Raw genomic sequence first — 144179 nt, forward strand, 5'->3', positions numbered from 1 at the left:
CCTAAATAATTTTAGCAAATGGCTGCAATATAACAAAGAGTGAAAAATTTAAGGGGGTCTGAATACTTTCCGTACCCACTGTATGAGGTATCGCCCCAATCGTTAGAGCGAGAGCAATAATTTTCACCCTAGAACTTCTCTGTAACTCTAAACTGGTAACCTGTAGAAATATTTAAGTCGTCGCTTATGGAGATTTTTAAGTACCAATGTTTATCGCCATTCCACAAGCGTGCGCAATTTTGAAGCATGGCATGTTGGGTATCTATTTACTCGGCGTAACATTATCTTTCACATTATAGAAAAATAGGGCAAACTTTACTGTTTTCTTATTTTTTAAATTTTAAAAATTATATTTTTTCCAAAAAATTGCGTTTGTAAGACAGCTGCGCAAATACGGTGTGTCATAAAGTATTGCAACATTCTCCATTTTATTCTCTAGGGTCTATGCTAAAAAAATATATATAATGTTTAGAGGTTCTAAGTAATTTTCTAGCAAAAAATATAGATTTTAACTTGAAAACAACAATTGTCAGAAATAGGCCTGGCCCTTAAGTGGTTAAAGCGGAGTTCCACCCCATGAAAAAGTACTGTAGCTGCTGACTTTCAAATAGTAGAACTTACCTGTCCAGGGAGCCCGCGATGTCGGCACCCCAAGCTGTTTTTCGTATCAGCTCTCTGGTGCTGCCGCCGCCATCCAGGGTAGGGGAACCCGGCAGTGAAGCCTTTCGGCTTCACTGCTTGTTCCCTACTGCGGATGCGCAAATGTGATGCGCTTTGTAATTGGCCCAGCAGCGGAGGAAAAAGGAGGGGGCCGAACTTCAGAGGGACAGCGCCATGGCGCTGTCTCCCAGAAGTGGGGAAGGGTGCCTGTCAAAAACAGGTACCCATTCACCCCTCCCCCCTGAAATGTGGCACTGGAGGGGAGGAGGAAGCATACCCAAAAGTGAAACTCTGCTTTAACATTAAAGTGGAAGTTCAGCCTAAAACGAATTACAGCATCCCTAAATCTGCTCACAGCCACATTCTAGGGCTAACCAAGCATAACACGCTATGCATTTTCTGAAGCCAATGCGGTCTCCAGCGGCGGAAGCTGTGTGCAGGAGACAGCCGACAATGGCTGGAAAATGCCTGGGAAGTGCGTCACCCATAGAGTTACTATGGGACTTCTGTTGTCGGCTGCCTCTCCTGCATCCCCCTCTACAGAGAAGCCGCTGCTGACAGGTTAGTGTGGGACCGGACCGGAGTGGCTTCAGAAAAGGTATGTATAGTGAATGATTTCTTCTTTACAGGTCTAGATAAGTTAGTCTTAGAATGTGGCTGCAAGTAGATGTAGAGTTTTAAGCTGAACGTCTACTTTAATAAAGGCAGGTTTTTAGTCTGTGAACTAAGATAGCTCAGTCCCCCTTAGCTAAATTGACATTTTATTTTTTATGGTGGCGCTACACAAATACACAAAATGAACAAAATGAAAAGTAGACACATGAATGGTATAGCTAAAGGGTAGAAAGGAGAAGTGAGTAAATGGGAACTAATGAGCACTTAATTGGAACATGTGGGCGATGACACTTTTTGTATAATTTAAATCTTTATTTTTTTTGTATTCTGGTCAGCTGGTGATCTTAGGCTCATATGGTTTTAAGTGTTTTTTACAGTTAAGATTTTGTTCCAGCAATAAAGAAGTGTTGTTGATCCTTCCCATTTTTCTGTTTTATTCAGCATTATCAGGAAGTTTTGTTTGGTGTTGTTTGATGTGATAATTAGCCCTGGGTCAGCTCTTTGAATGGTGCACAATTATAATATTTCTTTGGGAAACACTACTGTTTGCAGGGCTCCTAAGCGTTTGACAACTATATGTGGAAAAACTGAAATATATTGGGACCACTATTCCAGAGCATGGCATAGCATTTAGGGGTGGGGTCTAATACTCAGCATGCCTCACTTTAAGTCTTGATTTAAAAATAGTTCAAGTTCAGATAACAAATTTTCCGGTTATCTGATTAACCTCCCTGGCGGTATGATTCTTTCGGATTTTAGGTGCTGAAAGCGGTACCATTATTTTGCATGTAATTCTTAAGAATGAGAAGCCCAAACCAACTATTTACATATGATTTTTTTTTTTTACTGTGTGTTCTTCTTTATAACATCTCGGGTATGATAAAGTTTGAAACACAAAATCATAAATTATAATATAATAAATAACTATAAAGAAGTTAAAGTATGTATGTATGTGTATATATATATATATATATGTGTGTGTGTGTGTGTGTGTGTGTGTTTATATATATATATGTGTGTGTGTGTGTGTGTGTGTGTGTGTGTGTGTGTATGTGTATATATATATATATATATATATATATATATATATACGTATATACAAAAAAAGTACAGTAAAACTTCATGAAAGGGCACTGGGGGGCAAACTAATGTGAATTTATTTAATTTTGCAATGTATCAGTGTGTTTGTTTTTTTTTTACTTTTGAATTTGCCGCCGGTTCCACCCCCCTGTGAACGTCAAGTCGCAGAAGACAGAAGCCGGGGCACACAGAGCATTGGGAGGAAGATACAGTACTCAAGCAGTTTTATTTTTCCAGTCCTTGGCATGAATGTCTGTTGGACATTTGTGAATTTGTCACTTGTCATATCTCAACACATCAAATGTATTTATATAAGATGCATTTTACATTTTTAATACAAACCATGCCTTAAGAAGAAAAATTTCTGTCTTATATGAAAATAAAACATTTGGCACAAAAGGGTATATATCATATCACTCATTTTTTGAGGATTACTGTTTGCCTGTTCTTTTCTTTAATTCAGTTCCAAGGTGAGATCCCATTGACTTTATTAGTTGGGTTTGGCAAGCAGCACTGCTTGTCAAACGCAACATATCAAATCAAAATTGCCACACCGTAAAGCGTCAGTGGACGTGGCTATGTGAACAGACTTGAGAGGCCATTATGTCACATTGCTGGTGGGTGGTTGCGAAAGGGTAAAAATAAAAATCAACTGCATGAGTTTTCCACTCCCTAACTCATATGCACTTAGCTTTACTCTCAAAGCAAACAGTTCAAATAATTACAATCCTAAGTAGAATGTTAGAAGACAGAAGGTGGAAATTCTGCTCATCAGAGCCCAGCCGCTCTACAGAAAGGTGAAGATACAGCTTCGGCCTAAGCTCCTCCTAACTCCACTCCTCTGATGACATGTTTCACCCAACCATTGGGACTTAGTCATAGATTGATCTATGGTAGCTAGCCTTGATTAGCTTGTTTAAATACCGACTCCTGCTTTGTGCTTTGGACTGCAGGGGGAAGTTTTGTAATGGCGCTCCAGTTTCTTCCTATATGGGTCTAAAAAGAATGTTAATTTGCAATCTAAATTTTTCTTTGTAGATTTGTGCAAACCATATTTTTAACATTGTCAATAATATTTGAATTTAGGGCCACACAGATGTGCTGCAGTAAAATTTAATTTTAAATGGCAACTCAATGCTCTAATGCAATGAAACACATTTGTGTTGTGGCACACCATAACACACATTAATGCACATGCTGAGGATTGTGGTGTGCTGTGCTGACAAAAAAAAGTGCATGTCCAATTTTTCATAGACAAATGAAAGGGCTGTCCCAACGCCACACACATTGAAGTGCTTGTTAACACACCATAGCATACAGAGCTGAATGAGCTCCTAATAAACGGAACTAAATTGAATATAATTACGTAAATTATGTTATTATCTTTAGTGGATCATCACAAGAAGTAACTTTAAGTGGACTGGGGTTAGGCTATGTATTGGTACCCTAAAACTAACCACTGCAAAGATGATTTAACAATATGTGGTCTAAGCAATACATAGATTATGCAGCCCCCTTATACAAAAATCACAAAACTTTCAGAAATGTAAAGACTAATTTCAAAAGACACATTTTGTGCATTGTGCCCTGAAAAAAATAGAGATTTTGCTTGGTTTTCGATAAAATATTTCTTTAATATGTATGTTTTGGCAAATCTTTTCTTTTTTAAATTCAAATTAAAAGTGGAAGGTTAAAGCAGAACTTTAAGGTAAATAAAAGGGTGCACTGATATGTGAACAATGTGAAGCTGCAACCAAAGATCCAAATACCTGATTTGGAATATTGAACAGAAAAAAATGATAGTCTGGTGCGCTAAACAAAATAATAAATCACAAGTGACATTATGTCAAACACAAATTCAATATGTGCAACATACGTGTTTCACCAAAACATAAGTGAAACAAAGGTGATTCCCACAAGCGATCAACCCTCAACATGGGGTGCCCCCAACTGGGCTGTGAGTCTCAATAAACATATAATAATGTCCACAGTGCAATGTCCATGTGCTGAAACTCAAATTCTTATCAAAAATTAACTCTGGTGACTCCAAGTGGTAAACAAAATCCAATGGTAAAAATTCCAACAAAAAATGGCTGATAACATGCAGTGAATCCCACCACCTCCAGGATTAGCTTCTTACCAGCAGGTAGGGATATCATGGCAAAATATATTTACACCCAAGAGTGACGACTCCTAGTGCTCGTCATTCTCCGTGCCATTGCTGAGATGCGCCATGTTTCCGCCTGTGTTCCCCAGGTGTAGAATGTCACTTCCCTGTTATGTCTGCTCTCCTTGTAGCCCAGTACACTCCTGGAGCATTCAGTGAAAGCACTCCGGCTTCTGTTTCCTCAGTCTCCTCCTCCTTTCTTGTGTGGAGTGTGGACCCAATGTCAGCATGTTTTAGATAAAATATTTCTTTAATATGTATGTTTTGACAAATCTTTTATTTTTTAGATTCAAATTAAAAGTGGAATGTTAAAGCAGAAATTGACTCTCTCAATCAACATTAACTATTTTTAATCCTTATGGCGCTATTAGTAAATAGATAGGAAAGTATATTTCCTCATTTAATTTTTGTTTTTACATTTCATTGGATACTTCCTGGTGTTCAGGCCTAGACAAATTATGTCATACACCCCAGGAGTCTCCAGGAGGAGGAGGAGGGGTTTTCTCAGCTAAGCCCACCCTACTTCCTGCATGTCTAAACTATGGGCTAATAGATTCCAGGAAGTAAATGTTACATGCCCTTACTCTAGACAGCCATGGCCAGAAATGCTAGGGGGCATTTTTTCAAAGTAATTTCTCAGCAAAGTAAAGTTTGGGACATGGATGGATGGGTGATTTTGCTTTGAATATAAAAAATGTGGTGCTGATATGCAATGTAGTTTTGCTTTAAGAACACCTGCCATTTTTTTACTACTATCCATTACCAAAAGTACTGGGACACCTCCCTTTAAATGCACATGAACTTTAATGGCATCCCAGTCTTAGTCCGTAGGGTTCAATATTGAGTTGGCCCACCCTTTGCAGCTATAACAGCTTCAACTCTTCTGGGAAGGCTGTTCACAAGGTTTAGGAGTGTGTCTATGGGAATGTTTGATCATTCTTCCAGAAGTGCATTTGTGAGATCAGGCACTGATGTGGACGAGAGGGCCTGGCTCACAGGCTCTAATTTATCCCAAAGGTGTTCTATCAAGTTGAGGTCAGGACTCTGTGCAGACCAGTCAAGTTCCTCCACCCCAAACTCACTCATCCATATCTTTATGAACCTTGCTTTGTGCACTTGTCCAAATCATTTGGTGGAGGGGGGATTATGGTGTGGGGTTGTTTTTCAAGGATTGGGCGTGGCCCCTTAGTTCCAATTAAGGGACAATTTCATGCTCCCAACTTTGTGGGAACAGTTTGGAGATGCCCCCTCTTGTTCCAACATGACTGCGCACCAATGCACATAGCAAAGTCCATAAAGACATGGATGCACGTGTTTGGGGTGGAGAAATTTGACTGGCCTGGACAGAGTATATAATATAATATAGATGTTGAAGAGATACCCCATCTCTAACTAGCTAGACAAAAAGTGAGGGAAATTCTTCCACATGGGCACAAACAATAATAACATGATAGGGGTTCTAGCTTCAGGAAAGAGGGTGGGGGTGCAAGAAAGGTAGCTAATCTGGGCACAATGTTGGTGTCATATCATGTGTGAGTGTGACCACCCCATCACAAGTGTTTACTGGTAATGGTCTAGGTGTTAATTTTTTTCAGTTCTACATCGAAAATGCTTGTTGTGTTGCTCTCTCCATCCTTCTGCATTCCATCCAAATGCTTCCCCATGACTGGCTGCTCCTTCCTTCTTAGTGCTGCTCATATATTCATTGGGACAGTCTGGACTCCAGCAGACTGACAAAGGAGTTTGGGCTGGGCAGGCAGAACAAAGCAGAGAGCTGGGAACCAGAAGGTCAGGGAAGCCTGAGACACCAGAAAGGAGTGGCCAAAGAAAAAAGTGCAGAGAGTGGTGGGAAGAGGTGGGAGGCCAGGGAAGCAGGTGGAAGGGAGCAGGCACCTAGAGATGGGCAGAGGAGATACCAAAGGTGAGAGTAGAGAAAAGTGACCTTTGCTTGTGTGTTCTGCAATTGTTCACATGACTCTGAATGTACCACCACTAACGCTGCCACATACTACATGTGTAATACACATGCCTACACACTTGTAATACACTCACTGTTTACACGGTACACATAGTACAGTCACTGCTTCCTCACATACAAAGGGTAGAATATGCTCTGCTCATAGTAAATGCAACATTTCTTATACAGAAACACACACGCACACGCTATTCATGTAATGAACTCAATAATTTTATGGTATCCCTACTCACTTCTTCTTATGACAAGATACACAGGAGCTGTTTGCATAAACAGAAACACACTGTAGCATATTATATGTGGAATACACTCACTGCTCATACAATATACATATTGAGATCTGCTGCCCTCTACTGCTAACTGTGAATATCACATTGTTATGTATAATTCTGTATTAGCAGTTCCTGTCTCTGAGGACATGGCTTAAAAAACTTTAAGTTAACCCTGCTTCTTACTTCTGGTCTGATTTTCTATAGCCAGTTTTAACTTACTGCTTGGTAACCAGCATAGTCTAGAGCCAGGTTAGGCATTTGATGGCCACTTCTGGTAGTTAGAGTTCCTGTTGCATGTCAGATTAAAAACTACCAGGGAGGTTCTAAAGCACTAAATAGATTGGCTGACTCTGAGATCCAGTGGCACACCACAGTTTCTGCATGAGAAACTACATTCCAGGCTGGTTGGACAACACTTCAAGGATCCCCCGATCTCAGCTGGTCTTGTCTTTAGGTCTCAAACACAAAGATAGATGCCACATTGTGATCATCCTCGGGGGGGGGGGGGCTGCAAATAAATGTTGCAGTATCATTCATCTGGAGATATCTCTATTAATAACAATATATACCCAAGTATATGTACTGTTTGTACATTGGATGTACAGTATCTCACAAAATTGAGCACCTCCCTCACATTTTTGTAAATATTTTATTATATCTTTTCATGTGACAACACTAAACAAATGACACTTTGCTACAATGTAAAGTAGTGAGTGTACAGCTTGTATAACAGTGTAAATTTGCTGTCTAAACCGCTGGCAACAAAAGTGAGTACACCCCTAAGTGAAAATGTCAAAATTGGGCCTGATTAGCCATTTTCCCTCCCCAGTGTCATGTGACTCGTTAGTGTTACAAGGTCTCAGGTGTGAATGGGGAGCAGGTGTGTTAAATTTGGTGTTATCACTCTCACTTTCTCATACTGGTCACTGGAATGCAACATGGCCCCTCATGGCAAAGAACTCTCTGAGGATCTGAAAAAAACAATTGTTGCTCTACATGAAGATGGCCTGGGCTATAAGAAGATTGCCAGGACCCTGAAACTGAGCTGCAGCATGGTGGTCAAGACCATACAGCAGTTTAACAGGACAGGTTCCACTAAGAACAGGTATCGCAATGGTCGACCAAAGAAGTGCCCATGCTCAGCATCATATCCAGAGGTTGTCTTTGGGAAATAGAAGTATGAGTGCTGCCAGCATTACTGCAGAGGTTGAAGGGGTGCGGGGTCAGTCTGTCAGTGCTCAGACCATACGTTGCACACTGCATCAAATTGGTCTACATGGCTGTTGTCCCAGAAGGAAGCCTCTTCTAAAGATGATGCACAAGAAAGCCCATAAACAGTTTGCTGAAGACAAGCAGACTAAGGACATGGATTACTGGAACCATATCCTGTGGCCTGATGAGACCAAGATAAACTTATTTGGTTAAGATGGTGTCAAGCGTGTGTGGCACCAACCAGGTGAGGAGTACAAAGACAAGTGTGTCTTGCCTACAGTCAAGCATGGTGGTGGGAGTGTCATGGTCTGGGGCTGCATGAGTGCTGCTGGCACTGGGGAGCTACAGTTCATTGAGGGAACCATGAATGCCAACATGTACTTTGACATACTGAAGCAGTGCATGATCCCCTCCCTTCAGAGACTGGGCTGCGGGGCAGTATTCAAACATGATAACAACCCCAAACACACCTCCAAGAGGACCAATGCCTTGCTAAAGAATCTAAAAGTAAAGGCGATGGACTGACCAAGCATGTCTCCAGACCTAAACCCTATTGAGCATCTATGGGGCATCCTCAAATGGAAGGTGGAGGAGTGCAAGGTCTCTAACATCCATCAGCTCTGTGATGTCGTCATGGAGGAGTGGAAGAGGACTCCAGTGGCAACCTGTAAAGCTCTGGTTAACTCCATGCCCAAGAGGGTTACGGCAGTGCTGGAAAATAAAAGTGGCCCCACAAAATATTAAAACGTTGGGCCCAATTTGGACATTTTCCCCTAGGGGTGTACTCAGTTTTGTTGCCAGAGGTTTAGACATTAATGGCTGTGTGTTGAGTTATTTTAAGGGGACAGCAAATTTACACTGTTATACAAGCTGTACACTCACTACTTTAAATTCTAGCAAAGTGTCATTTCTTTAGTGTTGTCACATGAAAAGATATAATAAAATATTTACAAAAATGTGAGGGATGTGCTCACTTTTGTGTGATACTGTATGTACTGTTATTCATTTTTTCTTATATAAATCATGTATTATTTCCATACCTATGGTTAATGTTATATGCTGATTGCAGTAGTTCCTCTGCTGCCAATTACATGGTGATTGAGAACTGGTTGATATCCCAGGGAAACATGGGGGAGGTTCTGGTTCCCTTAGCTACCTACAGGTTTAGTGCAATGCCCTGTTTGGGTAGGGTCAATTATCATACCCCCCTAAAAAAAGAGGGTTACATGTGTAAACACTTAGGCCTGGGATTAGGGGGGCAGGAAGGGCAGCTGTGGGGGAATTTTGTTTTGAGTTAATAAAACCTATTTTATTTTAAAATCCTTTAAATAGTTTCCTATCTTGAAAAGACACTGATTTATGTGCAATAAATTGGTGGGGGTTGGGCACATTTTGGTACTTTCACTCTGGGCACTGCCTATCCTTCCTAAAGAAAGGCATTTTCATTCCTTGTCCCCTTTTATGTTGTTAGAGCTTTTTAATGGAGCCCCAGATAAAAGTAAATTCTAACAGAGGGTTTAATCTTTTCCCACATCCAAAGCTAAAGAAACAAATGTAAAAAAAGCAAATGTACAACTGAAAGCTAAAGGTATATTCCAATTATATTGTTATTTATTTTTACCAGCATAAAGTACAAGGCAGATACTTATTTTCCAAGCTGTAAAAGTTTGCAATTTGTACATTAATTGAACTGAAAGACAGCCACCATTATCCAAGAATAAAATAACAACATTAGAACTGAAGGGTAATGTGCGTTTATTGAAATCACAAGCTAGAAAACAACTTCATTCTAATATATGTTATAAACTTTTTACATAGACTACATGTAAAATGTTTGCTATTTTTTCATTTCAAAATAAAGACAATTTGTGTACAGTAATAGAAATATCAATGTTGAGAACTGTTTGCAACCTTTTTCTGACTACATCTTCTTGTGTTTTCTTCCTTCTATTTGTTTTTATCTTCTTTTAATCTGAGCAGATTCATAGGAAACAAAAAGAGAAGTTTCGCATTCATATTCATATACATGTATGCTATTATAAATTATTACATCACTATGCATATAAAAATGCATTTCATGTTCAGAAAGATAGTGAAAAATCCTCTTCTGATGTTTACTATTGGCCCCTTTGATTGGTGGTCCAAACATTTAGATTTTGGAATCAAGACACAATTTGCTTTAGCCCACAATTAAGGTAATGTATATATATATATATATATATATTTTGCCCATTAATTGTAAAATATGCTGTATGCGCTAAAAGCATTAACTTGATTTAGTAATTATATCAATATGAGTTAATGAAAACAAAATCTGTGCAATAATATATATATGTGTATCTGTAACCCACAAATATCAGTGCAAATGTGCAAATAAATTGTGTAAATCAATTTTACAATATCTACAAGTCCATGCATAAATTAATAAGAAGTTTTTCTTGTGTAACAAAAAATATATATGAAAGTTTCAAAAAATATTATTTTGTGCAAAAAACATCCGTGCAAATTCCTTTTTCTTGAGTAAATGTGCAGGTGCTCTTATTTATAAAATACAAATATGGTGACTGGTTAATGTTTTAGAAGTTTTAGAAGAAACTTTTCTGCAGCAACCATATGACGTGAACAAAATAATGGGATGGGCATCTACATGGCAAATGAGATTTAATTTTGAAAAATGTAAGGTAATGTATTTGGGTATATAAATAAAAGTGCAGCGCAATCATATGAATTTACACTTAATAAGCCATATTGAGTGTATCAAGACAACAATATATAGGCTAGTAAATATAAGTCCACTAATATAAGGAGGCAAACCTCCAGTCTATACAGTTCCAAGATGACATAAAAACTAGTAAGTGCAAATCCTCTGATATATGAACTTTAATCTGTATAGTGCAGGCATAGATGTAAGAAGGGTCCTTCAGTGAGTATATAGAGCAGAGACCAAGGTGCTGATAAACAATTCATGCGGTGAATCCTTTAGGTGCTCCTATAATCCCATCACCAAGGCTTTATTAGCCTTTCACCTTCAGACACAGACCGTGCAGGGTCAGACTGCATAAATCAGATGTCCTGATAGCTCAAATCTTCATCCGCTGCATGCAGAATGAGAAGAGAAGATCTAGTGCACTCTGTACAGTATAAAAGTATTTTATTAATGTTAAAGGTTGCACTTACATAGAGATAATGAATACAGACATCCAAGGGGCAGGGTATGCATCTGTGTATTCCTGGAGTACCAAGATGGCCGTGGGTCACGTGACTTCCCCCATACGTGTTACGTCCTCGTGTGGGTGGGACTTCATCAGCGGGGATCCCATCTTGGTACACCAGGAATACGCAGATGCACACCTTGCCCATTGAATGTCTGAAGTCATTATCTTTATGCTAGTGCAACCTTTTAAAGCCCTAGATCTTCTCTTCTCTTCTGCATGTGCTCATTGAGGAAGAGGTCCAGGATAGTTATCCCTAGCGGATGAAGATTTGAGCTATCAGGCAGTCTGACCCTGCAGGGTCTGTGTCTGAAGGTGAGAGGCAGATAGTGCCTTGGTGGTGGGATGATAGGATTATATGATGATAGATTACATCTATCTCTACACTATACAGCTTGAAGTTCATATATCAGAGGATTTGCACTTACTTTTTTTTATGTCATCTTGGAACTGTATAGACTGGAGGTGCTGGAACTGGAGAGAGTTCAGAGAATGACAACAAAGCTAATAAAGGTACTGGAGGATCTCAGCTATGAGGAAAGACTGCAAGCATTGAACTTATTCTCTCTGGAGAAAAGACGCTTGAGAGGGGATATGATATCAATGTACAAATACCATACTGGTAACCCCAGCATAGGGAAAAAACTATTCAGGGAAAATGACTATATAAGGACTTGCGGCCATTCGCTAAAATTAGAAGAGAAACAGTTTAACCTTAAACTGCATAAAAGGTTCTATACCGTCAGAACGGTAAGCATGTGGAACTCTCTTCCACAAGCAGTGGTATCAAGGAGGAGCATCGATAGTTTAAAAAAACTATTAGATGGGCACCTTAATGACCACAACATACAGGACTATTCTAGGTTCTATTGAAATAAACACACACACACACACAAATACTCATCATAGGTTGAACTAGATGGACTGGTGTCTTTTTTCAACCTCACTAGCTATGTAACTATGTAACTATATATTTACTTATTAAAAGTTCTACTTTTTGATTAGCAGTTATACATAATGGTTGTACCTTACTACTCCTCTTCACTATATAGGTCTATTGGTTTACTGACGCATAAGAAACAGTGCCCTCCTTGAGTGCCTGACATCTTATCTCAAAAACTGTAAGGCAGCCAATACATTGCAAGATATTTGGCCTGTTCCTGCTGAATCAGCTGAGTTTTGATCCATGTATGGTCATTCTTGTTTAAGAGAATTTGATCTAGTGGTCAACTTCTCCCAATAGGGACTGTTGGTATACTTTCGCTTGACCAGTGCTTGCAGCCAACTGGCTGCGGTGCTGATCAGTGTACTCTGTCAGTGGGAGAGACCCACTGCCAGAATACAATAGCATAGTGGAAGGATTCCTCCATTGAATGTGTGTATGGGGGAATCTGTTTTTTTTTTAATAGCTAGCTGATTCCTCCAGCCTCTCTTTCACTTTCTTCTTGGCATCCTTCTTTCACTTGGTGTTTTCTACCACTCTAGGCCTATACAATACTATGGGGTTCCTGGTTCTATCCCTCCCCAACTACTGGTGCTTTTGTCCTTCACCTGTATTCCACTGGTCAATATTTTACAATTCTTGCACACGTGTTGTCCCTATTATCACCACCTACTTACATCTTATATAACGGAGATCCTTTGTCTGGGTATGCGGTTTTCTATATGGTATATTAATTTTGCTATCTCTCCATTATAACCCACAATTATATTATTTTTACATAGATTATTTGCATATGGCATCCCCTCAGGAGACCTCTATTGATATTCATCACAATTATTCCTCTTATTGAGACACACCTGCTTCTTCCGGAATGCCCTTTCATGGTTTCCCGCCGGCGCCGCTTATTGGTCTTCCTCAGCTCCCGGTTAGACGTTATTCCCCGTTGGACCGCTGCCCACAACATTCTATACTTACATGATTTTCATGGCTGTGAGTACATTGGGTGGAGTTGGCTTGGACTGGGATTACATATCCATCCCTGTTATCTCTAATAATTTTATATTATAAGGGGAATTTTTTACTCTTTGCAGTGACATGGGATGCATCCGCTCCTGAAGAAGTGGAATCTACTCCACGAAACGCGTTGAGCTTATTATGATGCAATCCCTTTTGTATACTTATACGGTTACTAATGTATCTATTTCAGGGTTTCGCATATGCCCGTTTTACAGCCAATGCCTCAACCATTTTAGGCCTTGCCAGCCATATGTGATTTTCTAATCATGTTGTTTTAACTGTATTATTGTATACCATCACATGTATGTACCTATGCCAATATTGTATATCTGTATGATTGATGACACACATTAAATTGCTTATATCGTTATTTTATTGTGGACCCACCTTTATACCTATATCAGTCCTTTGCATCCCAACCCCTTGTATGCACTTCATTTAAAGTCCCACCTGCTCCCCCCTTCATTTATCCCATGTTTCCCAGCCTTCTGGGATGTTAGGCAACTAGCTCTTTGTATTATGTTACCTTATTATGATTATGTTGTGGAATGTCCACACTTCATTTAGTTGACCATATGCTACAATTTATATCTATTGCCTAGTATACCCCCCTTTTAATTTTTCCCCCCTTCCCCGATGCTTCTTTATGATCCAGGGATGGAGGCATATAGCCCGAAGGTGGCTATGCCTCATATAAAGTCCCAAAACGTTTTTCTATTTGTATAGCTGGCTGGCTGATAATAAAAAAATTCTTAAGGCTTAGCTACCAAAGCTAGAAACCCTTTTAACACAAGAAACGTTTGCTGCAATATGTCAGATCATACTGGGACTGTAGTATCTTGCTTTTTGCTTGAAAAACTCCTTTTTATATAACAAAACCTCTCTGGTTATGTATACTGTTTGAGCCAATGAGTAGGGTTGAGCGAACACGGACTGTATTATTCATGTTCGTACCGAATAATTGGATTTTTGTTACCCGAACACGGACCCGAAAACTTTACTGTATATTCGGGTAAAAATCCGTGTTCGGTCGTTTTATTTCCGGGTTTTGCATGCTTTGGCGCGCTTTTCATGGCGGGCTTTCAACAGCCAATCAACAAGCGTTTAACTGGTGTGCCTAAGCCATCCCAGCCATGCCTACAAATGTATCAGTAGCTGTGATTGGCCGTCTGAAGCATGTGACCAAGTCTTTATAAGTTCGAGGCAGCGCCGCTGCAGCGTCATTCTGCTGTTTAGTTCAGGGAGAGAGCACACATCAACGTGCTGGCTGCTGATTAGGGACAGACAGGAAAAAAAAAACATTTGTGTCCGGATAGAATTGAGGGACAGGTCGGACTGTGTTAGGCAGGGCGAGTTGTAGGCATTTTAAGGAGAGATTTTGCTGATTTTTAGGGTCAGTGTGTTCTACAAACTACAATCGATATTGCTGTGTGGGGTGGGGTTTGCAGTGACCGATCTACGATCTTAGCAATCCTTTTAGGGACAGAGTCTGCTGATTTTTAGGGTCAGACAGTGCGTTCTACAAACTACAATCGATATTGCTGTGTGGGGTGGGGTTTGCAGTGACCGATCTACGATCTTAGCAATCCTTTTAGGGACAGAGTCTGCTGATTTTTAGGGTCAGACAGTGCGTTCTACAAACTACAATCGCTATTGCTGTGTGGGGTGGGGTTTGCAGTGACCGATCTACGATCTTAGCAATCCTTTTAGGGACAGGGTATGCTGATTTTTAGGGTCAGACGGTGTGTTCTACAAACTACAATCGATATTGCTGTGTGGTGTGGGATAGGAGATAGGCAGGTGTCAGTGGTCCACATCCATTTTGCTGTGTGTGGGCTGCAGTGAACACAATCTTTTTGGGGTGCAGTGAACACAATCTTTTTGGGGTACAGTGAACACAATCTTTTTGGGGTGCAGTGAACACAATCTTTTTGGGGTGCAGTGAACACAATCTTTTTTGCCCACTGAGGAGGAGGGAGAAAAGTATTTTTCTATCAGGCACTGTGTGCAGCATTTTTCCTTCAGCTGTGCTGTGCTGACTGATCATACACTGCTGTGTTCAGTTCACATGTGCTAATATTGAGTGGTTTCAAAAATCATACACTTTTTTTTCTATTCCACTATTCAATATACAGCCTTGGGTTAAAAAAAATTAAATTGTGGCCTGCAGCAGAGCTGAATGATATTTGGGGTTTTTGGGGTTCATCTCATACTTCTGAAGATTTGAGGGTGCTGCCGGTTCCATACTCCTCCTACTCCTCATTCAGCCTTTTAGGGGTACAAACAATAGTAATTGGGGCCTAGTGTGGTTTTGTACGTGTGAGATACATACACTTTTTTTGATCATATTTCCTATTCCGCTATTCAATAAAAACCTTTGGGGATCAATTAAATTGCGGGATAGTCTGTGTTGGTACGTGTGAGATCCACCTTTCCAAGTTTTTGGGGTTCATCTCATACTTCTGAAGATTTGAGGGTGCTGCCTGTTCCATACTCCTCCTACTCCTCATCCTGCCTTTAGGGGTACAAACAATAGTAATTGGGGCCTAGTGTGCTTCTGTACGTGTGAGATACATACACTTTTTTTGATCATATTTCCTATTCCGCTATTCAATAAAAACCTTTGGAGATCAATTAAATTGCGGGATAGTCTGTGTTGGTACGTGTGAGATCCACCTTTCCAAGTTTTTGGGGTTCATCTCATACTTCTGAAGATTTGAGGGTGCTGCCTGTTCCATACTCCTCCTACTCCTCATTCAGCCTTTTAGGGGTAAAAACAATAGTAATTGGGGCCTAGTGTGGTTTTGTACGTGTGAGATACATACACTTTTTTGATCATATTTCCTATTCCGCTATTCAATAAAAACCTTTGGGGATCAATTAAATTGCGGGATAGTCTGTGTTGGTACGTGTGAGATCCACCTTTCCAAGTTTTTGGGGTTCATCTCATACTTCTGAATATTTGAGGGTGCTGTCTGTTCCATACTCCTCCTACTCCTCATTCAGCCTTTTAGGGGTACAAACAATAGTAATTGGGGCCTAGTGTGGTTTTGTACGTGCGAGATACATACACTTTTTTTGATCATATTTCCTATTCCGCTATTCAATAAAAACCTTTGGGGATCAATTAAATTGCGGGATAGTTTGTGTTGGTACGTGTGAGATCCACCTTTCCAAGTTTTTGGGGTTCATCTCATACTTCTGAAGATTTGAGGGTGCTGCCTGTTCCATACTCCTCCTACTCCTCATTCAGCCTTTTAGGGGTACAAACAATAGTAATTGGGGCCTAGTGTGGTTTTGTACGTGTGAGATACATACACTTTTTTCGATCATATTTCCTATTCCGCTATTCAATAAAAATCTTTGGGGATCAATTAAATTGCGGGATAGTTTGTGTTGGTACGTGTGAGATCCACCTTTCCAAGTTTTTGGGGTTCATCTCATACTTCTGAAGATTTGAGGGTGCTGCCTGTTCCAAACTCCTCCTACTCCTCATCCTGCCTTTAGGGGTACAAACAATAGTAATTGGGGCCTAGTGTGCTTCTGTACATGTGAGATACATACACTTTTTTTGATCATATTTTCTATTCCGCTATTTAATCAAAACCTTTGGGTATAAACAATTAAATTGCGGGATAGTCTGTTTCGGTACTTGTGAGATACACCTTTCCAATTTTTGGGGCGCATCTCATACTGCCGAGGATTTGAGGGTGCTTCAGTCTGCCTCCTGCCTGTTCCGAACTCCTCCTACTCCTCATCCTGCCTTTAGGGTACAAAAAATTGTAATCGGGGCCTAGATTGTGTTTGTACGTGTGAGATACACCGTTTTGTAAAATTTGTCCTATTCCGCTATTCAATATACACCCTGTTTGAGTGTAAAAAATTAAATTGCGGGATAGTCTGTATCGGTACATGTGAGATACACCTTTTTAAATTTGTTTGGCGCATCTCCTTCTACCGCCGAGGATTGCAGGGCGCTTCAGTTTGCCTCCTGTTCCCAACTCCTCCTACTCCTCTTCCTCATCCTGCCTTTAGGGTACAAAAAATTGTAATCGGGGCCTAGTCTGTGTTTGTACGTGTGAGATACACCGTATTATAACATTTTTCCTATTCCGCTATTCAATATACACCCTTTTTGAGTGTAAGAAAATTAAATTACGGCATAGTCTGTATCGGTACATGTGAGATACACCTTTTTAAATTTGTTTGGCGCATCTCCTTCCACCGCCAAGGATTGCAGGGCGCTTCAGTTTGCCTCCTGTTCCCAACTCCTCCTACTCCTCTTCCTCATCCTCCCTTTAGGGTACAAAAAAATTTTAATCGGGGCCTAGTCTGTGTTTGTACGTGTGAGATACTCCGTTTTTGGTAAGGCATAATGCGCCTCTAGACGTGATGAGGCCTGAAGAAGTACAGGCGATAGTAGATTGGGTTGCTGACAGTGCCTCCAGTTCCTTCACATTGTCTCCCACCCAGTCTACTGCAGAAAGGTCAGAGTTGGCACCTGCAGCCAATGTCCAACCGTCTTTCACCTCACCCCCTTGGAAATCAGGCAAGCAGTCTGAGCCCCAATCCATACAGCAGTCTCTTGTTCTTTTTGAGGACTCTGTCAGCAGGGTTTCCCAGGGCCATCCACCTAGCCCTGCCCCAGAAGTTGAAGAGATTGAGTGCAGCGATGCCCAACCACTTATTTCTCAAGATGAGTACATGCAAGGACCATCGCAGCACGTCTCCGATGATGACGAAACGCAGGTGCCAACTGCTGCGGCGTTCAGCATTGTGGAGACCGACAAGGAGGGCAGGGGTGAAGACTGGGTGGAAGATGATGTGGAGGACAATGAGGTCCTCGACCCCACATGGAATGAACGTCATGCAGGTGACCGGAGTAGTTTGGAGGAAGAGGCGGTGGTCGCACAGAGCCACCAGCACAGCAGAAGAGGGAGCAGGGTGCAGAAGCGGAGCGGCCGTGCCCTAGACACTACGTCCGCTACTGCCCAATGCAGCAAGGGAACGAGCGCACCAAAGTCAGCTCAAAGGAGTTCTCTAGCGTGGAAGTTCTTTAGAAAATGTGCTGATGACAGGACACGAGTGGTTTGCACCCTGTGCAATCAGAGCCTGAAGCGAGGCATAAACCTTCTCAACCTGAGCACAACCTGCATGATCAGGCATCTAAGTGCAAAGCACGAGCTGCAGTGGAGTAGACACCTTCAAAACCAAGAAACGTCTCTGGCTCATCCTGCTTCCTCTTCTGCTGCAGTCTCGGCCGCTCCAGCCACATCTGTAGTGATACCGGCACCTGCCACCCCGCAAACAGAGGATCTGTCAGCAACACCACCACCTGGGTCACCAACCATCTCCACAATGTCCCGTGGAAGCGTTCAGCTTTCCATCTCCCAAACACTTGAGAGGAAAAGGAAGTACCCCCCTACCCACCCGCGATCCCTGGCCCTGAATGCCAGCATTTCAAAATTCTTGGCCTTTGAAATGCTGTCATTCCATCTGGTGGAGACGCACAGTTTTAAAAACCTTATGTCGGTGGCTGTCCCACAGTACGTCATGCCCAGCCGCCACTACTTTTCCAGGCAAGCCATCCCTTCCCTGCACAACCAAGTGGGGGAAAAAATCAGGTGTGCACTGCGCAACGCCATCTCTGGCAAGGTCCACCTAACTACCAATACGTGGACCAGTAAGCACGATCAGGGGCGTTATATCTCCCTAACGGCACACTGGGTAAATGCAGTGGTGGATGGGCCTGAGGCGGATAGCAATTTGGCGCATGTCCTTCCACCACCGAGGATTGCAGGGCGCTTCAGTTTGCCTCCTGTTCCTAACTCCTCCTACTCCGCTTCCTCATCCTCTACCGCCTCCTCATCCGGACAGCGTAACACCTTCACCACCAACTTCAGCATGGCCAGGGGTAAACGACAGCAGGCAGTTTTAAAACTTGCCTGTTTGGGGACAAACCACACACCATGCAGGAGTTGTGGAGGAGCATGGAACAGCAGACAAATGAGTGGTTGCTGCCAGGGAGCCTCAAGCCCGGCCTGGTGGTGTGCGATAACGGGCGAAATCTCATAGCAGCTCTGGGCCTAGCCGGTTTGACGCACATCCCTTGCCTGGCACATGTGCTGAATTTGGTGGTGCAGAGGTTCCTTAAAAACTACCCCGATATGTCAGAGCTGCTGCAGAAAGTGCGGGCCGTCTGTGCGCACTTTCGGCGTTCTCACCCTGCTGCTGCTCGCCTGTCAGCGCTGCAGCGTAACTTCGGCCTTCCCGCTCACCGCCTCATATGTGACGTGCCCACAAGGTGGAACTCCACCTTGCTCATGCTGGAAAGACTGTGCGAGCAGCAGCAGGCTATAGTGGAGTTTCAGCTGCAGCACGCACGCGTGAGTCGCTCTGCGGAACAGCACCACTTCACCACCAATAACTGGGCCTCCATGCGAGACCTGTGTGCCTTGTTGCGCTGTTTTGAGTACTCCACCAACATGGCCAGTGCTGATGACGCCGTTCTCAGCTTAACTATCCCACTTCTATGCCTCCTTGAAAAAAACAATTCGGGCGATGATGGAAGAGGATGTGGCACAGGATGAGGAGGAGGAGGAGGATGAAGAGGTAACATTTCCAAGGCTTTCAGGGCAGTCATTCGCAAGGGGCTCCGAGGGTTGGTTCCTGCACACACAAACGCCAGGGACACAATTGTCCAGCAGGGGCACAGTTCTGGAGGATGAGGAGGAGGAGCTGGAGGAGGAGATGGAAGCATGTTCACAGCAGGGTGGCACCCAGGCCAGCTCATGGCCATCACTGGTCCAAGTTGGGCACATGGCCTGAGCTTGCCCTTTACGCCTTGGAGGTGCTGGCGTGCCCTGCAGCCAGTGTATTATCTGAACGGGTATTTAGCACGGCTGGGGGCTTTATCACAGACAAGCGCAGCCGCCTGTCCAGAGACAATGTGGACAAGCTCACGTTCATTAAAATGAACCAGGCATGGATCCCACGGGACTTTTCCGTACCTTGTGCAGAATAGCGATGGATACCGACCTTACCCAGCCATTGTTCCATTTTTGCTCTTTCTCACTCTTTTTGGGTGTACCCTCTTTTAAAATTTGTGAAAAGAAACAGTGTTGGCTACCTCGTCCTCTTCAGGGCCAGACTAACGTAGGGGCTATTGGAGCTGCAGCTCCAGGCCCCTACCTTTATATAGGCCCCAGGTTGGCCATATTCACTGTTACCGCTCTTCTTTCACTTGTAAACACAGAAGTCTGGCTTCTATGCTCGCTTCCCCAGGCAGCTCCCTCAGAACCTCCCCACACAGCACGAAGGCCGGACAAGGAGGGACAGTTGCCGATGCATGGATGTGTTTATGGGCTTCAGAGATAGCATCCCATGTGGAATTAGGCATGCATGGCTGCACCCTTCCTCCTCTGGGTGCATGCCAAGGCACGGCCCTTAAGGCCCTTCAAAATCCTCAGCACCAAGCCCATGATGCTCTTAATCCGGCCCTGGTCCTCCTCCACCGCCGCTTCCACCTACACCGCCCATAGGTGTGCGCAGCCTATTGCATTAGGGTGTGCACCCCAAAGTTTAAATACACATGCATGTGTTTGCCTACATGTACATGGCCCCGATACATTACTCTCCCTGCTGGCAAAGTGAAATAGAGCAGAGCAGGTCCGAGGGAGATCTTTCCCATCTCCTCACTGGCAAACAGAGCGATAATGCTATGTGCCCTAGGTGATTAGGGTGTGCCCAGGCACATCCGGCACACCCTGTGCGCACGCCTATGACACCGCCACATCCACCACCACCTTAACCTCCCTCCTACTCCATATGGGCCTCGTCCTTCAGAGATGAAGAACATTGTTTTATTTTTCTGTTTTTTTTTTGTTGTTTTAAGTTATTTCCCTATCCACATCTGTTTGCAGAGCACTTGCCATGCTCTTAACTACGTTTTGCTGCCATTTGCAGCAGTCTAGCCCTTTCCATTGGTGTTTTAGAGCCATTTTAGTGCCTGAAAGTTCGGGTCCCCATTGACTTCAATGGGATTCGGTGTCCGGGAAAAGTTCGGCAAAAGTCCGGGACACGGACCCGGACTTTTTTTTAAAGTTCGGCCGAACACGCCGAACACGGATATCCAGGTGTCCGCTCAACTCTACTAATGAGCCTTTGTAACCCCAGAATATCTTATATTTGAGACTCCAGACCAATATAGAGCCGGGACATGCACATAGTGATATATGTAGTATATGCAGTCATCTGCAGATGTGTGATCTAATGTATCTGCCTGGAAGTTCAAGATTCAGATGATTGATCAGCCAGTCCCTAGTCTGCCCAGTAATACCCTATGTATGGGCATCTACGACTATGTTTAATAATATTTAACCAGATATTTAACAAGATATGATTTAATGGACTTTTCTCTACCACAATGCCTGTCATTTAAACAGTAAACCGATTCCTTTAAATTCACAGGACTTTTCCTAATTATAACCCTAATTTAAATTGTACACATTTTTATTTCAGTGATTTTCATAGCTTCTAAAATACTGTAAATAATGACACTGCTTGCAGAGTTTTGTTTTTTATGAAGTCGCTGTTTCAGCTGTGAATAAATGTGCCTATAAACATAGGAAGACAGAAGATTCAAACACTAAATTGCTGTTCTTTATAATGATCAGTTCATAAAAATGCACATTTGTTTTGGCTAAGCATACATTCCCAGTAGGGAAACAATAGAGACAAGCTAGGAGAATACAACTTAGCTCTTTTTTCCATCCATTATTGGTCAGCTAGGAAGAAGTCTGCACTGATGACATGGTATTTATAAACATGTAAGCAGTCCCAATCAGCTGGTAATGGTCAAAAATACATATCTAATCAACCCAGTAATCTAAGTGACATACAGTACGTATACATGTCCAAAGCTAAAGATATAGGTGTAATAAGAAAAACAAAATGTTAAAAGTACAACACAAATAACCTATATGAAATGTTTTTTTATTTATCTGGATGCTTAAAAATTATAATTGGTTTATCTGGGATACTTCAAGCTAAACAAATATTGTCTACATACAAGAGTCATGTGTACTCTTATGTAGGCCTGACTGGCGGCCACTTTATGCCACAGAATCCCCTCAGCCTGGCCATTCTTAAAGCTGGGTCATTGACTGACAGGCCCGCCTGAGGAGAAAAGGAGAAAGGAGGATGTTGATTGGCTGCATCTTTGGCCAGACTCTAGCTCTGCCCACTGAAGCAGAAGGGAGGGAAACTTGGCATATAAGGGAGGGGAGAGAGGTGATTGACCAGAGGGCCGCCAGGAGCCCATGGAAAGAGAGGGACAGTAAAGAGCAGTACAGAGGGCATTAAGCTTGGGGGAAAGAACTGGGGAGCAGCTGTGAGGTGTGTGTTTTTGATCCAGAAGGCATTTTGGATTTGGTTACAGCCACAGGCTTGAGAGGGGAAGCCCAGGGCATTGTGGGCTACCTCTGACCTGGCTTTTTAGAATGGTGTAAAAAACACAGAGGCAACTAAGAAAGGACCGAACTTTGGATGTTCGGTCTTTATATTCATACATTCCTCACAATTTGGCACTGGATGCCCAAAGATTCCATCTACATTGTTATAGCACAACTTGTGCAGAGTTGAAAGGGTCATGTCAGTTGATTATTTGCTACAACATAATTATTTTATTTTTGATCAGATCTTTTTGCCTACAATGTAGAGGAGCCTCTATGGGTGCCAAATTTTCCCCATCGTTGGCAAACCTGTACATGGGCTGGTGGAAGGAGGCGTTCCTGTTCTTATGTTCCAATTAATGTGCGGGTGCCATTAGATGGTATGGCAGGTTCATTGATGACCTCATACTTGTATGGAATGGGGCCATTATGGATCTGTCTGCCCTCACGTCTTATGTCAATACCGATCACCTTGGTTTGGAGTTTAGCCATGAGAGTAATCGTAGCATGATTAGGTATTTAGATGTCACTCTTTTTCGGGGACCATACAACAGGTACTGTTCACACCTATACATTCTGCAAAGAATGTGCTGGTAATTTTTTGTTTCTGGCAATGAGTTGTCACCCCTGCCACATCATACGTTCTATTCCTGTGGGGGAATTCATTAGAGCATGACGGAATTGTTCCAACACAGTTAGCTTCTTGCAGGAATGTAATACCATCACCTCAAGGCTTGGAGAGGGGATACCAGGATTGACACATTAACAGGGGTGTCACAATAGCCAAGAATAGAGATAGACTCACACTCCTCACCAAGAAAAGCAATAGGCATTTGTCTGAATCTAACAAGAATCCTGTTACTTTTGTTACCACCTTTTCACAGGAAGTTAATCAAATGGCATTATATCCAAATATCTGCCTGTACTCTCTGCAGGCAAGGATCTTGTTCCAGTGCTTTCTAAGGGCTGCAGGACACTTGGTAATATTTTGTCTCCTAGCCTTTTTCAATCTGGTGGTATCAGACAACCATGGTTTTTCACTCATGGCTCATTCCACTGTGGCCTGCAAACCTGTTGTTATTGCGATAAGCACAGTAGTAACAACAAGACCATTGTCTCTAGATCCAATGGCAGAGAATACATATTCAAGATTTCATAAAATGTAGCACAAAGAATGTTGTGTATGTTATGGAATGCACAGCATGCTTACTGCAATATGTAGGATGCACCTCCAGACCTCTTGGGGTCAGGAGGATGAGTGAACACTATAATGGTGCAGCTTATTCAAATGAAAGAAATCTTTCTAATGTATCGAAACACTTTAAATATGTGCATGCTGGAAATATGAAATCCTTTGCATTTAGTGGTGTGGAAAGGGTTAATAATCTTCCCCCGGGAGGTGATCTCCACCGTAGACTGCTTGAGAGATTGGTCTGGTGGATATTTACTCTCGGTACTAGAACCCCTGCAGGTATGAATTCCAGGTGGGATTTGGATTTATTTCTAAAATAAAATTAAACCAATAAAATAAAGTATTGATTGCGCTAGATGTTTTATATCTGCTGCTTCACCCTTATTGTTTCTATTAATGAAATGCTTTCTTTTTGTTGTAGGGCACAACATCAATATAGATACCAGCTTGCTCAAGCCTATTGTTATGGGTGGTGTCTTTTTGATGTGCTGAATGTTTTCATAGTATTGTAAGCCCACATCCGATGTGAATAGAATCCAGTGCCGCTTTTTTCTGTCATCTGCCATCTTGTTTATTTTAACGGAATAATTGTTTTATTGACACTGCTTTTCCTCATATGCGGTATGTAGTATTAATGTTCTGTCATTCCATTTGTGAATATGCTGTGAACAAGGCTGTATGCTGAAACGTGTCAGCTGTTTTAATCTTGACCTTTATGAAGCTAATAAAGATTTTCATTGGATTCTGGAGTTGCTGGCTACATCTTTCTTGGAGCTGTGTTTTCAATGGCTGGAGGCCATTTGAGCCAGAGCATCCAGTAAAGGACTCCACCCTTGATCTATGAGGTGTGTTCCCTGTTGTGAGCTCTATCTTTGTGCTTTGCTTTCCTAGTAGGAAAGGAGTGGCCTTTGTTGCAAATGCCACCTTTGTATGATTGAGGCAGTGTTCATGAGACTGATTGCCATTAGGAGGATATCTGTGAAGTACCGATGTGGTGAGAGGCCTGGGACACCCTTATATATAGTAAACGTGTTGCTGTCACTGAATGTTCTGTCTAACCAGACTGCATTGCCCTTCCTTTACATGGGCATTACAAATACACTTGTGGGACAGACCTAACCAAGACACCGCCTTTTAGGGGCTGTTAATTGTATTACTGTTTGAAGTTTGCATTGTTCATGAAGTGTCTTCCCCTATCTTTGAAGTGTATAATAAAACCTGTATTTCTGTTCAATAAAGGTGTTCCTTTTGGTTTTTACCTCAACATCTTGTCTAGGTAAGATGCTTGGGGTATAAGGCTGGTATTATCTATCGGTCTGCTGGAAGGGTTTGGTGAGCTGGAGGCACCATTTCGGTGGTATACAAAATACCATATTTTATGCAGAGTAAAGTTTAACTATACTATTAAAAAAAAAATCTTTTATGTACTTGTCGCAAATAAAAGCATGCAATCGAATAATTATACTTAGCTGAATAAATTTTCGTCTTACATAGCACTCTTTATTTTGGGATAATGCAGAATGATCCCCTAAGTAGTGTGGCAGACTAACCTCTTCACCTTTCAGGTTCTAGATCTTTGTGTATGGTGGGGTACAAAATAGGTTAGCTGCTAGTCACAAGTTTATTTACCTTTTATTGCTAAACTCAATTCTAGGAGAGAGGGTTCAGGGGTACAGCATATCCAAAAAGTGCACAAAAATAGGACATGTATTCTGAAATTAGCAGTCATAGTGGGGCTTTTAAGGCCAGCCTCTTGATAATTGCTGGTCCTGTGAGAGTAGTCAGGCAGATATATGACCCTATAAGAGCAGTCACAGTCTTTCTTGACACTTGTTAAAGTGCATGCATGCAAAATGCAGTGACAAAGCAACACTCCGATACATGCTGGTGTCTTCACTACATTGCTATGGCATCAACTGTATATCCCTCGGCTCTCTCCAGCTTGTGGCACAGTCTGCATGATGTCATCCCGGCTCGTCCAGCTTCAGCTGGCACAACTTCAGCCTAGTACAAGGAGTAGAGCCTCTTGCCACACGCTCCTCCATTACCTCATCCAGAGACACTGCTCTCAGTGAAGGTCTCGTGCCTTCAATTACACACTCCTTGGGCGTTTTTTGAGCCAAAGGTACTGTACACCACGACCACTGCCATTGTTACAGATGCAAGTGTTAGCGCCCTGTTTTTTCCTCAAAGGGGCTTGCTATATTCTTATAATTTAGGATTATTGCTCATGGACATTTTCAATTGTTAGAAAACATCTTATTATTTTTTTACTTTTTATGCCATTAAATAAATTTTATTGTAGTTTACTACATACGTTGATTTGCAGTGGGATTATGTCAAGTATATGGTTCTGCAACACTGGACACTTCAAGAGCCAGTTCTGTTTTTACCACTAGTCCTAAGCACTTGATCTGGAATAATTTTGCGGTTCGTGTGTTTCTTGAATTGTAGTGGAAATCTCCATAATCAATTTTACTTTATTTTCTGATAGCAGTCAAAGGTATAATCATCTGTGGGCAATACATTAAACTTATAATGTCCAGCAGTAGCCTCTATATAGCTCCTCTGCAACACTCTTTACCTAGAATATTCTTTACAAATGCTCCTTGCAAATAGACTTTAGCCCAGCTCCCTCCAGAAATAAACTCCAGCAGACATTTAAATTCTTTCTGCCTCCAGCACATGCTCCAGGCTGAGGTAAGACCCAAGTAGAGATCACTCAATGCAGCCATTCTCTCCAAGAAGAAACCCAAAAGGTGAAGAACTTTTTCAAAACAAAAATATGTTTTTGCCCCAACCATTTATCTTATTTCCAATCCATACTTCTAAGCAAAGACCTCAGGGATTGGTTGGGTCACAGAAATATTTATAACCCAGTGATTGACATAGAGACTACTGAAACCTCCTCAACAGTAGAAGGTGGAAGCAGTCAATGCACTGAGCTTAGGAGAACTTGCAGAGCCCAGAAAAATTTAAGAAAATCTCAGGCTGGTTACAACTTAGTTGCAAAACACATAACATTTAATTAGGGGTACTCCAGCTTGGGGCAAGGTCCTTACACATAAATACATTTTGATTATCCTGTCAGCCTACTGTACTTCTTCTAGGAGGGTCTCCAGTGAATCCACTGCAACATTCTTACTATCAAGAACAACACAAGGCTGTGGAGCTATAAAGGTTTGGAGGGGGATTATCTTGAGGAAATGACTCAGAACGCCCTCTTAAATCCCTACATGAATGAGTTAAGACCTTGACAATCCCGGGGATTATTTCACATGGGCAAACAAGAGGATTTCCTCACTAGCTTACCTTTCAGAAAGAATGTTCCTATGAGTTCTGTGTAGGAATACAATCTGTCATGGTCACTATCAAGATGTTGTAGCAAGTTTTCCTTTGGAACCTCTTCTGCCAGGACATTTTTTATTTCATCATAGGTGAGATATCCATCTGCATCTTTATCAGCACCATAGAAAAATACCTGAAAATCTGAACAAATTAAAAATAAGTGTAAATATTTATTTTAGCATTGGAGATCAATATATCTTTGATACACTTAGGCCCCTTTCACACTAGCGGACCGTTCAGATCCGCCTGTCAGTTTTTCAGGCGGATCTGAACGGATGCCCCATGCATCTCTATGGGGCGTCGGATGTCAGCGGAGACATGTCCTTTGACATTCGATCCGATCTGGCCCGTCAAATCTGGACAGATGGAAACCCTATTTTCCATCTGTCCAGCGGTTTAGATCAGATGGGATCGGATGAGAACGGACAGGTGGTCCCTGCACACAGCGCAGGGACAGAGCTGCCATCCACCTGCTCAGCAGGGGATCGGCGGATCGATCCCCCGCTGAGATAAACGGAGTACGCTGACAGACTCCCTAATAGTGTAAACAAGGGAAAGTAAGTAAGGAAGAGCAACAACCCTTCCCTCATTGTGCAAAAAAGAAACTCAAAACAATTACTTAATAAGAATATTGTATTGGTGCAGCAAACTTAAATCAAGCAATTAAAGAGGAACTGAACTCTAAAAAGCTGTGCCAAAAAAAGGCAGGTAGAGGGCAAAGGAGCCACCACTAGGGAAGAACCAACAGTTTGGTCAAAACCTAGGTTCAAACCGATCTTTGGTTGTTGATACATTTGGATGAATGCCCAAACCTTTCCCCTTTTAACCTCTTATTTAGTGGGAGCCGTACATCATATACAGAAACAGTATTTCTATTGTTTCTATATATGACAGCTTTCTACTCTCAGTGGTTGTTAAGAATTCTGCTGACATCACCGGCATCGGAACCCTCGTCCATGTAAGCAAAGGTGGGGATAGGTGGGGATAGTGGTGATATCACTGCCCACACATGGCCAGTGTCATTCAGCAAAGATTAGCATCAGGATTGGTAGTGTGCAGTTACATTATTTTTCTTATTGTTAAAGGAACTTCCAGATTCTGATAACCCGCCCCCCCCTTTCCCCCAGTCCAACCCCAACCAATGGGCCAAGGTTGTGGGTAGAGGCCCTTCATCAACATGGGAACAAAGTGCTTTGCCCGGGGGGAGACCAGTGTTGCTGAAGCACTTTCTGTAAATCACAAAAATGGGCACCCCAGCATGTTATTTAAAGGAAGTTGGCCTTTTTTAATGTTTCACTTAAAAAAAAGAAATTACAAGCGCATGCGCGGAGCTCTCCAAGATGGCCGCTTAAGCCCGGAGCTCCGTGCCACCCCGACACTGTCTCCCGCCCCGAGCCGGTGAACGGACATCTATCCGCACCCGGAGATGCCAGCCCGATTCCCCACGATCCCCGGAACCGGTACATGCCACATAGCAGAGTCCGGAGAGACCTCAGACCGGCATACCAAGCTGCACAGTCGGAGTCCGCTCGAGCCAAGATGGCGGATCCGGCGCCTCACACAGCGGAGATGGAGGAAGGGGAATCCTCACAGGCACATCACGACATCAGCGGTGCACAGTACCTCACCCCAAAGGGCGCAGTGAGTACTCACTTGCTTCTTACTCCGTCCCCGGCATCCACGGAATCCCTGTTGGGACGGATGGCGGCGGATTACTCACTGTCCCCAGTCTGTGATTCTCCCGCCATCATTCAGCACAGTTCTGGCCTACTGTGCTCCGCCAGGCCTGACACCTCACATTCAGATGATATCATCTCTAGGATGTCGGTCCTCCTGAACGATGGTCTCACACAAGTCGCATCTAAGATCACTTCTGATCTCAAAATGGATCTTGAGAACCTGGGATCGTGTATGGAAGCGATCGAAAATAAATTGGACATGACGATCGCAAAAACGAATCAACATTCCACCCTAATACACACCCTGCAGGAGCAAGTGGATTCTGCCTTGCTTAAAGCAGAAGATTTGGAAAATCGTTCGCGCAGGGAAAACTTCAGACTGAGAGGGCTTCCAGACACAGTCACAGATATCCCTGCTGCCATCCACAGTCTGATTAAGGATCTCATCCCGGAGATACCGGATCACAAACTTGAATTGGATAGAGCCCACAGGGCTTTAGGCCCTCCTAGAAAGGACGGTAACCCGAAAGACGTGGTAGTTAAACCTCACTTTTACACAGTTAAGGAGGAAATCATTAAAAGGGCACGCAATGCCCCTCAGCTCACATGTCTCGGACACCCGGTGCAAATTTTCGCTGATATTGCTCCGTCTACCATTCAACGACGAAGGGCATTGAAACCACTGCTTACCGTCTTGGCACAAAAAGAAATTAAATATTGGTGGGCATTCCCTTTTGCATTGAAGTTTTCCCTAAAGAATAAAACATACTCCTTCTCCAGTCTTCAAGACGGCGAGAGACTGCTCCTTCACCTCAATATTCTCTCACAATCCCCAGAACAACATCACCCATCTACCAACCCAGGATCCTCTAAACGCCCGATCCCAACGAGTCCTCTGACGCCCGTGTGGAACAAAACCAAATTCAAGCCATCCAAGGACAGTAATCCTCCGTGAACTCTCTGGTCATTTTTTATTTTTTTTCACAATTCTCAAACTTGAGAACGTGGTTCTCTGTGGACATCTCTTTTTGTGGTCCATTTGACGTCTGATTATACCTGACTTGCTGTGACTTTAATAGATCCCTTTTTCCCTTTTTTTTTTTTTTTCTTCCTCTCCCCAAAGTGGGGTCTGGAGCTCTTCCCACAACGTATGTTCCATCTTAGTATGTAGCTTATCTCACCATGCCCCCATGAGGCATGCCTAGATCAACCGCATCTCATATTGGTTTACAGTTATGGCGATCTCTATGTCTGGGGGTTTTTTCTCTATGTTTAGTTAACTTGGTTCACCTTTTTATGCGCACTTTGATGTTTTTTTTGTTATGTTTCAGATGGGCGGGACCCTGTCGGAGTGGTCGGATGACGCCTCCACCTGTCACCAGGGAACTCTATATTCTGGTCTTCCCGGTGTGACAGACCCCGTTTCCCACATCAGGGGGACGGGACATTGACTACCTACCGGTTCGGATTGATGCAGATCGCAATCCGATGCCGAATGTCCTTTTTGGACGTTGATCTGCGCCTTCTTTTTTCTCTAATCTTTCTCTTTCTTCCTTTTCTTGCAGCCGTGCTCTGGAGTGGTTCTGCCGCCTCTCGCACCACGCCAGGTACCATCTCATCAAGCCTCAGCATTATCTATGATTTACACACTACTAATGGGGTAAGTGGTTTATCGTTCCATGGGCTTCTCTCTTTCGGACAAAATGTCATCTTCTAAGGTCTCCGCTCCACGTCTCCGCTTAGCTACACATAATGCTCAGGGTCTCAATTCTCCCGTGAAACGTAGGAAAGCATTTCAGGAGATGCACCATAGGAAAATAGATGTTTTGCTACTTCAGGAAACTCATTTCCCGAAATCGTATAAACCCAGATTCCTACATGCCAAGTTCCCCACCTTTTATTTAGCTAGCGCGGACACCAAAACTTGCGGAGTTGCGATTCTATTCGCCAAGTCTTGTAGATTCACTTGTACTTTGGAATTAGCGGATGAGGGAGGTAGATTTTTGCTGATTAAGGGCACGATTGATGGCCAATTATACTCCTTCGTATCATACTACGCCCCTAACTACAATCAATTAAAATTTTTCCAAAATATGTTTAAAATACTTCTCCCCCATTTGGAGGGCCATATAATTTTTGGAGGGGATTCCAACACAGCCTTCGATTTCAGCCTGGATAAGTCCAGACCCCCGGGAGCCCAGTCAATAAGACCCACTAAGTTCAGCCTGAAAATTGCCAAGTTGCTTCAACAAACCGGATTGATAGATTGCTGGAGGGAATTCAATCCCACAACCAGAGATTATACCCACTTCTCCCACCCACACCAGACTTACGCACGCATCGACCACATTCTCATGTCTACTACCTTGCTGCCGTATGTCCAATCCGCGTCTATTGTAGACGCGGTATGGTCGGATCACTCCATGGTTGTGACAACAATCTCCCGACCCCATCTCGCTAATGCCGCTTTCCACTGGAGACTTAACGAATCTATGCTTAGCGAGCCCTGCAGAGTATCCGAAATCGAAAAGGCTATCTCCGAATATTTTCTTCTCAACGATACCGGGGACACGTCCTCGGAGATGTTGTGGGCGGCTCATAAATCCACCATTAGGGGCACCCTAATCCGCATGTCTTCAAACCTTAAACGGGAAAGACGGGCACATATTGATAAATTGGAACAGGACTATTCTGCCCTGCTCATTAAACATAAGGCAAAACCCTCATCTGTTCCCATACGTACGTTGGATGAGGCCAGGGCTGCACTTAACCTTGCCTTTACCAGCTCGGCGGAAAAGTATCTGAGATGGCAGGGAGCCAAGTTTTATCACCACAGAGATAAAATTGGGTCCATGTTGGCATCTAAACTGAAACCTCAAGTTCGTGCGACCCATATCCCCAAGTTCTCTCTTCCAGGGGGTCAAAAGTCTCAAAACCCCAAACGCATCCTGCCGGCCTTTGCAGACTATTTCAAAAACCTGTACTCTTCAGATAGGGTAGGGGCTGATTTGGAACTGGACCTTTTTCTCTCGGATCTCGATATTCCTACGCTATCCTCTGACCATAGAGCTGAGCTTGATGTGCCCTTTACAGAGTCTGAGGTCACAGAGGTTATTAAATCGCTAAAATTGAATTCAGCACCTGGCCCGGATGGCTTTCCTAACCTATATTATAAAACTTTCCAATCATCGTTAACCCCCCACTTAGTCAGATATTTCAACGAAATACGCTCGGGCAACCCGCTAGATAGAGACAGTAACTCGGCCTTCATCTCCGTTATCCCCAAGCCCGACAAAGATCCTGGGGAGGTTAGCAATTATAGACCCATATCCCTGATAAATAACGATTTGAAAATACTAACTAAAATCCTAGCTAATAGATTATCCTCTTTTATAACTTCATATATTCATAAAGACCAGGTGGGCTTTATGCCAGGTAGGCAGGGTCCTGACCAAATTAGAAGGGCAGTGGATATTATCACGGTACTCCAATCAGGGTGGGATGGTTCGAGACGCCAGGAGGGACTGTTGCTTTCGGTTGACTTGCAGAAAGCGTTTGATTCTGTAGAATGGTCATACCTTTTCACGCTCCTAACCAGATGGGGATTTGGTGGTAAATTTATGGGTATCATGCGCTCACTGTATTCCACGCCCACAGCTAAGGTTAGGTATCAGGGGTTCTACTCAGACCCTTTCCCAATCTCAAAAGGCACAAGGCAAGGATGCCCCCTATCACCCTTGATTTTTGCAATCGCCATAGAAACCTTGGCGTTGGCCATCCGTGCGGATCCCAACATCAAAGGAGTCTTTTGCGGGCCCTCTGAACACAAATGTGCTCTATTTGCGGACGATCTTCTCTTATTTGTCTCATCCCCTACAACCACCCTACCAAACATTTGTTCAGTACTGGACAAATTTGCGAAAGTTTCGGGACTACAGGTAAATTATGACAAATCCTCCATTCTTAATGTCTCGGTCAACTCCCGGGAAGTCCTCTCTCTCCAATCCTCTTTCAAGTTCCAGTGGAGTGAGTCTCATATTAAATATTTAGGTATAAACTTATCGTCCAGAATAGAACTTCTCCATAAACTGAACTATACAGCAATCTATCAATCCTTGGGGAGGGAACTGGCGGACTGGTCTTCCCATAATCTTTCTTGGCTGGGCAGAATCAACTCGATCAAGATGAACGTGCTTCCGAGACTATTATATCTTTTTAGAGCATTACCTATCCCGGTACTCAGGGATCAACTGAAAAAATTCCAAAATACAGTAATAAAATTTATCTGGGGAAAATCGGGCCACAGGCTGCACCGCAAGATACTATTTCAGCCGCGGAAACAAGGGGGACTGGGTGTCCCGAATTTCTGGGCTTATTATCAGGCTGCGAGGCTAGCGCAACTTTCAATTGTGTACTCACGGTTTGAAAAACCGGACTGGGTTCGAATGGAGAGACAGGCGGTACCAACGTATACTTTGGATTTCCTTCTGTGGATCCCCTCCAAAGTAAGACCACCTATCCTAGCCCCTACACTCTCGGCGTCTCTTGCACTTTGGGATACCTTGAAAACTCGGCCGGTCCTGATCTCCCCCATTCAACCGCTCTCCCATATATTCAATAATCCGAAATTCCCACCGGGTATGGATATCAAGGCATTTCGTTGGTGGCTAGATAAGGGCTTATACCGTATAGGGCAATTTTTCACGCCTGGGGGCCCGTACTCACTGAAACATTGCATTGACAAACTAGAGATGCCCAAGTCGGAAACCTTCAGGTTTCGCCAAATTTTTCATTTTCTACAGTCGGTTTCTGTGGGGATGGTGCCCCCTATGGCATTTACGGAGTATGAGACGTGGTGCGGAAACTCGGAGGCACAGAGGGGTGGCATATCATTAATATATTTATCTCTTATGTCTGATGGAACTAGACTGCCCTACATGGAAGCATGGGAAAAGGATCTAACGGAGTCATGGGAGGTAGAGGAGTGGGGACACATGTTTTTTCGCTCTTTTAAGGGCATCAGAAATATATCCTTGATTGAGGCGAACATAAAAGTTCTGACTCGCTGGTACTTGGTTCCAACGAGAATCCATAAAATGTTTCCCTCCTCCTCTCCACTCTGCTTCCGGGGATGCCAAACTCCTGGTACTATGCTCCACGTGTGGTGGGATTGTCCGCAATTGAGGGGCACATGGAATAGAGTATTCCACATGATCTCTAAAGTCATTGGATATAGAATTCCCAGACAGGCGGCCATTGCTCTGTTAAACGCTAAAGTACCTAAAACGCCCAAATATACACAACAACTGATATTCTTTATTTTTCTGGGGACCAAAATGACTATAGCGGCAGCATGGAAACAACGCACGGTGTCCATCAGGAAAATTAGAAATAAAATTACGTGGATCATGTCACAAGAGAAGATGGTAGCCACCCTAACAGATACGGTAACTAAATTTGAAATGGTTTGGGGACCTTGGGCTGCCTATTCAGGAATTTCACTAGTTCCGGGCCTGGCTTAAATTACACTCTCTGGGCGTGCCTCTCCGGTTCACGGCTGCACTCTTTTTCTCCCCCCTTTTCTTCTTCTCCTTCCCTGCTCTTTACCTCTTTCTTTCTCTCCCTATTTCTTCTTATTACTGTGAACGGGGTTGTTTATTACTCACAATTTGTTTCCCTAAGCTAGGGCACACGACACCTTTCCCCCTCTTTTAAACTTGTTGGGGAAGGGAGAGTCATGAAAAGGCTGTTGCAGTCTTCTTGGGGTTTTTTGACTCATAGCCTAGACCGGACTACATGTATACTGGATGTTTCCTTCACCTATCTGTTTTCCTTTTTTGGGGAATCAGTTTTCCTGTTCATATCCGGTATCATAAATTCTTGGAAAAGCGCTATTTAGATATTGTTCTGTTGGCACAATCCAAGCAGTCTGCACACTTTTGTTATTCTTCTTTATTGTGCATTTACCCTGTAACCCAGTTCACGCATACTGTGTTTGCTGTATTTCCTTTGTTCTTGTTATTATTACAACAAAATAAAAATTTTTGAAAGTAAAAAAAGAAATAACTGCTTCTATCCAAATGAAATTTTTAAAAACATTTTTTTTCATTGGCATATGCTTCCCAGGGCAATGCACTCTCTCATGATGTATTTTGACAAAACCTTGCCTATTAGCTTAGGAAATAAACATTTCTAATTTTAAACATTTGGATTTTATTGATTGATTGATTTCAGTGGGGTTTTGGTTCAGCATCCAAACTTTGAAGTTTTCTGAGCCCTTCTTGAACAGAACCCAAGACAGTTTGACTCATCCCTTAACACTAATATTGCCTGTGGTCTCCCTGCAGCTGATATTTCCCATTACTGACTTTCCATGCCTTGTTCTGCAGTAGGGATGATCGAACGGTTCGGGTCCACCATTGGTTCGGCCCGAACATTGGGTGTTCGAGGTTCGGCCGAATTTAGAACTTTTTGCCCAAAAAGTTCGGAATTCGGCAACCAGAACCGCCCAAAATGCAATGCTTCAGGAAATGGGCTTTAAAAGCCCGTGATTGGACCAGAACCATTAGCAAAAGCCAATTGAGGGGGCAGGAGAATGCTAGGAATGTGATTGGAGTGACTAGGGGGTCCCTAGACCAATCATTAGTGAATACGCCCCCCAGTATATAAGATCGCCCCGGCCATATTCCCAGCATTGTTATACTGGACATAGAAGAGAGTGGAAGCAGTTCTGTTAATTTTACTTTAAAAGTGTCATTTAGCATTTATTAGTGTGAGGAAAGGGATATCTAGTGTAGTTAGAGTGCTCCTTTACACTTAAGTTAGCTTCAAAAATTTAGTTTCTGTAGGGAAAGTGTTAAGTGTCAGGGGACCGTAGTGTAGTGTAGGGTTAACTGGCAGTGACTGCTATGGCAGGGTGACAAAACCCCTCCATAGCAGGGTGACCGCTATAGAGAAATGATCTTTGGCTTCTCACCAGCCAAGCATTTTTTATGCTGCAGGGGCTGCCACTGCCAGTGTTTTTTTGAGGATATGTTTGATGTCAGACATGACATCTGAACATGTATATAGGGGGTATATATAGACATATATGTCTGAATATATACCCCTAGACATATATAGGTGTGATAGTAGCTACACAAACCCAGCTTGTAAGGCCGAACTAAATAATACACCTCAGGAAGTGCCGCCATGGCTAACAGAGGATAGACTTAGAGCTAAACTAGAGAAACTTAACATAAATAAATCCCCGGGACCGGATGGCTTGCACCCGAGGGTTCTTAATGAGCTCAGCCAGGTGATTGCCAGACCATTATTCTTGATCTTTAAGGATAGTTTACAGATGGGTATGGTGCCAGCTGATTGGAAAAAAGCCAACGTGGTACCAATATTTAAGAAGGGGCCGAGATATATCCCGGGTAACTATAGGCCGGTCAGCCTAACATCTGTAGTCTGCAAAATTTTGGAGGGGATGTTAAGGGACCACATACAAGACTTTAGTAATGAAAACGGTATTATAAGTAGTAATCAGCATGGATTTATGAAAAATCGTTCCTGCCAAACCAATCTATTAACCTTCTACGATGAAGTGAGCAGCCACCTAGATAAAGGTAAGCCTGTGGATGTGGTGTATCTGGACTTTGCAAAGGCCTTTGACACCGTTCCCCACAAACGATTACTGTACAAACTAAGGAAGGTAGGTATGGACCATAGGGTGAGTACCTGGATAGAGAACTGGCTCCAGGGGAGAGTACAGAGGGTGGTGATTAATGGGGAGTACTCGGATTGGGCGGGTGTGGAAAGTGGGGTCCCCCAGGGTTCTGTCCTGGGACCAATCCTGTTTAATTTGTTCATAAATGATCTAGAGGAGGGGATATCTAGTACAATCTCAGTATTTGCAGATGATACTAAACTAGGCATGCCAATATCTTCTATGCAGGATGTGGAAACCTTGCAAGCAGACCTGAACAAAATAACGGGGTGGGCAACTACATGGCAGATGAGGTTTAATGTTGATAAATGTAAAGTAATGCACTTGGGGCCAGAAACCAGAAAGCAAGCTACTCACTAGGGGGGGAACCTCTGGGTGAGTCTAGGATGGAAAAGGACTTGGGGGTACTGGTAGACAACAAGCTTGGCAGTGGCATGCATTTCCAAGCCGCCGCAAGCAAAGCCAACAGAATACTGGGATGTATAAAAAAGGGGATTCACTCCAGAAATAAAGAGATTATTCTCCCACTCTACAAGACTCTGGTCCGGCCACATCTGGAGTATGCTGTCCAGTTCTGGGCACCGGTCCTCAGGAAGGATGTGCTGGAATTGGAGAAAGTCCAGAGAAGGGCAACAAAAATAATTAGGGGAATGGAGGACATCAGCTATGAGGAAAGACTACAAGCACTGAACCTTTTCTCTCTAGAGAAAAGACGATTGAGGGGGGATATGATATCAATGTACAAATACTGTACTGGTGACCCGAGCATAAGGAACAAACTATTCAGAGAAAGGAGATACAATAAGACACGTGGCCACTCACTAAAACTTGAGGAAAGGCGGTTTAACCTTAAAGTGCGTAAGGGGTTCTTCACTGTAAGAACGGTAAGGATGTGGAATTCTCTTCCACAAGCAGTCGTATCAGCAGGGAGCATTGATAGTTTCAAAAAACTATTAGATGGACAACTTTTTAATTTAAAAGTTTTTATTGAGAATTTGTCAAGAACATACAAAGAAAAGCAAAGGTATTTCAGCAGTAATACAACATTTCAAAAGACCACAATATGGCCTCATTTACAGTATAAACAGCTCGGAGTTAACATACGCTTCATCTGTCGCCCAGAAGCAAATAGAATTACTAAACGATGCAAGCAACAAATTTCCATACTGGATTTAACTCAAAAGACATCTAAACAAAGTGACGTAACATACAACACCAACCATAGTATGTTTGTGACCACCGGTTGACACACATAGGCTAGTGTCTCCCGTCTCCCGTGATCCCGTATAGGGAAATGAAACAGTCGGGCCCCCCCCATACCCTCCGCTCCCGGACACCCCCACGGGGATCAAAACTGTGCCCGAGAACGGAGACTACACGGCGGAGCCACCTCATTCCTTCATATGTAACTACACAATAAACATTTCAAGAGAGAAAAGTCAGCTAGCTAGGAGGTAAAATGACTGCTTTGTGCCTAGACCAATGTATCCAAGGTTGCCACTGCAAGGTTCTATCCCGTGCAGTGTTGTGTTTAAGGGAGAGAGTACGCTCAAACACGTAGTGCGTGTTGACAAGGCCAACAACATCCTCAGCAGTTGGGGGAAGCTCTCGTTTCCAAGCCCGGGTAATAACTAGTCTCGCCGCTAACAAAATATGTAATATTGAGTGTCTCAGGTTCTTGGGGACTTCTTCTATCCCGAGTGATAGAAGCGCCAAACTCGGATTTCGTGATATAGGCCTCTGTGCTACCTCAGATATGATTGCAAACACTCCATTCCAATAAGGTAGTAGTTTCGGACATTGCCACAGAGTGTGGAAAAGAGTACCCTCCTCCCCACACATCCTCCAGCAGGTATTATCATACTTACTATCAAATCTGTGTAGTCTCGAGGGGGTCAGGTACCATTTAAGAGAAATTTTTAACGATAACTCCCATAAACTGGAGCAGCTAGTAACTTTATGGACTGATTGGAGTGCCCAGGTCCATTGACGATCCGAGTAAGTTTTCCCCAAATCCCTTTCCCATTGTATGTGAGGGGTGGTCTTGGTGAATAGCATTTTATGTTGGAGGAGGTTATAGAAGAGGGTGATTCCCTTTTGTCTAGCGGGCCCAGAAGCAGAGAGATATTTCCAGGCCGGGGTGGAAACGAACTGCGGCCATGGTGCAGTGGAGTGCAGAAAATGAACTAATCTCATGTACGTGAAGAAAAATGTGGGGGGAAGATGGAATTGGAATTGGAGGGCAGGGAATGACAGCAACTTGGTACCCTGATACAAGTCATCTATACATTCAACACCTTTCCTCCGCCACTCCATGAAGTATGCACAATCCATAAGGGAATGCAGTGCCGTAATGGGGATCCTAAGAGGGGTTTGTGCTGAGGCTAAGGACTGTTGTGCTAACAAAATCCTCCAGGCCGTGGCCGCCGCTTTCATAAATGGTGGGAAATGAGAGGGTATCCTAGCTCCTAAGGTAGTTGCCATAAGCCAGGCCATTAAGTCCTTTTTAATACAATAGGAGGCTTCGATCGAACCCCACAAAGTCGTGGGAACCGGTCTAAACCAGTCCTGTAATTGGGTGAGAACTGACGCGGTGTAGTAATCTTGCACATCCACATAACCTGCTCCCCCCACTGATCTATGTTTAATGAGCTTGGCATGCGCACATCTAGGCTTTTTACCTTGCCAGATGAATTTAGTAATCGTCGATTGGAGGGACTTAAAATAGTATTTTGGTATGGGGATCGGAAGCGTACGAAATAAGTAGAGTAGTTGGGGAAGGTACATCATTTTGAAGGCTGCCAACCTCCCCAGCCAGGAGAACTCAGAGGACGCCAACTGCTTGAGGTTATCTTGTAGAGAGGAGCGGGCGGGGACGAAATTGTGCTTAAATAGTGATTTAGTGGAAGCTGTCAACTGAACGCCAAGATAAGAGATGCATTTGTCTTCCCACACATAAGGAAATTGCTTTTGGAGGAGATTGCTCGTTACAGCATCTATCCCTATGCCCATGATATGAGATTTCGATTCGTTAACTTTATAGAACGAGACCTCTCCAAACCATTGAAGAGTTCTCTGAATTTCCGGCAGGGAGGTGGAGGGATCAGTTACCATAAGTATAACGTCGTCTGCGAACAGACTGATTTTGTGGTGTTGGTCCGATATACGGATCCCTGAAATTTTGGGGTTGGATCTAATGTGTTCAGCAAGGGTTTCCATAATCATATTAAAGATCAGTGGGGAGAGAGGACATCCCTGTCTGGTACCGTTAGTAATGCTAAAGGGGATGGATATGGCTTCTGTGGTGCGAACTATCGCTGAAGGGGTAGAGTATAATGCCATGATGGCATTATGTATGAACCCGTGTATGCCGAATTTATGGAGGACACCCGAAAGGAATCCCCAGTGGACCCTGTCGAACGCCTTCTCCGCATCCAAGGATAGGAGCAGAGAAGGCGTTCCAGAGAGGCCCGCCTGGTGGATAACATTGATAACGCGTCTCGTGGCGTCTGACGCCTGGCGGCCTTTGGTGAAGCCCGATTGGTCCTTATGGATTATGGAGGGAAGTAGGTCCACCAACCTAGTAGCTATCAGTTTTGCATATATTTTTACATCCATATTTAAAAGGGAAATAGGCCTGAAATTCTGGGGTTGATTGGGCTCCTTGCCAGGTTTGGGTAAAGTTACAACCATAGCCTTTAACATTTCACCAGGGAAAGAAGAGGAGGAAGCAGCATCATTAAATACCCCTCGTAACAACGGAATCAATGAAGACTGAAATGTTTTATAATACTCGGCCGAATAACCGTCGGGGCCAGGAGATTTCAGGTTGGGCAGCTCCGATATGGCTACGGCAATTTCCCGATCTGAAAAAGGGCGATTAAGGGACTCCAGATCAGTAGAGGAAATAGATGGTAATTTAATGTGGTCAAGGAAGGAAGCAATGTCCTGTGGGGAGGGTTGGTGTGTCATCGGATCATCCTTGAGATTATATAGGGATGCGTAATAGGAACTGAAAGCATTAGCTATGAGATTTGGCTTAAGCAATTTTGTTTTTGAATCAGGATAAAGCATATAGGGGATCTTGGATTTAATTCTTTGCCCTTTAATACGTAGGGCCATTGCTTTGGTGGCTTTGTTGTTAGTGGAGTAAGCGGTAGCTTTCCATTTTTTAAGAGAAGTGCTAAATTTTTCCAACAGGAAGGCTCTTAGTTCCTGTCGCAGGGCAAAAATTTGCGATTGCAAGGCAGGAGAAGGTGATTGTTTGTGTCGCGAGTCCAGGGAGGAAAGTTTACGGGTAATCTCGTCTATTTGCTGTGACCTCCTCTTCCTGTCCCTGGCACCTAACTGCATGAATACCCCTCTCAAGACTGCTTTGTGAGCATTCCATACGACCAACGGATCAGAATCATGGTGTAAATTGTCAGAGATATAGTTGTCGAGATGCAGTTGGATTTCCTCAACGTAGGACGGTTTAGAAATTAAATGATTGTGCAACCTCCATACAAAAGTGGAGTATGCTGGTGGTCCATGCGAAATTGTAATGCTCAGCGGGGAGTGGTCCGACCAGGTGGCCGTGTGGAGCTCAGCAGCCGAAACACGTTCTAATAAATGCTTATCAGAGACACATAGGTCTATGCGCGAGTAGGTGCCATGACGCGGGGAGAGGAAAGAGTAGTCCCTCTCCGACGCATGACAGCACCTCCACACGTCATAGAGATCATTGGTCCACAGAAACTTTGACAAAGAAGAATTATGCCGTTTAGACACTGCGGAGGAATCCAAATCATTGTCCGGAACTAGGTTGAAGTCTCCACAAACAAGGAGGTTGCCAAATTGAAGTGCCTTAGCTTTACTTATCACAGAGCGAATGAAAGGCATTTGATGGTTGTTGGGTGCGTACAGGTTCACAATAGTATATCGTCTATTGTCAATAGAGCATCTGAGTATGATATAACGCCCTTTGGGGTCCAGGATAGATTCATGGTGCTGGAACACCAGAGAATGCTTGATGGCCAGAAGAACTCCCTTGCGCTTCTTTTTCCCCGATGCTATATAGATGTTAGGGAAGTGCTTATGGCTACATTTTGGGGTGGCAGAACTAGCAAAGTGCGTTTCTTGTACACAAATGATATCTCCCTTAAGTGAGCATGCTGTGGACCATAAAGAGGCCCGTTTGGCAGGGTGGTTCAAGCCCCTAGCATTGATGGACACAATGGTAAAGGACATCGCTTACCGATGGTAGAAGCAGATACACTGATCAGTATAAATGTACAGTTACTTTACCAGGATAGACAGGGCTGGACGGAAAATATTCGTGATGCTGTAGGTAGATGCACAGGACACAGGAGACGGTGAGTGCTCTGCAGGGAGGGCAACGGTGGTCACTCCTAGAACAACACACTAGTCACTCGGAATCAGTTGCTGAAGTACTGCGATGGGTCAAAACTTGCAAATTAGTAAAGGTCACTTCTGGTGAGAAGAAATAAAAAAGTTATAACACAAAAACTCGTACAATTGTGCACCGGCACTAAAAGTAGAAACTATGCTTTACGGTCAGGTGAGCAACAAGTGCCAATATCCAGCAAGTATAACCCTATGACAGGCTTGCTGAAACAAATCGGGGGTTTTCCACAAAAGTGGAAGGACAGAACGTGAGGAAAAGTAGGTGATCACACATTTGTAGCCCGGCCGGACTATGTGAAGCTGGTAAGGGGTAGCTCTGAATACACATTCAAAACCTGAAACTCGGGGACCCCTGTGTAGATCTGGATCTAGTTGGAAGGGGGGGTCTTGTGCCTTCATGTGAGCCCTTGGGGAGTTCCGGAATGATACCCCAAGAATGCAGTAGCTTCATTCCACCCTCGATGGTGGAGATGGTGTGGGGAATGCCATTGTGCGTGACCATTAGCGTGGCAGGGTGGCGCCATTTATAGATGATTTTATGGTTGAAGAGAGCCTTGGTCAGGGTCTTCAATTGCCGTCGCTGCTGGAGAGTGTGCTGAGACAGATCTGCATATAGCTGAATAGCCTCATACGGAGCTGGCAGCGTGCCCAGTTTCCTGGACATTTGTAGGATTCTTTCCTTAGCAGGGTAAAAATGTATGCGTAAAAGTACATCCCTGGGGACAGAGTCCTCAAGATGACGGGGTCTGGGGAGTCTATGGATCCGGTCTATTGTCAGCTCTATAGGTGTAAGTTCTGGAACCATAGAAGAAAACATAGTAGTTGCATATTGTTGCAGGTCAGCAGGTTGCACAGACTCAGGGATACCTCTAATTTTGATATTGTTACGGCGAGATCGGTCTTCAAGATCCGCCAATTTATGCTTAATCCAGTCAGTGTCCTCTCGCTGTTCATTATAAGCATCAATGAGATCATTCACTGTGTCTGTGCATTCCTCCATCTTGTCTTCTATATGTGTCACTCTCCTGCCCATCAGCAACATCTCACATGAAAACTTCTGCATAATAGTAGACAAGTTCGCCATCAGTGATGATTGAAAGGTCATCAGCATATTTTTCATAGTGGTATCTAGCACAGGTTGCCCTGTGGTGGGGAATGCAGCAATAGAGGACTGCAGCGCTGACATGGCACACATAGCCGGGAGTGGTGTACTCACAGCGGGATCGGACACGTCCTCCGGCTCCATCCTCATGCGGGTCTTGGCGGGGCTGCCCGTGACCGGGGTTGCCGGAGAGGGTGATGAGGACTGGTCAAGTGCTCGGTCATCCGGGAACAGCGGCAGCGCGTCCGGCAGATCTGTGTAGGCCGCGGCATCTCCCCTCTCCTCAGGCGCGGCGGCGCCATCTTGGGTCTTCCCGGGCCTCGTTGGCGGTTTAGAGAAGAAGGCCGTAAGTTTTGTAGGTCCCCTCTCGTCCTTTCTTTTGCGAGAAGACATGTTCCCAATGAGTCAGGGGTGTCCGAGGATCAGTTTTGGAGACTTGATGGCTTCTTGCTGCCCCGATGCTGGTGGATTCTCCGGCCGGTTACAGGGAGCTCTCAGCTCATGCAGCCATTCAGCTCGCGCGCAAGCCACGCCCCCCTTAGATGGACAACTTAAAGACCACAACATACAGGGGTATACAATGTACGGTTAAAGCAAACACACACACACATCATAGGTTGAACTGGATGGACTGATGTCTTTTTTCAACCTCACTAACTATGTAACTATGTAACTATGTAACTATGTAGTAGCAGAAATAAATGCTTGCGCTAATGAAATCATTTACAGTAATATATTTCTGCTACTATCACACCTATATATGTCTAGGGGTATATATTCAGACATATATGTGTATATATACCCCCTATACACATGTTCAGATGTTTTGCCTGCCTCAAAAGAACCCCAAAAAATGCCAAAAAAAACGCTAGCGTCAAAAAAAAAATGCCCAGGTGTGTTTTTGCTGGCATTTTTTGGGGGGGTTTTGGAGGCAGGCAAAACATCTGAACTTGTGCACAGTACCACTATACACAAGTTCAGATGTTTTTCCTGACTGCAAAGAACCCAAAAAAATGCCTGCTTTGAAACCGGCAAGGTGTTACAGCAGTGAAGCCATATTCCTGTGCTCAAAGTTTTCTAATACAAACAATCCTTTTTTTTTTCTGGTTCTGGACATACTACAGAGCTGAAACTTCACAGGTACACCTTTTAGACACCCCAGACACAAAATCACACAAAAAAGTTCTTAAAAATTGTCATTTTTGGTAAAAAAAAGCCAATTATTGAAAAATTAAAAAAAAAAAAAAAAAGAGATTGGATTTAGTATCTGGGGGGTCTAAAAAGTGTACATGTGAAGTTTCAGCTCTGTAGCATGTCCAGAACCCCCCAAAAATTAGCATTTTCTTATAGTTTTTATTAGAACAGGAATACGGCTTCTCTACGGCGTTTTTTCTTGCATTTATCGGGCATTTCTGGAGGCAGGCATGACTTTTTTTGGATTTAGTGTCTGGGGGGTCTAAAAAGTGTACATGTGAAGTTTCAGCTCTGTAGCATGTCCAGAACCAGAAAAAAAGATAATTTTTCAGTAGAGCAGGGATGGTGGGACCCCTCTTTTACACTTATATGATCTTTTTTTTGGGGTTCTGGACATGCTACAGAGCTGAAACTTCACAGGTACACCTTTTAGACCCCCCAGACACAAAATCACACAAAAAAGTTCTTAAAAATTGTCATTTTTGATAAAAAAGCCAATTATTGAAAAATTAAAAAAAAAAAGAGATTTTTTTGATTTTTACTTTGGATTTCAGATCTGGGGGGTCTAAAAAGTGTACATGTGAAGTTTCAGCTCTGTAGCATGTCCAGAACCATAAAAAAAGATTGTTTGTATTAGAAAACTTTAAGCACAGGAATATGGCTTCTCTGCTGTAACACCTTGCCGGTTTAATAGAAGGCATTTTTTTGGGTTCTTTGCAGTCAGGAAAAACATCTGAACTTGTGTATAGTGGTACTGTGCACAAGTTCAGATGTTTTGCCTGCCTCAAAAGAACCCCAAAAAATGCCAAAAAAAACGCTAGCGTCAAAAAAAAAAATGCCCAGGTGTGTTTTTGCTGGCATTTTTTGGGGGGTTTTGGAGGCAGGCAAAACATCAGAACTTGTGCACAGTACCACTATACACAAGTTCAGATGTTTTCCCTGACTGCAAAGAACCCAAAAAAATGCCTGCTATTAAACCGGCAAGGTGTTACAGCAGCGAAGCCATATTCCTGTGCTTAAAGTTTTCTAATACAAACAATCTTTTTTTTATGGTTCTGGACATGCTACAGAGCTGAAACTTCACATGTACACTCTTTAGACCCCCCAGATCTGAAATCCAAAGTAAAAATCAATAAATCTCTTTTTTTTTTTTTTTTTTTCAATAATTGGCTTTTTTTATCAAAAATGACATTTTTTAAGAACTTTTTGTGTGCTTTTGTGTCTGGGGGGTCTAAAAGGTGTACCTGTGAAGTTTCAGCTCTGTAGCATGTCCAGAACCAGAAAAAAAGATCATATAGGTGTTAAAGTTAAAGGAGGCTCCCGAACCACATCCCTGTTCTACTGAAAATTTATCTTTTTTTTTTCATGGTTCTCGACATGCTACAGAGCTGAAACTTCACATGCACACCTTTTAGACCCCCCAGATACTAAATCCAAAGTAAGAATCAAAAACTCTCTTATTTTTTTTTAATTTTTCAATAATTGGCTTTTTATCAAAAATGACAATTTTTAAGAAGTTTTTTTTTGTGTGATTTTGTGTCTGGGGGGTCTAAAAGGTGTACCTGTGAAGTTTCAGCTCTGTAGCATGTCCAGAACCAGAAAAAAGATCATATAGGTGTTAAAGTTAAAGGAGGGTCCCGACCCACATCCCTGTTCTACTGAAAAATTATCTTTTTTTTTTTTCATGGTTCTGGACATGCTACAGAGCTGAAACGTTACATGCACACATTTTAGACCCCCAGATACTAAATTCAAAATAAAAAAATCTCTCTCTTTTTTTTTTTTTTCAATAATTGGCTTTTTTATCAAAAATGACAATTTTTAAGAACTTTTTTTGTGTGATTAATAGTTAATGGGGCATGACCCAGAACCCTAGGCACTTTTTAGGGGCATTTATTGGGTTTTGGGGCTTCAAAATGGTGTTTTTTGATTACTGAAGTTCGGTTCCCATTGATTTCAATGGGGTTCTGAAATCCGGGCCGAACTTTCGGGAAGTTCGGATGTTCTGGCCGAACCAAACTTTTCAAAAGTTCGATCATCCTTATTCTGCAGTGTGTCTGTTTGAAAGTTGCCATCTTAGTAGAGGCAAAGTTATGCTTCTTAAAGCGGAGTTCCGGCAAAGAAAATTTTTTTTCAATAAAAATACCCCCGGGACAGTCAGGGCTAGTACATTCCACAATGGATAGCCTCTGTACTGTCCCAGGTCACACTTACCTGCAAGAAGAAATACTTACCTTTAAAATTTCTTCTCCAGCGTTGCCATCTCGGATGTGGGCAGCTGAAGCCAGCACGATCCTCTTCTGCGTCCTCTTCCGTGTCCTCTTCTCCCAGAATGCGCCTGCACCGGCCCGCTCGTCACTTCTGGTGCGGCGGTTTAGCAGGGAATGCGGCGCCGCACCGGAAGTGACGAACAGGGCCGGTGCCGGTGCATTGATTCCTGGGAGCGATGACGTTCAGCTCCCAGGATTCATTGCAAACTGGAAGTGACGGCGCGGGCCGCGGCAGCCGAGGGAGGAAGTGGAAGAAAGGTGAGTATATTTTTCTACAATAACAAGGTAAGTAAAAAAAAATCATAACTATCCATTTCTTTTTTAGGTGACAAATAGGAAGCGGATGGCCACAAAATCGATTATGTCAATTTTGTGGCCGGAACTCCACTTTAATTTCAAAGCCTAACGTACAGTGAGAACAGTGAGCAGCACAGTAGTGACATCACCAAATCTGATTACAAATCTCCTGAGGCTAGCTGTTAGAGGCAGCAATTCCTTAAATGTCACACTGCAGATATTCAGCTTCGAGGCTGTAGGCACAAGAGGGGCTAGACGCATACAAGGAGATACTTTTCAAAAGGAATTAACCACTTTACCACAGTAGGATTTTGCTGTCTTATGTCTGGGCCACTTTTTGCGATTCGGCACTGTGCGACTTTAACTGACAATTGCGCGGTCGTGCAACACCGTACCCAAATTAAATTGATGTCCTTTTTTTCCCACAAACAGAGCTTTATTTTAGTGGTATTTGATCACCTGTGCGATTTTTACTTTTTGCGCTATAAACCAAAAAAGAGTGTAAATTTTGAAAAAATAACAATATTTTTCTTATTTTTTTATATGAAATTCCCCCTCAAAAAAATGTAAAAATCAAAATTTTTTTAAATTGTTGGCCAATTTGTTTTCTGCTACCTATGTTTGGTAAAAAAAAATCACAATAAGCGTATTTTGATTGGTTTGCGCAAAAGTTATTGTGTTTACTAACTAAGGGAAAGATTTATGTCATTTTTGGTGTTTTTTTTTTAACGAGTAATGGCGGCGATCTGCGATTTTTTTTGCGGGACTACAACATTGCGGCGGACAGATCGGACCCCTGACTGACATTTTTGACACTTTTGGGGGTACCAGTGACATTACTGCAGTAATCAGTGCTATAAATATGCACTGTTACTGTAAAAATGACACTGGCAGTGAAGGGGTTAATTTTATTGGAGAGGGAGGGGTTAATGTATGCCTGGTGCTTACTAACGTGTGGGGAGAGGTGACTGTGTGACACAGGGACAGATCCAGGGTTCAGTTATGCTGCAACCCTGCAATCTGACCCTGCCTGTCACTTCGGAGATCCGCCCGCTTGTGTTTACACAGGCGGGCGGATCTCCACACTCGATTCCCCGACGATCGGGGCCCGACTCCCGCTCCCCTGGCCCGACTCCCGCTGTGACTGAATACAGCGGAAGCGCGCCTCCAGCGGCGCGCGCGCGCCGCCTAGAAGGGGGAGGGTCTGCCGACGTAGGTCTACGTCGTCAGACCTACAACAGCCACTTTGCCGCAGTAGGCTCAATGTGAGCAGCGGTAAAGTGGTTAAAAAGACAAAAGGCTCCTTTTTTAAATTCCAGGAAAAATACAATTGATCCCTTGCAGTGGAAATGTGCCTCATTTTACCTTTGCACCCTAACTTACCCCACCATTTGCTAGTCAGTAGATGTCACTCTGCCATTCTCCAGTGGGGGACTCTCCTCAGAATAATCATGTGCATTCCAGGGCTATGGAAACAGCGCTGGTTTTGATGATGTAAGGACCATCGAAGCAGGGAGGAGAATATGCTGTGGGGATTGGTCTAGCAGCACATAGGAGTGGAGTATCAGGTAAGAAGATCTTTTTTATGCCCCCCAGACCTAAATTATCAATTAAACCCTGCACTGTGGGCACTGCCCCACTGCAAGGGATAATTGCCAGGTTTCCCGCAGTTGGGCTTTAAAACTTGTAAAAATGACTAAGGTTATAGTTAGTATGACATGTAAGGGGCATTATAAAAATGGTTTCAAATTTGACAATATGGAGAATAATCTGAAATATTGTTGAAGGATGGGGCAATATTACTAATTGATTGTTACACAATAAGCAAGCAGTAAGATGTAGTAAAATTACTCAGTGAACCTGCATGCTGGCCATTTAAAAGCCTATACTAAAGTGCTCACCAATATAACATGTAAATTAAATTTACATAGACTGCCACACTGTAACACCTTTACCAAAGAAAACATGTCAAGGTAAATCAAATATTAGATATCTATTTGTCCTTTAGAGTGCTCAGTTTATAAAGCATGCGTTAAAGTGAGCACATGTATCTACACAAGAGTGTATGAATTCATACTCAGAGCATACTTGTGTCCAGGATGTTTTTCTGCCCTCATCAGAATTACCAAGTATACCAGGTCATGGCACAACTTATATTGCACATATCTTTGTGCTCAAGAGCAACCTTGATGCACCTGTAACTGAAATTTCACGGACAGTCCAGGCGTGTGAAGTCCCCTGTCATATGTAATTTTCATATTAAGCTATAAGCTTATACTTCACTACAAGAGAGGAAGAGAATTTATTAGGAAACTGCCTAATACAGAAAATAAATTAGCATTAGCTCTTTTGGCTCAGTGATATTTTAAGCTTCTTTAATGCCTACTGCATTTGGAAAAAATAAAGGAAGCTGCCGAGCTGTTCATTTTTGTTAACATTTAAAAAACAACTCATCTGTACTCATGGTTATGGGCTCTGAGGAATGAGCAGTGTCATCATGACCATTACAACTCAGTGGCCTGCAATGCAAGATTACTGCAGTTTGGCACTTACAGGGGTCTGAACTGGATCTTAGGCATATATTACTATAACCCACCATCTGTAATCAAGCTTAGCAACAATGTTAATTTTTATTCTTTTTAATTATGTATGTATCTTGCACTGTATCTCACCCACAATATCAAGACGCTTAAACTGCATAAATAATGGATTTCTTAGGATCAGTGCAAACTACTTTCAAAGCAAATAGTGACAAGCACGGAAATTGGAGGTCCCAATGGGATCTAATCAATAAACTTAGAATTCAAGGTATTGGTACTCTTTACCTGAGGGTCATTGAATCAAGCCAAATCAGTACACCTGGAGATCCCTTCAAGATATGAATATTGGATTAAAAGTCCAAAGTGCTCAGTCTCTTTTTCTAAGGGTCCTAGGATTGAGATCAAGCACTACATTGGGGCCTGGGATAAAACACCTAAAGGCTTCTGAGATGGGGCACCCAGGTAACAAATATGCCTTAGTCATGAAGACATTGAGTCAGGTAAGACATTCATATTTTTCAAGATACAGTATATAGTTACATAGTTAGTCAGGTTGAAAAAAGACACAAGTCCATCTGGCTCAACCGATTAAAAACAAAAAACAGAAAAGAAACACAACCATACCATCCCATATACACAATCCTATAACCAGCAGTTGATCCAGAGGAAGGCAAAAAATCCCAACAAAGCATGATCCAATTTGCTACAGCTGTGGAAAAAATAATTCCTTTCTGATCCCCAGAGAGGCAGTCGGATATTCCCTGGATCAACTTTACCTATAAATATCAGTATCCATTTATATTATGTACACCTAAGACAATATATATATACATATATTTAGCATTCCTTTTTCTGTTAAATATATTCTAATTATATTAGCACGTTTTTTGGTTTTTTTACTCTACTTTAATAATTTAAGTGAATTTATGCAGAAGTACATGGACTTTTAATAGACTTCAACAAGGTGGGACCTATGCTCTGCGTTTATCCACTATGCTTGTGAAATACAGATACAATCAATAGAAAAGAGACAGTGTGCTGCTAGTTAGGGTTGCACCGGTATCGGTATTGATGCCGATACTAAGCATTTGCACAGGTATGGGTGCTCGTGCAAATACACCGATACCCGAAACCTATATCTTCTGGCTCAGTTCTTTCAGCTGTCATTGGGATTTGCCAACTAACAGCTGAAATGTAAAGAAAAGAATGCTGGCAATTCTTGGTTGTTAAGGCGCAGGGCTGCTGTGTCCTTACCAACCAAAGACATTTTAGCTGTCAATGGGATTTCCCTCCCCGCCTCCTCCTCCTCTCCTGCCAGCTGTCAGCCTCCTGTCCTGGACCGACTCTGCAAACTCAGTGGGGGGAGTGGGGGGAGGGGGGGTCCCAAGATTCTGTGTACCAACAATCCAATTCCCCCCGCTGTACGTTAAAAAAACTTCTATGTGTCCCCTATTTTCAGTGCAGTGGTGTCCCTATGGAGGTGTGAGGGGTGCAAACCACACCCAGGTGCCACCCGTCACAAGGGTGACACCATTAGGTAACACTGTGGTAGGTTAGGAGGGGGAGAGCCATGCCGATGCTCATAGACTGTCCGTACACTCACAGAAGGTGAGAGAACTACAAATCCCACCGTGCAGTGTGGGCCTCACGCTGTAAACAAGCTTCCTAGTTATTGAGCAAGCGAGTGGAGCTTTTTCACTGCTGGCTATGAAAGTGAGCCTGGAGTGTGGTCTGGAGTGAAGGCAGAGATGGGGCAGGACAGGACAGCAATGTCTTCCCAGACTTTTGAGCTCCTTCAGGATCAAGGAGTCAGACTTGGCTTGAAAAAGGAGCGCGCAGTGCGCATGATCCAAAACGCGTCGTCAGCACACCGGAAGATCCTCAGACGGCGAGTGCGACTCACCCTGCGGTCCTAGCCTTAGTCTGACTCCAGATACACCACCTCACTTCCTGCTGGACAGGAACCGGAAAGACTCAGAGGATCACTGACCATTAGCGGTGGCCCCTTGCCGATCATGGACGCTGGAGGACCCACGTATCTACATTTACTTACTCAGATGTACGTTTTTAACCTTCCTAGTGGTATTCTCGAGCGTGGCTCGGGGTTAAATTTCAGAGCGAAAAGCGGTAACCCCGAGCCACACTCGGGGTACCGCCAGAAGCATCCCTGGATCCTGTAAAAGAGGTTTCTTACCTTGTCACCGGGATCCAGCGATGTGTCTCGGCGGTGTCTCGCGGCGGATCTTCCTCCCGATCGTCTCCGTGCCCCGGCTTCCGTCTCCTGCGACGTGACGTTCGCAGGGGGTGGAACCGGCGGCAAATTAAAATGTAAAACACACCAAACACAATGATACCATTCAAAATAAAAAAAAATCACATTAGTGTGCCCCCCATTGCCCTTTCCTGCAGTTTTACTGTACTTTTTATGTAAATATATATATAAATATATATATAAATATACATATATATACTGTATATATATGTATGTATGTATGTATATATATATATATATATATATATATATATATATATATAATATATGTATACATACATATATATAATATATATAATAAATGTATACAGTTGGTTTGGGCTGCTCATTCACAAGAATTACATGCATAATAATGGTACCGCTTTCAGCACCTAAAATCCAAAAGAATCATACCGCCAGGGAGGTTAATGTACCTTGCACATTAAATGTGTCAGTCTTTACTCAGAGGCGCCTGTCTTCTCTCTTTGTGTCTTGCATACTCATCACCCCTTTGCTTCTTCATCCTCATCACTCCTGTGCTTCTTCAGCCTCCCTTTCCCCCCCTTCTTCCCCCCCACCCTACCCTCACTTACCCTCCACCCTGTCCTCACCCAACTCCCTAACCCCACCCCCCCGCCCCACCTCCCTCTACCTACTCTTACTAAGCGATAGATATTGTAATTGGTATCGGCGAGTACTTTAAAAAAAGTATCGGTACTCAGTGTTAAAAAAATGGTATTGGTGCATCCCTAGTACTCGGTTGTTTTTTTACATATAAAATATCACTAAAGTCCTATGTTGTACTTGTATCAAGAGCAAAGGGAAAAGCACAGAGAAAAATTAGCTGGTATCCTAACAAAAACAAAAGGCCTATTTACAGAACTGACTGTATCACGTTGCTTGACAACACAACCAGAAATCAGGATGATGATTCTCACCTGCTCGACTTTTGAGGAACGACACTGATATGTGATCCAGTTCTTCAGGATTATCCTTCCACTTGGTAACTGGCTGCACAGTGGTCTTTGTCTTTTCAGTAACGTCTGAAAATGATGTAACAACAGTTGTTACAACAATATCAGGGCCATCTTATCAAATGGGCACACTGGGCAGTTACCCGGGGGCCCCACTTGCCCGGAGGGCCCCATCTGCCCAGCCAAGCATTAGTCCCAATTCCCATGTGCATCCCGCCGCCGATCTTAGCAGGTGGCAAGCTCCTGTCGGCACTGCGCTGCTGTCAGGCACTTAGGCTGTGGAGGGGGAGCCCACAACTTTAGGAATGACTGTCTGCCTCCACAGAAACAGGTACACACAGGACAGTCGAATCTGACTCCCATCCGTGTGTGTATTCACTGGACCGAGCCGCCGAACTTGGAAGCTGTCATTAGCCTGGTACTGCTGTACCAATAAATATCACCTTATTGATAATTTGCATTTTTATTCTCGTGGGTGATTGTGTAGGCAGGGCCCCAGTGCACTGCATTGCCTGGGGCCCTTTAATGCTCTTAAGATGGTACTGAACAATATGGTTCAACAGGTAATTTAATGCTCACCTAATACTTACTGATACTTATTAACTAGATACCAGCTGAGACCTAATTTTACTGTCCTTTCTATTGTTGCATTCTCTGTTTTCATGAATTTAAAGAGTTATCGGAGACGAGGATACTCAGTATTTTTTTGAGAGTACCATCACAAGTAAATCAGGCCAGTGACAAGCATATCAGAAATGGGGAAAGGTCTACCCGTGGTTGGCATTTATTAAGCTTGGCTGCTATACTACAAATAAGGATCTTAACAATTTGGTATGGGCTTGTGTGAGTTAGTATTTATACAAATTTCCCTAGCACAGCAGATTGATATACTGTAGTACATGGTGTAGTACATGTAATTCCAGGAGCAAGCAATGTGGCTATCAGTGATAATCTTTGTAACCAAACAACCTTAGGCATACCCAAATAACAACTGCAATCTGAAACTTAATAGATGCTATGCATCATAAAGTGTATGTACTGTATAATAATCAGGCAGACAAATTGCCAAAAATGGAACCTAAAATAACTGTTTTTGCAATATGTAGATAATGGTCACCTGATCTGTTGGTGGGGAGGTAAGACTTGCATTGACAGGTTCATAATATTGTAATTATCCATTAATAGAAGAGAGCAATGTGATGATGATATCTAAATAATAACATATAGTATGTGTTGTCTTTTATCACTTTATTATGCTATACCAAAATTATTAGAAAAAAAAAAACAAAACTTACTCTGTGATGCAGTCAAAAGGTGCTCTGTCAATGCCTGACCTATGACTCCTCTTGTTGGTTTAATAGCTGTTTCACCGAAACGTTCTTCCTTTGTTCGGTTTAAATTATTTTCGATAAAGTAGATATCATCTCTGAGCTGCGCAATTTGTGAGAAAACTAGTTCCAAACCCTGTAAAAATAAAATATATGTATTTTTAAGAAATAAATGATGATAATGATAATAATAATAGAGAACTGGCTCCAGGGGAGAGTTCAGAGGGTGGTGATAAACAGGGAGTACTCGGATTGGGCGGGTGTGGAAAGTGGGGTTCCCCAAGGTTCTGTCCTGGGGCCAATCCTGTTTAACTTATTCATAAATGATCTAGAGGAGTGGATATCCAGCACAATCTTGGTATTTGCAGACGATACTAAACTAAGCATGCCAATATCTTCTATGCAAGATGTGGAAAACTTACAAGAGGATCTGAACAAAATAATGGGGTGGGCAACTACATGGCAGATGAGGTTTAATGTTGAAAAATGTAAAATAATGCACCTGGGCATCAGTAATGTGAAAGCAAGCTACTCTCTGGGGGGGAAACCTCTGGGGGAGTCTAGGATGGAAAAGGACCTGGGGGTACTGGTAGACAACAGGCTTGGCAGTGGCATGCAATACCAAGCCGCTGCAAGCAAAGCGAACAGAATGCTGGGATGTATTAAAAATGGGATTCACTCCAGAAATAAAGATATTATTCTCCCACTCTACAAGACTCTGGTCCGGCCACATCTGGAGTATGCTGTCCAGTTCTGGGCACCGGTCCTCAGGAAGGATGTGCTGGAACTGGAGAGAGTCCAGAGAAGGGCAACAAAAATAATTAGGGGAATGGAGGACATCAGCTATGAGGAAAGACTGCAAACACTGAACTTATTCTCTCTAGAGAAGAGACAATTGAGGGGGGATATGATATCAATGTACAAATACTGTACTGGTGACCCTAGCATAAAGAACACACTTTTCAGAGAAAGGGAATACAATAAGACATGTGGCCACTCACTAAAACTTGAGGAAAAACGGTTTAGGCTTAAAATACGTTGGGGGGTTCTTTACTGTCAGAGCAGTAGGGATGTGGAATTCTCTTCCACAAGCAGTCGTATCAGCAGGGAGCATCGATAGTTTCAAAAAACTATTAGATGGTCACCTTAAAGACCACAACATACAGGGGTATACAATGTATGGTTAACAGAAAACACACACATCATAGGTTGAACTGCATAGACTGATGTCTTTTTTCAACCTCACAAACTATGTAACTATGTAAAAAATAATAATAATAATAATAGTAATAATATACCTATATGAAAACAATTTGACATTAATACATATTTCTAATAATTAAAATGATGCTGTAGCCATGCAATGCTACCTTGTGGTACCAAAAGTATACATTACAATATAATACATTACATCACTTCCAAAGTTGTATTCTGTCATATGAGAATTTTTTTACCTTTTATAACCATGTGTACTGGGCAAAGGAAAGTGCTCAGTCAATATAATTGCCAGGTAACAAGCAATTTTGCAAAAAGGGGTCAGAAATTGCAGTCTAAAAGGTTTTTTTTTAATACAAAAACAAGCAAAAGTAATTATGAATATAATAAAGCAAACTGATACATAGAAGAGAAAATACAATATCATCTTAAACTGTGCCTGTTACCTTTTGTCCTTGAGCTTGTTGATTAGATAGTAAAGTTTTTATTTCATCTCCTTGACTGGAAACAGCCTTTTTTAGTGATTTAATATTCTAAAATAACACATATTAACATATGATTAGAATAGCTTTTATAGCATAATGAAGTTCCATCATGATCAAACACACGGAGAGTACCATGAAATTATGAAAACTGATTATAGCTGTTTGTTCATATTTCACAGTCCCAAGTTTTTAAGCCTGATAAAATGTAGCTTAAGAATATGTAAATTATATGTAACACAAAAACCTGCAGTGATAAATACATAGTGTTGACTAGAGATGAGGCAATCTGGCTTGGTTTGGCTCAAGAACTTTCAGGTAACTTTTTCTCAAAGCTTCTCACATTTTTTCTCAAAGTTCTCAAAGTTTCTCAAAGTTAATGAACTTTGCAGTGAACTCATTTGAAGTCTTTGGAGGTGGCAAACTTTCCTATTCAATTATGGCCATTTGTAGAGTTAATAAGCAAACTATTGTAAAAAAAAAATGCATGAGGAGCCAGGCATTGTAATGGGGGATATCCACCCATATCCAAACAAAATAAAAAAATAAAACGGCACCTCTCCCTATATAGAATTGTGAACAACAAAAAAAGAAAGCAAGCGCTCTGGCTTAGGTTAGGTGGGATAGTGGCAGTACAATAAAAATTACATGTTAAAAAAGGACAACCAAAGGGGACATAAATGGACTATGGCTGGCAATAATAGGAATCGGGCAGAAGTACAATATATGGGTAAAAGTCCATTAAGTCCAAGTAAAATCCAAGTCCAATAAAGGAATGATGTATGTCAATAATGGATGTTTGCTGTTCTAAGGGCTAGCTCCGAAAAAACACAGATGAAGCCGGTACTGTGGATGCATATAAGGAAAGAAAGAACAGAGCGCCTCTAAGTGCAGCAATTTATTGTAGCAAATATCACAAATAATTATCAACTCACTAGATAGAAATGTAGTGTAGGCTTCACCCGCCAGGACCCTTGTGACTGATACCATCCCGGACGTACCACTGGAACTAACAAGCCTACACTACATTTCTATCTAGTGAGTTGATAATTATTTGTGATATTTGCTACAATAAATTGCTGCACTTAGAGGCGCTCTGTTCTTTCTTTCCTTATATAGAATTGTGAACTCTCCTTAACACCTTTGATCACACACTGGTAATATGGCTGTTGTGAGCCCACTCTTTTACAGATGCACAGCTGGGTTATCCATTCCATCAAATTATTGTCTATTGTGGTTCAGCTGCCCAGGGAATAAGGCATTATACTTCTTAATTTCTGTGGTGAACCTGCAAAGCTTTTTAGTCAAACGTTTTTAATTTATGAACTTTTAAAATCCATGATGATGGCAATCCCCATCCTAATATGTCCGCATACACAGTTGCACATATCCCCTTAAGTAGCTTGTCCTTCTATGAACATGCCGTTGTTCAAAATGGACATATAGTGCTTTTTTTTCCATTCCATAAGAGAAAAAACAGGGCTCTGTCCAATGTGATATATAACATTCTCTTGATATGCTTGTGTATTTATCCAAAGAAAATCTTTATAATCTAGTATTATTTTATTTTAAGAAATGCACATGATATGTTTATATTAGATAATGACTGTATGCAGGGTATACCAATTACCAAGCCTTTAAATAATGGTAATATTTGAACAATAGGGTCTGTTTATATAATGAAAAAGAATGGGTTTTTCACTGGTGGGGGCTCACCAACATTTACCATTCATATTCCTTACTTTATTTTCTTAGAAAAAATAATAAATAAATAAAAAAATAAATCTGATTGGTTGCTAATGACACAGTCTGATTTTTTTAAAAAAAAACATTGTTTTTTTTCCTTTTTTATAAATAGTTAATCTTTAATATTGAGTAGGATTTTATAGGCCTAACATCTAAAAAAAATTACACATATGCTTCAAGCTTTAATTCTTGGTTCTTTAAAGATTTGTGTATACTTAGTCTTTATTAATACATTAGAATCAGTCCAGAGATGCCCAGCTGCATTCATTGTATTTATGCCTGTGTTACAAATAATTTTGCTCTCCCATAAGCTCTCTTTGTGGACACTTATTTAGATACACCGAGAGCAGAGATGATGGAAAGTGATAAGTTATTGAAAGAGCATATAACACTTTAGACCTGCATGTTCCTTCCTGCTGGTCATTAGATTGTGTGGACTTTAGCTGTGCTGTGCCTATCAGTTACTGTTTCAGAAGCAGGAATGAGAATGTAATCAAGATACAGATGGGCAGACTGCAACGCTAATATTTACACCCTCCAGTGCCCAGCTCTCTCCCTGGGACATACAGTATCTCACAAAAGTGAGTACACCCCTCACATTTTTGTAAATATTTTATTGTAGCTTTTTGTGTGACAACACTGAAGAAATGACACTTTGCTACAATGTAAAGTAGTGAGTGTACAGCTTGTATAACAGTGTAAATTTTTTGTCCCCTCAAAATAACTCAACACACAGTCATTCATTTCTAAACGGTTGGCAACAAAAATGAGTACACTCCTAAGTCAAAAGGTCCAAATTGGGCCCAATTAGTCAGTTTTCTTCCCCGGTGTCATGTGACCTTTTTAGTGTTATGAGGTCTCAGGTGTGAATGTGGAGCAGGTATGTTAAATGTGGTGTTATCACTCTCACTTTCTCATACTGGTCACTGGAAGTTCAACATGGCACCTCGGGGCAAAGAATTCTCTGAGGATCTGAAAAAAGAATTATTGCTCCACATAAAGATGGCCTAGGGCTAGGCTATAAGAAGATTGCCAAGACCCTGAAACTGAGCTGCAACACGGTGGCCAAGACCATACAGTGGTAATAGGACAGGTTCCTCTCAGAACAGGCCCCGCCATGGTCAACCAAAGAAGTTGAGTGCACATGCTCAGCGTCATATCTAGAAGTTGTCTTTGGGAAATAGACGTATGAGTGCTGCCAGAATTGCTGCAGAGGTTGAAGGGGTGTGGGGGGGGGGGGGTGCGGTCAGCCTGTCAGTGCTCAGACCATACGCCACACACTGCATCAAATTGGCCTGCATTGCTGTTGTCCCAGAAGGAAGCCTCTTCTAAAGATGATGCACAAGAAAGCTGTGCATCATGTCAGTTTGCTGAAGACAAGCAGACTAAGGATTGGTTACTGGAACCATGTCCTGTGGTCTGATGAGACCAAGAAACGTATTTGGTTCACATGGTGTCAAGCGTGTGTGGTGGCAACCAGGTGAGGAGTACAAATATAAGTGTTTCTTGCCTACAGTTAAGCATGGTGGTCGGAGTGTCGTGGTATGGGGCTGCATGAGTGCTGCCGACACTGGGGAGCTACAATTCATGGAGGGAACCATGAACGCAAACATGTAGCAGAGTATGATCCCCTCCCTTCAGAGAATGGGCCACAGAGCAGTATTCCAACATGATAATGACCTGAGGGTAAAGGTGATGAACTGACCAAGCATGTCTCCAGACCTAAATCCTATTGAGCATATGTGGGGCATCATCAAATGGATGGTGGAGGAGCGCAAGGTCTCTAACATCCACCAGCTCCGTGATGTCATCATGGTGCAGTGGAAGAGGACTCTAGTGGCAACGTGTGAAGCTCTGGTGAACTCCATGCCCAAGGGGGTTAAGGCAGTGCTGGAAAATAATGGTGGCCACATAAATTTGGACATTTTGAATTTGGGGTGTACTCACTTTTGTTGCCAGTGGTTTAGACATTAATGGCTGTGTGTTGAGTTAATTAGAGGGGACAGCAACTTTACATTGTTATACAAGCTGTACACCCACTGCTTTACATTGCAGCAAAGTGTCATTTCTTCAGTGTTGTCATGAAAAGATATAATAAAATATTTACAAAAATGTGAGGGGTGTACTCACTTTTGTGAGATACTGTACATATCTAAAGGGTGCCTAGTTTTCTTCTTTCACTTTTGCAAAAAGCAGGAAATGCATGTATCACTCTCATGGTGGATGTTATGAGGAGCCAAAAAACTAAAGCTTCAACTACTGGGATGGACTTGAAGGTAAGCACACATTTTCAAAGTAAGAACATTTTTTCAGCAATACTAATGTAATGTTTTGTGTCAATGATTAATGCTTTTTATTAATTATTAATGTAATGAATGTGACTTAAGTACTCCTAAAGGAACGGCTAAGGAACATTTGAATTAATTTTTAGTGATAATAACTTCTCCTGGACAAGTATGTGTTCAAGTCACTTACAGTCTCCAGTGAATGAACTCTTTTTAGAATGTCTGGATCCATGTTATGAAATTCAGGCTGTAAATGTTCCATCTTTGGTTTAACACCCTATGCAAAATAACACATAGGAAAATTAGAGATTAATAGAAAAAATCTGAAGCCTTGTAAAAAAAAAAAAAAAAAAAATCTACAATAGGTAATCAAAACATTTTCTAAATTCCATGTCTTCTAATTGCTTTTTCCTTACTTTCTACATTTCCATTAAGCCATTTTTATTTCCTTCAACTATCCTTCGCAGCAGTGATGTACCTATAGCCATAACAGTCCAGGTGGCCTAACAGAGTCTTCCTAAAGTTAAAAGATCTATCTTTTTTTTTTAGCTAATAACGAATAAGCCATCATTTAAACTGGTTTTATTAAGGTTATAAAGTAATTATACATAGGAGTAATAACACTATTATACAATTAAAATAATATACTACCATGGTGTTCAGTACATGCTGGCTGTGATAATCAAGGGCATATCATTCACACTGTAGCCCTAAGATCTTATATTCCATAAAAGATCAGGTAATGCTAAAAATGCTAAATAAATAAAAATGTAATTGCACTGTTGGTCTTCTCTGGTAACTTATATCCACAGCACTGGTCCCTAGTAGAAAAGCTTGGGTGCCATCTCTACCTGAACATTAAACTTGTTTTTTTTTTTTTTTTACTCTAATTGGCTACTGATACAGATTAAATATGGGCATGCATTAAAAAAAGGGCATTGACATCACCAGCAATCCACCATGTGTAAAAAAAGCCCAATTTTATTGTTCAGGTACAGATGAGTTTGAAGGACGCCCAAGTTCATCTCTAGTGCTTAATATTGTCAAGATATTTTTGAAAAAAATATTGTCCAGATGATGCTGACTACTTCTTTAAATGTTATGTTAAAACTAATTACATCATTGTATTCATTGACACAGGTGAGTTTGCTGAATGGGGCATCAAAAGTCTGCTATGGAGCCCCATTAATAGTTGTTATGCCTATGCCTTTCCTTTGGCTATAAATAGCCTATGCACAAATAAAAATTGAATACTAACCTCACTGCTGATATACTAAATAGGCCCCTAGTTCCATGCAAATAAAGGGATTCTCTAAACATAGCAATACATTTTAATTGACAGCTCATCTCTGTGTATATGAAGACCCAAGTGGTACGTATCTATCATTGAGATATCTCAATAGAAGTGTCTTCTTCCTATATATATTTTGAGTGATTTGAAGTTTGGTTGAAGAAGGGTCTTTACCCGAAACGCGTAGGGTCTCTCCAGTTCTCCTCACCATCTGTACCCTGGAGTCTTCTATATTGAGTTTGAACTGTCATTGCATGCAATTTTAGCATATTACATTGTCATGTCTTCTGTTTCTTTTTTTGTCACATTTTTTTATTTTTTCTATGTATGTACAAAATAAAGTTTTGACGTTTTTTACTCATTTAAGTGTTCAGTCGCATTCATAGTCCCACCCATTGGGGGTTCTTCCTTTTTCTCTAAACACAGCAGCTGAATATATTTAGCATAGCCCTGTAGGGAATAATACACTAAGTAAAGTTTCACACTGAGGTTGGTTTCAATCGTGCAAGTTCAGCTGAACTCGCATGATTTCAAACAAGCATTTTCAGTCCGACTGTGGGGACAATTTCACAGACATCTGTGTGGGTTCCTGCACAGATGTCTATTGAAAGTGCCCCCCGAAGTTACCAAAAGTAGTACAGAAACTACTTTTGGGAATCGCTGTGGCGCCGCAAAGGCAACATTGCACCGATTTGGACGGGGCTATTGCCGGCATTTGGCTCCAATTTTACCAAACAGACTAATGTGAACGTGGGCTAAAGGTGCAGAAAGTGTTCTATTTACTTAGTAAGGAGAAGCTGATATAACTTTAAATACGCAATCATGTGCAGCTGGAAATTAAACAGTTTACACACAACTGGACAGTTGATTGAATACAGATACACAGTTGTTAAATCATGTAAAAAGAATTTTGAAACGTCAAACAGGAATTTGCTTTTCACATGACTGGTTAACTGAAGTAAACAGTTATATAAGTTATGTTGTGAAGATTCTCAACTCCTTTAGTGAATCAGCCTCAACCTGTTCTCTTTTAATAAACCGATCTCCTGATTCAGCTTGTATAATTGAAGTTTGTACAGCAAGCTTTTACTAAACAGTAATAGCCAACAGATTTCTTGAAACCTTTTCTTGACATCTTTAGAGCAATTTTCAGTTTGTAGATAGGAATTAGATGCAAAAAATCTGTGGGAGATCAGTAGCACTGATATGAAACAAAAGATTAAAAAAATAAAACAGTATTTTATTTAAAATGGCACTAGAGTTAAAACAATATGTTCTTACCAACTGGGATCCGTTCTCAAGTTTCAGGCTACTTTTATTATCTATATGATATAGAAGTCTTAAATTATAATATGCAACAAGATGCAGTAAAACATGAATACAGAAATGACATATATTGATTTGAAATATTTGATATAAAATAAGAAAATATACATTTGTTCCTTATTTATTCATTTCAAGGATACAAAAAAAATCATGGCATAATACTTCTAGAGAAATACATGGTGCTCTTAGAAAAAAATGTACTGTACATCTCTATTTTTATTTTGTTCGTGTGCAATGCAAAACAAACGTTTTCAAATCTAGTAATGATATGAAAATGTGACCGTCATTTAAAAACATATTTATTTAAAAAGAAATATCTAATGTTTTATTACAGCAATATTGTGCTAAGGCGCTTGCTCTGAATCTGTCTTTGGGGGGGGGGGGGTGTGTTCCTAAATATGAAGGTGGTTTTAGGAACATGATTACATTTTGCCAAACCTTCTGCTTTCAAATAGGTGCAAGAACTGTGCCAAGATGGCATCTATGAGAAGCCAATGACATCATCGAACACCAATAAGAATTCACAGTGTGAATCCCATCCCAAGTGCACACTCTTCTAAAATGGCAGTTGGAGCCTGCAATTGTATGAGTGTTTTCTGTATGTCTGCAATTGTCGGTTCGTTGTTATTTTAGGAGAGTCTGATTCCGACAGTTTAGTGTACTTGTTCAATCTAGTAAAACTGCTTTGGAACAAAAAACTCTTAGGCCTCTTTCACGCAGGCGGACCGTTCAGATCCACCTGTCAGTTTTTTTGGCGGATCTGAGCGGTCACCCCATACATGTCTATGGGGCATCGGATGTCAGCGGAGACATGTCCACTGACATCCAATCCGATCCGTCAAATCTGGATGGATGGAAACCCATCCTGATGGTCCGTTCCCATAGGGATGCATGGGGGGACCGTTCAGATCCACCAAAAAACTGACAGGCGGATCAGAACGGTCCGCCTGTGTGAAAGGGGCCTTAACAGCAGGTGCCTTCCTAGCCTTGGCCTCCCTCAAAGGTTGTGCCCCAGAGAACAGATCCAATGTCCCTCACTTGCCAGGTCTAAATTATTATGCTGAGAACATGAGAAGTTAATTAAACTGGGAGACACACTAATAGGCAGGTGTGTAGATCCCTGACTTCAACAGAGTCGCAGAGAGACAAATTATGTTTGCAGATTGTTCAAATTACTAGCATTTACAGTGCCTTGCGAAAGTATTCGGCCCCCTTGAACTTTGCGACCTTTTGCCACATTTCAGGCTTCAAACATAAAGATATAAAACTGTAATTTTTTGTGAAGAATCAACAACAAGTGGGACACAATCATGAAGTGGAACGAAATTTATTGGATATTTCAAACTTTGTTAACAAATAAAAAACTAATAAAATTGGGCGTGCAAAATTATTCAGCCTCCTTAAGTTAATACTTTGTAGCGCCACCTTTTCCTCCTTGCAAAACAGCTCGAGCTCACTGAGGTTGGATGGAGAGCATTTGTGAACAGCAGTTTTTAGTTCTTTCCACAGATTCTCGATTGGATTTAGGTCTGGACTTTGACTTGGCCATTCTAACACCTGGATATGTTTATTTGTGAACCATTCCATTGTATATTTTGCTTTATGTTTTGGATCATTGTCTTGTTGGAAGAAAAATCTCCGTCCCAGTCTCAGGTCTTTTGCAGACTCAATCAGGTTTTCTTCCAGAATGGTCCTGTATTTGGCTCCATCCATCTTCCCATCAATTTTAACCATCTTCCCTGTCCCTGCTGAAGAAAAGCAGGCCCAAACCATGATGCTACCACCACCATGTTTGACAGTAGGGATGGTGTGTTCAGGGTGATGAGCTGTGTTGCTTTTACGCCAAACATAACATTTTGCATTGTTGCCAAAAAGTTTGATTTTGGTTTCATCTGACCAGAGAACCTTCTTCCACATGTTTGGTGTGTCTCCCAGGTGGCTTGTGGCAAACTTTAAACGACACTTTTTATGGATATCTTTAAGAAATGGCTTTCTTCTTGCCACTCTTCCATAAAGGCCAGAACATAACAGTATCTCGGACCTGCCTTGTTCTTCATGATGCTCTCTGCTCTTTAACCGCTTGCCGACTGCTCACAGTATATTTACTGCGGCAGTCAGCCCCTCACAGGCAGAGTGACGTAGGTCTACGTCGCTCGCCTGTGAGGCTTTAACAGTGCAGTAACAGTGCATATATATAGCACTGATTACTGTAGAAATGTCACTGGTAACCCCAAAAGTGTCAAAAATGTCAGTCAAGGGTCCGATCTGTCCACCCCAATGTCGCTGTACCGCAAAAAAAATCGCAGATTGCCGCCATTACACGTTAAAAAAAAAAACACCAAAAATGACAGAAATCTTTCCCTTTGTTAGTAAACGCGATAACTTTTGCGCAAACCAATCAAAATAAGCTTTTTGCGATTTTTTTTACCAAACATAGGTAGCATAAAACAAATTGGCCAAAAATTTTAAAAAATTTTGATTTTTACATTTTTTTTTGGGGAATTTCATATAAAAAAATGTGAAAAATATTGTTATTTTTGCAAAATGTACGCTCTTTTTTTGTTTATAGCGCAAAAAGTAAAAATCGCACGGGTGATCAAATACCACCAAAAGAAAGCTCTGTTTGTGGGAAAAAAAGGACGCCAAATTAGTTTAGATACAGCGTCACACGACCGCGCAATTGTCTGTTAAAGTCACGCAGTGCCGAATCGCAAAATATCCTCTGGTCGTTTAGCAGGAAAATCCTCCGGGGCTTAAGTGGTTAAACGGACCTCTGAGACTATCACAGTGCAGGTGCATTTATACGGAGACTTGATTACACACAGGTGGATTCTATTTATCATCATTAGACATTTAGGTCAACATTGGATCATTCAGAGATCCTCACTGAACTTCTGGAGAGAGTTTGCTGCACTTAAAGTAAAGGGGCTGAATAATTTTGCACGCCCAATTTTTCAGTTTTTTATTTGTTAACAAAGTTTGAAATATCCAATACATTTCGCTCAACTTCATGATTGTGTCCCACTTGTTGTTGATTCTTCACAAAAAATTTTTTTATAAAAACATTTTATATCTTTATGTTTGAAGCCTGAAATGTGGCAAAAGGTCGCAAAGTTCAAGGGGGCCGAATACTTTCGCAAGGCACTGTACATAGAATAGTTTAATGTATATTTCAATACATTTTTCTCCCCTCTAAGATATACTTATTGTTACATTGTTATTCTACTTTAACTTGATTAGCTGCTAACAATTATTTCAAGTTAAATACATTTTAACCCTGGCCTAAGGGCTCTTTCACACGGGCGTTCCGATCAGATCCGCCTGTCAGTTTTTTCAGGCGGATCTGATCGGATGCCTTTGTTTTTGTCTTCCACACAAAACATCTGAGAGGAGTATTTGCAGCACAGGGCAGAGATCTGGATGGAGTTTGCTTTTTGTCAAATGCTGTGGTTGCCTAGTCCATGGGAGTGGATAGGCATTGATTTCTGGTGAGTCTGAATTTTAGACATTTGTTCCGGCATTGAAGGTGGTGGCAAGCAAGGGTGTTCCTATAATTCACACCATCGATCCTGCATGAATGCACCTTTGACTCCTCATGAATGCACCTTTTATTTCTCTATGCACTTTATTAATGGACTTTATGGACTCCTATTAAAGTGATTTATGTATTTATCTCATGTTATTTATGCATCTTATCAGATCCAAATATTTTAAGTAATAACATTGTATGGGCATTTTTTATAGTGGGAGGTCATCACCATCCCTGCGCTACTAAAATTCCAGCTTAAAAGCCAGTTAATTTTTGGTGAATTTTATTATACATCAATGCTTTTGATTGTTTTCCAGATATGTTATTTTTTTAATTGTTCTTGAAGTATGTAGTTTGATACTATCTAAAGATCCATTTAAATCTATTGATTTGGAAAAAAAAATGCCACAAATCTCATCAAGTTCATTCTTAAACTGCTCTGCAATTGTAAAGACATAATTCAAATATGTAGGATAATTATATATTATGATTGCATAAAACAGAAGTTGTATGGTAGCAAGTAGGAACATTTTGCTTACTGTTCATCCCAAATCTGTTGGCTTTCTCCACGTCAGAGGCTTTCCTGTCCATGTTTTGTGTAAGTACAAAGATACATAAAGCAACTTGTGACAAGACCAGGACCAATATAAAAATAGTTTGGCATGCCCACTGTGGTTTCATCCATGTTGCTTTACTCCTCATGTGTGTTTTCCTGAAATACGAAAAAAAAAATAGTTTGTGTCACAAAATATTGTTAGTTTTCAACTTTAAAGGCACATTTTTTTTTTTTTTTTTTTTTAACAATAGTCTGTTATTGAATGTATGGCTCTGGAGGGACATTATTAAATAATCTTAGCACCTGACAACCACATTGTGACAAATGCAATAATTCATCTTTATATTAATATTACGGGCGGAGGGGGGCATCTGTCCACAAGCAGACTCTATTATTATTGCTCAATTAACCACTTCCATACAGAGCAGTTACACCCCCTTCCTACCCAGACCAATTTTCAGCTTTCAGCGTTCTCACACTTTGAATGATAATTACTCATTCATGCAACTACCCAATCAAATTTTTTTCACACAAATAGAGCTTTCTTTGGTAGTATTTAATCACCACTGGGTTTTTTATTTTTTGTCAAAGTAAAACTTTTGAAAAAAAAAAAAAAACATTTTGTTTTTAGTTTATAAAAAGTAATTTTTTTCATGAATTTGGGCCAAAATTTATGCTGCTACACATCTTTGGTAAAAATAACCCAAAAAATAAAAAAATAACCCAAATTAGTGGATATTATTTGGTCTGTGAGAAAGTTATAGAGTCTACAAGCTATGGTGCCAATCATTGAAAATTGATCACACCTAATCACACCTGATGTACTGATGGCCTATCTAATTTCTTGAGGCCCTGAAATGTCAGGACAGTACAAATACCCCCCAAATGACCCCTTTTTGAAAATTAGACATTCCAGGGTATTTAGTAAGAGGCATGGGGACTTTTTTGAAGTTGTAATTTTTCCCCACAATTCTTGTGAAACTGAAGAAATATATATATATATATATATATATTTTTTTTTACACAAAATTGCCATAATAACAAGCTATTTCTCACACACAGTATATGCATACTTGCAATTACACCCCAAAATACATTCTGCTACTCCTCCTGAGTATGGTGATACCCCATGTGTGAGACTTTTAGGCCCCTTTCACACTTGCCGGACCATTCAGATACACCTGTCAGTTTTTCGGGTGGATCTGAATGGATGCCCCATGAGTCTCTATGGGGCATCGGATGTCAGCGGAGACATGTCCGCTGACATCCGATCCGATCCTGTCCATCAAATCCGGATGGATGGAAACCCTTTTTTCCATCCGTCCAGCGGATCGGATGAGAACGGACAGGCGGTCTGTTCTCATCCGATTCCCCCATAGAGAAGAGCAGGGATCTGACACCTCCGTCTCCACACACACAGAGCGGAGACGGAGCTGTCATCCGCCTGCTAAGCGGGGGATCGGTGGATAGATCCCCCACTGAGCAGCACGGCTTCATCGATGGAACGGAGCTGTGTGAAAGGGGCCTAACACAGAATGGCCACATACAGAGGCCCAACATGCAAGGAGCACTGTCAGGTGTTCTAGGGGCATAAATTACACATATAATTTCCTAACAAACTATCACACTTTTGAAGGCTCTGGAGCACCATGATAATGGATTTACCCATAAAATGACCCCATTTTGGAAAAAAAGCCATTATGAGTCTTTTGAACATGTCATTTTTTTTCCACAAGTTTTTGGAAAATGTGGAAAGAAAATGAAAACGTATTTGTTTTACACAAAGTTGTCAATTTATAAGATATTTCTAACACATAGCATGTACATAGCAAAAATGACACCCCAAAATACATTCTGCTATTCCTCCTGAGTATGGCGATACTACATATGTGAGACTTTGTCACAGCATAGCCACATACAGAGACCCAACATGCAAGGAGCACAGTCAGGTGTTCTAGGAGCATAAATTACACATATAACTTAATTACAACCAATCACACTTTTGAAGGCCCTGGAGCACCAAGACTATTGAATTACACACACAATTACCCCATTTTGGAAAGCAAACACCCCAACACATAATCTAGGAGGCATGTGCTGCAGATAGGTACACAGGTACTCTGATGGCCTGCAGACAAGTACTCAGGTACACTGATCAGCTTCAGAAAGGTGCTCAGGTACTCTGATGGGCTTCAGAAAGGTACTTGGGTACTCTGATGGGCTAGAGACAGGTACTCGGGGAACATGATGGGCTGCAGATAGGTACTTGAGCACTCTGGGCTGAAGACAGGTACTTGGGTACTCTGTGCTGGAGACAGTTACTCAGGTACTCTGAGCTGGAGACAGGTATTTGGGTACTCTGACGGTCTTTAGATAGGTACTCGGGTACTCTGATGGGCTGCAGAGAGGTATTCGGGTACTCTGATTGGCTGGAGACAGGTACTTGGGTACTTTGATGGGCAGGAGACAGGTATTCAGGTACTCTATTGGGCTGCAGATAGGTACTCAGATACCCTGATGGGCTAGAGACAGGTACTCAGGTACTCTGATGGGCTGCAGATAGGTACTCAGGTACTCAGAAGGGCTGGAGACAGGTACTCGGGTACTCTGATGACAGGTACTCGGGTACTCTGATGGGCTGGTGACAGGTACCCGGGTACTCTGATAACAGGTACTTGGGTACTTTGATGGGCTGGTGACAGGTACTTGGGTACACTGATGACATGTACTCGGGTACTCTGATGGTTGAAGAGAGGTACTTGGGTACTCTGATTGGCTGGAGACAGGTACTCGGGTACTCTGGGCTGGAGCCAGGTACCCGTGTACTCTGGGCTGGAGACAGGTACTCGGGTACTCTGGGATACAGAGAGGTACTCGGGTACTCTGATGGGATACAGAGAGGTACTTGTGTACTCTTATGGGATACAGAGAGGTACTTGGGTACTCTGATTGGGTGCAGACAGGTACTCGGGTAATCCGATGACAGATACTCGGGTACTCTGATGACAGGTACTCGGGTACTCTGATGACAGGTAATCAGAGTACCTGTCACCTGAGTACGAGTACCTGTCATCAGAGTATCCGAGTACCTGTCATCAGAGTACCCAAGTACCTGTCATCAGACTACCCAAGTACCTGTCATCAGAGTACCCAAGTACCTGTCATCAGCCCATCAGAGTACCCGAGTACCTGATGGGCTGGTGACAGGTACTCAGGTACTCCGATGGGCTGGTGACAGGTACTGGGATGGGCTAGTGACAGGTGCTCTTTATTGGGGGGGAGCAATCAGTGTGTTTTGTGTGGACTGTAATCAGTAACTAGCTGTTACCGCAATCTCCTCCTCTCACAGGATCGGTATTTGAGGAGGAGAACACGGTAACAGCTAGTTACTGTGGTTTTTGTTGACATTCTGTGACTGGCTGTGATTGGACACAGCCAGTCACATGGTAAAGAGCCAATTTCATTGGCTCTTTACCCTGATTGGGGATGGACTGTGTCAGAGTGGCACTCTCCATCCCTGATCACCGCTCTGTGTGCCCCTGGGGGCGCGCACGAGCAGCATGCATGAGGACAGTGCATGTGGCTGGCTGTGATTGGACACAGACGGTCACATGGTAAAGAGCCATTTTTTAAATTGCTATTTACACCGATCGGGGATGGACTGTGTCCCGAGGGACATGCTGCATCCGTGATCTCTGCGTGGGAGAGCAGCGAACGGGCGGACGTCATCTATCTTCGTCCGCCCAGAGGGAGGTAGTGTTCCTGCTGGTGTCATTTCCCTGTACACCGGTAGGGAAGTAGTTAAAGAAAGATGGATGTAAACATGTAGTTTGCCACTTCTGATCAAGCAAGTAGATAAGGACTTTTTTCTCACTTACCTTGTATGTACTTCTTCCCAATCATGGACTCATTGGACCCAGAGGGTCAACATAATAGCCAGGCAACTACAATTTATGGATATAGTGAGTAGGAAATTATAATGCATTTTGAATTTCATGAAAATAAAACTGTACATTAGATGCATTTTTTAGACTTATTGTAATTTGTGTTTTAGTTATTTCTAGGGATCCCACTTATTTGACTTTAAAATATAAATAAATCCTAACAATGAACTTCTCTAGTTTGCTCACTATTTGCGCTCCTACCACTAAAAGCATTCTTACATCTGTTCATTAAATGAAAACATAACTGTTGATCATGTTAGAAATCCAGAGCTGTTGTGTGCTTTGTGCACTCTGCAGTTTTATCTTAAGGAGTCTTAACAGCCCACTTAGTTATTCCCTTAGGACTACAAACATTTCCCCCTCATGTTGTGGGGATTGTGGAGATGAGGATGTGGGGAGGTCTCTTGTAGATAAAATAAAAATTAGCAGAACTGACAGCATTCCTGGCAATTTTAGTGCAGCTAAAGCAGTGTACTTTCAGCCCACAGCAGGAAAAAACCAGGGCGTGTATTTCTGCCAGAATCAATAGGCATTTTTCTGTACTTACAGGGTCTTTAACCACTTGCCGACTGCCTAACGCCGATTTATGTCGGCAGTCAGCCCCTCACAGGCAAAGCGACGTAGGTCTACATCGCTAGCCTGTGAGGCTCTAGGGAGCGAGCGCGCGCCGCCGGGAGAGCGCTCCCGCTCGCTCACGGACCCCCCCGCGTGTGTGCCCAGCGGACCCGATGTCCGCCGGGCACTCACGATTGTCCGTTACAGCGAGAGAAAGGCAGGCGGCTAATGTAAACACAACCTGTCATTCTCCCCTGTGTAAGAATGGAGATCATACGGTTCTGCCATGTAGGACCGTTGATCTCTGTTCTTACACCAGTAGCCACATCCAATCACAGTTAGAAGCTTCTGTCAGACTGCTTAAATGCACACACAGGCCAAATGCCGGCCGGTTTCTGTTGAACCAGCCGATGCCAACTGACATTTAGCCTGTGTGTACTAGTCTTAAGGCACTTATAGAACACCTTACCTTGTTACTATCATTATCATCCATTATGGTGGAAACCTAAAGTATTCCTCGCAGTGGATGGGGCTACAGTATGGCCACAGGGATAGATTACATTTTAAATATTAAGGTCCCTTTCACACTTGTGCGACTTGTCATGCGATTTGGGACTGCAAAATCACATGACAAGTCGTTCTCTATTATTTCCAATGAGCCCCGTTCACATCTGTGTGACTTGAAGTCGCATTGACTTCAAACTAGTCCCTGCACTACTTTTGGCATGATTTTGATGCGTTTTGAGGAAAAGACATTTTAAGCCCAGTCAAACTCGCATCAAAATCTCATCAAAATCTCGGTAAAATCGTGCGACTTTGAAGTCACACAAGTGTGAAAGAGACCTAATTGGGAAAGTTTTTAACTGAGAAGTTACATTGTAACTGAAGTGAATGCAATAACAGTCAGAAAAAAAAAATTATTTGGTGTGGAGTAATGGGCTCAAAAATAAAAAAAAAATATTAAAGGCTTATGTTGGCCAACTGTATCTAAAAAATATTATCTAACTTTTAAAAAAAATGTATCTTTTCCTTCCTTTTTTTTTTTTTTTATTAAATCTTTTATTAATTTTATCAACATACACATATAATCTCACACGAAAGAAAACAGAAGAAACAAAAACGGAAAATTTATATCAATACTTACCGTAATTTTCCTTTCCTGATAGAACTCCATGGCAGCACACGTATGGGTAGGCTCCGCCTCCTCTCCTACCCTATAGGACCCCACTCCCATAAATTTTTGCTCCAAGCCAGGAGCCGTGTTCCATATATAGACTACTCCAGCAGATGGGAGGGAACTCCTGCTGCCATGGAGTTCTATCAGGAAAGGAAAATTACGGTAAGTATTGATATAAATTTTCCGTTTTCCTGACAGACTCCATGGCAGCACACGTATGGGAAATAACTAGCCATACACACCCGGGTGGGCAACTGCTGGTCAAACAGAAATAGGTTTAATTTGCACCGTCAACAGACAAAATTTTTAAACCAAAATCAACTGAGGATAAAGAAGCAGGTTCAACACAATAATGTGACATGAAAGTGTTAATTGAGGACCATGAGGCCGCTCTGCAAATGACATCTGGTGCAACATGAAGGGAAGCCGCCCAAGACGTAGAAATCCCTCTGGTGGAATGAGCCGTCACCACTTCCGGAGGAGCCAGTCCCTTGGCTCTATATGCCCACTGGATGGTCTGAACTATCCAGCTAGAAATTGTTCTGGAAGAAGCCCTCTTGCCTCTGTCCTTTCCATAAAAGAGAACAAATAGATAGTCTGACTTGCGAAAGGAAGCTGTGAACTTCAAGTATGTTTGAAGGACTTCGCCCACATCCAACGGATGGGTACTCTGGTCATCTTGAGACTTGAATGTAGGTAAAACAATCTCTTGCGGAAGGAGGACAAAAAAGGAACACGGCTCCTGGCTTGGAGCAAAAATTTATGGGAGTGGGGTTCTATAGGGTAGGAGAGGAGGCGGAGCCTACCCATACGTGTGCTGCCATGGAGTCTGTCAGGAAATACGTATTACATAAATTCCCCCATACCCACAGTCATATACATTCCGTGAAGTGAAATAAGGCAAAACACTGGATGTGATGTTTTTTTTTTTGTTTTTGTTTTTTAGTGATATGTTGACACAGTGATTAAATGACAAGGGAAAGGTGGGCTGCACTTTCCCCTCCATCACTCCTTTTTTTTTTTTTTTTTCACTTTGTTCACTTTTTTCACTTTTTAAATTTTTTTTTTTTACATTTTCACTATTAAGGATAATTGCAATATATATATAGTGTTTTTCCTTCCTAATATGAAGATGTCAGTAAAAAATCCCCAAAAAGGGCTACCTGCAAAAGAAGAAACTGCGTGCCCTGCCAGAACAATACTCCATTCAAGATAAATAATCAGCTAACGTCTTTTAGGAAACCAACACTTGCAGTGCACAATGGTTCCTTCCACCACTTCACTACAGGACACAATAGTGACGTAGGAGTCAGTAAGAGGAAGCATTGAGCGATTCAGGGAACCAACAAGGAGACTGAGAAATATTCATTTCCCAGAGGACTTCAGCAGAGGCTTTCTCTTGAACAGAGCAACAATATCTACATAGCTTAATAAGGGAGCCTGATATCCAGTCTACAAATCTGCTGTTTGAAGCATATCCATTGCACAAAATATTCAAAAGTAGGGATCCTTAACCACTTGGCGACTGCTCACAGTATATTTACTGCGGCAGTCAGCCCCTCACAGGCAGAGCGACATAGTACTACGTCGCTAGCCTGTGAGGGCTCTGGGGAGCGAGCGCGCGCCGCCGGAGGCGCGCTCCCGCGCGGTCACGGACCCCCCCGCGCGTGTGACCGGCGGACCCGATGTCCGCCGGTCACTCGGCGGACGTCGGTGGAGAGGGAGAAAGGCAGGCGGCTGATGTATTCTCCCCGGTGTAGAAACAGTGATTATACGGTTCTACTATGTAGGACTGTTGATCACAGTTCCTACACCTCAAGCCACAGCCAATCACAGTTAGAATCATGCCCCCAGGGACACACATAACCCCTCCCTCTAAAAAAAGTTAACCCCTTCACTGCCAGTGTAATTTTACAGTAACAGTGCATATTTATAGCACTGATTACTGTAGAAATGTCACTGGTAACCCCAAAAGTGTCAAAAATGTCAGTCAAGGGTCCGATCTGTCCGCCGCAATGTCGCAGTACCGCAAAAAAAATCGCAGATCGCTGCCATTACTCGTTAAAAAAAACAACAAAAATAACAAAAATCTTTCCCTTTGTTAGTAAACGCGATAACTTTTGCGCAAATCAATCAAAATACGCTTTTTGCAATTTTTTTTACCAAACATATGTAGCATAAAACAAATCGGCCGAAAATTTTTTAAAAAAATTTATTTTTACATTTTTTTGGGGGGGAATTTCATATAAAAAAATAGAAAAATATTGTTTATTTTTGCAAAATTGTCTCTCTTTTTTGTTTCTAGCGCATGATCAAAAAATCGCACAGGTGATCAAATACCACCAAAAGAAAGTTCTGTTTGTGGGAAAAAAAGGAAGTCAAATTCGTTTAGGTACAGCGTCGCACGACCGCGCAATTGTCCGTTAAAGTCACACAGTGCCGAATCGCAAAATAGGCCCTGGTCGGAATGGGGGTAAAATCTTCCGGGGCTTAAGTGGTTAAAACAACAGAATATATTTTCAGCTGCTGTGTAAAGGAAAAACAATTGTAAGTAAATTCATCTGTGTACACTTTTCAGCAATTATCTAACATGTCATAATTAATAAATGATTGTTCTGAAGTTAGTTGTACATATTTGGATCAGCTAAGCTAGGATATAATGGAAATGGCTGACGGTGTTTATACTAAAAGCCAAATATTATAATTAAAAGAGTTGATGATCCCATTTCTTATTCATTGTGCTTATGTAATGAAAGTTATATTAGCTATCTAGACCTGCATCTCTACAGATGCAAAATAAACAATAGAACACTTCACCTGATGCAAATACTAGCTTTATCTTTCCATTCGCTGTCAGCAGCATTTGCTTTGAGCACTTATCTTAAGAACCAGCTGCTCATCTTAAAGATAAACTTTGATGAAGAGTAATTGGGAGCAGAAAGTTTGGTGGATAACATTTTCACTCCTCCAGAAAGCTGTATTATCAGAAACATAGAATATTGGATTATTTGACCTTTAGCCCTTATCAATAAGCACGCAAGCTTTTCTGGGGGTAAAGAGTTTGTAGAAAAATGCAAGGGAAAGTTTCAAAGAAGCAATTTCTTAAAGCAACATTTTACATTGCTATTGCTTACAGAAACCGCTGCCAAATCTGGTCTATTCAGCTTGTAAACAATTCACACCTATGCAGGTTGCAGTTTGCATATTCCAAATGCACTTTGCATTTTTTTAAATACACGTTTTTGATCCATTGATCTGCTTATTTGCAACTGCACATTTTGAGGAAGGAATGAGTGTGCTTTAACCACTTGCCAACCAGCCATCGCAGTTATATGGCGGTAGGTTCCTGCAAACTGCCATACGGCGGTTCGCGGGAGCGCACTTGTGGACGTGCGCCACCGCAAGGCTCACGCCCATGCCCACTCAACAGCGGAGAAGCCGAGGCACTGGGCTGGTGGCCGTGATTGCCCCTGGGCACCCGCGATTGCCGCCAGGCAACCGCGATCGCTCCCCGTTAAGAGAGAACGGCGGTCAGCTGTTGTAAACACAGCAGACCGTTGTTCTCTCTGGTATCAACACAGAGCTCCTGTGTTCCTTCAATTTAGGAACACAGGTCTCTGTCTTGATATTACAAGCCCATCCCCCCACAGATAGAAAACACCCCCTAGGCTCACATTTAACCCTTTGATCGCCCATGGGTTAACCCCTTCCCTGCCAGTGTCATTATTACAGCAACACTGCATATTTTTAGCACTGAATACTGTAGTAATGTCACTGGTTTCCCCAAAAGTGTCATAAATGTCAGTTAGGGGTCCGATCTGTCTGCCGCAATGTCGCAGTCCCACTAAACATCACTGATCGCCGCCATTACTAGTAAAAAATAAATAAATAAAAATGGCATAAATCTTTCCCCTAGTTTTTAAATGCAATAACTTTTGCGCAAACCAATCAAAATACGCTTATTGGAATTTTTTTTTACCAAAAATATGTAGCAGAATACAAATTGGCTTAAATTGATGAAAAAATTTGATTTTTATGTTTTTTTTTTGGGGGGGGGGGAATATTATATAGCAGTTTTTTATTTCAGAATTGTCGCTTTTTTTTTTTTATAGCGCAAAAACTAAAAATCACACAGGTGATCAAATACCACCAAAATAAAGCTCTATTTGTGGGAAAAAAAAGGACATCAATGTTATTTAGGTACAGCATTGCATGACCGCGCAATTGTCTATTAAATTAACACATGCCGAATCACAAAAAATGGCCTGGTCATTAAGGGGGAAAATCTTCCGGTCCAGAACTGGTTAAACAGTCAATAGAGCAGATTATGGAGGTAAGGTATTTTTGTATTCTTGACTAAGAAAAATGTTCTCTTTAAAGGATAAGTATAAACTGTATGGTAACTTTTAAAATGTTTGCATAGTATTTTTATTGTATTGATTTAGATAGAGCACTTAGATTTTGTTTTGCTGGGAAGATATCCTGTCCTGAAAACACAGCAGGCAGTAACTCTATTGTTGGGGGAATTCTGCTCTTAGAGAGTTGTACCAAGAACAGATATATCTATCAGAAAATGTCTCTCATCTTCTGTTATGGTCATAACTATAATATTTTGGATTTTCCAACTCTTTCTGTCTCAGTGACAGTAGTCACGACGAGTAGAAATTGAGGGGATCAATCTCCCTAGCAAGGAAACGAATAGCAATAAAAACCCTACAGTGGGGCTATTCTTTCCCCATTCTATCCTAAACTAAAATAAAAGTTGGGGCTATACATACACATTAAGACAAATGCTATGTATGTTTTGTATTATCTTCTGGGCTGGACTGGACCAAAGAGTTACAAAGTCTATAATGGATCACCAATAAAAGCATATAAATTAACTACTCACTATCTAAAAATTCCATACTTCTTTATTGATCATGATTGGTTAGGAACTTTACATTTATTAGTTGTGATTTTTTAAACTAGTAACTTTGCTTTTATTAAGAAAAAAAATCTCCTCTAGGTGATCAATGTACATTGCTGGGATTTTAGAAAACTTTGCAGAGTCCTATCTGTTTCTGCTCTGAAGAAAAAGCTGTTTATTGTCTTCAGTGTGATTCTGAATGAGAGTGACTTTTTAAATACTAATCAACTGATTCACTTTGCAATGTTCTAACAACGAAAATGCAGAGTCAGCCATTTAGAAATGGTTAACCCCCCCCCTTCCCCTTTTTTTTTTTTTTTTTTTTTAATATTACACTTCCCATGTCAAACTACTTGCCCAATATTTCACTTTGAAGCTTTTAGGCTCAGGTCCACCCTGCTCCTGAAATTTTTGGGGTTTCTCCTTTGTAAAATATTTGTTATAAATTATCAGAAGATTTCTGTATTGAAGCTGTGTACATTTTAATTTTAAAAGGAAGATTATTACTTCTGGGGAAATCAGTCAGCCAATGACACAGGTAGGAAGTTATATTTCTGGTGGTGTTCTGTACGCAAAAGGTGTATGGAACATTTCCATTCTACCATATTGCATTGAATTTTATAGAAATGTACAGCAATGCAGACTGAAAAGGAATAGCAATTTTTAATAACATTCAATTACAGCATGGTTCTTGTAGCAATTGTTTATGCTATATTATTATTTTTTTTAATTTGCTATTTGTTTTCCACGAAAGTGGAGTTATCCTTTAGGAATGAACAGAACCAATACCTTAGATAACTTTTGGCAACTGATGAGCATTGGAGTAATGGGCTAAAAATAAAAATTAAAAAAAAAATGATTAAAGGCTTGTGTTAGCCAACTGTATCTGAAAAATATTATCCAACAGTTAAATGAAATGTAGCTTTTCCTTCTTAAATTGATGATGTCAGTAAAAAAATCCCCAAAAAGCGCTACCTTCAAAAGAAGAAAGGTATTAATTTTGCCACTGCCTATCCTGCCAGAACAATACTCCATTCAAGACAAATAATCAGCTAATGTCTTTTAACCACTTGCTGACTGCCCGCCCCAGATTTACTGGCTCGGCTGCGCGAAACGATGTATAAGAAAGTTCTTGTAGCAATTGTTTATGCTTTATTATTATTATTTTTTTATTTGCTATTTGTTTCCCACGAAAGTGGAGTTATCCTTTAAGAATGAACAGAAACAATACCTTAAATAACTTTTGGCAACTAATGAGCATTCTTGATCAGCAACCACTGCTTTAAAGCGGAGTTCTGGCCTCAAATACCTTTTTTAACTAAAAATACCCCTAAAATACTAATTCATCGCCCTTTACAGAACTGCTATTCTCATACTTACAAGGGGTACAGTATTGGATTTTAGCGGAAATCTTACTTTTAAAAAAGCTTTCTGAGCGTGGCCATCTTGGATGTGGGCATCTGAAGCCGCAGTGTAATCTGCTGTGTCCTTCTTCCTGATTCCAGAGAGTGTTCTGGGAGTTCTTCCTGATTCCAGCCTCCTGGGAGTGATGACAAACAGCTCCCAGGATGCAATGCAAAGGCGGAAGTGATGTCGGTGGCCGTGGCCACAGAGGGGGGAGAAGGAGGAAGTACAATCAAAAATGCCCTGAAAATAAGGTTAGGGACCCCCGAAAAAAATTGAAAATGCCCAATTGTTGATCAGCATAGTGAGCACTCCAGGAATCACTACAGTTGCAAAATAGGCCGGAAACTCCACTTTAATAATCACATAAGGGTTGAAAACTGGAGATTGCAAAATCTGGTGCAGCTGTGCATGATGGCCAATCAAATTCTAACTTCACCTTGTTCAATTAAGCTTTGACAAAAACCCTGCTAGCTGATTGGTTCCTGTGCATAGCACCAGATTTTGCACTCTCCAATTTTAGTAAACAACCCAATAGAGTGCATTGCTTTCTGCCATACCTAACTAACAGACACGCACACAGAATTGGAGACAATGCTGTATTACTAAACAGGATGTAGAGCTTGCATTTGTAATGACCAAATAAGGCTGCTCAATGTACATTTAGGCTTAAAAGTTAGACATAAAAGCAGAGATCCAAAGCATTAACATGCATTGATGTAACTGAAAGAATAAAAACATATATTCTTTTAAACTTTTAACCTCACATATTTTACATCCCTTCACTTTTCACACATTTCAATCCGTTTTAATCACACACAAAAAAAAATCCAGATTAATTTCTTGTTATGCAACCTGACTGAATATCTAATAAAAAATTAACACTTTATTGGACTTTAAGAAACACAATTTCAAAGAGCTAATTTCAAAGTAGAACTTTTAGCATATAAGTACTTTCTGACCAAAAAAGGAGCACTGTTTACTTTTTATTCACTAGCTAATTAATAAAAACTATTTTCAGTCTAAGTCTTATTCATATATTGGGTTCAGGGGAAATGTCAACATTTTAAAAATTGTATACAATGAATGAGTATTTGAAGTATTCACTCATAGGCTGATTTACTTAAGGATTTGAGAATGTTCTCACAATAAAATGTGTGAATCACTTTAATTTTGCAGTCATGGATAATATTGATCTGCACATGAATGAATGACTGAAGTGAATATTCACAATTATTAATGTATGAACATTCTCAAATCCTTTAGTAGAGGAGTAGGCAATTTTGGTACTCCAGCTGTGGGGAAACTACAAATCACATCATAGTACATCATAAACCACAGCGCCAAACAGTGCCAATAAACTACAATAACATATAGGTAAAACATTTCTGAAAAGTGAAACTTCACACAAATTGCTATTAAAAGCAATGTGCCAAGTGAGTCCATAAAAGTTCCAATATTGATCCAAGAATGTGCTGAAGTGCCTCACAACTTCTTTGTACTCATGCAGTGAACTGTGCTCTTCACCCTCTTGTACTTACACTTACCAGATGGTTCGGACCCCTTAGCAGTACTGCATGTAGGTCTATCAAGCTGTGTATGGTAAGTGGGAAGATGTCACATCTCATGTGTCCTGTGGTGGTTTTGCACTCATGAATGGAGAAGAGAGAATCCAAATAGTGTAATATGTTCTTGTTTATTCTTAAAAATCATTACAATTCCACTTACAGTGTTCCAGAGTAAACATTGCATTGGTCAAAACAACAATACAAGGCAGTCATTCCATCAGTCCGAGTCTGTGCAGCGAGGAAGACATGGATCCCAAACCTCCACATGTGTTCCACTGCTAGCCGGACGTGACGTCACTGAGGAACCGGAATCTATGTCAATGTGTTTCGCCATTCCCACAGGGTGTTTTCAAAGACAAAGATTCCTGGTTTCTCAGTATGTTAAATAGCCGTGCGTGGAAAACTTACGCTCACATGACTCAAATGGAATATCCTTTAGGGTGTAATCGGCTTCATAGACACCATATTGGGTTACTTCCGGCCCACACATAGGGTGTACTCTGCTCCGTAGTTGCCATATATGCTACTTCCTGACTACACTCCACTGTTGACACAAAGCCAGAACCCATAATGATATACTATTTATAAAATAGGGAATCAAACATTGTATATTGAATTCCAAACAAGAAAAATATCTGAAGATTTAATATATATATTTTTATATTTATATATATATATATATATATATATATATATATATATATATATATATATATATATATATATATAATGTATAAAAAAATATATAAATGAACCTTTAAAAAAATTATCTCATAGAAATGCGTACATAAGGTCTAAAATCTTGAAATTGATGTGGAAATTCCTGATGTAAGGATTATTCATATAAAAATTTAAATTAATATAAATGTAAAACAGGAATTACTATGTTCAACCCCTTGGGGCTCATTGCATTTAATAAATATATCCACTTAGTTTCATCTTGGGAAATACCCTTTTTCATATTGCCTCCCCTCCAGTTGGCATTACACTATCTATACTAGGGATGATCGAACGGTTCGGGTCGACCATCGGTTCGGCCCGAACATTGGGTGTTCGAGGTGCGGCCGAATTTAGAACTTTTTGCCCAAAAAGTTCGGAATTCGGCAACCAGAACCGCCCAAAATGCAATGCTTCAGGAAATGGGCTTTAAAAGCCCGTGATTGGACCAGAACCATTAGCAAAAGCCAATTGAGGGGGCAGGAGAATGCTAGGAATGTGATTGGAGTGACTAGGGGGTCCCTAGACCAATCATTAGTGAATACGCCCCCCAGTATATAAGATCGCCCCCGCCATATTCCTAGCATTGTTATACTGGACATGGAAGAGAGTGGAAGCAGTTCTGTTAATTTTACTTTAAAAGTGTCATTTAGCTATTTTTATTGTGAGGAAAGGGATATCTAGTGTAGTTAGAGTGCTCCTTTACACTTAAGTTAGCTTCAAAAATTTAGTTTCTGTAGGGAAAGTGTTAAGTGTAAGGGGACCGTAGTGTAGTGTAGGGTTAACTGGCAGTGACTGCTATGGCAGGGTGACAAAACCCTTCCATAGCAGGGTGACCGCTATAGAGAAATGATCATTTCTCTGAATTGCTTCGGCACACCCATATGGCTTCTCACCAGCCAAGCATTTTTTATGCTGCAGGGGCTGCCACTGCCAGTGCTTTTTTGAGGACATGTTTGATGTCAGACATGACATCTGAACATTAGAGATGTACCGAACGGTTCGCCGGCCAACGGTTCCCGGCGAACTTCGAACGTTCGCGTTCGCCTCTGCGGGTGAACATATGCGATGTTCGGTCCGCCTCCTATACATCATCATTGAGGCAAACTTTGACCCTGAACATCACAGTCAGCAGACACATTCCAGGCCAATCAGCATACCTCCCTCCCACACCCTCCCACCTCCTATAAATAAGCATGGGCAGCATCCATTTTAGATCATTTCTGTGTTACTGAGAGCAGGGAAAGTGCTGGTGCTGCTGCTGCTGTTATAGCTGGGGACAGTTCCCGGTCTTGTTAGCCAGTACACTCCTGCTGTAAGGACAGCACCCCAAAAAGCCCCTCCTAGGGCTGGTATTTGAGTTTTTTTTGGATATATATATATATATATATATATATATATATATTGTCCCCAAAAGTCCTTTTGAGGGCTGGTATTTGTGTAATTTTTTTTGTTCTGTGATATATATATATATATATATATATATATATATATATATATATATATATATATATATATATATATATATATATCTATTGTCCCCAAAAGCCCTTTTGAGGGCTGGTATTTGTGTAATTTTTTTGTTCTGCTTTATGCAAATGCATGTTTATTATTAGTGAAACCATACTTAACATAGGATGAAGACTGGACATCTATCAAAGGGACCATAGTATCAAAAGTCATATGTTTATCAAAGAACTTGTTCATGTCTATTATACACATGAAAAAACAACAACATAGAAATAAACGGTTCCCATTACTTCTCTTTCTTTACTCAATTTACTTACACAAACCTATTTACATTTTTGCACGATAGGGCAGCTCACTTCTTGTAAACATGCTAACCTAAATGTACATTTATTATTACTGAAATCACCCTAAACAGAGCATAAAGAACATTGACATGTTTTACAAAGAACGTGTTCATGTCTATCAAACAGGTGGGAAAAAGAATATAAAAAACCCACAGGTTCCTCACAGATTATTTCTCTTTCTTTGCACTGAGCCAGTTGCTCAAACAGACGAGCCTGTTTACATTTTCAGATGACAGGGCAGCTCGCTTTTTCTGAACAACATGTCCTGAGAGTGAAAGCAATCTTTCACAAGGTACGGATGTGGCAGGTGTTGATAAGTATATGCGTGCAAGGTAGGCCATCTCACTGTGTGCCCCTTCATGATTGGACCACCACTGCAGGGGACAGTCCTCTATGCCAATAGAGGGCTCTGCCTTGTAGCGCTCCACACATTTCTCAATACAGTCCTCTTCATCATCATCAGATGAAGATTCTGGCACAGACATGAGACATGTTATCTTCTTAGGTGGTTCAGTTGTCACTGGTTTATCTGGCTGTGCAAGCCCCTCCCTCTTGAGCAAGGCACAGACTGAACTCCACACCTCAGCTCTGTCAGCCCTGCTCAGACATTTGAGGTCCTTAAACCTAGGGTCCAGTGCTGATGCAACCCTCAGCCATGTGGTGTTGGTTTTTTCCTTCCGTTTGTCCATGTCAGTTGTGAAAGTTTCCTTAAACTTAATCATGTAGGCTGGGTCATCTTCTGAGACCTCCATCACACGTGATAGATGACACAACGCGGGCAGCACAACTGAGCAAGAAACAAATTTCTCTCCTCCTAAAAGTTCACTCACATACCTGGAATAATAGAGAAAAGCACTTTAGTTAGACATAATGAATCTCTCACTCACTTTCAATCTCTCACTCTTAACACACGCACGCGCACACACACACACACACACACACACAAACCTAACCATCACAGAAAACTTTCTGCATTTTTACATTTTCAATACAACTCATTCTGTATGATTTATAAGCTGTTTAACTGGACCAACAAATGTCCCCACAAAAACAAGGATTTCAGACATTTCTATTATATTTTGTCCCCATACTGTACACACACACACACACACACACATCAGAACTTAAATCCACTCTATTATAAATGTCACACACACACACACACATCAGAACTTAAATCCACTCTATTATAAATGTCACACACACACACACACACACACACACACAGTCAAGACACATCAGAACAACATAAATCCACTCTATTATAAAAATGTTACACACACACACACACACACAGACGTCCCCACTTTTGACACAACCTTACTTTGACTGAGAGACAAATATAATAATAATAAGAGTATCAATAAATTACCTGCAGTGTTCCAGCACAGTCTCCAACCTCTTCAGTTTATCAAATTCAGCTGCAGTTGGCATGTTGATGTTGCCTGCATGTAGGGCCAGTGCATCTCTCAATGGTTCTTGATTTCTCTGAACACGCTTTATCATTTCTAGGGTGCTGTTCCACCTAGTAGACACCTCCTGTACGAGTGACTCTTTCTTTTGAAGATGTTTGACTTGCTGCTGTTCAAGCTCGGCTGCGTTAGCAGGGCTATGCTTGAAATGACCCACTAACTTCCTGCATTTTGCCAAGGCGCCATCAAACGGGCTGTTTTGGAGAGAAACTGTGATGGCTCGGTGGAGGCTGTGTGCAATGCAAGGCATATGCTCGAATGGGAGCTGCCTGGCCGCTGCAATCATGTTGCGTGCACTATCAGTGGTCACTATTTTCATTTTGAGTTCAATGTTCCACTGTCTGGCTACTTGAAGAAAGTGCTCAGCGCAAACGTCAGCATATTGTCTATCTTCTGTCTTCATAACGGTCAAAGCGTGAGACTGAAGTTTCCAGTGCGCGTCAAAATAATGTGCTGTGACGCCTAGGTAGCTATGGTTACTGAGGGAAGTCCAATAATCTCCGGTGAGCGCAACCGTGTTTGTCTGTCTCAATGCATCCTGAACTTTAGCTTTCTCCTCTTCATATAAGTTGTGAATCTTGGTTGTAATGGTGGCTCTTGAAGGTAGTTCGTATGTAGAATCGTTAGATGCGATGCGAATAATTTCAAGTAGACCCTCGTCCTCGACCACATTAACTGGTCTACATGCTGTAGCACCCATTTAGCTATAGTTGAGGTGAGTCTATTAGTTGTGGACTTATCCATCGATCTCCGCTGCAAACTTTGATCCATTGTGGTCTGCCTTTGACGAGGGGGAGGGGGGCTCTCCGTGTCAGTTGTATGCTTCGCCATCAAGTGATATTTTAAACTCGACGTGCTGCGGTGATAACTTAATTCACATCGACAATAAATGCAGATAACTTTTGTCTTGTCGACAGAACCATCAGACCTCGTTTTGTATATAAATTTTCCGTTCAGAAGACCCCTTTCTTTTTCCATTTCTGTTTGCTGCTGCATCTCTATCTCTCCAACTACGGGCTAGGCCACGGGTCAAACAGGTGATGCGCGCTGCATTAATCGTGCGTTAAAAAAATTAGCGCCGTTAAAATGAATTTGAGTTAATGCGTTATTAACGCGCTAATTTTGACAGCACTAATATATATATATATTGTCCCCAAAAGCCCCTTTGAGGGCTGGTATTTGAGTATTTTTTTAATATATATATATATATATATATATATATATATATATATATATATATATATATATATATATATATGTAGCATGTCCAGAACCAGAAAAAAAAAAGATCATATAGGTGTAAAAGGGGTTCCCACCATCCCTGCTCTACTGAAAAATTATCTTTTTTTTTCTGGTTCTGGACATGCTACAGAGCTGAAACTTCACAGGTACACCTTTTAGACCCCCCAGACACAAAATCACACAAAAAAAGTTCTTAAAAATTGTAATTTTTGAAAAAAAAGCCAATTATTGAAAAAAATTAAAAAAAAAAAAGAGATTTTTTGATTTTTACTTTGGATTTCAGATCTGGGGGGTCTAAAAAGTGTACATGTGAAGTTTCAGCTCTGTAGCATGTCCAGAACCATAAAAAAAAAGATTGTTTGTATTAGAAAACTTTCAGACAGGGGGTTGGCTTCGCTGCTGTAACACCTTGCCGGTTTAATAGAAGGGATTTTTTTGGGTTCTTTGCAGTCAGGAAAAACATCTGAACTTGTGTATAGTGGTACTGTGCACAAGTTCTGATGTTTTGCCTGCCTCCAAAAACTCCCAAAAAATGCCAGCAAAAACACACCTGGGCATTTTATTTTTGACGCTAGCGTTTTTTTGGCATTTTTTGGGGTTCTTTTGAGGCGGGCAAAACATCTGAACTTGTGTATAGTGGTATATATACACACATACATATATTTATATACACACCTAGACATATATAGGTGTGATAGTAGCAGAAATATATTACTGTAAATGATTTCATTAGCGAACTTTTCAAAAGTTTGATCATCCCTAATCTATACCACAAAACTTCAATAATGTTGGGTCTCGATTGTGGGCCAATCTGAAATGCATGGATAAGCTGTGGTTTTTGAAACCCTTTCTGATATTATTAATATGCTCCCTCAACCCGACTCAAAGCTTTCTGGTGGTCCCCCCAACGTACTGAAGTTTGCATGGACATTCAAGAAGAATAGTTACATGTGTGCTCTCGCAAGAAATAAACGTATCTATCCTGTATGTTCTCGCTTTAACCTGTGATGAAAATCATGTCGTTTTCCTACTCCCACAGGTGAAAAAAAACTAGTTTTTTTTCTTCTATCAGGAATTTTCACATTATTTTCAAGGTTTCAGACCTTATGTACTCATTTCTATAAGATCATTTTTTGAAGGCTCATTTATACATATAATTTTTATAAAAAAAATTTTTTTCCATATTTTTCAGGTTTGGAATGTGTGTATATGTATATCTATGTGTGGGCAAGAAGTAACTCAACATGGTGACTATGAATCTGAATACACCCTAAAGGATATTCCATTTGGGTCATGTGAGCGGAATTTTTCGTGCACGGCTATGTAACAATTATGGAGATAAGGCGTTGCAACACTTTTTTTGACATTTGCTCTATTTACAACATGCTCTTACTGGGTTTGTGACTCAAAAAGTATTTAAGACAGACAAGTGACACGATTTTTTAAAAAGAGGCCAGCATTGGCTGCCCTATGCCTCTTTCATAACAGGTGCACCTTAAAGCTGAACTCCAGCGAACTTAAAAATGTACCCTTGCAGCAGATATCCCTCCTCATTGCAAAGGTTAACCACTTCAATATGGGGCACATTTACTCTCTTCCTGCCCAGGCCATTTTTCAGCTTTCAGCGCTTTCACACTTCGAATGACAATTGCGCAATCATGTAACACTGTACCCAAAATAAATTTTTATATTTTCTTTAGGTTGTGTTTTATTACCACTGGGTTCTTTGTTTTTTGCTTAATAAACTAAAAAAGACGGAAAATCTTAAAACAAAAACAAATTTTCTTAATTTCTGTTATAAAATTATGCAAATAAATAATTGTTCTTTATACATTTCGGAAACATATTCTAAAACATTTCTGTGGTGAAAATAACCCAAATCAGTGTATGATCTTTAGTCTGTAGGAATGTTATAAAGTCTACAAACTAAGGTAGTTATCTGAAAATTGAATAATCCTGATGTATCTGTTTTCATTTTCATTTTCTGCCCAAAAATGTCAGGAAAGTACAGATATCACCCCAAATGACCCCTTTTGGAATGTAAACACTCCAAGGTATTTAGTAAGAGGCATGGTGAGTTTTTCGTAATTGAAATTTTTTTGTCAGTCTGTACCATGAGATCACTGTGACCAATTATAGCTAGCAACACAATTGTAATCAATGGATGGCCTAAAAGGAAGCCTTCACTGTTTTTAACTGTCATGTGACCTGCTGTGATTGGTTACAGTGGTCACCTGGTACCAGTAGTGGGCTGGTACAGTGATCAGTAATCGGTGGTGTCCGGTGACAGATCAGGCTGCAGTGCGGCTCTGTGGGTGTGTGTGAGGTGCGATCCTGGAGGATGTTATATGATGTCCATCCAGAACTACAAGAATCCTGCCCAGCCGTCATCCTGCTATAGGCTGGGGGAAAATTGGTTAAAAGCATTAGAAAAAAAGAAGAACACTGATTGCTAGGCAGTAAGGTAAGTAAAAGTTATTTTACTGGTACCCTGGCAAAAACAAGTATTTAATCCTTGCAATGCAGGGGGAGTTTCACTACAAGGGTAGTTTTATTTGATTAAACTGGAGTTCAGCATTAAAGGTTAAGGTGTAAGCCAGTCAAAACTTTTCCCCTTGGTTTTGCATAGAATAGGGAAGAGTTGCAAGCCCTGTTGGGATTTTAATGTTATCCAAGGCCATCCAAGGCCATGTCAGAGTGATGTCCTCTAACTTCCTATCTTACCAACAACTTGTTTTTACCAGACAGGAAATGAGGGAAACTCTCTTTCACAAAGAATTTTTTTAACATTCAATCCAACAAATAAAACCAACAGTTAAATGGTTACAATGTATTTTGAACAAGAACAGATCAGGAAGATATGTGTATTCAAGGCTTGGCACCTTATATCAATAAAGATCCAAAAGCCACTAGCCGAGGCAGCTTGGAAGTTCCAACTACAGTGTATAAGGAATTAGAATGAAGACATCCAATCATATAGCTGAATGTAGCTAGACATAAGAAGTTATTGTCTGTAGATATACATGTAGGTAAGAATGCAATATAATAGAGGAAATATACTATCACTGTAACCATCCCAACCAGGACAATGCCTGGCAGCCTGATAGGCATATAAAATAAATGAGTAAAATAAAACAGAAATGGCAAAGAAGGGAGGAGAAAGAGAGAGAGAGAGAGAGAGACAGAAGTGAAAGAGGAAAGGAAAAGAAAGAGTCCCACGGGGTGTGCATTAGAGGAGCACTAAATCTGGAAGGTTGGATATATGCAATCCAAGGTTTCCAGACCCGAATACATTTTCCATGGGTGTCCTAAAGGATAGCTGTCAGCTTCTCATTCACCATAATATCACTCATACCATTTTTACCACTTCAAAGCTTAGTATAGGGGTTTTCCAAGCCCTTACGATAGTTAATTTAGTTGTAGTTAAATGCACATCTAGTTGACACTTCAGACGAAACAATTCTGAAATTGGCTTGCCTAGAAGAACCTCGTAGGGGTCTCTTTTGAGATGAAAAAGATAGTGAAGAAGAGACCCTGACCCATAATCTGCATACCTTCAGACTAGACCACTAAATGAGTGCCATGGTACCCTCCTGTAAACATTCTCAGAAGCAGAGTGGAGAGTAAATGGGAATAAAATGAGCAAACCTAGCCGGCGTATAGTACCATCTCTACAAAATTTTGTAGGCATTCTCTTTTATAAGAACATTTTTGGAACACTTGAAGAGTGCTATAGTCTTGATCTGCCAGTCCTCCTAGTCCTACTGCCTCCCCAACTCACCATTGAAGGTGATAAGGCCCCAACTGTGGTTTTCTGGAAGATAATAAATTAATGAGATTAGGCTTGGGGAGTGGGGTCAGGCTCTAGAGAGGCTCTCAAAGGGGGTCAACGTGCATGGAGAAGGCTGGGATCTTATGAGCTGTTGAAATGTCTGAGTTTTAAGTAACTATAGTGCTCTCGCAGGGGAATATTATGGGGAGATCCGAGGGCAACAAATGTTATTATCCTAGTAGGGGCATGAGAGGAACTCTCAAACAGGGAAACAGACAGATAATGTTAAGATTTTTTTTTTATGAGATAAGAGAAAATCTAAAACCAATGTCAGAACTTTATTTCTGTGTGTGTCCCTATTAGAGGCTTTTCTTCTCTTCCTAACATATAAAACATTGTACCAAGATTGGAAATGGTAGTAAATCTCATTAATGGAGCCTTGGATATCAGTAAAAGGCAAGTCTCTCTATATAAAACTGAAAAAAGGTTTTTGAATTGACATATACTTTAAGTTCACTTTTGCATTGTGCTATTATAGTTCATTTAGCCTGAATTTCCAATATATGTTATACTAACACATACATATACTGATTACTTATATTTTGAAATGTATGTGATTAGGTACCTGGAATTTAATGTTGTCACATTGGCCTTCCTTTATAAAACAACTTTCCTGCATGCTCTTGAACTTCTATGAGGCCTCTCTATATATGATACAAGTATAATGATTTCCATTGAAACCAGGAAGGCGGAATATTACATTAAAGGTGTAGCACTTTCTTGAGGGCCTCTATGGTCTGTTGCCTTTAAGGGCTCATTCAGATGGGAGATCAGACTCACATTCTGGGCTGAAGCGCTGCCTGGGTTCACATGCAGCAGTCAGCGGCTTAAATCAGAAAATAAGTCTGAATGAGCCCTAAGTCCGGCCAGATGTTCTTCTTATGGGCTAATACAGGAGTTTGCTTGTGTCTCTGCAACCTTGTTGCTGTAAAAATTTCAACCCAAGCAGTATATATGAGGTGCCTAGCTGTAAGTTCCCATGGAGAGAAACCACACAGTTTTTGTTGAATATTTAAAATAGGTAAAAAGCTACAATAGTCTCAAAACATCAAGAACTGACTACAATTTTAAGAAGACCACCAGAGTGTTTTTTTTTTTTTTTAAGCTCAACCATTTCAAGTATATTAGTACAGTATATGTTTATCTCTTAATGTCTAATAGAATTATATAACTTGAATCTACTTTGAAAATTGAATTTTGTAATGTTCTGCTTTTTCTTTACCCATTTTGTATGCTAAACGCATAAACCTTTTGAAGTATTCAGTGGGTTTATTTGTTCCTTGGGGTGTACTTAGTGAAAAGCAGATTATTGTAATGGATTGATACATTCCCATAATCTTTCTTATTTTTTCATCCTTTATTCTGGCAAGCCATGCAATCACCAGCCTGAGGGAGATCAGCAGATTGCAGAAAGCACATATCAATAAAATCTCCTTCAACTCAATTAAGTGATGCACGTATAAATCCTAATGAACAGAGTAACAACAAATGCAGTGTAGATGGTTTAAAGTTTGATGTGAAGCTGACATTTAGATTTAACATTTTGCTGTGAAATATATGTCTTCAGAAAAAGAATGTAAATGAGATCAGGAAATTTAAATGATATATAACACAAAAAGATTAACTAAAGGAATATTAGTTTTAGACTAAAGAGAACCAGTCACCTGCTGGAATTTGCAATAATCTGGATTTCCATCAAATTGTTGATAATAGAGTAGACATACTTTTTATGAAGTACTGGGATTTTGATTATTTACATGTATTCTCCCCCTATCAGAGCAGGCAACAGGCTTTAAGGTTGTCTTTTTTTATTTTGCCTGAGATTAGTGTTGATATCAGATGCAATAAAATAAATACACTAAAAAAATACAATCCAAGGGTTATATTAAAGGAAACTGAAGCTTTCATTATTGACAATTGTATCCTTCTGAAAAAGGAGGATTATGTCAGTTATCAGCCCTAACCACAAAAAGAGTGCAGTATCTAATGGTGTCTCATAGTCTGACACTGGGAAGTAAACTACACTACACATACACATAAGGCAGAACTATTCTAAAAAAAATCCATAAAGGATATTAGAGTACCATATATACTTGAGTATAAGCAGAGATGTATAGTAACTAAGTAGAACTACTTCACTACTGTACTTAAGTACCGAAAGGCGGTATCTGTACTTTCCTGGAGTAGAATTTTTTTCTCCTACTTCCACTTTTACTTCACTACATTTTTTCGATGATTTCAATACTTCTACTCCGATATTTTTTTTTTTTGTGCTGCATAGTTACTCGTTACAATTATAAAAATTACCACTGCCAGGAACAGTAGATGGCAGGTTTCATGAAGCTCAAAAAAATGTGTATAATGTCATGTGTAAATCATCGCATACGAAAATAAATGCTACTGTATGTATAAATAAAATGGTCTATATATCTGCTGTTAAGGGGAAAGAGAACCTCCCCCAACCAAGGAGAGTCACAAGCGTACATAGACCTTTTTTCTGGTAAGAGGCTGATTTTGCTTTTTTCACTGGAAGTTGAGAGCACAGGTTTTGCAGTTTTGTTTCACTGGAAGAGTCTATTTGGATATTATTTTGCACTTACCTTCATCCGCCGGGTAAGGGGGAAATCCACAAAGTGGTGGGAGTCTGCACCTATAATTTGGAATAGCACCTGTTTGATTCCTGCACCTTTGAAAATATATTCATCTTGTTTTGTCACATATATATGGTATTATAGCACTATGGCATTATATATATGGACTTTTTATTGACTTTGATTTCATCCTTTATTTCATTATTGGAATATATTGTTGTATATCACATTGGTTTATATATGATTTTGCGCACAAATAAGCTATGGAGAAAAAAAAAAACATGCAGGGAAGAGAAGGAGGGATGCTTTAAAGGGGGAAGGGAGGGACATACTTTATCTGTTTTTGTTTACAAAATGTTACAGCCAAATGAATTGTGATTGTCCTTTAGGTTAATCATTTGAAATAATAAAAAACAATATGATGTTCAAACTTTTGACTTCTTTCTTTAATAACTACAAAGTACTTGTACTTTTACTTTCAGTACTTGAGTAGCAATTTTTTTTAAAAAACTACTGGTACTTTTACTTTCAGTACTTGAGTAGCAAAATTAAAAAAAAAAACTACTTGCAATACTTAAGTTCAAGAAATGTTAAATACTTTAGTACTTCTACTCAAGTCACTTTTTGATAGAGCACTTCCATTTCTACTCAAGTCACTTTTTGATCGAGCACTTGTACTTTTACTCAAGTATGGGTTTTGCGTACTTTATACAAGTGTGCTTTTAACCCTCCCTTACTCTATACAAAATGAAAAAAGGTTTTGCCTATACTTCTACTTTAGAGAAAATGGACTGTGCACTTTGCAAGTTGCTTCAGAGTTTAGTAATTTAGGTAAAGCTTCACTTTACAAAGAATACCCAATCACATTAGAAGAAAAGAAAACAGCATTTTTGCTTGCACGTGATTGGATGATGGAAGTCAGCAGAGCCCTTACCATGCTCCTTGCTTTGTGCACTGGTCCAAATCATTTGTTGGAGGGGAGATTGAGGTGTGGGGTTGTTTTTCAGGGGTTGGGCTTGGCCCCTTGGTTCCAGTGAAGGAAACTCTTAGGCCCCTTTCACATGGGAGTCCGTCAGCGGACTCCGTTTTTCTGAGGGGGGGGTCGATCCGCCGATCCCCTGCTGAGCAGGTGGATGGCTGCTCTGTCTCCACGCTGTAGGCAGAGACAGAGCTGTCAGGTCCCCGCTGTTCTCTATGGGGGAATCGGATAGGAACTTACCGCCTGTCCATTCTCATCCGATCCCATCCACTGGACGGATGGAAAATAGACTTTCCAATCATCCAGATTTGACTGATCAGATCGGATGTCACTGGACATGTCTCTGCTGACATCCAATGCCCCATAGAGATGGGGCATGCGGCATCTGTTCAGATCCACCTGAAAAACAGACAGGCGGATCTGAACGGGTGGCCTGTGTAAAAGGAGCCTTAAGGTGTAAGCAAACCTAGACATTTTGGACAATTTCATGCTCCCAACTTTGTGGGAACAGTTTGAGGATGGCCCCTTCCCATTCCAAATTGACTGGACACCAGTGCACAAAGCCAGGTCGATAAAGACATGGATGAATGAGTTTGGCATGAAGGAACCTGACTGGCCTGCACAGTCCTGACCTCAACCCAATAGAACACCTTTGGGATGAATTAGAGCAGAGACTGCGAGCCAGGCCTTCTTACCCAACATCAGTGCCTGATCTCACAAATGCCCTTCTGTAAGAAAGGTTAAACATCCCCACAGACACACTCCTAAACTTTGTGGACAGCCTTTCCAGAAAAAGTGAAGCTGTTATAGCTGCAAAGGGTGGGCCAACTAATTATTGAACCATACAGACTAAGACTGGGAGGCCATTAACCACTTAAGCCCCGGAAGATTTTACCCCCTTCCTGACCAGGGCCTATTTTGCGATTCGGCACTGCTTGACTTTAACGGACAATTGCACGGTCGTGCGACGCTGTACCCAAATGAAATTGACGTCCTTTTTTTCCCACAAACAGAGCTTTCTTTTGGTAGTATTTGATCACCTGTGCAATTTTTTGATCATGCGCTATAAACAAAAAAATAGCGACAATTTTGCAAAAATAACAATATTTTTCACATTTTTTATATGAAATTCCCCCCAAAAAATGTAAAAATCTAAATTTTTTAACATTTTAGGCCAATTTGTTTTCTGCTACATATGTTTGATAAAAAAATTGCAAAAAGCGAATTTTGATTGGTTTGCGCAAAAGTTATTGCGTTTACTAACTAAGGGAAAGATTTATAGCGGCGATCTGCGATATTTTTTGCGGGACTGCGACATTGGGGCGGACAGATCGGACCCTTGACTGACATTTTTGACACTTTTGGGGGTACCAGTGACATTACTACAGTAATCAATGCTATATATATACACTGTTACTGTAAAAATGACACTGGGAGGGAAGGGGTTAACTTTATTGGAGAGGGAGGGGTTAAGAATGTCCCTAGGGGCGTGCTTCTAACTGTGATTGGATGTGGCTGTGTGTGTAACAGCACAGATCAACGGTCCTACATAGCAGGACCGTATGATCTGTGCTTTTACACAGGGAAGAATGACAGGCGGCTTTGTTTACATTAGCCGCCTGCCTTTCTCCCTCTCCACCCGACGATCGCGAGTGACCGGCACGCGGGCTTTCTAGTAAACGAGCCGGGGCGGGAGCGCACCTCTGGCGGCACGCGCTCGCCCCCTATTGGCTCCCAGGCTAGTGACGTACTGGTACGTCACTTTGCCTGGGAGGGGCTGACCGCCGCCGTATATAGTCGGGCGGCGGTCGGCAAGTGGTTAAAGTTCATATGCGAGTAAAGGCAGGTGTCCTAATACTTTTGACAATATCATGTATATACAGTATATATATATATATATATATATATATATACTGTATATATTTATGGAGAAGCAGCATCCTAGACTGTTTTTTTGATTTGGACTATATACACTACCTCCTAAGATCAACAGATACATTTCAGAAAATATATTTAGCCTGAATAAAAAAGGAAATTATTGCAGCGACTACATCTATGGATTGGTAATATGTTCATTTTGTTGAGGTTTAGCTTTTCTATAACATGCACTGATAAGTTTATTTTCAGCAGGTTAATCTCTTTTAAAAGCACAATATATTTAAATATATTTTTTTAAATAGTTATATATGAAAGTCATAGATTTTTGTTCTCAACACCTTAAACTTCTAAAAAAAAACACAAATCTTGTATTCTATCCATGCTATACATCTTAAAGTTAAATACTTATTTTCTATAGCAGGAAAAGTCTTTGGTCTGTGGCATGCATAAAAATGTAATTGGTTGAACTTCAAAGTAAAATATTTTTGTATTTTAAACACTATGCAATGAGAGGTCACAAGAATGTTGAATGGTGCCATTAAATAAAAATGTAAAACAATGATGTGGATTACGTGTCTTCTCTGCAGCTGAAGCAGACGTTATGATAATGAAATGCGCTAAGACAATATGCATAATAGCCTGGATTACTTTATTTGCTAATCAGTCTGGATATAAAAATAGATTATGTTCTGTAAATGTCAGCAAAAGTCAAATCCAATGAGAAGACAATTTTACTGAAATGTGTGCTCATGAAAAAATAGAAAAAAATTAGGCAGCATGAATTCAGCTTGGGGAAGATGGAGACTTGTGAAATGATTAATAGAGGGTTTTTATTGTATAATAATCAGAGACAAATTAGTTCTACATCCTCAAAACTTTTAATCTGTAGGTAGCTTGGGCAAATCCAGTCTGCTGGTTTAGTTTTTTTATATGATGCAGTGTTAAGAATAAAAGGCAGATTTCTGGATCACAGTTAATATTAATAGCGTAGTAAAAAACAGTAGCGTATGTTTATAACATTGTTATCAATATTTATATTTGCATTATATAGGATTACAACTTTGTGACAAGGATGGTCTTTTCTGGGCCAATGATTAATCATTTGGCTAAACTTCTTAAAGTACATATTTAATTTAACAACTGATAACAGGTAATTTCATATGCAACTCTGATCATAATTAGGACCTTAGGTAAATTAAAGTGGAGTTCCACCCATTTTTTAATAAATTGGATTACATAGATGTATGTAATCCCCTTTAAAACGACTTTTACCAATGGAAAGTTTTTTTTTGTTGCTAGTAAATACCTTATTTTCTTCTTTATTTATCCTCTTCTCACTTCCGGGTCCGGTTGGCGATTACGTCATTCGGCGATTCGCAGTGTGTGCTGGGATGTATCTCAGGGCATGAAATCTTGCATTATCACACAGGAGATGAGCTGCACTGCGTGCTCTGCCCCACCTCCTCTCCGCCTCCTCTCAGTGAGCTGTACTGTATGTATTGTATTGAGGCCGTGTTCCGCCCCACCTCCTCTCAGTGAGTTGTACTGTATGTATTGTATTGAGGCCGTGCTCCGCCCCGCCTCTGCCCCACCTCCTCTCAGTGAGCTCAGTGAGGATATAATGCTTTCAGTCCTCGCTCACTGAGAGGAGGTGGGGGCATAGGCGGGGCGGAGCACGGCCTCAATACAATACATACAGTACAGCTCACTGAGAGGAGGCGGGCGGAGGCGGGGCAGAGCACGCAGTGCAGCTCATCTCCTGTGTAATAATGCGAGATTTCATGCCCTGAGATACATCCTAGCACACACTGCGAATCGCCGAATGACGTAATCGCCGACTGGACCCGGAAGTGAGAAGAGGATAAATAAAGCAGAAAATAAGGTATTTACTAGCAACAAAAAAAAAAAAAAAAAAAACTTTCCATTGGTAAAAGTTGTTTTAAAGGGGATTACATACATCTAAAGTCACTAAAATGGGTGGAACTCCACTTTAAGTTGGATTTTTTTCATTTAGGTCATACATTATATATCTTAGGTATCATTTTTAGTTTGAATTAAATATAAAACAGTGCTTAGTATATTTCATCAAACACCACTAGAAACCTGAAGATGGTAAACACATGGATTTTCCTCATCCAATCAGATGACAGTTGTCATTCTAAAGTGACTTACAAAATTATAACAGATGTTTAATGCCTGCTATGAGATCTGCCTTTACTTTACTTCACTGTATTCATCAATAAACACTAGACCAAATACAGCTTGCAAAGTTTTTCATGGCAACTAATTATAATTTGATTTACTTTAATTTTATTTTCCAAGTTGTACTAGAGAAGGACACTTGCATCTGAATGGTTGTACCATAACATAACCATTTAAAATATTTATATAATTCTGCCAAAAAAACGATAGTTATAAAGCTCAACCATAGATGTAATACAGTGTTTTTTTTTAAAGACAATATAACACAGGGAACAGTCAAAAACACAGAAAATTTGATTATATACTATTTATGTATTTGCCTGCACAGTGGTCACATCAAGTGGACAGTTACTTTATAAGCACTTTACGCAAAACTTTTTCTTCCAATCAATTTCTTTTAGAAAGTGCTTTTGATTTTTTTTTTTCCCCTGTGCATTTCTAAAATCAGTTTCCATGAAGAACAAAGTCAAATAATCTTGTGAATCAATATTAAAAATTCATACTCCACGGCTTTTGGTTTATTGAGTGCCACCTGCATGGAGATTAATGATCAAGTACTTTTTTTCTGAAATTACTTTGAGAACCTGCAGGCAACAAAAGTTACAAAGCTTTACTGGGGCTTATCACAAGGCAAATACACTCATCCCAAAAAGACCACATTTTCTGTTTTTAATCTTCTTGCTGAATTATCAAATGATGATGACTTGGTTAAAGCCTGAAGGCCTGAATGTATTTTATGGGGTAGGGGGTTATCTAAAAAGGATTACTGAATTAATGTTTTTTTAACATAAGTTAATAGTCAGTAATACATAGCCAGTAAATGATCAGGCATGGTATTTGATGTTCTGTTATATTAACCTGTAGTCTGATTCCCATTTCCCATTAAAATTCATCTTTAGCTTAAGTTTATTTTTTTAGTTTTAGATAAAGTACGGAATAGTTAAAAAAAAAAAATACCTGTGAGTTTTCTTTGTCTTTGCTGTGTGTATCCCTTTGGTGAGATTTTCCTTCACTTCTTGTCTAGAGACATAGCAGGAAGTAGAGGAGATCCCTCAAATGGAAGGGAAATTCCATCTTAGCCAGTTGTCACCTGAACAAGTGTCCCGATTGGAAGATTCCCCCTTTTACTGACTTTCCTAATAGGATTACTTGTACTGTATCAATGCCAATCAACTAGCATTTTTTTTATGAAACTCTAATAACTTTTTCTAATGATATGTTAACTCTAAAGTTTAAAAATATATTCAAAGAGTTTGATCAAAACAATGTAGAAGAACCATATCATCATATGATGTTGATCAAGTGTGTGGAGTACAAAGCCAGCTTACTCATTAACCCCTGCAGTGCCTCAAATATTATTCCAAGATACGGTGGCATGACCCTGTTCATTCCTTTAATGAAATAAGCGTGTATGACCCTGTGGTAAAACACGGGTCAGAATATGAGGTGAGAGGCCATCCGTTTATGGTGGTGGGATCACAAGCACTGGTTTCATCCTTTGATTAAGCACTTTAGCACTTTTTGGATATTGAAGAGACTGTTATCTCATATTATGCAAAAGATAAACAAAACCAGGCGCACATTCAACCTAGTGTATTATAGTTTTTATTAAAGGAAAATGAATCAATATGAAATGCACTCACATGGTACAGCAAGTACTGGGCATATGTAGGTTCCTCTCCTGCTGTTTTGCCTCTTCAGATCCCTCACTGTAAACACTCAGTGTCCCCTGGAAAGTGAAGCTCCCCTCAGGACAAGCGATCTGCTGCACCTCTGGCAGATCCCGCACTGTCCCACTCAGTGTCCCCTGGAAAGTGAAGCTCCCCTCAAGACGAGCGATCCGCTGCACCTCCGGCGTCTCTGCCTAGGGCGCCTGCGCCCGACTCTGCAGTCCCCACCTTGAATCCCGCACAACGCACAAGGATCCAGACAGAAGCTGATAACTATGGGGATGGAACAACTCCGGCAGATGGTGGTGGAGGATGGAAACTAAGGCCCAGCACTGGTTGCTATGAGTCACTAGGTTGGATGTGTGCCTGGTTTTGTTTATCTTTTGCACAGTGTTCTCTTCTGCCACCCAGTGGAGTTGACTGGAGCAGCACCTTTAATAGACTATGTTCTGGAAGGAAGACACTCAAGCTACGTTTGGACTGGTATGATTAGCGCACGGATAGTGAATATCACCTTGTGTGTATATGTTGTGTTTATCTCATATTATGGACTACTACACTTGATGCTATTGCACTTTATTACCAATTGCATTTATCTCAGCACAGTCTAATTTATTTAAAGCACAGTTATTTATTGCGTGTTTTGCACATTTTAATTTGAGGTATAGTGATTCAATACATACCTACATATTATTATTTGTGTGTATATTTTCAGCATATTTCCAACATTAGTACTCGGTCAGCACGTTCAATTACTCTAGCACCTTACTAATTGATTAGCACCTTTGTCTATACAAGCATTTTATTAATTAATTTATTAAGCACCCTTTTGCTTATTTGTACATGGTTTCTGATGATATGTCAGTAGCGCTGTATCTCACGATTTGCTTTTTTAGCTTGGATGTACAGTTATATACACATTATGATATAGCAGCTGCGGCCATTTGATTGAGTATTGAGATATTATTTTACTGAGTTTGGAATTCAGTTTATAGTCGGGCTGATACTCTGAACCACTGATGTAATATACATTTTAAAAAAAAAAAAGGGTAAAAAAACTAAAAAATTCAGCTAAAAGCTTTACTGTTTTTTTATGTTTATATTAAATATCTAATTTTGTGGAGAATGGAAAGGCCATTTTTTTTTTTTTTTTTATAAATGTCCTCATATACACATTTTATTTAAGAATCCTTAAAACCTTAGTTAGCATGGACAATTTTACTGTTAAGTAAATGGGGGCATGTCCTTCCTTACATAGCAGGCCTTAATTTCAAGGGCAAATTGAAAAAAATATTGATTTAATAAGAGTGTGTTCATGGCAGGGTTTATAGTACTTTGAAAACTATTAAATATTAATGGTCAGTGTAAAAAGCATTTGACTAGCAAAAGAACCAAGGCTAAGGTCATCAAAACCTTGTAGAACTTTCAGCATATACTATTTTAATCTGTATTCATGACACTATATAATAGACCTAACTTTTGGATATGGTACTGTTATTAAATCACAGATAATAGTAAACCTTCAAAAAACTGAAAAACTCTTTTTTTGCATCTTTTTGATATCTTTTTTCTGTGTCAGATTAATAAAGAAATATGTTTTTATTGTCTGCCCTGAGTGACCTACTATATAAGTCTTCAAAAAACATTTACAAAATTGAAACATTACACGTATTTTAGTTACTCATAACATATAAATACTAAAAAGCCTTAAATCGGGGTAAACCATAATACTTGCAATTAAACAGTAAATCAATATTTTTGCTAATACAAGAGGAATTAATTGGCATATACATTTTTTTTTTTTATCAGATATACAAATTTCTGCAAAAGAGTAGCAAACAATTATATAGACAAGTAATGTACTTACCCATGAGGCTTATTATCTGTAGAATCACTTTTATAAAAGTCTTCCAAGTCAGATTCATCATTTAGAAGAGCATAATTTTCCTGTTTTATTGTGTCCATCTTATGCATATGCGTATGCAAATATTATTTGTGTTCTTTCTTTAAAATATATATATTATGTCTACACAGAGATCCCTCTGTCCTATGTACCAGCACCAAGCTGCACTGATCACGTTGAATGACTACAGGAATGTTGCCGTATACAGTTCCACTGCTGGTCTGAGACAACAGGTTTAGTATCTGAAGCAGGTCATCTAATAACGAGCAAGCCAAACAATGGTTCTTTGGTTTTTAGAAAAAAAAAAGAAAAGAAATTTGATAGGGGAACATACCAAAGTTTCTTTTACAATACAGAAGTGAATTCACTAAGAGGTAAAATACAGCATGCATTTTTGCCCACAAAACACTAATGTGCTGGCTTTCCCAAAAGTAGTCAATTAACTAAAAAATGTATTACTCAAATGGTTATTTTTTTTCTGTATTTCTATATTTAGCACTTAATTTAGTATTATTTTTAGTTGTTTTATCTAACTTTTTTTCACAGGCATAAACACTGTACCAGATTGAAATCAATGAAGACACCTTAAGAATTAGGAAACTATGAAAACATTCTTTGTGCACTTTCATTCACAGAAATATCTCTCTTTAGTGCAATGATACAAGTTATTTATATTCCTGAGCTTATATCACTGCATTCTTACAATGGCACATTGGGGTTGATTTACAATAACTGAAGAGTGCAAAATCTGTTGCAGGTCTGCATAGAAACCAGACAGCTTCCAGTTTTATTTTGTCAAAGCTTAATTGCACAAGCTGAAGTTAGAAGCTGATTGGCTGCCATGCACAGCTGCACCAGATTTTGCACTCCCCAGTTTTAGTAAAGTAACCCCACAGGATCTGAAAAAAGCATTGTTGCTCTACATAAAGATGGCCTAGGCTATAGGAAGATTGCCAAGGCCCTGAAACTGAGCTGCAGCACGGTGGCCAAGACCATACAGCGGTTTAACAGGACAGGTTCCACTCAGAACAGACCTTGCCATGGTCGACCAAAGAGGTTGAGTGCACGTGCTCAGCGTTATATCAAGAAGTTGTCTTTGGGAAATAGATGCATGAGTGCTGCTAGCATTGCTGCAGAGATTGAAGGGGTGGGGGGACAGCCTGTCAGTGTTCAGACCATACTCCACACACTGCATCAAATTGGTCTGCATGGCTGTTGTCCCAGAAGGAAGCCTCTTCTAAAGATGATGCACAAGAAAGCCTGCAAATAGTTTGTTGAAGACAAACAGACTAAGGACATGGATTACTGGAATGATGTCCTGTGGTCTGATGAGACCAAGATAAACTTATTTGGTTCCAGTGGTGTCAAGCGTTTGTGGCGGCATCCAGGTGAGGAGTACAAAGACTTGTGTGTCTTGCCTAAAGTCAAGCATGGTGGTGGGAGTGTCATGGTCTGGGGCTGTATGAGTGCTGCCGGCACTGGGGAGCTACAGTTCATTTTGAGAACCATAAATGCCAACATGTACTGTGACATACTAAAGCAAAGCATGATCCCCCCTTTAGAGACTGGACCGCAGTGCAGTATTCAAACACTGCCTTGCTAAAGAAGCTGAGGGTAAAAGTGATGGACTGGCTAAGCATGTCTTCAGACCTAAACCCTATTGAGCATCTATGGGGCATCCTCAAACGAAAGGTGGAAGAGCGCAAGGTCTCTAACATCCACCAGCTCTGTGATGTCATCATGGAGGAGTGGAAGAGGACTCCAGTGGCAACCTGTAAAGCTCTGGTGAACTCTGGTGAACTCCATGCCCTAAGGCAGTGCTAGAAAATAATAGTGGCCACACAAAATATTGACAAATTTGGACAATTTCACTTAGGGGTGTACTCACTTTTGTTGCCAGTGGTTTAGACATTAATGGCTGTGTGTTGAGTTAATTTGAGGGGACAGCAAATTTACACTGTTATATAAGCTGTACACTCACTACTTTACATTGTAGCAAAGTGTCATTTCTTCAGTGTTGTCACATGAAAAGATATTATAAAACATTTGCAAAAATGTGAGGGGCGTATTGACTTTTGTGAGATACTGTGTATCTATCTATCTATCTATCTATCTATCTATCTATCTATCTATCTATCTATCTATCTATCTATCTATCTATCTATCTATCTATCTATCTATCTATCTATCTATCTATCTATCTATCTATCTATCTATCTATCTATCTATCTATCTATCTATCTATCTATCTATCTATCTATCTATCTATCTATCTATCTATCTATCTATCTATCTATCTATCTATCTATCTATCTATCTATTTGTTTCCAGTGCACAGTTCATTATGCTTATGTTTATGTTAGGCATAATTCCAGAAACATGAATTTCCAGGTGATGTACACAATATAAATGCCATTTGGAAAGGACTGAACATATTTGGACTAATTTACTAAAGGAGTAGAAAGTAAAATTAGCCCTGGGAAGATATGTTTAATCCAATTATGTGCAAGGGAAATTCCAATACTTATAAGTCAATGTCTACTACTTAAAGTGATTGTAAAGTCTTGTTTTTAAAAAACAAACAAAAAAAAAACCCAAACAAACAATCGTTTGAAAATCTGTCATTTGGTCCAATCGTTAGTTTTTCATCCAATTAATGGGCACAAATAGAAAATAGTTTTTAACTTTTCAGAGCCGAAAAATCGAAGGAACAGTTTGGAAAATCCTGCCGAACGAACGACAAATTGATGGGTTAATGTGTTTCTCGGCCAAACTGTTTGCACTAGGCATAACTGAAAAATGTTTACTGAATGATTTATCGTTCAAAAATTCGGTCATTACATAATGGCATGATCGTCTGCTCTCACGGCCGATTTTTCGTTTTTCGAAAATGAGTTTGAACGATTTTTCGGCTAGTGTATGGACAGCTTTACCTGTGCAGTTAGTTTTGCACAGAGCAGCCCGGATCCTCCTCTTCTCGGGTCCCTCTGTGCTGCTCCTGGCCCCTCCCTCCTATCAAGTGCCCCCACAGCAAGCAGCTTGCTATGGGAGCACCTGAGCTGCAGATCCGTGTGTCCATTTAGACACGGAGCTCCCATTGGGCCCCACCCCCTCTCTCTCCTGATTGGCTCACTGACTTTGATTGACAGCCTTGGGTGCCAATGGCGCCACTTCTCTATCTCAGCCAATCAGGAGGGAGAGTCCCAGACGGCCGAGGGACTCATGGACATAGCTAAACAGAGAGGGGGCACAGGTAAGTATGAGGGGGTGCTGGGGAGACTGCTACACACACAAGGCTTTTTATTTTAATGCATAGAATGCATTAAGATAAAAAAAAAAAAACCTTCCTGCCTTTACAACTCCTTTAATAAATCAGATTTACTGTGCTATTAGCAATTGCTATTTAAATGTATTTGTACTGTAAAGATTTTTTTTTAGTATTTAAATGGACATACAGTACTGTAAAAATATCAGTGCTAAAAGCATGCACCTATGTTATTTGTTGCATGTAATCAGTTAAAGGAATAGATAAGGCAAATTATTTGAAGTATGGCATACACAGAAGGAATGCATTACTTAGACATTTGCCAGTCAAATTACTTAAGACAAATGAATTAAGAGACCTAATCACAGACTTTTTACAAGAATAAATGCAAAATAATATATCAAATTCAATATAATTATAATATAATTGGTTGAGAATATCTGAAAAACTAAACCAAAAGCCTTTTGTGCCATCTCTAATATAGGGATATTTTAAAATGGGTAGTACCCTTAAAATATGAGTACATGGCACTGCAGCCTGAGCACATCAGACCTAAACACATGACAGCCACTGTTCAAAATCTAAGTAGGACCTTTATCAGATGGACAGCAAGTAGAAGATTCTACCTTCACCCTGTGGTAGGTACCTCAGCTTGGATCCACACCCTAACTATAAGCATCTTGACAATTAACATCATTTCATGCAAAAAGGTGCATAGATAAATATTGAATTCTAAAGACTCATGTGGACCCAGCAGGCATAGCAAGGGAATCCATAATGCAATACAAAAAGTTTGTGATTTGTTGCCAGTAAGCCTTTATCAGTAGGCAGGATCAAAGTAGATGGAAAAAAAGGAACCTCTTCCCAGGTTGTGCTGTGGGGTCCTGGAAGGCTAGAGTTCCAAAATCATTTGCTTGGTGATCATATTTCTAAGCTGAAGGTACTGTAAAAGCAGAGGTTTTGACAAATTCCTCCTTTTAGATCTGAAAATTTATATTTTTACGCAAAGTTTGCTAGAAAGGGAGTATAGCAGTGTGCAGAGGGTTTCTTCATGATTTTATGTAGTCACACATGTAGCACCCAATGAGTTATTTACACTACCGTACAAAAGTTTTAGGCAGGTGTGAAAAAAATGCTGTAAATTAAAAATGCTTTTAGAAGTAAAAGAGTTAAAAGATCATTTTTTTATCAGTTAAGAAAATGGAAAGTAAATGAACAGAAGAGAAATCCAAATGAAGTCAACATATGGTGTGACCCCACTTTGCCTTCAAAACAACTTCAAATTCTTCTAGGTACACTTGTACACAGTTTTTGACGAAACTTGGCAGTTAGGTTGTTCCAAACATCTTGGAGAACTAACCACAGATCTTCTGTGGATGTAGGCTGCCTCAAATCTTTCTGTCTCTTCATGTAATCCTAGACAGTTCGATGATGTATAGATCAACGATCTGTGGGGGCCAAACCATTACTTTCAGGACCCCTTGATCTTCTTTATGCTGAAGAAGGTCATTGTCATGCTACAGAATAAAATTGGGAGCACATCAAACACCCCTATAATGGTATAGCATGATGGATAAGCATCTTCCTGTATTTCTCAGCATTGAGGACACCATTGATCCTAACCAAATCTCCAACTTCATTTGCAGAAATGCAGTCACATATTTGCAAGGAACCTCCACCATGCTTCACTTTTGCCTGCAGACATAATTATACCACTCTCCAACCCTTAAGCGAACATACTGAATCCTGCTACAGACAGATATTTTGGCTTATGAGTCCAGAAAACCTGCTGCTGTTTTTCTGCATCCCAGTTCCTATGTTTTTTATGTATAGTTGAGGCGCCTAGTCTTGTTTCTACATTGGAGGCATGCTCCCTCAGCTCCCGGTGGGGATACCTGCATTTAAGCCTTACCTCCAATGCCGTATACAACCCGAGCTGTTTGTAAGTGTGGGATTTTGGTTGGTCTGTGTCCCCCCTCCCTCCCCTCTCCATATTGGTATTTTCCCACACATATATTTATATCCTTTGCAGATGTGCATAACTTTTTTGCTCCACGATACGCATCGAGCTTATTGATGCTATGACTTCAATACTGAGTGTCTACTACTTGTATACTCCATGGAATGTTTATATGTTGGGTTTTATTAACCTGGACTTGGGTATCACTTACCAGCTCTTATGTCTACTGAGTTATTTTATTCTGTAAAATAATATGTCTTTACCAATTTGTACACCAATAAATGTTAATGTATATCCCTGCTAGCTTTGTCCTGCCTCTCATTCAAGTCTCAAATTCTCTTTTATGTTTCTGCATAAGGCAACAGATGCCTCCTTGGACCAAAAACACAGAAAACAAGCATTTATATTTAAGTGCAACAGGTATATTCCATAGTTACCATGCCCACGAGAGCTCCCTTTTAGTCTCGTGTTTCAGAGACTTATATCTTCCAAGACTTAACTATTATATACCTAACTCTCATAGACTTGTTTAGGGCCCTACTGATTGGTGGAACTATCTTACCCCTCTCCTCCCCCTCTCCTCCCTCTGGGTGTATTTAATGCAGGATTGGACAATTTCCTCCTCTCCAAGCTTACCATACCTCAGCCTTTCACTAGCACCTCCTCTCTGTTGGAGGGGAAAATGATTTATGCCAGCTAACCTCTTGAATGGGGCATTAGATATGAAAGGTCATACCCTGGGCAAATTGTCCCTTCCTCAACAGATGGCCACCTTCAATGCATAACTAAAGAGAACGTCATTGAAGTAGAGGCATGGATAACGAAGGAAGGGAAACGGTCTGTTATAAACTATTACCTCGGTCCCGTAAAGTCTGCAAAAAGGACCTTAATTAAGGTGTTGTCCTTTCTCGCCTACAAGTTTATGATGGGTAAATAGCAGATTTTTTTCTTTAGGGACACATACATGTTTAGCCGAACTTAACAATCCTGCACTTCAAAAGGATTTGGTAAATCAGTTATTTAAGCCTGCAGACTGGGTTCACACAAATTAACTTAATTTAACTTATATCAACTATTAGTAAAAACCAAAACCCAATATTTCATATATATATATATATATATATATATATATATTAATATATATATATATATATATATATATATACACACACACACATCTATTTACAGTTGCTAATGGAGATTACACATAAACTCCTCATAAGGCAACTACACAAACTCTAAACCATGGGAGACACATAGAGAATGTGTAGCCATTTAAAAGCTCAAGGACCAGCTCATTTGCCACTAATAGCCTACTTCCACAGAATCAAAGGCCCTTGCCACATCCAGACTCACTACAATCCTAGTGACCCCCCAGGACATTTCTATGGAAAACCAAGGAAAATAAAGCATTGCACCTACAACACTGAATGGCACAATGTGAAATGTTTAGCATATGCAAACCAAAGAAAAATATGTCCATGCAAAGATTAACAACTAATGAGACTAAAATCACTGTAAGGCAGCAGAAAGCTATATGGCTGTCACACAATATGGCTATCTTACTTCACCCAGAAAGTGTGTGTGTTAGCATTAACAAAGTGTCTCTCCTTGCCATCTCTACACCTTAGCATGATGCCTATATAATGAAAGTAAGAACCAAGGGAGATAAGGACCAAAAGTTAGCACCAATAACAGATAATACTGTAGTCTCCAGAAGAGGAGCTTAAAAGGTAAATCAGCATTTCGAGCAGGACCACACTTACTAGGCTTGTGCAGAAGTTTATAGGTCCAGTAATCTTTGGTAATGAGGAGAAAGGAGGAGGCTAAATCATAACTTCCAGAGAACTTCTGGAAGTTAACTTAGCACAAGCTATTTCTGAGTAATCTATTTTCCTTCTGTTTCTAAACAAAGTCTGTTAATTGAAGGTGATGCTGTAAATAATTTAACTAAATTTCCACAGTACTAATCCTATTTTTAGTCTTTGTGACGCTATCTCTAATTCTTGCCAAATCAGATAAATATCAATCCTAATTTCTTCTATTTTAGTGGTCAAAGTATTCTGACAAGTAAAAATAGCTTTATGTACTTACAAAGCTTCAGCTAAACACATCTCGCCCCCATAATGGGCCAGGTCACAACCCCTTATATTTAGTTTTTTTGTGAAAGTGATTAACAAACAAGATTTTATGGTTCATGAGTCTTTTCATATACCCCTATGCACTTTTGCAAATTGGAGATGGAATAGAGTATATAAAGTAAGCATCTCATGAAAGAATGATGGATTAAAGCAGTTTGTAATAGACCAGAAAGGAATCAAATAATATGGATAATTGTTTGGTTTTATGATATTATTTGTGAACTGCTATTTTCCACCATTATTACTGCAACATGTACATTTGTGGTTACATTATTTGACCTACCTAGCACCCTTCTAAATCAGGTAAGAGCTTTCAGTATGCAACAGCCAGTAGACAGGGATGAAGTAAATGGGAACTTCCCTATTCTGTATATAGATGCCATAAAGTAAGGAATGGGAAAATGTAGTGTTATCACCTATTTATTTAGCGGTTAGGAGCTGCTCCCTTTAAGTAAACACTGCCTTCTGCTTTTCTTTCTATTGCTTTAACCCAAGCAACTATTCTTACCATGGTCAGCTGCCTGTAGGTCCTTGTAGTAAAGCAGCCCCTTCTATTTCTCTTGAACTACAGAAATTGTGGCATTGGTGGTGCTCCATTTTACCAAAATGTGATATTTTGTTGCCATCTTTCTCCTTGCTTTAAAAAGCACAGTGACCATCACCTGGACATTTGTATGGGAATTTAGGTTTTCAGAGCTGAAGTAGTAACAAAATGTTAACATGGTGAAATGGACTAATCTGAAATGCAATAAAAATAATGTGATAGCGTGTAATAGATAGTTATCACACAATGTAAAATAGAATGTTACCATAATTAGTTCAAACATTTTAACCACTTTAGGACCTGATTTTCCTGCTTTACGTCCAGGCCACTTTTTGCAACTTGGCACTGTGCAAATTTAACTGACAATTGCGCGGTCCTGCAACGCCGTACCCAAACAAAATTTACGTCCTTTTTTTCCCACAAACAGAGCTTTCTTTTGGTGGTATTTGATCACCTCTGCACTTTTTTTTTACTAAATTTTCTATTTATTTATTTATCAATTTTTCATAAAAAAACAAAATACAATAAATAACATCATAATATCATATGTTCTTTACGTTGTAATGGAGGCAAAAATAAGTTATAGAATCCGTAATCCTACCCCTTTGGGGAAGAGTAACAATGCCATATAAGTAAGTATACCATAGATATTCCCCCAAGAGCTAGTCTATTAATATATCTTCTAAACTCTAGCCCCCAGTTTGGGAAAAACTAAAACGAAAAAGAAAAAAAAAACAATAAAAAGGAAGTTGAGGGGAGGAAAATAGGAAGAGGGAAAAGTGAATTATCCTTAAGTTTAGATTTTTCTCTATCTCCAGTGCCTTCATACTGGTTCCTGTCCTCTTGAGATGACATATTCATTCCATCTGCTCCATATTGACTGATATTTTTCTATTTTATGATTCGCATTTAATACCAGATTTTCTAATTTATTAACCTCTTCCACTTTATTAATCCACATATTGATATCTGGTGGTGTCTCATTTTTCCATTTTAAAGGAATGCATATTTTCGCTGCATTAAGTAATTGAGGGATTTTCAAATTCCTATATTGGTTTCTCGAGATGTTGGTTTTGTGGAGGAGGAAGAAGGCTTGATCCATTGTCAATTGAAATTCCGTAAAAGTTTGTGTTATATCATAAATCTGTTTCCAATATTTTTCCATTTTGGGACACGACCAAAAAATATGTAATATGCAAACAAAGGAGTCAAAATATGGGTGACCAAAAACAGGTTTATAAAGTGGCTCACCCCGCGCACAGAAGAACAAAGTAGATAACAACACGGAACTATGAAGACGCAAAGTCTCAAAGCAGCTACTATACAAAAAAATACTCTACAACACCTTTGTTAACAAAAAATATGTAATAGTGTCCCCTTTCCCTCTCCACACCTCCAGCATCTGTCTGTATTTGTTGATGATATTTTATTCAATTTTACCGGAGTTTGGTACCATCTTGACAATATTTTGTAGTTTAGCTCTTGTAGTTTTGTAATAACAGATGTTGCGTAAACCGACTGGAATATTTGACTTCTCTCTTTTTCTGAAAAAGTACTATTCAATTCTTTCTCCCATTCATCCATGTATGTCAGTTGATAATTATCTCCCTGGTTATTCAACATCGAATATATTTTAGATATAGTATGTGGTAGCGTCCCTTTTTGTACACAAAGCTCCTCAAATTTTGTATAAGATGAACCCAACTGGTTGGGCGTTGGTAGAGTCCTCAGGAAATGTCTCAGCTGGGTAGCTCTCCAGTGATCCAACTGGAAATCCCCTAGAGGATCCACCAATTCCTTCCCTGTTATCTATCCCTCCGATGTTAAGAAATGGTCCACTTGAAAGATGCCCTTATCCATTATATCTTTACATTTTTTATCTTGATAACCATGTGTAAAATTAGGGTTACCCAGTATTGGTAACAAAGCTGAATTTCTTCTTATCAGTTTATATTGCTGAAATGTTTTTGCGCATACTTTGATTGTGTGGCCTATAAGCGGATGTGATTTCATGGGGGTTGGCAAAGTTTGACTACAAAACGGGGCACTTCTCAAAGGTATTTCGAATTGTGCCTGTTCCATATTTGGTCATAGTTTTATTTCCCTATGGCGGCACCAATCCACCAGTCTACCCAGCTGTATCGTCTGATAGTACCTCCTCATATCTGGCACAGACAGTCCCCCTTCCTCTTTTCGTAATGTCATGACCCTCTTACTCAATCTAGGATGTTTGGCTGCCCAGATGAATTCCTTCAATATACTGTCTATTTGTTTAAAGAATTTCTGCGGTATAAAAATAGGTAAAGTTTGAAAAAGATACAAAAAGTTTGGTAGAATGGACATTTTTACAATGTTACATCTGGCCAACCATGAAAACAGTCCCTTGCCCCATTCTTGCAATAAGGTTCGTATAGCTCTAATCTGTACCGGGAAGTTTGCACCATACAGTTGAGAAAACCTCTGCACTTTTAATTTTTTGCGATATTAATAAAAAAAGAGCGACAATTTTGAAAAAAATAACAATATTTTTCTACTTTGACAGTTAAAAAATATCCAATATATTCAATTTTTGGTCATATATTTAGGCCAAAATGTATTTAGCTACATGTCTTTGACAAAAAAAATCTCAATGAGCGTATTTTTAACAGCTTTAAGACTGGAAGATTTTACCCCATTCCTGACCAGGCTATATTTTGCAATTCGGCACTGCGTTACTTTAACGGACAATTGCGCCGTCGTGCAACACTGTACCCAAAATAAATTTATGTCCTTTTTTTCCCCACAAATAGAGCTTTCACCTGTGTGATTTTTACTTTTTGCACTATAAACAAAAGAAGAGCGACGATTTTGAAAAAATTACAATATTTTTCACATTTTTTTATATGAAATTCCCCCAAAAAATTTAAAAATCAAATTTTTTTAACATTTTAGGCCAATTTGTTTTCTGCTAGATATGTTTGGTAAAAAAATCGCAATAAGAGTATTTTGATTGGTTTGCGCAAAAGTTATCGCAGCTACTAACTACAGGAAATTTATGTCTTTTTTTTTTTTTTTAACTAGTAATGGCGGCGATCTGGCGGCGGTCTGCAATTTTTTTTTTGCAGGACTGCGACATTGCGGCGGACAGATTGGACCCCTAACTGACATTTTTTACACTTTTGGGGGTACCAGTGACATTACTACAGTAATCAGTGCTATAAATATGCACTGTTACTGTAATAATGACACAGGCAGGGAAGGGGTTAACTTTATTGGTGATCAAGGGGTTAATGTATGCCTGGGGCTTACTGATGTGTGTGTGGGGAGGGGACTGTGTGACACAGACACAGATCACAGGTTCAGCTGTGCTGAATCCTGTAATCTGTCCCTGCCTGTCACATAGGAGATCCGCCTGCTTTGTTTACACAAGCGGGCGGATCTCCTCACTCGATCCCCGATGATCGGGGAAGAGCGGAGGTGATCACCACCTCTCCTCCCCTGGCCCGACTCCCGCTGTGTCTGAATACAGTGGGAGTGAGCCTCCAGGGGGAGTCCAGCGACGTAGGTCTACGCCGCTGGATGATAACGAGCCACTTTGCCGCAGTACGCTCAATGTGAGCGGTCAGCAAGTAGTTAAATTACTGTCATAGGCCTTCTTGCTCTGGGTCTACATAAATATTAAACTTAAAATTAATTACATATTACTTTAATGATACTACTGCTTCATGTGATACAATATGATCTTGATGCCCTAGTTATTGATAAGAGTACATTTTTGAAAATCCACTCCAATTTGCATGTATGTGAATTAGGACAAATTCTAGTCCATCACATTACAGTTTCTTATCTCTCCCACATACAAACTATGAGAAGTGAGGAGTTGTAATAAAGGATCTAAGTCACTAACAGCCCAGGTTCCTGTTCACTAACAAGGCATATGTGTGCTGGAAGAGTCTGCTTATGATCCTTAGAAATGCTTTATAAATAAAATTGCAAGCAGTCCATAGCATTCAAAAGAGATAGCAAAGCGCTAACATGTTTCATCTGAAGCCTTAATCATAGCTATGTTTAAGACCTCAGCTAAAACACGTTAGCACTTTGCTTTCTCTTCTGGATGCTATGGGCTGCTTTCTCCTAAATTGCAATTATAAAAATAAAGCATTAAGTGGGCCATAGATAGATCAAAACTTGGTGTGTTTAGTCAGGACTGGTTGAATTTTGATCCATCTATGACTGTTCCCACTCAACAGTAGTTGATCTAAAACTCAACTTCTCTTGAATGGGACTGTTGGAAAACTTTCATTCGATTAGCTCCTCCAGTCAATTAGCTGCAGCGCTGATCATTGTATTCTGGCAGCGAGGGAATCCAGAATACAATAGATCAGAATACAGAGGCACAACTGGGAGAATTCCTCCATTCACTTCGCTTGTGTGAATGGAGGAATCCATACATTTTTTTATTTTTTATAAGCCCACCAGCTCATTGAAAATTAAAAAAAAAAAAAAGCTAGTATTACTAAGGATTAGCGTTGAGTGAACATGGAAGCTGGAGGCACATTGCGCCGCGCGTCACTCTGCTAGAACTATACTAGGGAGAGGTTCCTGCTGCTTTTGCTGAGGGAGAGATAGGAGATTACTGTAGGGTCAGGCTGGAGATTGCTTTGAGGGAAAGCATAGGATAAATCTTCTTTAATCAGACAGCAATCTACATTGATTTGATTGTGTGGGGGTTCAGCAGAACGATCTTTATGCCCTGACCTGAGCCAAGTGAGGAGGAGAAGGGAGAAACAAAATAATTTTGATTTGATTGTGTGGGGGTGCAGTGCACAATCTTTTTGCCTGGAGGGAGAGATAGATTACTGTAGGGTCAGGCTGGAGATTGATTTGAGGGAAAGCATAGGAACAATCTTCTTTAATCAGACAGCGATCTACATTGATTTGATTGTGTGGGGGTGCAGTGCACGATCTTTATGCCCGGAGGGAGAGATACATTACTGTACGGTCAGGCTGGAGATTGCTTTGAGGGAAAGCATAGGAACAATCTTCTTTAATCAGACAGCGATCTACATTGATTGTATTGTGTGGGGGTGCAGTGCACGATCTTTATGCCCTGACCTGAGCCCAGTGAGGAGGAGAAAGGAGAAAAAAAAACTTTTATCAGTCTGTTAGGTGGGCGGCGTGCGAATCTGCACATTTAATGCAGGCTCAGTGCATATGTGTCTGCTTAATCTGCATTTAAAAAAGAAAAAAAAAATGTCCTTCATATTTAACTTTGACATACAGTGTTTAGACAGACACTGCTTTCCTAACCTGCTCTTCAAAAATCACCAATGTAAGGGGAAAATAATTATTTTTCAGTATTTCAATCAAATGGGTTTTTTTTTATTCAATAGCGGAATAGAACAACAACAGTATCCAACCTGTTACGCGTACGGTTTGTAGCGGCCATTTCCTGCAAGCTGAGTGCATATGCGTCTGCTTAATCTGCATTTAAAAAAGAAAAAAAACGTTTTTTCCTTCATATTTTACTGTGACTTACAGCATTTAGACAGACACTGCATTTCAAATCTGCTATTCAAAAAGCACCAATTAAGGGGATAATTATTTCATACGTTACAGTGCGATACACCCATTGCATACTGTTGTTGTATTCCACTTTGCAATAAAAACCCATTTAGGGGAAAAAAAAGTTAATCGCAGCCCTGTCTGCATATGGTACAGTGAGATACACTGATTGCATACTGTTGTATTGCGCATCGCAATAAAAACCCATTTAGGGGAATAAAAACTTTATTGCGGCCCTGTCTGCATATGTTACCGTGAGATACACCCATTGCATACTGTTGTATTGTGCATTGCAATAAAAACCCATTTAGGGGAAAAAAAAGTTTATTGTGGCCCTGTCTGCATATGTTACAGTGACACACACTCATTGCATACTGTTGCATCGTGCATAGAAACATAGAAACATAGAATGTGTCGGCAGATAAGAACCATTTGGCCCATCTAGTCTGCCCAATATATCTGAATCCTATGAATAGTCCCTGGCCCTATCTTATATGAAGGATAGCCTTATGCCTATCCCATGCATGCTTAAACTCCTTCACTGTATTTGCAGCTACCACTTCTGCAGGAAGGTTATTCCATGCATCTACTACTCTCGCAGTAAAGTAATACTTCCTCATATTACTTTTAAACCTTTGCCCCTCTAATTTAAAATGGTGTCCTCTTGTGGTAGTTTTTCTTCTTTTAAATATGCTCTCCTCCTTTACCGAGTTGATTCCCTTTATGTATTTAAAAGTTTCTATCATATCCCCTCTGTCTCTTCTTTGTTCCAAGCTATACATGTTAAGGTCCTTTAACCTTTCCTGGTAAGTTTTTTCCTGCAATCCATGTACTAGTTTAGTAGCTCTTCTCTGAACTCTCTCTAGAGTATCTATATCCTTCTGGAGATATGGCCTCCAGTACTGCGCACAATACTCCAAGTGAGGTCTCACCAGTGTTCTGTATTTGTTCTGCATTGCAATAAACCATATAGGGGAAAAAAAAGTTAATTGCGGCCTAGGCTGCATATGTTACAGTGAGATACACCCATTGCATACTGTTGTATTCTGCTTATCAATAAAAACCCATTTCGGGGAAAATCCAAAATTCGATAAATATGAGGAGAAGGTCAAATAAGGGACGTGGCCTGGGTCATGGTGTTGCTGGTGGAGTTTCTGTTGCAAGGAGAGGACGTGGTCGATCTGTGCCAGCTACACGCAGAGGTGAAACACCTTTCTCAGCTGTGAGTAGGCGATAGAACCTGCAGCAGTATTTGGCAGGGCCTAATGTGCCTCTACAAATGTTGAGGCCAGAACAAGTACAGGCGATAGTAGATTGGGTTATTGACAGTGCCTCCAGTTCCTTCACATTGTCTCCCACCCAGTTTTCTGCTGAAAGGTCAGAGTTGGCACCTGCAGCCTATGTACATCAATCTTTCACCTCACCCCCTTGCAAATCAGCCAAGCAGTCTGAGCCCCAAGTCATGCAGCAGTCTCTTCTTCTTTTTGATGACTCTGTTAGCATGATTTCCCAGGGCCATCCACCTAGCCCTGCCCCAGAAGTGGAAGAGATTGAGTGCACCAATGCCCAACCACTTATGAGTACATGGGAGGACCATCGCAGAACGTCTCGGATGATGATGAAACACAGGTGCCAACTGCTGAGGAATTCCGAATTGTGGAGACTGACAAGGAGGGCAGGGGTGAAGACTGGGTAGAAGACGATGTGGCGGACGATGAGGTCCTCGACCCCACACAGAATGAACGTCATGCAGGTGACCTGAGTGGTTTGGAGGAAGAGGCGGTGGTCGCACAGAGCCACCAGCACAGCAGAAGAGGGAGCAGAGTGCAAAAGCAGAGCGGCCGTGCCCTACACAGTATGCCTGCTACTGCCCAACACAGCAAGGGACCAAGCACACCAAAGCCAGCTCACAGGAGTTCCCTAGCGTGGCAGTTCTTCAGACAATGTGATGATGACAGGACACAAGTGGTTTGCACGCTGTGCAATCAGAGCCTGAAGTGAGGCATAAACCTTCTCAACCTGAGCACAACCTGCATGACCAGGCATCTAAGTGCAAAGCACGAGCTGCAGTGGAGGGCACACCAAAAAAAAACAAGAAAGGTCTCTGGCTCCTCCTGCTTTCTCTTCTGCTGCTGCAGTCTCGGCCTCTTCATCCACCTCTGTAGTGACACTGGCACCTGCCACCCCACAAATAGAGGATCCACCAACAACCATCTCCACAATGTCCCGTGGAAGCATTCAGCTTTCTATCTCCCAAACACTGGAGCGGAAAAGGAAGTACCCCCCTACCCACCCGCGATCCCTGGCCCTGAATGCCAACATTTCAAAATTCCTGACCTTTGAAATGCTGTAATTCTGGCTTGTGGAGACGCAGAGTTTTAAAAGCCTTATGGCTGTGGCTGTCCCACAGTACGTCGTGTCCAGCCGTCACTACTTTTCCAGGAAAGCCATCCCTTCCCTGCACAACCAAGTGGGTGACAAAATCAGGTGTGCACTGTGCAATGCCATCTGTGGCAAGGTCCACCTAACTACGGATACGTGGACCAGGAAGCACGGTCAGGGACGTTATATCTCCCTAACAGCACACTGGGTAAATGCAGTGGTGGCTGGGCCTGAGGCGGATAGCAGTTTGGCGCATGTCCTTCCACCACTGAGGATTGCTGGGCGTTTCAGTCTGCCTCCTGTTCCTAACTCCTCCTACTCCGCTTCCTCATCCTCTACCGCCTCCTCTTCTGGTCAGCGTAACACCTTCACCACCAACTTCAGCACAGTCAGGGGTAAACGACAGCAGACAGTTTTAAAACTTGCCTGTTTGGGGGAAAAACCACACACCGCACAGGAGTTGTGGAGGGGAATTGAACAACAGACCTATGAGTGGTTGCTGCCAGTGACCCTCAAGCCCGGCCTGGTGGTTTGCAATAACGGGCGAGATCTCGTAGCAGCTCTGGGCCTAGCCGGTTTGACACACATCCCTTGCCTGGCGCATGTGCTGAATTTGGTGGTGCAGAGGTTCCTTAGAAATGACCTTGATATGTCAGAGCTGTTGCAGAAAGTGTGGGCCGTCTGTGCGCACTTTCGGAATTCTCACCCTGCTGCTGTTCGCCTGTCAGCGCTGCAGCGTAACTTTGGCCTTCCCGCTCACCGCCTCATATGTGACATGCCCACAAAGGGCACAATACCTGGGCCACCATGCGAGACCTGTGTGCCTTGTTGCGCTGTTTCGAGTAATCCACCAACATGGCCAGTGCCGATGACGCCGTTCTCAGCTTAACTATCCCACTTCTATGCCTTCTTAAAAAAACACTTTGGGCGATGATGGAAGAGGATGTGGCACAGGATGAGGAGGAGGAGGATGAAGAGGTAACATTTTCAAGGCTTTCAGGGCAGTCATTCGCAAGTGGCTCCGTGGGTGGGTTCCTGCACACACAAACGCCAGGGACACAATTGTCCAGCAGGGGCACAGTTCTGGAGGATGAGGAGGAGGAGATGGAGGAGGATATGGAACCATGTTCACAGCAGGGTGGCACCCAGGCCAGCTCATGGCCATCACTGGTGCGTGGCTGGGGGGATACGGAGGACACAGAGGATACACCTCCCACAGAGGACAGCTTTTCTTTGCCTCTGGGCAGCCTGGCACACATGAGCGATTACATGCTGCAGTGTCTCCGCAACGACCGCCGAGTTTCCCACATAATAACTTGTGCTGATTACTGGGAGGCCACCCTGCTGGATCCCCGTTACAAGGACAACGTATTGTCCTTAATTCCCTCACTGGAGCGTGATCGGAATATGCGGGAGTACAAGCGCACGCTGGTAGACGCACTGCTGGTGGCATTCCCACCTGACAGCGGGGGCACAGTGGAAGCACAAGGCCAAGTCAGGGGAGGAGGAGGAAGAGGTTGTCAATGCTGCCAGGGCACCGCCAGCACCTCAGAAGGCAGGGTTAGCATGGCCAAAATGTGGAAAAGATTTGTCAGCACGCCACAATAAGCAGCAGCACCAGCAGCTGATATGGAACGTCTTAGCAGAAGGCAGCATTTCACTAACATGGTGGAGCAGTATGTGTGCACACGCCTAGACGTACTGAATGACGGGTCTTCCCCCTTCAACTTCTGGGTCTCCAAGTAGGGCACATGGCCTGAGCTTGCCAATGTATTATCTGAAAGGGGATTAAGTACGGCTGGGGGCATTATCACAGACAAGCGCAGCTGCCTGTCCAGAGCCAATGTGGACAAGCTCACGTTCATTAAAATGAACCAGGCATGGATCCCACAGGACTTGTCCGTACCTTGTGCTGAATAGACATGTATACCGGCCTTACCCAGCCATTGTTGTATTTGATCTTTTTTACTCTTTCGGGGTGTACCCGAATTTAAAAAACAAATGTATTAACCACTTGCCGACCGCCCACAGTATATTTACTGCGGCAGTCAGCCCCTCCTGGGCAAAGCGACGTAGTACTACGTCGCTCGCCCAGGAGCCTGCAGGGGGCGAGCACACGCCGCCGGAGGCGCGCTCCCAACCCCGCTCGTTCCCCTACTTCCCCACATGTGTGACCGGCAGCTCCGATGTCCGCCAGCCACTCGCGATCTCCCGCTGGAGAGGGAGAAAGGCAGGCGGCTGATGTAAACAAAGCTGCCTGTCATTCTCCCTGATGTCACTGGTACCCCCAAAAGTGTCAAAAATGTTAGTCAGGGGTCCGATCTGTCCGCCGCAATGTCGCTGTCCAGCAAAAAAAAAACGCAGATCGCCGCCATTACTCGTTATAAAAAAAAACAATAAAAATGAAATAAATCTTTCCCTTAGTTAGTAAATGCAATAACTTTTGCGCAAACCAATCAAAATACGCTCATTTTTCTTCACCAAAAATATGTAGCAGAAAACAAATTGGCCGAAAATGTTAAAAAATTTTGATTTTTACATTTTTTTGGGGAATTTCATATAAAAAAATGAGAAAAAGATTGTTATTTTTTCAAAATTTACGCTCTTTTTTTGTTTATAGCGCAAAAAATTAGAATCGCACAGGTGATCAAATACCACCAAAAGAAAGCTCTGTTTGTGGAAATAAAAGGACGTCAATTTCATTTGGGTATAGCGTCCCATGGCTGCGCAATTGTCTGTTAAGTTCACGCAGTGCCGATTCGCAAAATAGGCCCTGGTCTTTGAGCAGGAAAATCCTCTGGGGCTTAAGTGGTTAAATACCAAAACCTGTGTTGGCTACCTCGTCCTCCTCCACTGCCGCCACCGCTTCCACTTACACCGCCATATTCACCGCCATATCCACCGCCACCTCAACCTCCTACTCCATATGGGCCTCGTCCTCCTCCTACATCATTCAAGATGATTATTTTTTATTTTTCTGTTTTCATGTTATTTTAAGTAATTTCCCTATCCACATTTGTTTGCAGAGCACTTGTCGTGCTCTTAAGATGAGTTTGCTGCCATTTTCAGCCCTCTAGCCCTTTCCATGTTTGTTTTAGAGCCATTTTAGTGCTCAAAATTTCGGGTCTTCAATGGGGTTCGGGATCGGGACAAAGTTTGGGTTAAGTCCAGTTCACGAACCCGGACTTTTTTTCAAGTTCGGCCGAACCCGCTGAACCCGGACATCCAGGTGTTCGCTCAACTCTACTAAGGATCATAAGCTGACTCCAATTCTTTTATAAAACAAATACAAACAACCATGGAACTATAAATTGCAAAATCAACAAAATTATATTTAAAGCATTTCTTACCCCAACATTTTATATTCCTGATATGTGCATGCCGTACCATGTACCTGTATGAGAAAGTATCCTGTTCTCATTGTATTGCATTCTTTGTCTGAAATCCCCGATGTTCCTGCCAGTCCCTCTGCTTTCCTATTAAAACTGACCACACTAAGCAGGAGAGCACATCGTGGTCAGTTATCTAGCTATGTTGGGGACTCTGTATTCTCCTCCAATGATCAGACTTGTCCTGGCACGCTCTCGCTACGCAGCCATTCATTGGTAAGCTCAGTGTGCTGTTGCTGCTTCTCTTCCCCCAGCTCTAATGCAGCTGAAAACAGAGGGAATGTGATCACTTATAAAAAAAAAGTGAAACAAGGTATTTATAATGTTTATTTTTATATCTATACAAACATTTTTTTGCCTTTTCTATTTTAATCTGAATGGGCTGTTTTACAAAATGATCAATTACAATAATTTTAAGGGGCTTTAATATTTTTTCCTCAAGGAAGTGTTGGATAAGACCCTTTTTTAGTCTCCCAACCTTCTTCACCCTTTCTGGACTTGAAAATTTGCATTGTGAAGAAAAAGGATTATGGAAATAATAGAGCAAAATTGTATTTCCTTTTCATCATGCAGGGTTCTTACTGAAAATGTTTCCTTACAGTGAAAAACTCCTACATAAACCAGGTACTTTGATGGTCAGTTACCTACAGTATACCATCATTGTAGATACTCATGTGCATTTTTCATAGGTTTATTCTGTTAGCTACTCAGGTATAAAGTAGAAGAAACATATTTTCTTTCTGGATGAGATATTGAAGTGTTGTTTGATTTATCTGTAGAAATAACACGGCACAAGAAAAGCAATTGAACAAAAAAAAAAATCATTATTCACATTTTAACATCAGGACGCCAAGGTCCTTTAAACAGTGTTTCATAATCAATAAAATTGAAATAAAGATATTATCTTGGCATTTTATTAGTATAGCATTGATTTCTTTTGGCAGCGTATAGAGATTGAAAGTCCCTGCCACAATAGGTACTTCGCTGGGTCATTTGGAATCTCAATACATATTTTGCTGACACATAATCATGACAAGGTAAAGCAATGTCCAACTGATTACTTAACCTCATTGTCACTGTTCTGTTTATATTTTCTTAGAGCCTAATAAATTAGAAAATATAAGCCTCAAGAATAAAGATCAGCTTAATACGGGAGTAAAAGCTGTAAAGCAGAAAACTCTACTGAAAATAGTAGATCTTAAAAATACACATAACTGTGTATATTACCACTGCTAAATGTAACAGCATACTGCCAAGGGCTCTTGGTTGTCAGGAAGCCAGCACCTGCCAGTGTCCTAACAGCCAATGACTTATCCAGCACATTCAGGTGTCAGTTTGGAATTCTTGCAGGCCAATTCACTTAAGCTGGCCATACACAGAGCGATTTGATTTTCTTTTCTGCAAACCTGGGTTGCAGGAAAGAAAGACACTTGATTCTCCCATCAACACAGTCAGGAGCCATTGTGTTCTCCCCGTTGGGGGGAAGCTGTCCCCGCAGGGAGAACACAGTGATTATTGCTAGCAGTTATAATAGCCACTAGCAATAATCGCATGTAAAATCCAACAGGCTGGTTGTACCCAAGATAGATTGTTAAACTTGGTTACTTTCAGCCTGCCAATACATGGTTTAAGATTCCAATGGCCGGCTTAAGTTTTTATATTTATTTGCCACAGCAACATTGAAAACAAAAATAAACTCTGGCGCACAAAACACACCATGATTATTGTACTGCTTGGTCATGCTCAACAGTGGTCATGGCCTTAAGAGACATGGTTAACCACTTTAGCCCAGGAGGATTTGGCTGCTCAATGACTAGGCCCTATTTTGCGATTTGGCACTGCGTTACTTTAGTGGACAATTGCGCGGCCGTGCAACGTTGTACCCAAACTAAATTGACATCCTTCTTTTTTCCCACAAATAGAGCTTTCTTTTGGTGGTATTTGATCACCTGTGCGATTTTTATTTTTTGCGCTATAAACAAAAAAAGAACGACAATTTTGAAAAAATAACAATATTTTCACATTCTTTTATATGAAATTCTCAAAAAAAATGTAAAAATCTAAATTTTTTTAACATTTTAGGCCAATTTATTTTCTGCTACATATTTTTGGTAAAGAAAATCACAATAAGCGTATTTTGATTGGTTTGCGTAAAAGTTATTGCGTTTACTAACTACGGAAACTGGCGGCACTGCGACATTGCGGCGGACAGATTGGACCCCTAACTGACATTTTTGACACTTTTGGGGGTACCAGTAACATTACTACAGTAATCAGTGATAAAAATATGCACTGTTACTGTAAAAATGACACTGGCAGGGAAGGGGTTAACAGTATGGGTGATCAAGGGGTGATCAAGGGATTAAATGTGTCCCTAGGGGCATGATTCTAACTGTCAGGGGGTGTGGCTTGTGAAGTAATCACAGAGACATGCGATCCTATATAGCAGGATCACATAGCCTCTGTGATCACTTCAGGGAGAATGACAGATGGCTGTGTTTACATCAGCCGTCTGTCTTTCTCTCACAGCTGCGGGAGATGGCAAGTGGCTGGCGGCCATCGGAGCCGCAGGTCACACGCACTGGCCCCCCTGGCTGACGAGCGGGGGCGGGAGTGCGGCGGCGCACGCTCGCCCCCTACAGTTTTCTGAGCGAGCGACCTAGTACTACGCGGTTTTGCCCAGGAGCGGCTGCCTGCCGCAGTAAAACTGCTGCAGGCGGAGCTGAAGTGGTTAAATAGCACCTTTCAGAGTATATCTGGCACACCATTTCCATGTTCCTTTTATCCACAAAATCATCCCCCAAGTCAAAGGATACTTTTTCAAAAGGCAAACTCTTCTACTACATATGCAATTCTGCACACAGAATAAAAACCTTGAACGTGTTAAGAACACATCAGAACTATGGTACATGTTACTGTGGCAGAGACCCAAAAGGGGTTTGTTTAACCACTTAGCGACCGCCCACTGCAGTTTTACTGTGGCAGGCAGCCACCCCTTGGCAAAGCCATGTAGTACTACGCAGCTCTGATGGCTGCCGGCTACTTGCGATCTCCTGCCACTGACAGAGAAGGACAGACGGCTGATGTAAACACAGCCGTCTGTCATTCTCCCTTAGATGATCACAGAGGCTATGTGATCCTGCTATATAGGATCGCATGTCTCGGTGATGATCTCACAAGCCAAGCCCCTCTACAGTTAGAATCATGCCCCTAGGGTCACATTTAACCCCTTGATCACAAGTACAGTTAACCCCTTCCCTGCCAGTGCAATTTTTACAGTAACAGTGCATATTTTTAGCACTGATTACTGTAGTAATGTCACTGGTACCCCCAAAAGTGTCAAAAATGTCAGTTAGGGGTCCGATATGTCAGCAGCAATGTCACAGTCCTTCAAAAAAATGCAGATCACCGCCATTACTAGTAAAAAAAAAAAACAATAAAAATGACATAAATCTTTCCCGTAGTTAGTAAACTCAATAACTTTTGCGATAACCAATCAAAATACGCTTATTGCGATTTTTTTTTACCAAAAATATGTAGCAAAAAACAAATTGGCCTAAAATATTAAACAATTTAGATTTTTACATTTTTTTTTGAGAATTTCATATAAAAGAATGTGAAAAATATTGTTTTTTTTTTCAAATTTGTCGCTATTTTTTTGTTTATAGCACAAAAAATAAAAATTGCACAGGTGAACAAATACCACCAAAATAAAGCTCTATTTGTGGGAAAAAAAGGAAGTCAATTTTGTTTGGGTACAGCGTCGAATGACTGCGCAATTGTCCGTTAAAGTAACGCAGTGCCGAATCGCAAAATAGGGCCTGGTCATTGAGCAGCCAAATCCTCCAAGATAGCATAAAAAACTGTATGTAAGAATAGGTATGTGTTTAATGTAACAAGGGAGATACAGTACTGTGCAAAAGTTTTAGGCAGATATGAAGAAATTATGTAAACTAAGAATGCTTTCAAAAGTACATATTTTATTTGTTTATTTTTATCAATTTACAAAATGAAAACTGAGAAAACTGAAGAAAAATCTAAATCAAATCAATATTTGGTGTGACTACCCTTTGGCTTCACTCCAGCATCAGTTATTGCACTTGCACACTTTGTACGCTAAAGGCCCGTACACACGTAGCGATTGTCGGCCGTAAATATTCAGCCACCGACGGATCGGCCGATTGCCGGCTTGTTAGTATGATGCTTCCGACAACCGACTGCGACTTTTCGGCCGAACAGAATCTGGTGTGCAGGCATTAAAATTTTTGTTGGCCAACACCAGAACGGCCGATTGTTCGCCAGTCAGTACAGAATTCGGCCGACAAACAGCAGATGAGCAAGACTGGGCATGCTCAGAGAAGAAAAAACACACGGAAAGTTAACCATCACATGACATCACTTCTGCAGTCGGCTGTTGTTGGCCGACAAAATTCGTGTGCAGTCTTTAGCACTTTTCAACCGTCAGGACAGCACCGGAAAAAAGATGGCGGATTGTTCGGCCGACATTCGGTACGTGTGTACGGTGCTTTAGAGTCATTAGAGTCAGGTGTATGATTAACCAATTATACCAAGCAGGTGCTAGTTATCATCAATTTCATATGTAGGTTGAAAGACGGTCATTGATTGAAACAGAACCAGCTGTGTAGGAGGCTTAAAACTGAGTGTAAAACAGTCAAACTATGCTGCTAAAGTGAGGTTGTGGAAGGCAGTTTCATGTCACAAGTCCTACACTATAGCAAGTCTGAGCACAACAACAAGACACAAGGTAGTTATATTGCTTCAATAAGGTGTCTCCCAGGCAAAGATTTCAAAGCAGACTGGGGTTTTCAAGATGTGCTGTTCAAGTAAAAAGAAACGGGCAACACTGAGAACTGTGCACAGACAAGAAAACTTATTGCAGCAAATAAATGGCACATCAAGCATGCTTACTTTTAACATCAGAAGATGTCCAGCAGTGCCATCAGCAGAGAACTGGCAGAACTGCACATAGATAATAGCTGGACTGTGGTAAGAACTATGAAGTGCTCTATAGGAAGCACCAGAGCCGCCTCTATTTTTTGAGGAGGCAGAGGTCTTTTGACATCTGAGATAGTGATTAATGGGTCAGGCACTGCTAAATACTATATAGGTTAAATGCTGTTGCTGGATTAATCTTATTATTGTGTGATCTATCTTCTCCACAGTTCCCTATAACTAGATAAATAATTTTCCTAATAAAGAGTGTAAACCAATATACAGTGTGCTATGGTTAGCTGTTAAATGTATACATATATAAATATATATATATATAGTGCTACAACAGTTGTTTTATACACAGTGATGGTGAAACTAATTGATGTCCATATACATTAATATTTCATAAAAGTTCCTTACTTATAAAGTGTCTACGTGCCTCATAAAGTGCTTCACAATCAATTTACAGTGACAATGGTGCTTTATATGCATTAATAATTCATAAAAAATGACTCCTTAAAAAGTGTCAAAGTGCCTCATGAAGTGCTTTACAATATACGGTGACAATGGTGGTCCTGGGGCGTGGCTGGCTACCGATGTGAGAGCAGCGCGGCTCCGGAGCTCTCTCCTGCTTGCCATGATCCTCACTAGATCCTGATGGACCCCGGTCCCATACTTACCTCACAAGGACATATTTGCGCTCCTGGTCCCTCGGTGCATCGGCGGACATGGTGAAGATCGGTCATCCCTGTCCGGAGGCGCCTGGATTTCACCCGCCGGCCTTCCCGTTCGCGCTGTCCCAAGATGGCGCCGGCCTGCCACGAAGCTCGAGTCATCCAGCTGCGGCTGCACGATCTTCACAGCCGTCTGCCTCCCTCTCCCAGAGTAGTGCTGCAGGGGATGGTGTCTCTTCTGGATGCTCTTCTTCCGAGTTACAGGAGGCCGTGAGTACCTTTATCCCTCCTCCCCTGGGCTCCCCTGCTGCTTCAGTGATGGATGTGGCTGTGGATAGGCCTGAACCCACCCTTACTGCCATCATGGACGCAATCCATCACTGTCAGGCCTCTCTCACTACACAGATAGAATCTGTGAGGATGGACTTGTCATTCCTGAAACAGGATGTCCATAATCTCCGCCATAGGGTGGGCAATGCTGAACAACGCATTAGTGACCTGGAGGATGCCCACCTCCCCTTACAAGCCACTGTGTCCAATTTACAGAGGGATCAGGCGGCCACAACTGACAAGCTCACTGATATGGAGGATCGCCTCCAACGCAATAACCTGCGCTTTCTGGGGTTCCATGAGGGAATGGAGGGAAAGACCCCTGAATCCTTTATGGAGAAGTGGCTTCTTGACACCTTTGGGAAGAACGTTTTTTCTCCTTTATTTGCCATAGAACAATGGTGGTCCTACACAAAGTGCTTTGAAAATGAGAAAAATTTACAGAGAATGCTAAAAAAATGCTAAGAAAATATATAAGTGCAGAATGACTGTCCATGTAAGTCTTCAATAAAGTGACTGGTGCTCTTCACAGTGCTTCAAAGTAATCTGTGCTCCCCCGATGGTCCCACAAAGGGGGTCCCAGGCATTTCAATAAGGTAGTTATAAGGTAGTTATAACCGGGTCAGTTGCTCAAGGTCCGTGATCGTTTATCCCCTTTACTCTCCTCTTTGTTGCTCATTTCCATAAAAAGATAAATAGCAACAGCCCACAGTGTACCAATCGTGGAGTATTTATTAAATAAAAATAGATGCACTTACTATAAATGCAAAAACAGTACAGCGTTGTAGCATTTGTATATCACACAGGAAGTCTGGGTCTCATGCGTTCCATGGCCCGTAACCGGAAGTGGCTGGTAGTTATTCAATGATGCTCGTGGCTCTGCCCTATGCGTTTTGTCACAATAATGTCATCAGGAGCAGTGCCTTTTGTTGCTTCACCTCCAGCTACTTATATGCTCCCGTAACCTAGCAACCCCGAGTCACATGGTGTGGCGGCCATTTTTGGAAACTTCTATTAGATTCTTTAAACACTTGGTAAGCAATGCGTTGCTTAGCATCTCTGAAGACCAGTTGTACTAATTAGTAACTAGCCAATTTCACTAGTACTCATTTTATATCCCTAATGGTACTAGTATAGATGTTTGAAAGGTCATACTCCATGGTATTTCAAGGGTAAACCTGAGTTATGTTTGACATACAATTTACATACACAACAAATTAAATTTATTAATATAAAATTAAATAAATAAATTCCTATGATAATTTTATTTATTATTTAAAATAATGTAAAATATATTAAATATAGGAAGAGTGAAAACTTTGATCTAGACCTTGGTATTACAAATATTAGACTAAAAATATTAGAAATAAAATAAATAGAATTAGATGTGTATACCAATTTAATTTTAAAATGTAACCAATCTTTAAAAAATTATTTGTTAAACTATAGTGGATGTTTACAGATATTTTAGTGGTCCCTCTTTCATGTTAATGTTTCCTAATAAAATTATTTGGATGACTAAAATTTGTTGGAAATATGTAGCAAAATTTTAAAAAGGTTTTTTGAAACTATATATAGGGGAGGCTTGATGGTCAGGCGATAAATATTATATAATATGTTGCAAAATATTAAAATGTTTTTTTAAAACTATGTATAGGGGAGGCTTGATGGTCAGGCTATAAATATTATATTCATTGCATTTGTTATGATTTTGTTAAGGGTTTCTCAGAAAGCAATCTTTTGACATCTGCTGGATGATGCCAAAGATGTTTTATGAGTCTGTGGTGGCCAGTGCTCTCCTATATGCAAATGCATGCTGGGGAAGCAGACTTAGGGTAGTTGACACCTACATACTCAATAAACTGATTCACAATGATGTTAAATTGGTGTTGGAGTCCGTGTCATAGAGGAGAATGTTGTATAAGGTGCGTTCAAACTGGACAACTCTTCCCACCCTCTCCACAATATGCTATTCAGTCTGAGGTGTACCTTCAGTGATAGTTTGTTACAACCATGATGCACCAGGGAGCAGCACAGGAAATCATTTTTGCCCATAGCCATTAAATTATTTATTTTTCTCAGTGAGTGCTGGATGTGAGGATTTGAATCTAGTTTAGGATACAGATTTTTTGTAGTTTTTGTATTATGTTTTATTAGGTTAACCATGTCTAATGATTTTTGGATAATGTTAGCGAAATTGGTGTAATTTGCATTTTGGTAGTTTGATTCTCTGTTATTTTTTCAGTCAATGTTATTAATTCTATGTAGTATTTTAATAGGATGGTATGGTTAATTACAGTACAGTATTATTTAGTTTTATTTGGTATTAATTGCTGTCATTGGTAATTGTATTGTTTTTGTGCCATGTTATTGTGATCTTTGTATTGTCTTTTCGAATGTAATTGTATTTTATCAATATTCCTTTCAGATTAATAACGTATTGTGAATCTGAATCTGAAACCGTGGGACCCAGGTACACCCATCTACTGTCCATGGAAGTTTTGCTAGAAGTGAATTTCATGGGAGCTCAGACTGATGAGTCAAAATTTAAACTATCTGTATGTAGCAGTTTGTTTACTAAAAGGCTGGAGAGTGGTACAATAACGAGTTTCTGCAGGCAACACTGAAGCTTGGTGGAAGTTCCTTGCAAGTTTGGGGCTGCATGTCTGCAAATTAAGTTGGAGATTTGGTCAGGATTAGTGTTGAGCGAACACGGACTGTATTATTCGTGTTCGTACCGAATAATTGGATTTTTTGTACCCGAACACGGACACGGACACTTTACTGTATGTTCGGGTAAAAATCCGTGTTCGGTCGTTTTATTTCCGGGTTTTGCATGCTTTGGCGCTCTTTTCATGGCGGGCTTTCAACAGCCAATCAACAATCGTTTAACTGGTGTGCCTTAAGCCATCCCAGCCATGCCTGCAAATGTCTCAGTAGCTGTGATTGGCCGTCTGAAGCATGTGACCAAGTCTTTATAAGTTCGAGGCAGCCGCAGCGGCGTCATTATGCTGCTTAGATTCAGGGACAGAGCACACATCAACGTGCTGGCTGCTGATTAGGGAAAGATAGGCAGGAAAAAACCATTTGTGTCCGGATAGAATTGAGGGACAGGTCGGAGTGTTTAGGCAGGGCGAGTTGTAGGCATTTTAGGGATAGAGTCTGCTGAATTATATAGGGTCAGTGTCTTCTACAAACTACAATCGATATTGCTGTGTGGGGGGTGGGGTCTGCACTCAATCCTGATCTACGATCTCTTCTCAATCCTGTTAGGGACAGAGTCTGCTGAATTTTAGGGAAACTGTGTTCTACAAACTACAATCGATATTGCTGTGTGGTGTGGGATTGGAGATAGGCAGGTGTCAGTGATCCACATCCATTTTTCTGTGTGTGAGCTGCAGTGAACACAATCTTTTTGGGCTGCAGTGAACACAATCTTTTTGGGCTGCAGTGAACACAATCTTTTTGGGCTGCAGTGAACACAATCTTTTTGGGCTGCAGTGAACACAATCTTTTTGGGGTGCAGTGAACAAAATCTTTTTGGGGTGCAGTGAACACAATCCTTTTTGGTGTGCAGTGAACACAATCTTTGTGGGGTGCAGTGAACAAAATCCTTTGTGGGGTGCAGTGAACACAATCTTTTTGGGGTGCAGTGAACAAAATCCTTTTTGGGGTGCAGTGAACAACATCCTTTTTGGGGTGCAGTGAACACAATCTTTTTGGGGTGCAGTGACCAAAATCCTTTGTGGGGTGCAGTGAACACAATCTTTTTGGGGTGCAGTGAACACAATCTTTTTGGGGTGGAGTGAACAACATCCTTTTTGGGGTGCAGTGAACAAAATCCTTTTTGGGGTGCAGTGAACAAAATCATTTTTGGGGTGCAGTGAACACAATCTTTTTGGGGTGCAGTGAACACAATCTTTGTGGGGTGCAGTGAACACAATCTTTTTGGGGTGGAGTGAACAACATCCTTTTTGGGGTGCAGTGAACAACATCCTTTTTGGGGTGCAGTGAACACAATCTTTTTGGGGTGCAGTGAACACAATCTTTGTGGGGTACAGTGAACAGAATCTTTGTGGGGTGCAGTGAACACAATCTTTGGGGGGTACAGTGAACACAATCTTTGTGAGGTGCAGTGAACACAATCTTTGTGGGGTGCAGTGAACACAATCATTGTGGGGTGCAGTGAACTCAATCTTTGTGGGGTACAGTGAACACAATCTCATACTGAAGGTTTGAGGGTGCTGCCTGTTCCATACTCCCCCTACTCCTCATCTAGCCTTTTAGGGGTACAAACAATAGTAATTGGGGCCTAGTGTGGTTGTGTACGTGTGATATACATACACTTTTTTGGGATCATATTTTCTATTCCGCTATTTAATCAAAAACCTTTGGGGATCAGTTAAATTGGGGGATAGTCTGTGTTGGTACGTGTGAGAGAGATCCACCTTTCCAAGTTGTTGGGGTTCATCTCATACTTCTGAAGGTTTGAGGGTGCTGCCTGTTCCATACTCCCCCTACTCCTAGCCTTTTAGGGGTACAAACAATAGTAATTGGGGCCTAGTGTGGTTGTGTACGTGTGATATACATACACTTTTTTGGGATCATATTTTCTATTCCGCTATTTAATCAAAAACCTTTGGGGATCAGTTAAATTGGGGGATAGTCTGTGTTGGTACGTGTGAGAGAGATCCACCTTTCCAAGTTGTTGGGGTTCATCTCATACTTCTGAAGGTTTGAGGGTGCTGCCTGTTCCATACTCCCCCTACTCCTAGCCTTTTAGGGGTACAAACAATAGTAATTGGGGCCTAGTGTGGTTGTGTACGTGTGATATACATACACTTTTTTGGGATCATATTTTCTATTCCGCTATTTAATCAAAAACCTTTGGGGATCAGTTAAATTGGGGGATAGTCTGTGTTGGTACGTGTGAGAGAGATCCACCTTTCCAAGTTGTTGGGGTTCATCTCATACTTCTGAAGGTTTGAGGGTGCTGCCTGTTCCATACTCCCCCTACTCCTAGCCTTTTAGGGGTACAAACAATAGTAATTGGGGCCTAGTGTGGTTGTGTACGTGTGATATACATACACTTTTTTGGGATCATATTTTCTATTCCGCTATTTAATCAAAAACCTTTGGGGATCAGTTAAATTGGGGGATAGTCTGTGTTGGTACGTGTGAGAGAGATCCACCTTTCCAAGTTGTTGGGGTTCATCTCATACTTCTGAAGGTTTGAGGGTGCTGCCTGTTCCATACTCCCCCTACTCCTAGCCTTTTAGGGGTACAAACAATAGTAATTGGGGCCTAGTGTGGTTGTGTACGTGTGATATACATACACTTTTTTGGGATCATATTTTCTATTCCGCTATTTAATCAAAAACCTTTGGGGATCAGTTAAATTGGGGGATAGTCTGTGTTGGTACGTGTGAGAGAGATCCACCTTTCCAAGTTGTTGAGGTTCATCTCATACTTCTGAAGGTTTGAGGGTGCTGCCTGTTCCATACTCCCCCTACTCCTAGCCTTTTAGGGGTACAAACAATAGTAATTGGGGCCTAGTGTGGTTGTGTACGTGTGATATACATACACTTTTTTGGGATCATATTTTCTATTCCGCTATTTAATCAAAAACCTTTGGGGATCAGTTAAATTGGGGGATAGTCTGTGTTGGTACGTGTGAGAGAGATCCACCTTTCCAAGTTGTTGGGGTTCATCTCATACTTCTGAAGGTTTGAGGGTGCTGCCTGTTCCATACTCCCCCTACTCCTAGCCTTTTAGGGGTACAAACAATAGTAATTGGGGCCTAGTGTGGTTGTGTACGTGTGATATACATACACTTTTTTGGGATCATATTTTCTATTCCGCTATTTAATCAAAAACCTTTGGGGATCAGTTAAATTGGGGGATAGTCTGTGTTGGTACGTGTGAGAGAGATCCACCTTTCCAAGTTGTTGGGGTTCATCTCATACTTCTGAAGGTTTGAGGGTGCTGCCTGTTCCATACCCCCCCTACTCCTCATCTAGCCTTTTAGGGGTACAAACAATAGTAATTGGGGCCTAGTGTGGTTGTGTACGTGCGAGATACATACACTTTTTTTGATCATATTTCCTATTCCGCTATTCAATAAAAACCTTTGAGGATCAATTGAATTGCGGGATAGTCTGTGTCGGTACGTGTGAGAGAGATCCACCTTTCCAAGTTGTTGGGGTTCATCTCATACTTCTGAAGGTTTGAGGGTGCTGCCTGTTCCATACCCCCCCTACTCCTCATCTAGCCTTTTAGGGGTACAAACAATAGTAATTGGGGCCTAGTGTGGTTGTGTACGTGCGAGATACATACACTTTTTTTGATCATATTTCCTATTCCGCTATTCAATAAAAACCTTTGAGGATCAATTGAATTGCGGGATAGTCTGTGTCGGTACGTGTGAGAGAGATCCACCTTTCCAAGTTGTTGGGGTTCATCTCATACTTCTGAAGGTTTGAGGGTGCTGCCTGTTCCATACCCCCCCTACTCCTCATCTAGCCTTTTAGGGGTACAAACAATAGTAATTGGGGCCTAGTGTGGTTGTGTACGTGCGAGATACATACACTTTTTTTGATCATATTTCCTATTCCGCTATTCAATAAAAACCTTTGAGGATCAATTGAATTGCGGGATAGTCTGTGTCGGTACGTGTGAGAGAGATCCACCTTTCCAAGTTGTTGGGGTTCATCTCATACTTCTGAAGGTTTGAGGGTGCTGCCTGTTCCATACCCCCCCTACTCCTCATCTAGCCTTTTAGGGGTACAAACAATAGTAATTGGGGCCTAGTGTGGTTGTGTACGTGCGAGATACATACACTTTTTTTGATCATATTTCCTATTCCGCTATTCAATAAAAACCTTTGAGGATCAATTGAATTGCGGGATAGTCTGTGTCGGTACGTGTGAGAGAGATCCACCTTTCCAAGTTGTTGGGGTTCATCTCATACTTCTGAAGGTTTGAGGGTGCTGCCTGTTCCATACCCCCCCTACTCCTCATCTAGCCTTTTAGGGGTACAAACAATAGTAATTGGGGCCTAGTGTGGTTGTGTACGTGCGAGATACATACACTTTTTTTGATCATATTTCCTATTCCGCTATTCAATAAAAACCTTTGAGGATCAATTGAATTGCGGGATAGTCTGTGTCGGTACGTGTGAGAGAGATCCACCTTTCCAAGTTGTTGGGGTTCATCTCATACTTCTGAAGGTTTGAGGGTGCTGCCTGTTCCATACCCCCCCTACTCCTCATCTAGCCTTTTAGGGGTACAAACAATAGTAATTGGGGCCTAGTGTGGTTGTGTACGTGCGAGATACATACACTTTTTTTGATCATATTTCCTATTCCGCTATTCAATAAAAACCTTTGAGGATCAATTGAATTGCGGGATAGTCTGTGTCGGTACGTGTGAGAGAGATCCACCTTTCCAAGTTGTTGGGGTTCATCTCATACTTCTGAAGGTTTGAGGGTGCTGCCTGTTCCATACCCCCCCTACTCCTCATCTAGCCTTTTAGGGGTACAAACAATAGTAATTGGGGCCTAGTGTGGTTGTGTACGTGCGAGATACATACACTTTTTTTGATCATATTTCCTATTCCGCTATTCAATAAAAACCTTTGAGGATCAATTGAATTGCGGGATAGTCTGTGTCGGTACGTGTGAGAGAGATCCACCTTTCCAAGTTGTTAGGGTTCATCTCATACTTCTGAAGGTTTGAGGGTGCTGCCTGTTCCATACCCCCCCTACTCCTCATCTAGCCTTTTAGGGGTACAAACAATAGTAATTGGGGCCTAGTGTGGTTGTGTACGTGCGAGATACATACACTTTTTTTGATCATATTTCCTATTCCGCTATTCAATAAAAACCTTTGAGGATCAATTGAATTGCGGGATAGTCTGTGTCGGTACGTGTGAGAGAGATCCACCTTTCCAAGTTGTTGGGGTTCATCTCATACTTCTGAAGGTTTGAGGGTGCTGCCTGTTCCATACTCCCCCTACTCCTCATCTAGCCTTTTAGGGGTACAAACAATAGTAATTGGGGCCTAGTGTGGTTGTGTACGTGTGATATACATACACTTTTTTTGGATCATATTTTCTATTCCGCTATTCAATAAAAACCTTTCTAGGGCAAGATCTTAAATTACAGAAATATGAGGAGACCGTCAAATAAGGGCCGTGGCCTGGGTCGTGGTGCTGCTGGTAGAGCTCCTGTTGCAAGGAGAGGACATGGTCGATCTGTGCCAGCTACACGCACAAGTGAAACACCTTCCTCAAGTGTGAGTAGGCGACAGAACCTGCATCAGTATTTGGTAGGGCATCAAACGCCCCTAGAAGTGATGAGGCCAGAACAAGTTGAGGCGATAGTAGATTGGTTTGCTGCTGACAGTGCCTCCAGTTCCTTCACATTGTCTCCCACCCAGTCTACTGCAGAAAGGTCAGAGTTGGCACCTGCAGCCAATGTCCAACCGTCTTTCACCTCACCCCCTTGCAAATCAGGCCAGCAGTCTGAGCCCCAAGCCATACAGCAGTCTCTTATTCTTTTTGAGGACTCTGTCAGCAGGGTTTCCCAGGGCCATCCACCTAGCCCTGCCCCAGAAGTGGAAGAGATTGAGTGCAGCGATGCCCAACCACTTATTTCTCAAGATGAGTACATGCAAGGATCATCGCAGCACGTCTCCGATGATGACGAAACGCAGGTGCCAACTGCTGCGGCGTTCAGCATTGTGGAGACCGACAAGGAGGGCAGGGGTGAAGACTGGGTGGAAGATGATGTGGAGGACGATGAGGTCCTCGACCCCACATGGAATGAACGTCATGCAGGTGAACTGAGTAGTTTGGAGGAAGAGGCGGTGGTCGCACAGAGCCACCAGCACAGCAGAAGAGGGAGCAGGGTGCAGAAGCGGAGCGGCCGTGCCCTAGACACTACGCCCGCTACTGCCCAACGCAGCAAGGGAACGAGCGCACCAAAGTCAGCTCAAAGGAGTTCTCTAGCGTGGAAGTTCTTTAGAAAATGTGCTGATGACAGGACACGAGTGGTTTGCACCCTGTGCAATCAGAGCTTGAAGCGAGGCATGAACCTTCTCAACCTGAGCACAACCTGCATGATCAGGCATCTAAGTGCAAAGCACGAGCTGCAGTGGAGTACACACCTTCAAAACCAAGAAACGTCTCTGGCTCATCCTGCTTCCTCTTCTGCTGCAGTCTCGGCCGCTCCAGCCACATCTGTAGTGATACCGGCACCTGCCACCCCGCAAACAGACGATCTGTCAGCAACACCACCACCTGGGTCACCAACAACCATCTCCACAATGTCCCGTGGAAGCGTTCAGCTTTCCATCTCCCAAACACTTGAGAGGAAGAGGAAGTACCCCCCTACCCACCCGCGATCCCTGGCCCTGAATGCCAGCATTTCAAAATTATTGGCCTTTGAAATGCTGTCATTCCGTCTGGTGGAGACGCACAGTTTTAAAAACCTTATGTCGGTGGCTGTCCCACAGTACGTCGTGCCCAGCCGCCACTACTTTTCCAGGCAAGCCATCCCTTCCCTGCACAACCAAGTGGGGGAAAAAATCAGGTGTGCACTGCGCAACGCCATCTGTGCCAAGGTCCACCTAACTACGGATACGTGGACCAGTAAGCACGGTCAGGGGCGTTATATCTCCCTAACGGCACACTGGGTAAATGCAGTGGCGGATGGGCCTGAGGCGGATAGCAATTTGGCGCATGTCCTTCCACCACCGAGGATTGCAGGGCGCTTCAGTTTGCCTCCTGTTCCTAACTCCTCCTACTCCGCTTCCTCATCCTCTACCGCCTCCTCATCCGGACAGCGTAACACCTTCACCACCAACTTCAGCACGGCCAGGGGTAAACGACAGCAGGCAGTTTTACAACTTGCCTGTTTGGGGGACAAACCACACACCGCGCAGGAGTTGTGGAGGAGCATGGAACAGCAGACAAATGAGTGGTTGCTGCCAGCGAGCCTCAAGCCCGGCCTGGTGGTGTGCGATAACGGGCGAAATCTCATAGCAGCTCTGGGCCTAGCCGGTTTGACGCACATCCCTTGCCTGGCGCATGTGCTGAATTTGGTGGTGCAGAGGTTCCTTAAAAACTACCCCGATATGTCAGAGCTGCTGCAGAAAGTGCGGGCCGTTTGTGCGCACTTTCGGCGTTCTCACCCTGCTGCTGCTCGCCTGGCAGCGCTGCAGCGTAACTTCGGCCTTCCCGCTCACCGCCTCATATGTGACGTGCCCACAAGGTGGAACTCCACCTTGCACATGCTGGAAAGACTGTGCGAGCAGCAGCAGGCCATAGTGGAGTTTCAGCTGCAGCACGCACGCGTGAGTCGCTCTGCGGAACAGCACCACTTCACCACCAATAACTGGGCCTCCATGCGAGACCTGTGTGCCTTGTTGCGCTGTTTTGAGTACTCCACCAACATGGCCAGTGGCAATGACGCCGTTCTCAGCTTAACTATCCCACTTCTATGCCTCCTTGAAAAAACAATTCGGGCGATGATGGAAGAGGATGTGGCACAGGATGAGGAGGAGGAGGAGGATGAAGAGGTAACATTTCCAAGGCTTTCAGGGCAGTCATTCGCAAGGGGCTCCGAGGGTGGGTTCCTGCACACGCAAACGCCAGGGACGCAATTGTCCAGCAGGGGCACAGTTCTGGAGGATGAGGAGGAGGAGGAGCTGGAGGAGGAGATGGAACCATGTTCACAGCAGGGTGGCACCCAGGCCAGCTCATGGCCATCACTGGTGCGTGGCTGGGGGGATACAGAGGACACGGACCATACACCTCCCACAGAGGACAGCCTTTCGTTGCCTCTGGGCAGCCTGGCACACATGAGCGATTACATGCTGCAGTGTCTCCACAACGACCGCCGAGTTGCCCACATTCTAACTTGTGCTGATTACTGGGTGGCCACGCTGCTGGATCCCCGTTACAAGGACAACGTACCGTCCTTAATTCACTCACTGGAGCGCGATCGCAAGATGCGCGAGTACAAGCGCACGCTGGTAGACGCCATGCTGCTGGCATTCCCATCTGACAGCGGGGCCACAGTGGAAGCACAAGGCAGAGGAGGAGGAGGAGGAGGTCGCCAACGCAACCAGGGCACCGCCAGCACCTCAGAAGGCAGGGTTAGCATGGCCGAAATGTGGAAAAGCTTTGTCAGCACGCCACAACAAACAGCAGCACCAGCAGCTCAGATGGAACGTCTTAGCAGGAGGCAGCATTTTACCAACATGGTGGAGCAGTATGTGTGCACACGCCTACATGTAGTGAATGACGGGTCTGCCCCCTTCAACTTCTGGGTCTCCAAATTGGGCACATGGCCTGAGCTTGCCCTTTACGCCTTGGAGGTGCTGGCGTGCCCTGCAGCCAGTGTATTATCTGAACGGGTATTTAGCACGGCTGGGGGCGTTATAACAGACAAGCGCAGCCGCCTGTCCAGAGACAATGTGGACAAGCTCACGTTCATTAAAATGAACCAGGCATGGATCCCACGGGACTTTTCCGTACCTTATGCAGAATAGCAATGGATACCGACCTTACCCACCCATTGTTCCATTTTTGCTCTTTCTCACTCTTTTGGGGTGTACCCTCATTTAAAATTTGTGAAAAGAAGCAGTGTTGGCTACCTCGTCCTCCTCCTCAGGGCCAGATTAATGTAGGGGCTATTGGAGCTGCAGCTCCAGGCCCCTACCTTTTATATAGGCCCCGGGTTGGCCATATTCACTGTTACCGCTCTTCTGTCACTTGTAAACACAGAAGTCTGGCTTCTATGCTCGCTTCCCCAGGCAGCACCCTCAGAACCTCCCCACACAGCGTGAAGGCCGGACAAGGAGGGACAGTTGGCGATGCATGGATGTGTTTATGGGCTTCAGAGACAGCATCCCATGTTGAATTAGGCATGCATGGCTGCACCCTTCCTCCTCTGGGTGCATGGCAAGGCACGGCCCTTAAGGCCCTTCAAAATCCTCAGCACCAAGCCCATGATGCTGTTAATCCGGCCCTGGTCCTCCTCCACCGCCGCTTCCACCTACACCGCCCATAGGTGTGCGCAGCCTATTGCATTAAGGTGTGCACCCCAAAGTTGAAATACACATGCATGTGTTTGCCAGCAGGGAGAGTAATGTATCGGGGCCATGTACCTGTAGGCAAGGAGAAATAGAGCAGAGCAGGTCCCAGGGAGATCTTTCCCATCTCCTCACTGGCAATGCTATGTGCCCTAGGTGATTAGGGTGTGCCCAGGCACACCCAGCACACCCTGTGCGCACGCCTATGTCACCGCCACATCCACCACCACCTCAACCTCCCTCCTACTCCATATGGGCCTCGTCCTTCAGAGATGAAGAAGAACATTGTTTTATTTTTCTGTTTTTTTTTGTTGTTTTAAGTTATTTCCCTATCCACATTTGTTTGCAGAGCACTTGCCATGCTCTTAATTACGTTTTGCTGCCATTTGCAGCACTCTAGCCCTTTCCTTTGGTGTTTTAGAGCCATTTTAGTGCCTTAAAGTTCGGGTCCCCATTGACTTCAATGGGGTTCGGTGTCCGGGAAAAGTTCGGTAAAAGTCCGGGACACGGACCCGGACTTTTTTTTAAAGTTCGGCCGAACCCGTCGAACACGGACATCTAGGTGTCCGCTCAACCCTAGTCAGGATCAATGGTGTCCTCAATGCTGAGAAATACAGGCAGATACATATCCATCATGTCATACCAACAGGGAGGAGTGGGATTGGCCCCAAATGTATTTTACAGCAGGACAACAATACCAAACATACAGCCAATGCCATTAAGAACTATCTTTAGCATAAAGAAGAACAGGGAGTCCTGGAAGTGATGTTTTGGCCCCCACAGAGTCCTGCTCTCAACATCATTGAGTCTGTTTGGGATTACATGAAGAGACAGAAGGATTTGAGGCAGCTTACTTCTACAGAAGATCTGTGGTTAGTTCTCCAAAATCTTTGGAACAACCTACCTGCCGATTTCCTTTAAAAACTGTGTGCAAGTTTACCTAGAAGAATTGATGCTGCTTTGACTTGATTTGAATTTCTCCTCTGTTCATTTACTTTCAGTTTGGTTAATTGATAAAAACAAAGTATTAACCTTTCTATTTATGAAAGCATTCATAATTTACAGCATTTTCCACACCTGCATAAAACTTTTGCAAAGTAGTGTAAGAAAGGCAGTGCTGCTCTAGGCAAGTCCGCTCAATTCAACACCCCCCACACACCTCCACCGCATGTGGCAGCCCAGTTCACACACCTGTGCAGTCATTAGAAGAAAGTCAGGATGGCTGCACCTAAAACATTAAAATTCACGTTATTAATCCTGAATAAAACAACATAGAAACACCATACAGAACCACAGTGGGGGGAAAGGTCCACGTATTTCACATTACCTCAGCACTTAATCATAACCTTATAATTTACATTATGGTTAAATGCTAAGGTTAGGGCAAAATGCGTGAACTACAGTAGTGTATGTCTGGTAACTATAAGTAAAATATATAGTATACGGTAATACAGTATACCAGATATCTCTTACCAGTTACTAGATATCTTCAGATTGCTTCAGACTCAGGTGGTAGGCACATATACAGTATATTTCTGAAATCTACATTGATGGACATTTACTTCTTTCATTTAAAGCTGTCAATATTTAAACTAAAAAGCTTGTTTTGATAGAGTAAAGATATTTTGTGCCCTTAAATTACCAAAGCTTTAGAGAACAGTTGCTTCTTTATAGCGCTTAGTAGAACAAGTGATTTCTTTAGATATTCAATATGTTTTGACATATCATTGTAGGAAGAAGGGTCAATGCAGTAACAGTAGAAATCAGGACCTTGTTATGGGTAGTAGGGGTAAAGTAACGTTTTTAAAGCCCTTCTACTGCCTTAACATGCTTAAAAGTTTTGTCTAAAGATGATCCACAGCAGAGTTGGTAGGACTAGTACCGAGATCAGAAATGCTTCTTTTTTTACTCCTAGAGTGGTCATGTGACACCACAGATCACAGGTGACATCATCTAGCATGTGTAACTGCTGCAGTCTGTATATGTTCTTAAATTTCCTAAGCTCTAGAAGGAAATGCACGGGGAAAAAGGTAGGGGCATTCAATAAAGGGCAGCAGGGAGACATGAATGGGGGGGGGGGGTAAACATTTGCACAGAAGCCCCTACATCTGTAGCGTCACCACTGACATTTAACACAGAAGATAAGGTAATATCTCTCACCAAGGCAACACTTCATATGTATAGAACCATTTGTTCTTTTCTGTGTTGGAAACATTTATTGTATTACTAACGTATGTCAAGCTCTTCTTCCTCATTAAGTTAAACTTTTACTTTTTAATCTAATGAACTACTTACTTTATTCCAGTCATCTGTTAATTTCACTTTACAGACTCTAGAAAGTAAGTAGAAATCCAGAGTGTATTATATATCAAGTGTCACTTTTGCCTTTTAAGATATTTTAAGGGAGTTTATTCTTGTGTGAAGAATAAAATTAGTTTTATGTTGTACAGTCACAGCAAAAAAAAAAGCCTACTGTACTGAAAAGTAGCTTATGGCAGTCTATCTATCTATCTATCTATCTATCTATCTATCTATCTATCTATCTATCTATCTATCTATCTATCTATCTATCTATCTATCTATCTATCTATCTATCTATCTATCTATCTATCTATCTATCTATCTATCTATCTATCTATCGATCTATCGATCTATCGATCTATCGTATATTATGTCTAGCTGCATGCAAGTGGAAGCATTTCTTCTGTTTTCCTTCCATCCCAAGCTGATTATGTACATTTTAAACTAATGTCACAAAAGAAGGTGCAACAAGTGGCAGGGTTTTTTGAGACACAACCAACAAGGTAGGGCCACATATTTCTGCCAAGTGCATAAGAAATAGTTATGCTTTCCTTTTAACTATAGGTGCAAAAAAAGGTGGTAATCTACACAACAAACAACTGGATTAATGAAGGGCATACTGGTGTCAAAAGCACATATTAATGCTGGCCTTCAACGGGGTCCGTTGTTGGGGGGGGGGGGGCTGACCCGACCCAACCCGACCCGAACGACCCGACTTGACCTGAAAAGTCCCCATGTTTTTCTGCACACCAACACAAATGTATGATGTGGACAGGGCATAAATTAACAATCATTTTCTAGGTGCCCTGTTCATTTATGTGAGGTGGTGTTCAGAAAAAATCAACCCAATACACATGGTCTTAACAAGCCCTGAAGCAGCAATCACAAAGAAATGAGGTAATTTCTTCACTCACTCCTTCATCTCTCTCTCTCTCTCTCTCTCTCTCTCTCTCTCTCTCACAGCACATTCTCTACCAGAACATGTGCACTCCAGCACAACATGATTGGTTCCCAATGCTAGTTTTCTTGGTAACAGTGACATACAGGAAATGCATACTAGGACTAACTCAGATACTTATACTAGATGACATTTACACTGAGCCATCTAAACAACCATTACTTTTTAATTTAAAAAAATTGCATATGTTGAGACTGTAATATCAACAAAAAAAAAACTTTTATTGGAGAATATATGACATACCAGTTTTAATAAAAAGCATAAATAAAAAGATTTTTTTCAGAGTTTTTTTTTTGCTTTTAATTTTGTTTATATATAGTAAATACACATTAATTACAATTGCAATAAAAAATAAATATATCTCAATAAGTGATAAAAATGTACACTTTTCCATCCCTCATTTACATAATATAAATGGTTCTCAAGAAGACTTTTTATACAGCAAACAGCTGAAGAGCTTCCATTTCTTTTTTGTTTTGTTTAGCGTAGTCCACATGTTGAAGTCTGAATTAAATTTATACACTGAAAAAAAAATAAAAACAAAAGAAACAAATTAGACAAAAAAAAAAAAGGCATAAAAAGCAAATATTTGTTTAATGCATTTTTTTATCAAATACTTTAACAGATAGACTAAGACCTTATATAGAACAGCCTTTATATCTATCATACAACCTAGCATTACAATATACTCTTCAAAATTTCCAATATCAACAATGTTACCAACAAAAACTCAGGTCCCTCACATAGGCCTAGTAACCACTAAGTATGTGAAAATATTTTAGTGAAAAAATATACTGTATAATCAGAACTACAAAATTACATTGTTGTGTTAGCCGACCAAACTTAAAGTAGAAGTTTAGTCTATGGAATACCAAATCTTTTAAATTCTGTTTTCTCATTGCCTTGTATTCATTTAGATATAAATCCTAAAAATATTTTTTTCATGATTTTCTATGCAGTCATGTGATCTCAATGTAGGCCTTCTCTGTTCCAACAACTAGGCTGAATCAAAGAGAACAGTGACACCACCCACGGGTGTCCTCTGCTCTAGGCATTGGGGCAGGGAAGCCAGTCCCTACCACCGACTGCACATTACACAAAGGAGACTGAGCTTTGGAATCAGGTGCTGGCTTGGGGTCCAGCCATCCTGCATACATACTGTAGCTCAAAATTCCAAACAAAAGGCCACATTCTGATGATGTCCACACAAGCAAGATTAATTCAGCTGACAAGCTTCAGCACATCGTTTTGCCCCCAGGACCACCCTCTAACATGCCTTACTTGATGGGCTTAATCATAGAAGTTTCATTATCAGCCCAACAAGTTAATCATTTTGAAGGGTTGGTCCTGAGGGCAGGACCACACACTGAAGTTTGTTGGCTAATTAAATATTTGCCTGTGAAGAAATCATTTGTATATATTTTTTTTCTTTGAATTATACAAAGATTCCAATAGGAGTAATGAGCTTTTACAAATAAAAAAAAAAAAAAAAAACATACTCAAAAGGATAGGGCACAATTATATCATATCAGCTCTCATTATTATATGGAAAATTTCAAAATCATTTGTCCATTGATACTTTCCAGTTTTTGAAAGTAAATGATGACCTTAAGTCTCAGACCTTTATCATTCTGTTATCTCAAAGAGTCCTTTTGACCACAATGGAAAATCTATTTTGCATTTTTCTATTTCAGGAGAAATACAACATATGGTATTTCCAAAAAGGAGGCCCTTGCTGACCCTGCAGTGAAACCTAAAGCATAATAATAGGGACTTTTAAGCAATACTAGTCCATATGTCATTGTATGCAGCTTTATGATCACATAGATGAATTTAGCATGTCTTAATTGCTACTGCGGTGTTAATTAAGTCCATTATGTAATTCTCAAAACCAATAATGTGTATGCAGAAAGCCATTGAGCACCAATTAAAATCTCAGTTTCCATGTAAGTAGCAGGAAAAAGCATGAATTAGTATTAGTATTCAGGGCTCTAGCATTGCTTTGTCAGACCTAATCTCAGTTGTAGTTTATTGATTTAATCAAAAAGTCTGCAATAATGTTTTTGCTTTTTGTAAGGAGCTTCTTCTTGTGCTTATGCATGGACAAGCTTTAGTTGACTTCTGCTCATAAAAATGATCACTCCAAGTCTCTACAAAGATAGAAATAGGTATATCCTTTGTGCAAGGGAGAGTAACTTCATGCAAACCTAATGGGTCTGAGGATCCCTGCATCCCATCTTTGGCAGTTTCCCTACAAGTGGTACTTGATAGTCAAAGAAAAAACAAAAATGCTCAATATAATTAGCTGGTTAAAGGGGATGTCCAGATACAAACAAAAAGCAGATAAATGCAAGACCCTAGTGTAAATACTCTATATTGAAGTGCCAAGATCTACTGAGATCTGACTTAGCTTAACAGGCTGATGAGTTCCCCAAACAATAAGAATAATAGCTAAAGAAAACAATTCTGACAGTGCCAGAATCTCTATTCTATTCTATTTTCTTACTTACTGTAGATCATTTAGCTTTTATGTTTATAGCACCATGTATAGGTTGTCTGTAGGGAACTAATGTTTTCATCTAACTTTGTATGACTCAAAGCTGCCTATGGTAATATGCAAAAGAGGAGGAGAAGCCACAAAAACATACTGGATTTCCATTGCAGTTCCCAAAAAACTGTTCCCACACAGATAGGGTTTTATTTCTCTAAGGCCCGGTTCACATTGGTGCAGCATGTGCTCTGACTTTGGAGCACAGGTCGCATCAGAAGTCATACCCCAATTAGTGCAAGAAACCATAGAAAAAGGTTCCTGCATTACTTTTGGTGTGACTTCAGCACGACTTGCATTGACTTCTATTAAAGAAGTCGTATGAAAGTTGTGCCAAAGCCGCACTGGGATTCGGCTTTAAAGTCATGCGAAAGTTGCATGACTTTGAAACTGTGAATGTGTGAATCAGGGTTAAAAGTGCAACAAAATGTCATGAATAGAACAGTTTAGGTAAACAATAAAGTTCCCAAAGTGAAGTAGACTTTATTTCTAAATCTAGATACAAAGGCAGCTTTTAAAGCTTACAATAAAAAGATTTCTTTTTTTTTTGCTCAAACTGCCATTTAACCCCTTCACACCGAAGTAACACATATATGCGGCCTTCTGCTTCAAGTGGTTGTACAGGGATGATATGCAGCTGCAGGCATCACCCCAGTACCTTTTTTTTTTAGAGTCGAAAGTCAGCTTTCTTGTAATAACAATCGATTCAGCTAATCAGCCACTTGGCTGTTATTACGAGCACTTGGCTGTTATTACGATCTCCTGCCGCCTTCCGGGAGGCCCGAGTGACCAGCTGTCACCTCTGCTGATTCCGACTTTGTTTGGGTCTCAGATCTAGTAACCCGGAAGCGATGTCATGACATAATTTTACTGAAGCCATAAAGGCACCAGCTTAATAAAAAATTTC

The 144179-nt window shown here is 41.3% G+C and overlaps 2 protein-coding genes across 4 annotated transcripts in view; both read right to left on the reverse strand.

The window, feature by feature from the left end:
* Positions 1-9589: 9589 nt before the first annotated feature.
* Positions 9590-100306, reverse strand: LOC309544330 (uncharacterized protein). The gene is made up of 9 exons (XM_082243235.1): positions 100149-100306; positions 66311-66483; positions 62198-62238; positions 59816-59902; positions 55559-55645; positions 53865-54033; positions 52534-52638; positions 27110-27286; positions 9590-9953 (listed from the first exon to the last, which is right to left on the reverse strand). The coding sequence occupies exons 1-9, from the start codon at positions 100253-100255 to the stop codon at positions 9949-9951; spliced, it is 951 nt and encodes a 316-aa protein (XP_082099361.1). The 5' UTR covers positions 100256-100306; the 3' UTR covers positions 9590-9948.
* Positions 100307-140975: 40669 nt separating this feature from the next.
* The window catches only part of LOC309561575 (bifunctional heparan sulfate N-deacetylase/N-sulfotransferase 4-like), a 565820-nt gene continuing 562616 nt past the window's right edge, over positions 140976-144179 (reverse strand). For all 3 annotated transcript variants that reach the window (XR_014225581.1, XR_014225582.1, XM_082265564.1), the window contains exon 15: positions 140976-141246. Coding sequence is in view for 1 of the 3 variants with exons in the window: in XM_082265564.1 (XP_082121690.1) it covers positions 141205-141246 (42 nt within the window). In the remaining 2 variants the exon portion in view is untranslated. The remainder of the gene's footprint in view (positions 141247-144179) is intronic.

The sequence above is a fragment of the Pelophylax lessonae genome (assembly GCF_965119305.1).
Source record: "Pelophylax lessonae genome assembly, chromosome: 1".
Lineage (NCBI taxonomy): Eukaryota > Metazoa > Chordata > Amphibia > Anura > Ranidae > Pelophylax > Pelophylax lessonae.

Bases quoted from the DNA above. Each gene is read 5' to 3' on its own strand.
- LOC309544330 (XM_082243235.1), bottom strand. From the start codon at position 100,255: ATGCATAAGATGGACACAATAAAACAGGAAAATTATGCTCTTCTAAAT. The intron at 66,484-100,148 runs GTAAGTACATTA...TTCGTATTTCAG, and splicing joins ACAGATAATAAGCCTCATGG to GAAAACACACATGAGGAGTA. The intron at 54,034-55,558 runs GTAACAGGCACA...TTATTTTTACAG, and splicing joins AACAAGCTCAAGGACAAAAG to GGTTTGGAACTAGTTTTCTC.